The sequence below is a fragment of the Lynx rufus genome, unplaced genomic scaffold (assembly GCF_022079265.1).
Source record: "Lynx rufus isolate CCGP_SWC_20201006 ecotype Redwood Valley unplaced genomic scaffold, mLynRuf1.p SCAF_7, whole genome shotgun sequence".
NCBI classification, from domain to species: Eukaryota; Metazoa; Chordata; class Mammalia; order Carnivora; family Felidae; genus Lynx; species Lynx rufus.
In genome coordinates, this window is record NW_025814889.1 from 75,047,344 (window position 1) to 75,191,522 (window position 144,179).

Sequence of the window (144,179 nt, forward strand, 5' to 3'; positions counted from 1 at the left end):
TTCATAATTTTTATGGTTTCAGGTCTCACATTTAGATCTTTAATCCATTTTGAATTTATTTTTGTGTATGGTGAGAAAAAGTGGCCCAGTTTCATTCTTTTGCATGTAGCTGTCCAGTTTTCCCAACACCATTTGTTGAAGAGCTTTTTCCCCCATTGGATATTCGTTCCTACTTTGTCAAAGATTAGTTGCGCATATAATTATGGGTTTATTTCTAGATTTTCTATCTGTTCTATTGATCTATGTCTCCAGTTTTGTGCCAGTTCCAGTGTTTTGATTATTACTGCTTTGTAGTATAACTTGAAGTCTAGAATTGTGATACCTCCAGATTTGCTTTTTTTTTCAAGATTGCTTTGGCTATTCAGGATCTCTTGTGGTTCCATATACATTTTATGATTTTTTGTTCTAGTTCTGTGAAAAATGCTGTTGGTATTTTGATAGGGATTGCATTAAATGTGTAGATTGCTTTGGGTAGTATGCACATTTTAACAATATTTTTTCTTCCAATCCATGAGCATGGAAAGTCTTTCCATTTCTTTATGTCATCTTCAATTTTGTGGAAATAATCTTAAACTACGGATTTACTGTATGATTACAAATGTGTGCATGTTTTCTATTTCTTCCTTAGTCATTTCTGGAAAATAGTATCTTTTCTAGAACTTTTCTATTTATTGAAGCAGATTTAATGTCATAAATTTTTCCATAGTATTATAGTAGAATTTTAAAAACTTGTGTTAGTTTTCAATTGCTATGTAGCATATTACCACAAATTCAAGGACTTAAGGTAACACAATTTTATTATCTTACAATTTCCTTGGGTCAGGAGTCTGGGTATGGTTAGCTGGGTATTCTGCTCAGGGTTACACCAGGCTGAAATTAAGGAGCCACCAGGTTGTGATTTCATCTGTGGCTTAGGGTCCTCTCCCAAGCTCACTGTTTGTCGGCAAAATCCATTCCTTTGCAGTTGTACTACTGAGGTACCTATCTCCTTGCTGGTGTCAGTCAGACAGTGCTATAAACTCCTAGAGGCTGCCCATAGTTCCTTGCCACATGGCCACCACAGGCAGTTCACAATGTGGATGTATGTTCTTTTCCAGCTAGCTGGAGTGTTATCTTTCTTAGACTTCCAGCCCTTCTCTAGCCTGCCATAATGCAGTTTTATATAAAATAAATTTTATATTTTTTTTCAACGTTTTTTTTTTATTTTATTTTTTATTTTTTTTTATTTTTGGGACAGAGAGAGACAGAGCATGAACGGGGGAGGGGCAGAGAGAGAGGGAGACACAGAATCGGAAACAGGCTCCAGGCTCCGAGCCATCCGCCCAGAGCCTGACGCGGGGCTCGAACTCACGGACCGCGAGATCGTGACCTGGCTGAAGTCGGACGCTCAACCGACTGCGCCACCCAGGCGCCCCTAAATTTTATATTTTGACTTTCATTGTTAAGAAGACAGCTGTCAATCTAATTGTGGTTCTTTTGAAGGGAATCTGTCTTTTTATTCAGGTAGCTGTTAAGTTTTTCTCTTTGCCTCTCATTTTCAGAAGTTCTAATGGTGTGCTCATGTGTGTATTTCTTTTTATAAATAATGTATTTTTGATGTATTTAGGACCTCTTTAATCTGTAGATTGATGTCTTTTCCAGTTTTGGAAAAATTTCAGCTATTTTCTCTTCAAATATGTATTTGCTCTATCTATTCTTTCTTTCATCTTCTTTATGACATATCACTCACTTTACTAATCCTTTTATTGGTTGTTTCTAAACATGCTTAAATGCAGATTGAATGTTCCTGGATGTCAGCCCCCAAATTCTTCACTGCTTTTTTAGTGCTTTAGTGCCTTCAAGTGGATAGTTTAAAATATATGTCCAGCTTTTGCTGTTTTTAGTGAGACAGTTGGTCCAAATTACATGGTCCACCAATATCAGAAACAGAAGGCCTCTTATAATTCATTCTGCAAAGTCTGCAGTTATGTTCCCCTTTAATTCTTAGTATTGTTTAAGTCTGTTTATTTTTGATCAGTCATGCCACAGTTATGAAATTATTAATTTATTCAATCAATTTAATCAATCTTTAGATTTGTTTGAATTAATTATATGATGCATTTTTATTCCTTCTATGTTCCTTGCATAATCTATTATTCTGTGATTAAGTTGGTAGCTTAATTTATTACTTTTTAACACTTATTTTTTTTCCTAATAGAAGGAAGTATTGCTCTAGGTACATCCCACAAAATTGTAAATAGTTTCATTACAAGTTTTGGATTTGTAAAATTGTCTAATTTTTATTATAATCAATTCTTTTGTTGAAAGCTGGACATGAGGTATTGGGTAAAAGGAACTGAGGTAAATAGGCCTTTAGTGGGAAGTTTTATGTTAGGCATTAGGCAGTGTTTAATGTTTGCTGTAGTTGTGGTGTCAGAGGTTAAAATTTCCTCTAGTGTCCTCGTTTTTGTCTCATTTGCTGTTTTTTTTTTTTTTGTTTCTCCAGAGGCTCCTTCATAAATAAGTTCTGAGGATTCAGCTCTTTCAGCTGTACTCCTTGAAATTCTCCAGCCTTATTGATGTGGTAGCAAGGTACAGGGGAGTGGAAGAATTCCATAGTCTTATGATTAGGTCTCAGTCTCCTAATGAGCCTTTGTCCCTGGGCTGTAACCTTCATAGGTCCCTCTCAGTTTTCCTTTTTTTTCTTGGATCCTCCCCCAGATTTGTTAGGTTCTCACAAAATAGTTTTCCTTGAGGGCAGACTGTTAGGGAGAACAGTGCTCTCTGGGTTTATTTCAAAATGCTAACTTTTCCCTTCCTCTTGCTGAAGCACAGGGGGTTTATTTCCTGATGTTCATCATGAGAAACCGATGGGGCTGCTGGAAGTAAAACTCATGAAACTATGAGAGCTCCTCTGAGGGCAGGACCTCAGTAGTTCTTATCTCTGAAGCTAGCCTATGCTCAGTCTCTAGTAATAGTTCATTTCCCTTTAATGTTCTGACCAGGCTCAAGATGCAGCTTCTACTCCCAGAAAGCTGTAACTTTCTGTGTTCCCTTGTCTCCTAGTTTTTGGGGTGGTGGTTTTTCCTGTGACTTCAATTCTCTGATAGATCTAAGAAGTCTTGCTGACTTTCAGTTTGCTTACCCTTTTTTATTGGTGAGTGTGGGAGCAGCAACTTCCAAGCTTTTTATTCTTTCCACGTTGGACTAGACTTATACTTCATTCTTTGGTATGTAGGTTAATTAGAGTTGTGTTTCTTAATATCTAACCATATGGGCTTCCTTCTAGTTATCTTTTTGATACTGATTTCTAACTTAACTGTATCATGGTCAGAGAACTTGATCTGTATGATTCCATATCTAAAATGTTTTGAGATATGCTTTATTGACTAGTATATGGCCTATTTTGAAAAAATTTTCAATTCACGGTTGCTAATATGTGCCTGGTACTTGTTAGTCAGTGTTCTGGGCGGAAATGGTTGGCATACTTAAACAGGACTAATGAGGGGGCTTACCAGGATGTGAACAGGATTAGGGGAATCAGAAAGGGATGTTGAAGCATCCCAGGCTCTGGAAAGCAGAAAGCAGGTACCACCTTATGGGGACAGGAAAGGGAGATTTTGGAGAAGGACACCTGACAGTAATTCTGGGACATCAGGGAAAAAGCAGAATAATAAAGAGCCTCACTCACTAATTCTCCTGCCTTCCTCTATCCTGCTAAGTAACTCTTATTAGTTGAGCCCAACAGGATGTAGAAGGCAACAAAACCCATTGAGGCAGCAAACAAAGGTCTGTCTGCCAGGACACAGATCAGAGGGAGAAGGTATGTATTTAGTTCTATAGGGGAAAAGAAAATATCCATCATACATAAAAGGAAGAGTGGATCCTTTATATGAGAGGAGCATATGGGTGAGGGAAATATACACATTGATGAAAGAGGGAGATTGATAAGGTGAATGAGAAAAATGTTGACATTCTAGGAAGTATTCCTATTAGAGGGCACATGGTTTTCACGGGTTGCACTGAATGGCATTTGCAGGAATCATAATGCAAATGAGCAAAGGCAATGAATGATAGGATTGAGCTAGGCAAGAATGTGAGATTGGTGGGAACAAGAGAAAGATCACTGATGGATGGATGAAGTTTGAATGGAAGTAACAGAGGAAATGGGCAGAATTTAAGTAGGAGTCCATGCTAGTGGCAGGCAGAAGGATGTGATTGAGTAGGAAAAGTCCTATAATTTGAGATAAGTAGAGGAGTAAGGGTAGACTCAGATAGGGATAAACACAGAGGTTTTAGAGCAGGTTTTATCACATCTACTTATATAGATTGTTGCCGTGGCAGTGCCAGCAGAAATCCTGCCCATGGTAAACCAGAAGTGTCTTTGTAGACAAAATTCTGCATCCTAAATTCTTGGTTTCCTCCTGCCTCTTTTTTTCCCATATCAATTCCTCTCATCATGTGCCTCATTCTGTCCTTTTAATACTTTATCTCCTGACCAGGGTTACTCAACCTCAGCATTATTGATTTCTTGGGTTGCATAAATCTTTATTATGCGGGTTGTTCTGTGTATTGTAGGATGTTCAGCAGCACCCCTGACCCCTACATACTAGGTGCCAGTTGCACACACCCTCCTCCTGTTATGACAACCAAAAAATGTCTTCAGATATTGCCAAATACCTCCTGGGGGAGGTAATCATCCCTGCTGAGAACTCCTGCTCTAGACTTTAGGTAACTGAATAGGGGCAGGGAAGAAAGAGATAGAGGTGTGAGCAGAGTCTTGGAAATGTAGTGTATTATAAGTAAAACAAGAGAGAGGAAGAAATCTTCAAGAACAAAAGGGAAATATTTAAATTGCAAAACATGCGTCCAGGCAGGGCACAAAATTTTTCCAGTGAAAGTGAACAAATACACAAATAACTTAAAGTGCTCTTTTTATATTCTTATAAAATGCAGATGTCACTGGAAGCTTCCCTGACCCTACAAGATTTCATTCTATAGCTCCCACTCCCAGTTTACAATCTGGGGATGTGGATGCACCCCTCAGACTTCCTGTTCTTGCTTCTGCCCTCCCACCTCTCCATTAATAATTCACATGTATTTGGCATATAGCTCCTCCTCTTGTTTCCTTGGAGGAGTAATACAATCCTATTCATCAGTTCTTACTTTTTCTGGGAACTTTCTTGGAGAATTTTGTAGCCACCATATAGGGATAATATTACATACCCCTTAACACATTTCTCCCATCCATTGCTTTTTCCCAAACTTATATACATCCCTTTGTTTCCCTCATGGCTCTCAGTCTGTTCTTTTCCCAAAGCTGGGGCTCCTGCTAATTGCCTTTGCCCTAGAAAGAAATGCTCCAAAGAATGGAATGGTCATCCTCTTACTGTCTTTCTCTTGAAGAACTTACTACCTTTCCCCCAAATTTGGAATAAACTTTTCCATTTCATTTTACTCGCCCCTCCAATCATGAACATGTATCAGTAAGAGAAATTTGGAAAGATCAATCTATACTGGAAGTGAAATCAGACAGATGAGCATTAGACATCAACAGGATCTTCCAGGACTGATGCTAGTAGAAAGAAAGCTATGAATGCTCTTTCCTGGAGGCTCTCAGCATTGGAGAGTTGCCCAATTGTCAAGACTTGGGTGGTGGGGGGGGGGGGACTTCTCTTCCAGGAGTCTTCCCACTAGATAGATTCTGCCTGGGCCAGACTGGTCCTCCCAAGGGCCCTCACCATGGCCCCCTTCATTTCCTTGTTTCGAAAACTATAGATGATGGGGTTACACATGGGGGTGATGATGGTGTAGAGAAGGGAGAAAGGCTTGTCTTTGTCAGGGCCGTGTGTGCTGCGAGGATTCATGTAAGAGAACATGGCTGAGGTATAGAAAAAGATGACCACAGTCAGATGGGAGGCACAAGTAGAGAAGGTCTTCCCCCGACCTGAGGAAGAGGTTCTGCCAAGGATGGAAGCCAGGATGCGGGCGTAGGAGATAACAATGAGCACCATGGGGCTGAGCAGCACCACGATGGCATCGGCAAAGATCATTTTCAGGCTAAACTGGGGGTCTCCACAAGAGAGGGCAATCACTATGGGGGCCTCACAGAAGAAGTTTTCTATGTGGTTGTCTCTACAGAATGGACCACGAAATGTCATATAATCAAGCAGAATGCCATTGATTAGCCCAAAGAACCAGGCAGTACTCACCAGCTTTACACAGACCTGCCGGCTCATGATCTGTGCATAGCTGAGTGGGTGGCAGATAGCAACGTAACGGTCATAGGCCATAAAAGCCAAGAGGATGCACTCGGCCACACCTACACCAAAAACCAGATACATCTGGGTCAAGCAGGAGGCAAAGGAGACAGTGTGGTTCTTGACCACCAGGTGGATTAGCATCTGTGGGATGGTGGTGGTGATGAAGCAGACATCCAGGAAGGACAGATGGCCAAGGAAGAAGTACATGGGGCTGTTGAGTCTGGGGTCTGTCCAGGTGATGAAGATGATGAGGCCATTCATGGCCATGGCAAGGCTGTAGAGGGCTAGGAAGAGGGCAAAGAGCAATGCCCGAGTGGAAGAGGAGCTCTGCTCGAAGCCCACGAGGATAAACTCCGTCACTGTGCTCCCATTCCTTAGGTCCACCATCTGCGGCCTGCTTGAGGAGGGAAGACAGGAAAAGCACAGGTGAGACAGCTATGTGTGGATGTTACCTAGTTGTATAAAAACAGACAAAGGAATGAAAAAGACGGAAATTCTAGTACATTCTATGTGAGTCAATATTGTCATGGGCACTGAAAATGCTAGTGCTATTGTAGGCTGTAATAGTGGAACCATATTATGAACCAAGGGAGATTCTGTTGTACCTTGTGTGAATCAGGCTGCATCTGAAAATATCGTATCCAGTTCTTGGACCTCTATTTTAAATGGTTATCCACTGGGACTACCCATATCCATGGGGCTATGTTCATGAGACAAACAAGATGGTGAAAGATCTGGGAACCACATGACAAAGCTTTGAAGGAAACTTTAAAGAAGACTCAAGAAATCTGAGACGTCCATTTAAATATTAATGGGATCTCCATCTAGAGGAGTGAATTTTCTATTTCTGTATGCTGTCAATAAGTAGAACTTGAACCAGAGAGTAGAAATGTCAGAGAAAAAAAATGAGTGATATTTCTAATCGCACATTTTCTTTCTGCTCTTAACTACAAAAGCAATGCCTGTTCATTATAGAACATCTAGAAAATACCAAAAAAAAGCAAAATTAAGTAAATAAAAACAACCGCCTAGAGAGAAACCACATCAATATTTTAGTTTATGCCTTTTCAATCATTTTGTTTTGTGTGTTTATATTTTAAAAGCTTTTAAGATCAACATAAGGTCTGAGTAGAACCTGCCTTCAAAACTTAAGTTGGAGACAAGTATAGCTTCAGGAAGAAATGCAGCACTGATTCCAGGTTGGAGGATTCCAATAGGGAGAAAGTATAAAGGATAAACATTCATCTTTTGTTTGAATGGGCAGTTGGGAACAATTGCATTCCAACCCATTTTGCAGCCCCAAATAATTTATTCATTTAATAAGTGAATGTCTACTATGTTTCACATATTGTGCTAAGTGCCAGGGATATAAAATCATTAATGAGACCTTTCTCCCTGACCTAATGGGTATTATACTATATCCTAAGTCATTAGATCCAGGGGATAAGTAAGAATATAGAGAATCCATATAATATATGCATAATATTAACAAAAAAGCATACATTTATAAGCAAATATATTTCAAACTCTCTTGCCTCCATACAGGGAATGCATCTTTTTGAAAGGTCATGGAACATTTGTAAAATACTGTTGTTATATTAGAGTACAAAGAAACCTTAAATGAATTCCAAAGATCCCAAAGAGTGCAGACTATGTTCACTATGCTAACACTGGGCATTAATATTCTTAAATTTCTGTATAGAGGGGATTTCTTAAAATTGTGTTTATTTTCTTCTCTTGAGGGAGAAAAAGAGTACAGTGGCTGGTCAGCTTGTTTATGGGATTTTGCTTACCAATATTGTGTATCATCCCATTGTATACTTTAAATATCTTATAATTTTGTCAATTAGACCTCATTAAAGCTGAAAAAAAGTCTGTCAAATCCAAGTGGATAAAAGAGAATATTGTTTGCTGAGGTTTTTGTTTTTGTTTTACTTCAAGAAAATTAGTAAACTCTTACTGGAAGTTTTACATTTCAAATGTGTTTCTTTGATAAATAAATTGTAAATAACACTCTTCTGATTAGCAAGGCTGCAGGAGCATTGTCCCATTTGTGCACTGCACAAAGGCTCCTGAAGGGAAGAGTGAATGCTGAAATCCAGCCTATGTAATCTAGCCTGTGCTCAACTTATCAAGCTGTGCACCCTAGTGAGGTGTGAGTTCAAGAGAAGTGGTGCCCTTCTCAACAATAGCCAAATTATGGAAAGAGCCTAAATGTCCATCAACTGATGAATGGATAAAGAAATTGTGGTATATATACACAATGGAATACTACGTGGCAATGAGAAAAAATGAAATATGGCCTTTTGTAGCAACGTGGATGGAACTGGAGAGTGTAATGCTAAGTGAAATAAGCCATACAGAGAAAGACAGATACCATATGGTTTCACTCTTATGTGGATCCTGAGAAACTTAACAGGAACCCATGGGGGAGGGGAAGGAAAAAAAAAAAAAAAGGACGTTAGAGTGGGAGAGAGCCAAAGCATAAGAGACTCCTAAAAACTGAGAACAAACTGAGGGTTGATGGGGGGTGGGAGGGAGGGGAGGGTGGGTGATGGGTATTGAGGAGGGCACCTTTTGGGATGAGCACTGGGTGTTGTATGGAAACCAATTTGTCAATAAATTTCATATATATATAAAAAGAAAAAAAAAAAAAGAGAAGTGGTGCCTTTTCCTCTAGTTCTTGCCTGACAGAGAGTGACTTTTTATAATTAGCCCAAAGGTACCGTTTGTGTGAGGGAAGCATTGCTGATCAGGAAGATCTGGCCTTGAGAATATTTCAATTGTAGCACTTAAATTTTTTGTCTTACAACATTGGTGAAATTTTTGAATAAATAACAATAAATAGGCCTATGTTCCTCTGAGTGGATTTTAGGAATAAAAAGGCAACAGGCATTTCTTATAATGCAGTGGTACTCAAAGTGTGCTCCAAAGGCCATCACCCCCAGCAGTGTTAACTGAGAACTTGATAGAAATGCAAACAGTTGGGCCTTACCTCAGCCACTGAATCAAACTCAGGGATGGGGTCCAGAAGCCAGTATTTTAACAAGACCTCTATGTGATTCTGATGCACATTAAACATTGAAAACTACCAGTTTAATGTAGGGCAGGACAAATTATGGCCCCCAAGCCAAATATAGGCCACTGCCTATTTTTATAAACAAAATTTAATTGGAACATAGCCACTCCCATTTACTTATGCATTGTTTATAATTGTTTTCACACTACAATGGCAGGGCTGAGTAGTTGCCAGAGACCAAATAGCCTGTAAATACGGTTGTCGGATTTAGCAAATAAAAATGTAAAATGATTCATTAAATGTGTTCTTCAGACAAACAATGAATACTTTTTATTATAAATATGTTTCATGCAATATTAGTAACCCGACACACAAAGCCTAAAATATTTCACTATTTGGCCCTTTACAGAAAATGTTTGCTGATCCTGCTTAATGTAATGACTTTAGAGTAGACTTGCTTCTGATAAACAAGGGTGTGTAAGGGAAGCAATGAAGAAGGCCTCAGTCCTGAGTACACATCTGGGTTTCTGGTGCATCAAGTCTCAAGGACTTCCTTCCCAAGAAGGCCAAAACTAGGAGACCAATTTGCCTGGATGGAAGGGCAGCTGGTGCCACTTCTTTTTCTTTTTATTAAACTCATTTAATCAGTTGCTTTTCCTTTTTTAAGTGCCTGGCATTACACGTGTTCAATTAATATAAAGCAGATGAACTTCAATAATAAAAATTTTAAAAAAATATCAAGCAGATGTTTTAGAAGCATTGGCCAAGTAATTCAGAAGTGGTTCTGTGACAATAATAAAACTAGACACGATTATGAAAATAACCCCAGCTACTTGAAAATGGGGGGAAAAAAAGCCCTTTGAAAACAATCCTTAGATCAAAAAAGGAAATCAAACAGTAATTACAAATTATCTAAAAAGTACTGATAATAAAAGTAGCATATATTAATAAGTACTATACACAAATTTTTGTTAGAGAAAGTTAATAGCCTGAAATAGTTTTATTATTTAACAAAAAGGAATAAACATAAATGAAATAAGACAAGATAAAATTGATGTAGAGGTTAGAAGCAGATAAACAAAATTAACTTAAGGAAGACCAGAGGGGGAAATATGTACTGGAGGAAAAGATAATTTTCTAGGTAAATATAAATCACTAAAACTCATTAAAGAAAAGATAGAAATCAAGATAAGCTAATATTCTGAGTGAAAGGAATGAAATGCAGTTGTTCTAAACCTTAGCTTCACATTATAGTCACTTGAGGTTTTATAAGATTTTTGTGGGGTTTTTTGGTTTTGTTTCGTTTTTTAGTTTATTTATTTATTTTTTGAGAGAGAGAGAGAGAGAGAGAGAGAGAGAGAGAGAGAGAGAGAGAACACAGGGAGGGGCAGAGAGAGAGAATCCCAAGCAGGCTCTACACTGTCAGCTCCCAAAGCAGGGCTCAAACTCACGAACTGTGAGATCATGACCTGAGCCGAAATCAAGAGTTGGACGATTAACTGACGGAGCCACCCAGGTGCCCCAACTTGAAGAGTTTTTAAATGTTCCCATGGCAAAAGACATGAACAGACATTTCTCCAAAGAAGACATACAGATGGCCAACAGACACATGAAAAGATGCTCAACATCATTCATCATCAAGGAAATGCAATTCAAAATCACACTGAGATATCACCTCACACCTGTCAGAATGGCTAAAATCAAAAACACAAGAAGTAACAAGTGTTGACAAGGTTGTGGAGAAAAAGGATCCCTCTTGCACTATTGGTGGGAATACAAACTGGTGCAACCACTCTGGAAATAGTATGGAGGCTCTTCAAAAAATTAAAAATAGTAGTGTCTTATGACCTAGCAATTGCACTACTAGGTATTTACCTAAAGGATACAAAAATACAGATTCAAAGGGGCACATGCACCCCTATGTTTACAGCAGCATTATCAACACTAGTCAAATTATGGAAAGAGACCAAATCGCCATCAACTGATGAATGGATAAAGAAGATGTGGGGGTACCTGGGTGGCTCAGGTGGTTGAGCATCCAACTCTTGATTTTGGCTCAAGTCATGATCTCATGGTTTGTGAGTTCAAGCCCCACATTGGGCTCTGAACTAACAGTGCAAAGCCTGCTTGGATTCTCTCTCTCCCTCTATCTCTGCCCCTACCCCACTCATGCTCTCTTTGTCTCTCAAATAAATAAACTTTAAAAATAATTTAAAAAATGAAGATGTGGGATACACACACACACACACACACACACACACACAGAGGCATATTTACTCAGCAATCAAAAAGAATGAAATCTTGCCATTTGCAACAATGTGGAGGGAGCTAGAATGTATTATGCTAAGTGAAATAAGTCACAGAAAGACAAATACCAATGATTTCACTCATATGTGGAATTTAAAAACAAAACAAATGAACAAAGGGAGAGAGAGAGAGAGAGAGAGAAGACAGGAAACAGACTCTTAACTATAGAGAATGAACTGATGGTTACCAGATGGGAGGTGGGTGGAGGGATGAGTGGATTAGGTGATGGGGATTAAAGAGCACACTTATCATGATGAGCACCAAGTAATGTATAGAGTTGTTGAATCACTATATTGTACACATAAGACTAATATAACACTGTATGTTAACTATACTGGAATTAAAATTAAACTTTAAAAAATATGTGGTATAGATTGTATATATGTGGCATATATGTACAATTAATATTATTCAGCCATATAAAGAATGAAATATTGCCATTTGCAACAACATAGATGGATCTAGAGGGTATAATGCTAAGTGAAATAAGTCAGTCAGACAAAGACAAATACCTATGGTTTCACTCATATGTGGAATTGAAGAAACAAAACAAAGAAAAAAGAGACGAAAAAGCAGACTCTTAAATATAGAGAACAAAGTGATGGTTACCAGAGAGGAGGTAGATGGGTGAATGAGTGAATTAGGTGAAGGAGATTAAGAATACACTATCATGATAAGAACTGAGTAATGTATAGAACTTTTGAATCACTATATTATACACCTTAAACTAATGTAATGCTGTATGTTAATGATGCTGGAATTAAAATAAATAAATAAAATAAAATGTCCCCATGCCCTAGCTGCATATCAGACCAATTAAAACAGAATGTATTGAGAGGGCTCAGTCATCAATATTTAAAAAAAAATTTTTTTTTCAACATTTTTTATTTATTTTTGGGACAGAGAGAGACAGAGCATGAACGGGGGAGGGGCAGAGAGAGAGGGAGACACAGAATCGGAAACAGCCTCCAGGCTCTGAGCCATCAGCCCAGAGCCCGACGCGGGGCTCGAACTCACGGACCGCGAGATCGTGACCTGGCTGAAGTCGGACGCTTAACCGACTGCGCCACCCAGGCGCCCCAAAGTCATCAATATTTTTAAAAGTTCCCCAGTAAGTCCAATGTGCAGCCAAATTTGAGAATTATTAAAATAGAGAAGACAAAGAGCTATGACAAAATAGTGCCAGGCTCTGATAGTTCCTTAGGTGAGTTCTTTCTAATATTGCGGCAATCAGATATTTTTGAAGGCTACCAAATCTGTTTACAAGAACAGAAAAAATAAAAGCTTCCTGATTACTTTTAGAAAGTCATAAAACCACTGATACCAAAACCTAAAAAGTACACAAAAGAAAATTTTGACCAAGATAATTTATATTAATAAGGAAATAGGCAAAACAAATTATTAGCAAATGGAATTCACTAGTGTGTTCAAAGAACAGTGCACCATGACTAACTGAAATTTATTCCAGGGATTTAAGGTTTTTCTTATATGAAGAATTCTACTAATAAAACTCACCATATTAATATGTCAAAGATCAAAAGTGTCTAGTCAATGAGATGTAAAAACATTTGATAAAATTCAGCAGTAATACCTGATTTTAAAAATCCTTAGTAAAATAGGACTAGAAAGAGGCTTCATGGCATAATTTAAAAAGGGCACTTGTGATGAGCACTTGGGTGTTATATGTAAGTGATGAAATACAAAATTCCACATCTGAAGCCAATTTTACCATATATGTTAACTAACTAGAATTTAAATAAAAACTTGAAATAAAAAATTTATCTAAATTAAAATAATTATGTATATTAAGTGTTAGGTATTGTTTGTTCTACATGCGTTTTAGGTAATAAGTGCTCTAACTTCAAAATCATGCATGGGGTAGGTAATCTTTCTTCTAAGTTCACAGAAAAGATCAGTAATTTGCCCAACATCACACAGTAAATAGTGAAGCATGGATTCAAATCTGGGAAGTCTGATTCCAAAGCTTCACTGTCAACTACCCCCAAACCTACAGGGGTTTGAATGCCCTACAAGTAACCAGCCAAAGCATATGACAAATGAATTAAAGGAGTGGGGTGTTGGTAAGTGTTTAACAGATGGCTCTGGGAGGGGCTCTGATCTATAGCATTTGCCAATTTCCAAAGTGTAAATCCTCCCACCATGACTATTTCAAGCTAGAAATGATTGAAACCACTAAACATGTTTTAGGAATGGATACACCTTAGGTTACTATCATATAATTTTTACAACCATATAGATACAATAGATGTAAATAACCTTGAGAACATAGATATTAGTAAAATATAAATGAAAAAACTTAGGAAGTGATGAATTTTAGTATTACCTTTGTTTTTTAATATAATTTATTTGGTTTTAAGTTTATATAATTTGTTTATAAAAGCTCTGTTTAACAAGTTCTTAAAATTCCTGAAAATTTAATAATTGACCCTTGAGAGCTGGTACTAACTGGCTCTAGTACACCACTGGAATGAAAAAAGGAAAGGGCAAAATTATCATTATTTGTAGAAGATATTTCTAGGATTGGGGTGAATTTCTCCTCTCTATGTTTCTGCCTCAACTTATAGGGAGGCCAGAATTTCTACCTAAATTTCTCCCATCAGGAGGGAATAATGTTACAGGAAACACTTTGACCCCACTGTTCATCTTCACTCTACAAATAAATACCCCTCAGGCACTGGTTACATATATTATCATACATACATAAAATGGGACAATCTTTTGGAAATTGTGTCTTACCTCACTCTATGAGGCGGAAATGGCCTTTTTGTCACCAAATCACTGCAACAGGTAAAAAAAACAATCTCGTGGACTCCGAGGATGAGCTAGCCCAGGAAGAACATCTGATGTTGGAATCCTCTCTGGAAAAGATGGTGCCCCTAAAAGTTTACATAATCCCTCATATATAACCTCTCAAATCATTCCAAATGAATGTCTATTCAGATAAAACTTCTTTACTCATTTATAGTAATTTATAGTTTACAAAAGCACATTCACATATATTATCCCATTTAACTCTTACAAAAATCCTGTGAAGTAGATGCTACCTCCATTTTACAGATCAGGAAACTGAGGCTCAGAGAGCTAAAGTAATCTGCTCAAGATTATATAGCTATTAAATGAAAGCAATGGGAAACTACGGCTTTAAAGTCCTTAGAATACCTTTTCCACCACACCAAGTTGCCTCAGGCAGAGGTTTTACTACCTCTTTCAGGTTATACCATTAACGAATGCCTCATTTATTCAGGAATACACACACACATATGTTATAACCCTCCTTTCCTTGTAGTTACATTCCTCATTCTTTGAATTTAATCATGGTAAAGAACAACTTATTGTGAGTGGGGGGAAAGTCCCTTTGAAGTTTGAATACATTCATTAACCTTTTCCGTCAAGCTGAATATTCATGAGACCTTTTACATGCCATGCTATCCTTATTTCTTTATTACCTTTAAAGTTTCCAGAAATAAGAAAAGAAACAACTAAAGAAAAAATTGATTGGAGACACAGAGGAAAGTATAATAAGAACTAAATAAGCACATTTTGATTTTTAAAAATTCAATGTGTATAATGCCTTTGGCTGATGGGCTGATCAGATCATCCCTGAAACAAACAATTACATGCTAAGGAGGGGACTGAATCAGAAGAACACTGAAAAGAGACATTTAAGATGTTAAGAAAGAACAATCTGGGAAATATCCCTATTCAAATATGCAACCAAATGTTCTCCACCTCTCACAAGACAGAGCTATAGGAATGAAGGTAAGTGCAACAAGAGTATTAAATTAGAGAAAAGGAATACTTTACTGATTTTAATGAGGGATTTGAAAGCATCATAGTGACTAAGGAGTGATAAAAAGTCTTTTTGGTGGTCTTTGGAAATAGGACAGATTCCAGTGCATCGGGTCTTGTTTCAGCTCAAAATGGTCCAAAAGCAAAGAGTGGACTGGAGCCTTCACTTCCTTCTGTTTGCTTTCTTGTTTAACAGCATCAAGACACATCCACTCATTTAAGTAGGAGACTGGGTGACCTCTTCTGCTTCTTCCTCACTCATCTCCATATCCAATTAGCCTTTTATTCTCTCATTTTAACCTCCTCCACCCCCTTTATGCACCCTACACTCCAGTTACTATTTACCGTACACAAACCCACCCATCTGTTCATTCACTCATCACTTGGTGCCTACTATGTACACACTCCACTCCTACTTGCCTCCATGCTTTCACACATGCTGGTTGTTTGGTGTGTAATGCCCTTTACCTCTATTGGCACCTGGTGAATTCTTTCTTATTTTTTTGTGACGCAGATCATATGCCACCTCCTCAACAAAGCCTTCCCCAATAGCCTATCATTCCCCCCAGCTTTCTTTTACTGAAAATAGCTTAATTTTTTTAGAAGTAGCTTTTTAAAATTCCATTATTTGCTCTTTTTCTTTTTGAGTATAGTTGACACACGATGTTACGTTAGTTTCAGGTATACAACATAGTGATTCAACACCTCTACATGCTGCGCTATGTTTATCACAGGTGTAGCTACCATCTGTCATGACGCAACACTATTTGCTCTTTGAGCCACAAGTGCTGTATAAAGTTTAAACAAGGCCCCCAAAATAATCAGAAGAATTAAATTAAATTAGATCAATTCTCAGGAAGAGACCAATACTGAAATATTTAACAACTATATAATGGATTAGCTAAGAAATAAATACTAAATATAATTGATAGAAATAATCCATACAAAAATAGAACTGAACATAGGTAAAACTGGATATGCTAAGATTTAGATCTACAAGTTTTGACCTGGGAAAATGGAACAGGAAAAAATATGTCCGCAAAAGAAAACCCACGGTAGCAGAAGCTATTATGTAAACTTGATTTGTACGAAGGCTGATAACAGAACTGTGTTGGTATATTAAACAGAAAGGAATTAGTTTGGGTGAAAATGATTTAGTATTGACAGAAATTGGAAATATCTTAAGTTCTATACTAGAAAGTTGGTTAAGGAATTAATTTGGGTTAATAGAATTATTAAGAGTACTTTCATATCAAGAATTTATATGGATTCGGTGTTGGTATAATTCCAATTTAAATGTTTCTATTCATTAACATAGAATCAACTTCAGGGCCAAAATAGTGAGGGAAAACATAACTACAAGGTGATAGTTGTGGAACAAAAGTATCTACCTGTTCTCCAACATAGAGTAAACTTTTGATTAATGATTTTTGAACAAGGAAATGAATATTTAAACAGTGTAATTTTGTTGATCACTTTCTAATTATGTAACCCACTAACTGAAATCTGTTTTAAATTCATATTTACCAAATTTGCAATATTTAATATATGGTTATATTATTTTAATCCTCTTTGAAAATGTTGCATTACTTTGTGTGCTTCTCCCTTTCTATTTAGCTTTCTTTTGAACATTTCAAGGAGTTTTAAATTCTAATTTATATATGGACCTTTCTGCCTTAATTTCCAACGAACATATTATATTCTATTAGTCAGGAAATGAGAGTATTCAGTATAAGTCCATCATACAGAAAAAAGTAACAATTATTCTTTTACAGTTAGAGAAATCACCATCATAACATTTAATATTTCATTATTTCATTGATTCTTCTGCTTTCCAAAAGAGAAAGAGAAACTTGAGGACAAGAGAAAAGAAATATAAATTAATGCTTTAGTTTAAGAAAGCAACTAGACACTTCACACCACAACCTAATTACAATTGTATAAAATTTTGCATATATTTCAAAAACTCACAGAAAAACTGGAAGAAAATAGTATTGAATTTTGAATGAAGGAGAACTTCTGAACCAGAGGTGATAAATCATCACCCCTCTGGCCACAGAGATGTGTTTTATTAAACTACAGTCTTCTGTAAAGGATACCTCACATAAAAATCTAGATTCTGCTTCCCAGGGAAGAACAATCAGAAGGTCTTGCTGCACTGTGCCTGTTCTCGAGTTTAGTGCTGGTCTCTGTTCCAGGCTAGTGGGACTGGAAGGTCAGTCCCAAGACACGCCATTGTCATGCCATTGCAATGTCTATTTGACCACTTAAGGAATTTGTGCTTGAGGTCTTTCTCTCAGTCATACAAGAAATCATGAAGAGAAAGATAGATTTGATAGATTTTTACATCAAATGGGAAACTTTGGTACAACAACAACAACAAAAAACTACCTTATGTATTTTTAACAAATAACTGATTCAAAAAGAACGCAAATACAAGGGGCAACAATATATTAAATTTATTATGTAAAAAGCCCATCCAAAACACCTAATGTCAAGAGGTAAAAAGAATAAAGCATCATGATAAGTCTAGAGAAAGAGAAAAAAGAGAGAAAAATAAAAGAATAAGAACTCGTAACTCAGAAGTGGAAAAACCATCCAAAAGCATTCAAACTTATTAGTAATCAAACAACAGTTTTAAAACAATCAGATACCATTTCTGATCCATAAATTAAAAAATTTTAATTATAACATCAGTGCTGGTGAAATTGTACTCCATTCTTGGTTGGAAAGCAGTTTGGCAATAGGTACCAAAAACTTTAAGAATGTTAATTCCTTTTAATGTAAGGTCCCTTTAAAAATACAGACCTTGGAGGGGCGCCTGGGTGGCGCAGTCAGTTAAGCGTCCGACTTCAGCCAGGTCACGATCTCGCGGTCTGTGAGTTCGAGCCCCGCGTCAGGCTCTGGGCTGATGGCTCAGAGCCTGGAGCCTGTTTCCCATTCTGTGTCTCCCTCTCTCTCTGGCCCTCCCCCGTTCATGCTCTGTCTCTCTCTCTGTCCCAAAAATAAATAAACGTTGAAAAAAAAATTAAAAAAAAAAAATACAGACCTTGGAGTCCAAACATCTGGATTTAAATCCTGGCTTCTCCACTTACCAACTGCGTAAACTGAGGCGACTTAAATTAACATGCCTCAGTTTCTTCCTTTCTAAGATGAGAATAATACTGATAGTACCTACTTTATTGGATTATGAGGATTAAATGAATCAATACTTGTGAGTTTTCTGGAATAGTGCCTGGCACATTGTGCTATATAAGTTTGCTAAATGTGAATAGATTCAACTATTTTAAAAACTGACTCCAAGAAATTAATTACCAGTTGAGAAAAAGCTTTATATACAAAATTATAAATTATCATTATTTATAATAGCAAAAAAAAAGCTATAGTAGAGGAATGGTTATATCATTGAAAATTAAAGAAATATGCCGTCGTTAAAATTATGTTTATGAACTGTGTGTAATAATGTTGAAATACTTACATTATAAATTTAAGCAAAACAAAAAGCAAGATACAAGTCAGTATATTTGGTATTCTCACTATATTAATTAAAAAGAAATTTGCTTTGTATTGATAAAAGATTGGAAGGAAGTTCACCAAAATGTTGAATGGCTGCTTATAGATGAAAGAACTATAAAATATTTATTGTTTAATGCTTTTCTCTACTTTCCATTTATTTAAAACTCAGCATTCCTTTACTTTTATATATTTCTTTACACACATTTTCAAGGTAGAAAGTGATGTTATTATTCTATGATTTAGCTGTTATAAAGTACACCAAAGATAACACACTTCTCATTTACCCATTACATCTTCTTACTCTTAGTGTTTAAATACTCCTCTTAAACTGAACATTGTGTAGTACTAGTTTGATAAATAGTTACATATGTATGCAATTAAAGTTTATTGAAAATATTAAAAAGGGATAATTCAACTTAATACTTAATTTATTCATTCACTCAACCAATATTTATTAAGAGCCTCTTATGGGCCAGGCCCTGTTTTAGACACTTGAAAAAGTGATCAAAATCATTGTTCTCATGATGCTTCCATTCCACTGGAATTATGAAAATAAAGTGGGAATGGCTTTGGCTGAAAGAATCTTGAGATGTCTACAAATATACTTCTCAAAGGATTTAGAAGGGTTAGATTCATGGTATAATTAACCAAAGTCCAACAAATTTAATTCTTAGGCATATTGACCTCAGATGACCATACTCTGAGATGATTTCCTTAGATGTTAAAATTAAGAAAAATAAAGACAGACCCCTAAACAAATGCAAAAATAGAAAATATCTGAAGTCATTTAATTACATATAAGATGTTACAAATTTAATAAATGTTGACCTATCATTGTGAAAATTAACCATTAGGCTCACAGGAGAATTGGTTTTAGGATACTTAGTTTTCTCTCTTTGGGCTATGGTAGAATTAATAACTAAATAGCTTTTGGGACTTTTTTAGTGGTAATTAAAAGGGGTACTGCTATCAAATGCCTGGATATGTCTAACGTACATCTATTATGGAACAATTTATGTTATCCTAGCCTCAGAAAAAATTAAGATTTATGTTGAAACTTTTCTTTACTATGTGATAGACAACCTTAACAAATTTGTTAAATTACAATAATATTTTCTATTATGTTATCTAGACATTTTCCAAGGTAAATGTAGTTTCTTTCCCTTTCTCTGCCCTCTAATACTTGGATCCACTGCAAAGTCTCCATATTTCTGAAATTGAGAGTCTCTGAACTACACTTCACATCTAATGATGGACTGACTGACAGTGAGAGGGCCCTTGCTTAGCATAACAGATCTTTACAACTATGCACAAGACAGAAGAACAAGCTCTACTTACAATGAAATTTCTCTGGCATTCACATGAGTGAGAGACAGCACAGATAACCTTATTTGAGACCTTTATTTCAATTGATTTTCTTAATTCTCGATGGATCTCAAATCCACTTATCCTTTCTGCTAAAATACTTAATAGTTGTTCAGAGTTTCCCCTCCAGAATAACAATCTAAGCTATATACAAAGCAAAAATCAAATAAAGGCAAGAATACATTCCTCCTCCTGACATTTCCCTCCTCTTAGAAGGGGATTTAAATAATTTGTGGAAAAAAGTCCCTAAATAACCCCCAAAACCTCCTCCTGAAACGTAGAGGGAAAACAAAATGAAAAGGTGACAAATTAATCCATACATAGCATGATTAATCCTTAAATATTAAGAGTTTGGCTATTTGTACAAGATGGATTTGTAGGAAATTATACCGAAGGACTTTGTGATTGATGAAGGCAAAACTGAACATTAGACTGGCTCTTTTCAGCAGTATTAGCAGTCATGGTTAATGTGGACTATGTGTCATTTATGTTGTCTTGAAAAATTGTACTGATTGTAAAAATAACCAGAAACACAAAGATAGGGACATGAGATAGTCACATATGAAAAAGTCTTGGAAAGAACTAGAGTTAGTTGGTCAATTATATAGATGGTATTAAGAAGTGAAATAATCACTTTTTGAGATCCAACATCTACATGTGAAACTCACATATATATGGTAGACGTGTAGAAAAAGCTTAGGGTTTGGAATTAGATAAATCAGTACTTACATCTCAGCTTTAATCACTAATAGTATTTTGGGATATCATCTCTGGCTTGTCAAATAGTGTAAAGATTAATTGATAATGGAAATAATACACTTAAAGTGACCTACAAACAGTAATTGCTTAGTACATGTTCATTACCTTCTCCTTTACTTTTCTTCCACCTTTTCTTATTTGCACCTATATGTTGGAAGAGATCTTTTAAGGTCTTGAACCAATGTTCCACTGCCATGGAAAATTTCTAGGTAGAAACTATGGTTTAAAAAAAATCACTTTTCCAGATCAGGAAATTCTTTTGGATAGCAGATTAAACTGTCCCATCTCTGGCTCCTTGGCTTACTTCCTTGTAATTTTATTTATTCTGTAGATCTTAGAGGAAATGAGAAAAACTGAATCTTCATGTTATTTACCTTATTTTGTAATATATTTGCAAACCTCTTTAAGAATCCTAACCCATCTTTTCTCAAAGGTACAGGAAAGAAAAATGCACAGATATACAGGAAAACTATGTAGGCAAATGGATTGGGAGAAAAACACAAATGAGAAGGGAGGAAGAAAAATAAATCATGAGGCAGATAGAAAATAAAGTAGATGAGCAGAAAACAATGTAAAGTCAAATAAGGAAATAAAGTGAAAGTTACAAATAAAAGGAAACAAGAATAGATTGTGAAAAATGTAATTGCAACAATCCCTCCCATTTCTGTGATTCTCCATGGCTTAGATTCTCTCATTTGCTCCTCACAACAACCAGTGAGGAATTTTGTGCTCTTAAAAGGTGCCACTAACAGGACTTTAAGATGGGGAAATGGAGTTTCAGGAAAGAATAAACAAGCTGACTTATCAAGTAGCTAGATGGGGATAGAGGCAAGACTAATTATGTGGTCTTTTAGGGGCACCTGGGTGGCTCAGTCAGTTAAACATCGACTTTGGCTCAGGTCATGCATGATCTCATGGTGTGTGAGTTCGAGCCCCGCATTGGGCTCTGTGCTGTCAGCTTGGAACCTGGAGCCTACTTCAGACTCTGTGTCTCCCTCTCTCTCTGCCCTTCCCCTGCTCACACTCTGTCTCTCTTTCTCTCTCAAAAATAAATAAAAAACATTAAATTTTTTTTAAAAAAATTATGTGGTCTTTTACTGTCCTCACACCTCTGTGGATCAAGGCCACTTATAAATAAAGTATTAAAACCAAAATAAATTTTCTGGCTTCTGGGATGGTGCCTTTCTTCAATTAATGCTGAAAGAGGATGGAAAAATGGTGAAAGGGGGGATCTAGAGAAAAGGAGGGGAAGGACATAGTGAAGAAAGAGCTAGAAAATGAGAGAAAAAAATCCCCAGAAAGATGAAAAGCCAAATAGGAAACAGACTGAAAGGCTCACATAAGCATAATGGCATACGTCCGTGGATGATGTGGAACCAATACCCCAATCTAGGGGTTTAGAATCCTCTCACTTCAACCAGGTGACTCTGAGAATAATTAGTCTGGGCTCTGGGTTCTATCTGCCTTGTATACAGGTCACCTCAAAACCAGACCAAACTGCTCATCCAAGTCATCTGCCCCTCAGCCAGAGCCAGAAGGGCAGGTGGGAAGACTCAGAGCCTGATAGAAACATGGAGGACACAGAGAAAGAAGCAACTAACTGGAGAGAGTTAGGCAAGCAGAGATACAGCTAGACATGTAAAGAAGAAACAGAGCAAGGCAGAGGTAAACTGAGTCAAGATCTGTAATGTCATCAATGGTCATTGTGTGTAGAGCCCTGGTGTGATCTGATCTGAACACAGGTGATTGCTGAGGGAGCCAGTGAGTGTTCATCTCTGATGATACCAAGAGAGGATGTCAACTTTCAGCATGGGAAAACCGAACGTATTCACTGACCTTCTCCATGGGCTTCAGCATCTGCAGGCGAGGACATTGGCTGTACTGATGTCAGGCCCAGAGTGAGGATGCAGTGAATTCAGTTGTAAGCCAGCTGCTCATTTATACTGTGAGTTCCTGATTCTCTACTCCCTCTGACTCTATAGTACTCTCCATGATGTCTCTCTCACCCCACCCCCTCACAGGTTTACCAGGATATCCAATAGGCTCTCAACATTAGGTAGAGGCTACTTCTTACTGGTCACTGACAGGAAACTAACAGATGAACAATCTATTCTTTCAGTCTGCCTTAGTCTGACCAGGTCTCAGGAGTTTAAGCAGATTAGACCAGTCCTAGGATCCTCAGGGAGACCTGTCCATTGGCAAAGGGCCCTGGAATTTTTGAGTTAGCTTCATTGTTTTCTAGGAAGAATCTTTTCCCCACCCAAGATTGCTATTTGGAAGAACTAAGGGTCAGGTTATCTTCATGGTTCCTGCTCCCTTACGCCAGACAAAGAACCCTCATCCCCAAAGGTAGAACCTACCTACCTACCACTCTGACACTCCAACCCAAGGGATTCAGGAAGATGTAATCCAACATAGGACCCCAGGAAATGAAATGGATAGTAAGTTTTCTTCGGAAAAATGTTTATTCAGGATAGTTCCTGAACTGAATCAGTTATCCAGTCATCTTCAAAATTTCCTGTTTGTCTCATAGGCTTTTTTCTTACAGTTGCTTTCTTAGAATGAGAATTCAAACAAGACCCAAAATTTACAAGCAGCGCAGGAAAGAGTGGGTCCATATCAACAAGACTAATTCTGCATACCTCTCCTAGTGGAGGAGAGGTTATAATTTCCTCCCTTGCCTTGTTCAGTTGGGCTTAGCAATTGCACAGGGCCGAAGCTATAAGAGCAACATTTCAATCTCTGCTGTGAGCTCAGCCAGAGACTACAGGGCTGATAATGAGAAAATAAATATGTAATTGTATGTGGCTTGAAATACTCCCTTCCTGGAGTACCAGATACTGAAGCTAAGAGATTCCACATGATACCACCTTCCAGGAAGCAGCCATTACAGGCATTTTAAAGAGGATGGGGTCTCCCAACTACATTTTCTAGAACCCCAGAACTCCTTTTCAGTCTTTTCTAATGTTGGGTAGACTTTCTTTTTGTGGAAGTGATTTTAGGTAAATCTTAGGCACTTTACTCATTCCCCTCTTCTTTCTTCCATCCTTTTTTCCTGAATGGCCCTTACTCTCTAAAGCTTACCAAGAGAGTATGAAGAGTAGATCTGTCTGGATTTGGTGTATGCTTTTCTACTTATACTGGTTTGAAGTTTGTAGCACCCTCTGTCTTCTAATTGTGGTGAGGCATGTCTTTTGTTGAATTTTATTTCTTCTTTTTGACCTATATTGCTTTTGAAGTATTTGTGGAGAGATTCAGTTTTAGGTAGCTATCATTATCCTTGACTAGCCAGATTCCAGCCACTTTGGTTTCTATTTTTGCAACTAAAGTCTTCCTTTGGCCTAATATCTCTTCTTTGTCAATAGTATCTTTTCCCTCTGGCTATTCTTAAGGCTTTTTCTTATTGTTTGGTATTTTGAAATTTCACTATCTTTTTTTACTATTATTATTTTGAAAGAGGGAGAGAGAGTATGTAACAGGGGAGTATGTAACAGATGGAGAAGGAGAGAGAGAATTTTAAGCAGGCTTCATACTCAGTGCTCAGAGCAAACGATGTGAGATCATGACTTGAGCCAAAATCTAGAGTCAGATGCTTAACCGACTGAGCCACCAAGATGCCCTTACCTTTTTTATCTATCCTATTTGAGATTTGTTGTCCTTCCAAAATTTTGTTTAATATTTATTTATTTTGAGAGAGAGAGTGGGAGAGGAGCAGAGAGAGAGGGAGAGAGAATCCCAAGCAGGCTCCATGCTGTCAGCAAAGAGCCAGACACAGGGCTCAATCCCACAAACTATGAGATCATGGCCTGAGCTGAAATCAAGAGTTGGTTGCTTAACCGACTAAGCCACCCAGCCGCCCCCTGGGTAATTCTTCAGTTCCATAGCTAGTAAGTTTTCTAATTATTTCTTCTATTATGTGTAAGGTACTATTTAAATGTCTAAGTTTTTTATTTCAAAAAATGTTTTGACTTATATATCTTATTTGTTTCTTCCAATATATCTGCCTTCACTGATAGTATCTTGTTCCTTTCTCATGTTTCCAACCTCAGATTTTATTTCTTTGAACATCTTAAGCATACCTACGTTGTATTATTAAACCAAAAATTCCATTATCTGAAAATACTGAGGTGTCCAGTGTGATATTTTTTGTTTCTGTTAACTGTTGCTCAGAGTAGTTGCTTTGTAATTTTGGATCATCAGTTCATGTTTAGCTGGATTTCACATATGGAAATCCTGTGCAGTCTATTTTATGAGAGGATTTATGTTTGCTTCTGTCAAGTGCTCCAGAAAGATACTAACTCAGAACCATCTTATAATTATTTGGCTTAGAATTATTATTCTGTGTTCCACCATGCACAAAGTGTAAATTAGCAAAAGTTTGTGGTCAAATTTTCAAGGGAGATTCCCCCCGCCCCCCAGAACTAATATAGACAGATATCCATGTTGCTTTCCTCTGCCAACGGGAAGATTATTTCCTTGAGCATTCTTTTACTAAGTGTGTAGGCCTTTGAGGAGACAGCTTGAGACATGATTTCATTTCCAACTTCCCACATTATGTAGAGCCAAGGGTTTGTCTCTTGTTCCAGTATAGTCTTCTGAAGCCTCTTATGTATTGAGATCTTCAAATATTCCCCCCAAAACATGGTGTAACTGTCATTCTGATTTTCAGTTTTTTTCTGTTTTTGCCCACTGAGTGTTCTCCTTATTTTCTTGAAGGCTCAGCAATAATTTGATAGGATTTAAAACATATTTTATGGCACAAAAACAGACACACAGACCAATGGAATAGAATAGAAACCCCAGAACTAGACCCACAAACGTATGGCCAACTCATCTTTGACAAAGCAGGAAAGAACATCCAATGGAAAAAAGACAGCCTCTTTAACAAATGGTGCTGGGAGAACTGGACAGCAACATGCAGAAGGTTGAAACTAGACCACTTTCTCACACCATTCACAAAAATAAACTCAAAATGGATAAAGGACCTAAATGTGAGACAGGAAACCATCAAACCCTTAGAGGAGAAAGGAAAAGACCTCTCTGACCTCAGCCGTAGCAATCTCTTACTCGACACATCCCCAAAGGCAAGGGAATTAAAAGCAAAAGTGAATTACTGGGACCTTATGAAGATAAAAAGCTTCTGCACAGCAAAGAAAACAACCAACAAAACTAAAAGGCAACCAACGGAATGGGAAAAGATATTTGCAAATGACATATCGGACAAAGGGCTAGTATCTAAAATCTATAAAGAGCTCACCAAACTCCACACACGAAAAACAAATAACCCAGTGAAGAAATGGGCAGAAAACATGAATAGACACTTCTCTAAAGAAGACATCCAGATGGCCAACAGGCACATGAAAAGATGTTCAGCGTCGCTCCTTATCAGGGAAATACAAATCAAAACCACACTCAGGTATCACCTCACGCCAGTCAGAGTGGCCAAAATGAACAAATCAGGAGACTATAGATGCTGGAGAGGATGTGGAGAAACGGGAACCCTCTTGCACTGTTGGTGGGAATGCAAATTGGTGCAGCCGCTCTGGAAAGCAGTGTGGAGGTTCCTCAGAAAATTAAAAATAGACCTACCCTATGACCCAGCAATAGCACTGCTAGGAATTTATCCAAGGGATACAGGAGTACTGATGCATAGGGGCACTTGTACCCCAATGTTCATAGCAGCACTCTCAACAATAGCCAAATTATGGAAAGAGCCTAAATGTCCATCAACTGATGAATGGATAAAGAAATTGTGGTTTATATACACAATGGAATACTACGTGGCAATGAGAAAAAATGAAATATGGCCTTTTGTAGCAACATGGATGGAACTGGAGAGTGTAATGCTAAGTGAAATAAGCCATACAGAGAAAGACAGATACCATATGGTTTCACTCTTATGTGGATCCTGAGAAACTTAACAGGAACCCATGGGGGAGGGGAAGAAAAAAAAAAAAGGACGTTAGAGTGGGAGAGAGCCAAAGCATAAGAGACTGTTAAAAACTGAGAACAAACTGAGGGTTGATGGGGGGGTGGGAGGGAGGGGAGGGTGAGTGATGGGTATGGAGGAGGGCACCTTTTGGGATGAGCACTGGGTGTTGTATGGAAACCAATTTGTCAATAAATTTCATACATATAAAAAAAACAAAAAAAAACATATTTTATATATCATTGTTAGGATTTTATAGTTGTGTATGTGGGAAGGGATGGAAAGGTGGTTGAGAAATGGAAATCCTTCTCCAAATCTTCTTATATATTGATATATAGTTTATATTCAGTAAAATTTACCCTTTTTGGTAGTTATATTTGATATATATATATATATGTATATATATGTATATATATATATATATATATATATATATATATATATATATATATAGTCATATAGTCATGTAATCATCACTGCACTCAGGACACATGTCCCCAGATTCCATCATCTATCATTTCAAAAAACTCCCTCATGGCCCTATGTAGTTAATTTAGTCAACTCTTCCATCAACCCCCAACCGTCACTGAACTGTTTTCTGTACCTATAGTTTTGTCTTCTCCAGAATGTAATTAAAATTGAATAATATATTACGTAGTCTTTTGAGTCTGCCTTCCTGTATTTGGCATAATGTATTTGAGATTCATCCATGTTGTGTATATCAATAGTTTGCTCCTTTTTATTTCTGAGTATTTCACTGTACAGATGTAGCACAGTTTGTTTACCCATTTACCATTTGAAGGTATTCATTACCACTCAGAATGTCAGTTTTTGTGATTATAAATAAAGCTCCTATAAATATCTGTTTTTGTGCCTATGTTAAGTTTTCAATGCCCCTGAGTAGAAACCTAGGAGTGAGATTTCTAGGTGGTATATTAAGTGTTTTAATTTATGAGACACTGAAAAATTGTTTTAGAAGAGGTTGTACCATTTTACATTCCTACCAGAAATATATGAGAAATATATGAGAGTTCCACTTGCATTATTTGTCAGCACTAGGTATTTTCAGATTTTTATTTTATTCTATAATTATAATAAATGTGTAGTGTGATCAAATTGTGATTTTTATTTGCATTTCCATAGTGACTAATAATGATGAGCATTTTTCTTGTGCTTATTTTCCACCCATATATTTTCTCTGATTAAATATCTATCAATTATTTTGCACACTTAAAAAGTTGGGTTGTTTTCTTATTATTTAGTTTTGAGCATTATTGATGTATTTTGGATACAGATAGTATCTCAGATAAGTGCTTTGTAAATGTTTTCTCCAAGTCTGTGCTTGTTTTTTTTTTTTCATTCTCTTAATAGTAACTTTCAAAGTGCAAAAGTTTTAAATTTTGATGAAGTCTAATTTGACCATTTTTTTCTTTTATGGTTTATGCTTTTAGTTTCATAGTTAAGGAAACTTTGCCAAAGTCAAGGTCATAAGGATTTTTGTCTATGTTTTCCTCTTGAAGTTTGATTATTTTACATGATACATTTAGGTCTATGACCCATTTTGAGTTAATTTTTTCATGAAGTACATGTTATGGGTTGAAGTTTGTTTTGCATATGTGTATTCAATTTTCTCAGTGCCATTTCTTAAAAATATCATCGTTTCTTTATTGAATTAACTTTGCACCTTGTTGAAAATAATTTGGCCATGTATACAAGGATCTATTTCAAAAATCGATTCCATTCCACAGATTTATAGGTCTATCCTTTTTCCAACACCACATAGTCTTTGTTATTGCAGCTTTATAGTAAATCCTGAAATCAGGTTTGTGAGTCCTCCAACTTTGTTGTTGTTGTTCTTTTAAATTAATTGACTCTATTGTTTGTTTGTTTGTTTATTTATTTAGAGAGTCCGCACATGCATGAGCATAGGAGGGGCAAAGGGAGAGGGAGAGAGAATCTTAAGCAGGCTCTGAGCCTGACACAAGGCCCAAATCAGAGCCTGATCTCACAACTGTGAGATCATGACTTGAGTCAAAATATAGGGTCAGACACTCAACCAACTGAGCCACCCAGGAGCCCCAAATAGATTCTTTTTTTTTTTTTAATTTTTATTAAAATTCTTTTAAAGGTTTATTTATTTTTGAAAGAGAGAGAGAGAGAGCAAGCATGAGTGGAGGAGGGACAGAGACAGAGGAAGGCAGAAGATCCAAAGCAGGCTCTGCACTGGCAGCAGTAAGTCTGATGCGGGGCTCAGACTCACAAACCATGAGATCATGATCTGAGCTAAAGTTGGTCGCTCAACCAACTGAGCCACTGAGGTGCCCCTAGACTCTGCTTTTAAGAGCAGCTTTAGGAAGAGCCTGGGTGGCCAGTCGGTTAAGTGTCCGGCTTCGGCTCAGGTCATGATTTCACAGTTTGTGAGTTTCAGCCCCATGTCAGGCTCTGGGCTGACAGCTCAGAGCCTGGAACCTGCTTCAGATTCTGTGTCTCCCTCTCTCTCTGCCCCTCCCCCACTTGTGCTTGTCCCCCTCTCTCTCTCTCAAGGATGAATAAACATTAAAAAAATTTTTTTTAATTTAAAAAAAAGAGCAGCTTTAGGTTTACAGAAAAATTAACATAAAATACAAATAATTCCTATATACACTCCAATATCTTACCCCACCCACCCAACTTCCTCTGTTATGAACATTTTGCATTAGTGTGGTCCACTTTGTTACTACTGGTAAGCCAATATTTATATGTTAACTAAAATCCATTGTTTATAATACAATTCACTCTGTGTGTGTACATTCTATGGGTTTTAAAAAATGTATAATGGCATGTATTTACCATCACAGTGTCATACAGTATAGCTTCACTGTCCTGTGAAACACCTGTATTCCACCTATTCATGCCTCCCTCTTTACCCCTGGACTCTTGGCAAAACAAACAATAACTGATTTTTAAAAAAATTGTCTCCATAGTTTTGCTTCTTCCAGAATATCATATAGTTGGAATCATACAGTACGTACCCTTTTCAGATTGCCTTATTTCACTTACTAATATGCATTTAGGAATCTTCCATGTCTTTTTGTGGCTTGATAGTTCATTTATTTTTATAATTGAGTAATATTCCATTGTATGGATGTACCACAGTTTGTTAACATAGTCACCTGTTGAAGGACATCTTGCTTCTAAGTTTCAGCAATTTTGAATAAAGCTGCTATAAACATTTGTCTACAGTTTACCTCTCATTTGGGTAAGTACCAAGGAGTGCAATTGCTGGATCATATGGAAAGAGTATGTTTATGAGTGATGTTGAGGATTTTTTCATGTGGCTGTTAGCCATTTGTATGCCTTCTTTGGAGAAGTGTCTTCTGCCCATTTCTTAACTGGATTATTTGTTTTTGGGGGTTGAATTAGGTAAGTTCTTTATAGATTTTGGATATTAGCCATTTATCCGATATGTAATCTGCAAATATCTTCTCTCATTCTGTAGGTTACCTTTTAGTTTTGTTGATTGTTTCCTTCGCTGTGTAGAACCTTTTTATCTTGATAAAGTCCCAATAGTTCATTTTTGCTTTTGTTTCCCCTACCCCCGGAGACATATCTAGGAAGAAATTGCTACAGCTGAGGTCAAAGAGGTTGCTGCCTGTGTTCTCTCCAGGATTTTAATGGTTTCCTGTCTCACATTTAGATCTTTCATCCATTTTGATTTTTTGTGTGTGTATGGTGTAAGAAAGTGGTCTGGTTTCATTCTTCTGCATGTCACTGTCCAGTTTTCCCAACACCATTTGTTGGTGGAACAATAACAAATGTTGTTTTTCCATTGGATAAATGGATTTTTTTCCATTGGATATTCTTACCTGCTTTGTCAAAGATGAGTTGACCAAACAGTTGTGGGTCCATTTCTGGATTTTCTATTCTGTTCCATTGATCTCTGTGTCTGTTTCTGTGCCAGTACCATACTGTCTTAATGATTACAGCTCTGCTATATAGCTGGAAGTCTGGAATTGTGATGCCTCCGCTTTGCTTTTCTTTTTCAACATTACCTTGGCTATTTGGGGTCTTTTCTGGCTCCATACCAATTTTAGAATTGTTTGTTCTAGCTCTGTGAAAAATGCTGGTGTTATTCTGATAGGGATTGCATTGAATATGTAGATTGGTTTAGGCAATATAGACATTTTAACAATATTTGTTCTTCCAATCCATGACCATGGAATGTTTTCCATTTCTTCGTGTCTTCTTCAATTTCTTTCATGAATGTTCTATAGTATTCAGAGTACAGATCTTTTACCTCTTTTGTTAGGTTTAATCTTAGGTATCATGCTTTTTGGTGCAATTGAAAATGGGATCAATTCCTTGGTTTCTCTTTATGCTGCTTCATTATTGGTGGATAGACATGCAGCAAATTTCTTCACATTGACTTTATATCCTGTGACTTTGCTGAATTCACGCATTAATTCTAGTAATTTTTTGGTGGAGTTTTTCAGGTTTTCCATGTAGAGTATCATGTCATCTGTGAAGTGAAACTTTGACTTCTTCCTTTTCAATTTGCATGCCTTTTATTTCTTTTTGTTGTCTGATTGCTGAGGCTAGGACTTCCAGTACTATGTTGAACAACAGTGGTGAGAGTTGGACATCCCTGTCATGTTCCCGACCTTAGGGGAAAAGCTCTCAGTTTGTCCCCACTGAGGATGATATTAGCTCTGGGTCTTATATCAGAGAAATATATTTCAAAACCACAATGAGATGCCACCTTACACCTGTCAGAATGGCTAAAATTAACAGCACAGGACACAACAGATGTTGGCAAGGATGCAGAGACAGGGGAACTGTCTTACACTGTTGGTGGGAATGCAAACTGGTGTGGCTACTCTGGAAAATAGTGTGTAGGTTCCTCAGAAAGTTAAAGATAGAACTACCCTAGGATCCAGCAATTGCACTACTAGGTATTTATCCAAAGGATACAAAAATACTGATTCAAAGGGGCACATGCACCCCAATATTTGTAGCAGCACTATCAACAATAGGCAAATTATGGTAAAAGCCCAAATGTCCATTGACTGATGAATCATAAAGATGAGGTATATATATATATATATATATAAGTAGCATTCCTTTATATATATATATATATATATATATATATATATATATATATATATATATAAAGGAATGCTACTCAACCATTTAAAAAATGAAATTTTGCCATTTGCAATGATGTAGATAGAAGTAGAGTGTATTATACTAAGTGAAATAAGTCAGTCAGAGAAAGACAAATACTTTATGATTTCACTCATATATGGAATCCAAGAAACAAAACAGGTGAACATAGGGGAAGGAAAGGAGAAATAAAATAAGATAAAAACAGAGGGAGGCAAACCATAAGAAACTCTTAACTACAGGGAACAAACTGAGAATTGCTGGAAGGGAGGTGAGTGAAGGGATGGGGTAAATGGGTGATGGACATTAAGGAGGGCACTTGTGATGAGCGCTGGGTGTTATATGTAAGTAATAAATCACTAAGTTCTACTCCTGAAACCAATACTACACTGTATGTTAACTAACCTGAATTTAAATAAAATCTTGGAAATAAAATAAAGAGTATGTTTAGTTTTGTTAGAAATTGCCATACTGTCTTTCAAAGTGACTATATCATTTTGCATTCCCACTAGCAATGAATTTAGAGTTCCTGTTGCTCGATATCTTCCCAACGTTTAGTGTTATCAGTGTTCTGGATTTTAGCTGTTTTAATGGGTGTGTAGTGGTATCTCATTGTTTTAATTTGTAGTGCCCTAATGACATATGATATTGAGCATCTTTCATTTGCTTACTTCTTGTCATCTGTATCTCTTCTCTGATGAAGTATCTGCTCAGATCTTTTGCCTATATTTTAAAATCAGGTTATTTTTTTACAGTTGAGGTTTAAGAGTTCTTTGTATATTTTAGATACCAGTCTTTATCAGACACGTGTTTTGCTAACATTTTCTCCCTGTGTGTGGCTTGTTTCATTCTCTGGCTATTGCGTTTTGCATAGCAAAAATTTTTAATTTTAATGAAATCCAATTTATCATTTTAAATTTCATTCATTATAATGTTGGTGTTGTATCTAAAAAGTCATTGTCAAGCCCAAGTTCACATAGGTTTTCTCCTCTGTTATTTTCTAGGAGTTTAATTGTTTGGCATTTTTCATTCAGGTCATGATCCATTTTGAATTAATTTTTGTGAAAGATGTAAGATATGTATGTAGATTTTTTTTTTTGCATGTGTATGTCCAGTTTTTTCACTACCATTTTTTTGAAAAGACCATCCTTTCTCAATTGAGTTGCTTTTGCACCTTTCACTATCAATTGACTATATTTCTGTGGATCTCTATCTAGGCTCTCTATTATGTTCCATTGATCTATTTGTCTTTTGCCAATAGTACACTGCCTTGATTAATATAGATGTATATTAAGTCTTAAAGTTGGGTTTTGTCAGTCCTCCAACTTTGTTCTCATCCAAATTGTGTTGGCTGTTCTGTGTTTTTTGTCTTTCCATGTAAACTTTAGAATCAGTTTTCCATACTCACAAAATAACTTGCTGGGTTCTTTTCAAAGTTGTTTTGGATACTTTAGTTCCTTTGCATTTCCATGTACATTTTAGAAACAGGTTTCCGATTTCTACAAAAATTCTTCTAGTTTTTTGAGATTATATTAAATCTATAGATCAATCTTGGGAGAAATGGCATCATAACAATGTTTAGTTTCTAATTCTGAACACAATATATATTTTTTTAAAAAAGTTTTTAATGTTTTTTTATTTTTTATTTTTGAGAGAGACAGTGAGACAGAGAGCACAAGCCGGGGAGGGGCAGAGAGAGAGGGACACACAGAATCCGAAGCAGGCTCCAGGCTCTGAGCTGTCAGCACAGACCCCGATGCAGGACTTGAACCCACAAACCATGGAGATCATGACCTGAGCCGAAGTCATTTAACTGACTGAGCCACCCAAGCACTTCTGAACACAATATATCTTTCCATTTTTGTTTTCTTTTACTTCTTTCCTCAGCATTTTATAGTTTTTATCATAAAGGTCCTATATATAATTTAGTATTTCATGTCTTTTGGTGCTATTATAGAAGGAACTTTTTAAGTTTCAATCTTAGTTATTCATAGCTAGTATATAGAGATACAATGGATTTTGTATCGATCTTACTAAACTCACTTATTTTGCAGATTCTTTGAGATTTTCTGTCAACAACCATGTCATTTGTGAATACACAGTTTACATTGATTGCATTCTAATCTGTAGAGCTAACAAAATCTGTACCCTCCCTCCTCTATTTTTTTTCTTTTTATGCCTTTTTCTTTAGTATTATTTCACTTTCTAGAACTTTCTGTATGATGTTGAATAAGAGTGGTAATACCAGTTATTTATGCCTTTTCTTACTCTTAGTGTGAAAAGAATTAGTCTTTCACCATTATGGGTTAAAAATTTTTATTTTCAGATGTTCTTTATCAGTTTGGAAAAGTTCCCTTCTACTCATAGTTGCTAAGAGGTTTTATAGTGAATAGGTGTTGAATTTTGTCAAATGCCTTTTCTCATCTGTTATAACCATATAGTTTTATTTCTAAAATCCATTACATGGTGAATTTCATTAATTTTTTGATTGATGGGTGTTGAACCAATCTGTATTCCCGGGATAACTTTAGTTGTGATGTACTGTCTTTATTATATAATGCTGGATTCTATTTGCTAATATTTTTTCTTAAAGATTTTTCCATTTATGTTAACAAGGGGTATTGGTCTGTAGTTTTCTTTTTTTGTAAAGTCTTTGTCTCATTTTGATATTCTGGTCTCAAAAAAGTTGAAAATAATTCCTTTATTTTCAATTTTCTGGAAGAGTTTGTGAAGAATTGGCATTATTTTTCCCCTTAAATATTTGGTAGAGTTCATCAGTAACCACCTCTAGGCCCCATGTTTTTTTGGTGGAATATTTTCAGCTATGAATTAATGTAATATATACAACTTCATGCTATTGATTTCTTTTTCAGTAATATTAGGTAGTTTGTGTTTCCCAAGGGATTTGTCTATTTCATTTAAGTTGAATTTGTGAGCATAAAATTGTAATATTTCCTTATTATCCTTTTTTTAAATTTAAATTTAAATTTTTAAGTTTTTATTTAAATTAGCTAGTTAACATATAGTGTAATATTAGTTTCAGGTATACAATAGTGTGATTCAGCACTTCCATACAACACCTGGTGTTTGTCACAACAAGTGCATTCCTTAATCCCCATCACCTATTTAACTCATACTCTCACCCACCTTTTTTCTGGTAACCATGTTTGTTCTCTATAGCTAGGAGTCTGTTTCTTGGTTTCTTTTTCCTGCCTTTGCTCATTTGTTTTGTTTCTTAAATTCCATATATGAGTGAAATCATATGGTATTTGTCTTTCTCTGACTGACTTATTTCACTTAGCATTATCTCTCTAGCTTCATCCATGTCATTGCAAATGCCAAGATTTCCTTATTTTTTATGGCTGAGTAATACTCCATTGTGCGTGTGTGTATGTATATATATATACATGCGTGTGTATATGTATACCTATATATGTATATAATCACCTCTTCTTTATCCATTCATCAGTCGATGGATGCTTGGGCTGTTTCCATATTTTCACTATTGTAAACATTGGAGTGCATGTATCCCTTTAAATTAGCATTTTTGTTTTCTTTGGGTGAATACATAGTAGTGCTTTTGCTGGATCATACAGCAGTTCTATTTTTAATTTGTGAGAGAATTCCAAAATGTTTTTTAGAGTGGCTGCACCAATCTCCATTCTTGCCAACAGTGCAAGAGGGTTCCCCCTTCTCCACATCCTTGCCAACACCTGTTGTTTCTTGTGTTCTTGATGTTAGCCATTCTGACAGGTGTGAGGTGATATCTCGGTGTGATTTGATTTGCATTTCCCTGATGATGAGTGATGTTGAGCACCTTTTCATGTGTCTGTTAGCCATCTGTATGTCTTCTTTGGAAAAATGTCTATTTATGTCTTCTGCTTATTTTTTAATTCATTTTTTGAGTGTTGACTTTTTAAAGTTCTTTATATGTTTTGGATACTAATCCTTCATCAGATATGTCATTTGCAAATATCTTCTCCAATCCTGATACATTGTCTTGTAGTTTTGTCAACCGTTTTCCTTCAATGTCCAGAAGCTTTTTTTAAAAAAAAAATTTAATGTTTATTTTTGAGAAAGAGAGAGAGACAGAGAGAGGCAGGGACAAAGAGAGAGAGAGAGAGAGAGAGAGAGAGAGAGAGAGGGAGAGAGGGAGGGAGAGAGAGAGAGAGAGAGAGAGAGAGAGAGAGAGAATGAATGAATCTGAAGCAGGCTCCAGGCTGTCAACACAGAGCCCAAAGCAGGGCTTGAACTCACAAACCATGATACCTTGACCTGAGCCGAATTCGGACGCTTAACTGACTGAGCAACCCAGGTGCCCCCAGAAGCTTTTTATTTTGATCAAGTCCCAATAGTTTATTTTTTACTTTTTTTTCCCCTTGTCTCAGGAGACACATCTGGAAATAAATGCTATGGTCAATGTCAAAGTTACTGCTTGTGTTCTCTTCTAGAATTTTTATGGTTTCAGATTTCACATTTAGATATTTCATCCATTTTGAATTTATTTTTGTGTATGGCATAAGAAAGTGGTCAGTTTCATTCTTTTGCTTGTTGCTATCCAGTTTTCCCAACACCAGTTGTTGAAAAGACTGTTTTTTTCTCCCATTGGATAATCTTTCCTGCTTTGTCAAAGATTAGTTGACATTTCTGGGTTTTCTATTCTGTTCCGTGGATCTATGTGTCTATTTTTGTACCAGTACCATACTGTTTTGATTACTACAGCTTTGTAATATAACTTGAAGTCTGGAATTTTGATACTGCCAGCTTTGCTTTGCTTTTTCAAGGTGGCTTTGGCTATTCATGGTCTTGTGGTTTCATAAAAATTTTAGAATATTTGTCCTAGCTCTGTGAAAAGTGATGTTGGCATTTTGACAGAGATTGTATTAAATGTGTAGATTGCTTTGGGTAGTGTGAGAGAGAAAGACAGTGGCAGAGTAGGAGGACCCTAGACTTGCCTGGCCCCACAAACAGAACTAGATAACTATCAAATTATCCTCAATACCACAGAAATCAACCCTTTTATTGTCCTTTTAATTTTTGTAGCATATTTTGCAGGAAATATTGTAGCATCCATAGTCAAATTTCCTATTTCATTCCTGATATTGGAAATTTGTGTCTTCTTTGTTTTTCTTTGTCTGACTAGAGACTTATTAATTTTGTTGATATTTTGAAAGAACCAGGTTTTTATTTCATTGATTTTATTCTGTCTTTATTTTCAATTTCATTAGATTATTCCTTCATCATCCTTATTTTTCTTTCTTCTGCTTGCTTTGAATTTAATTTTCTCTTCCAGTTTCTTTTGAGTTAATTTTTTTTTTAATGTTTATTATTTTTGAGAGAGAGACAGAGAGCAAGGAGGGGAGGGGCAGAGAGAGAGGGAGACACAGAATCTGAAGCAGGCTCCAGGCTCTGAGCTGTCAGCACAGAGCCCTCCCTACGCCAGGCTTGAACTCACAGGCCATGAGATCATGACCTGAGCTGAAGTTGGACACTTAGCCGACTAAGCCACCTAGGCACCCCATCTATTCCAGTTTCTTAAGATGAAAGTTTGGAGTACTAAGTTAGACCTTTCTTCTTTTCTAATATAAACATTTATTGTTATAACTTTACCTAAAAGCATTGCTTGACTCACATTAAGCACTGCTTATATCTCACAAATTTTGATATGTTGATTTTAAATTTTTGTTCAATTTAAAAGTTTCTGTCTGGTGATCTCTTCTACAACTCAGGGATTATCTAGAATTGTGTTTAAAAATGTTTAGATATTTGGGGATTTTCTGGATATATTTCTGCTCTTTCTTTTTTTCTTTTTAGAGAGAGAGTGAGCATGTGTGAGCAGGGGAGAGGGGCAGAGACAGAGACAATCTTAAGCGGGCTCCATGCTCAGCACAGAGCCAGATGTGGGACTCAATCCCACAACCCTGGGATCATGACCTGAGCCAAAATCAAGAGTCAGACACTCAACTGACTGAGCCACTCAGGCATCCCTGTTATTGATTTATAATATAATTTTGTTATGATCAGATAACATAACTTGAATAATTTCAATTCTTTAAAATTCCTTATTTATTGCCCAGAGTCTACATATAGATCTTACATCTTTAAAAAAATAATTCAAAATGGATCTCCTCTTAGAACAGCTTTTGCTGCATCCCAAAGATTTTGGACCATTTTCATTTTCATTCGCCTCCATGTATCTTTTTATTTCCTCTTTGATTTCTTGCCTGACACATTCAATGTTCAGCAGCATGTTATTTAACCTGCATGTATTTTTTTTTCAAAATTTTTCTTGTGGTTGATTTCTAGTTTCATATTATTGTGGTCAGAAAAGATGCATGACATGATCTCAATCTTCTTTTTTTTTTATTTTTTTTTAGTTTTTTTTTTTTTAATATTTATTCTTGAGAGAGAGAGAGAGAGAGAATGAGAATGAGCAGGGGAGGGGCAGAGCAAGACAGGGACACAGAATCCAAAGTAGGCTCCAGGCTCTGAGCTGTTGGCACACACAGCTGTGTGTGCTATAACTCACAAGCTGTGAGATCATGAACGGAGCTGAAGTTGGACGCTTAATCGACTGAGCCACCCAGGCATCAAATTCAATCTTTTTGAATTTGTTGAGACTTGTTTTGTGGCCTAACACATGGTCTATTTTGGACAATATTCTGTGTGCACTCGAAAGAATGTGTATTCTGTTTTTAGATGGAATATTCTGAATATATCTGTTAGATCCATCTGGTCCAATGCATCATTCAAAGCCACTGTAACTTTGTTGATTTTCTGTCTGAAAGATCTATCTATTGAAGTGGGGTGTTAAAGCCCCCACTATGATTGTATCACTATTGATTTCTCCCTTTATGTTTGTTAGTAGTTGCTTTATGTATTTGGGTACTTCCATGTTGGGTGCATATATATTTACAATTGTTATCCTTGTTGGATTGTGCCATTTATGATTATATAGTATCCTTCTTTGTTTCTCGTTATAGACTGCTTTAACGCCTATTTTCTCCAATGTAAGTATTGCTACCTCAGCTTTTTGCTTCCATTTGCATAATAAATGTTTTCTATCCCTTTACTTTCAATTTGCATGTGTCTTTACATCTGAAATGAGTCTCTTGTAGGCAGAATATAGAAGGGTCTTGCTTTTTTATTCATTTAGTCACCATATGTCTTTTGATTGGAGCATTCATTCCATTTACATTCAAAGTAATTATTGATAGGTATGTACTTATTGCCATTTTGTTACTTGCTTTACAGTTGTTTTTGTAGTTCTCTGTTCCTTTCTTCTCTTGTTCTCTTCCCTTACGGTTTGATGGCTTTCTTTAGTGATATGCTTGGATTTCTTACTCTTTATTTTTTGCATATATATTACAGTTTTTGATTTGTGGTTACCATTAGGTTTATATATAACATCCTATGCATATAGCAGTCTGTATTAGGTTGATATTCGCTTAAGTAGGTATCCACTCTAAAAGCACTAAATTTTACCCTCCTTATGTTTAATGTATATTTTGCATACTTTACATCCTTTTATTTTGTGAAAACCTCGGCTGATATTTATAGATATAATGATTTTACCGCTTTTGTTCTTTAACCTCTGTACTGTTTTTTTTTTTAATTTTTAATGTTTATTTATTTTTGAGAGAGAGCGAGACAGAGTGTGAGCAGGGGAGGGGCAGAGAGAGAGGGAGACACAGAATTGAAGCAGGCTCCAGGCTCTGAGCTGTCAGCACAGAGCCCGACACAGGGCTCGAACTCACAAACTGAGATCATGACCTGAGCTGATGTCAGACACTCAACCAACTGAGCCACCCAGGAGCCCCGACCTCTGTACTGGTTTTATAAGGGATTAATCTACTATGTTTTTATGCTTGTATGTGTCTGAAATTTTTTCCTTTCCTAATTTTCCTACTCCTAATTGTGGTCTTTTCTGTCCACTCAAAGAATTGCCTTTAATGTTTCTTGTAAGGCTGGTTCAGTGGTGTTTAATTCCTTTAACTTTTATTTACGTGGAAACTCTTGATTTCTCATTCTGTTCTGAATGATATCCTTCCTGGATAGAGTATTCTTGGTTGCAGGTTTTTCCCTATCAGAACTTTGAGTATTTCATGCCACTCCCTTTTGACATGCAAAGTTTCTGCTGAAAAATCAGCAGCAGATACTCTTAACTATTTTCTCTGGCTGTTTTTAAAACTTTCTCCTCATTTCTATTTCCTGCCATTTTAATTATTATGTGTTTTGGTGTGGACCTCCTTTGGTTCACTTTATTAGGGCTTCTCTGTGCCTCCTAGATCTGTATGTTTATTTCCTTCCCTAGATACAGGAAGTTTTCAGCTATTATTTCTTCAAATAAATTCTCTTCCCCCTTTCTCTTCTTCTTCTGGGATCCATATGATGCAAATGCTATTACGTTTGATGATGTCACTGAGTTCCCTTAACCTATTCTCATTTTTATTGTTTTTCCTTTTTCCTGTTCAGCTTGGTTGCTTTCCATTACTTTGTCTTCCAGCTTGCATATCTATTCTTCTGCTTCCTCTAATCAACTATTTATTCCCTTAGTGTATTTGTAACTTCAGTTATTGAGTTCTTCACCTCTAATTGGTTCTTTTTATATTTTCTATCTTTTTGTTGAAGGTTTCATTGAGATCTTCCACCATTTTCTCAAGTCCAGTATCTTTATGACTATTATTTTGAATTCTCTCCAGCATATTGCTTATGTCTGTTTCATCTAGCTCTTTTGCTGTGACTTTGTTCTCTACTTTCATTTGGTACATACTCCACTGTCTTCTCATTTTTTCTAACTCTCTGTGTTTGTTTCTATTAGGAAAGTCAGCTATGTCTTCTGATCTTGAAGGTGGAGGCCTTTTGAAGAAGAGGTCCTGTAGTACCCTGTAGCAAAATTTCCCTGTTCACCAGAACCTGGCAGTTCAGGAGTGTCTCCTATGTGTGTTGCATGCACCCTACTGTTATGGTTGAGCCAAGTTCGCCTTCAGAGTTGTAATGGCCATCTTTGCCTGTTGTGGGCAGTGTTTGGTCCCTACACTATTAAGGGGACAATCTGGGGCCACTCAAAGCTTGTAGTTGGGTCAAACCAGAAGCCTACCCTCAGCCCATTTACCAGAATTGCATCCCCACTGAACTGCAGGGTGCTCTACTTGCACTCTCCTTTGAGAGACTTTGATTGGTGGCCTGGACCTGCAGCTAGACCAGATGTATGCCCCCAGTCTGTCTATTGGTTTTTGCAGTAACCCTGAGCCATAGGGCTCTCTATTTGTGCTGTCTCTTATGAGGTTTTTGTTGGTGGGCAGGGCTGGAAGTCAGATCAGATGTTTGCCCCTAGCCCACTGCTGGGGCTGCATTTGAACCAGTGTATGTGGTTATCTTCCCCTCTCCACAGTGCAAGAGTCACTTTGGAGTGGTTCTGGTCACTGTGGGGGCTGCTTGCAGAATAGATATATCAAGCATCACTTTGGAGGTACTCCTATCATGTGGGGTGGGTTGAGTGGGACAAATCCACAGGAGAACTTGGGAATGGGGTATGAGGTGTTCATGCTGGTTCCCACAGGTGACTGGGTATCTAGACTATGAGATGGGGGAAAGAAATGATGCCTGCCAGCTCTTTTGTTCTTGGAGAAGTCTCCTAAATATCACTGCCCCTTTAGTGAATGTTTTGAAAAAAGTAAGTAAATGTCTTTGCTGTATACCCCAGATGCTTTTCAAAATGTTGCTTCTATGCTGTATCTCAGTGGGGTAGTTTGTTTTGGCATCTCATTAAGCGTGGGGGCTGTTTCTTATTGCCTTCCAGCTCTCTCAGAGCCAAGTCTCCTGATTTTTATAATTTCTTCTTTTTCTTTTCTTTCGTTCTTTCTTTCTTTCTTTCTTTCTTTCTTTCTTTCTTTCTTTCTTTCAGAGAGAGTGTGAGAGCAAGTGAGCAGGGGAGAGGGGCAGAGGTAAAGAGAGGAGAAAGAGAGAGGGAGAGAATCTCAAGCAGGATCCCATGCTCAGCATGAAGCCTGATGTGGGGCTTGATTCCATGACCCTGGAATCATGACTGGAGCCAAATTCAATAGTTGGACTCTCAACTGACTGAGCTACACAGGCGCCCCCAAGTCTACTGATGTTTAAAGTTCCCAGTGTTAAGTCCCACTGAAGGTAAAAATTCATGAAGTTAAGTCCATCTGCTTTTCAAAATCAAATGTTATGGGGACTTGTCATCCCAGTGCAGGCCCCCATGTCTGGGGTGTCTAGTGTAGGGTTTGTTCTTCTCGTTTCTCCATTCTTGTGGTGTCCTTCCCATTTGTGGGTAGTCTCATTTAATTTGGTTCCTGATTGACTAGGACTATCCTTTCTTACAGTTTTTTCTGTGGTCTCCTCACTACAATTAATTGTGGAAAGTATGTTATGCCAGTCTTTGGTCCATTTTCTGGATTATTTACACTGATGTGGCTATTATCTAGGTGTGTCCATGGGATGAGATGAGTTTAGGATCCTACTCTGCCATCTTCCCAGGCTTCACTCTCAGGTCTGTTATGTTTTGTGGTATCTACTTGTTGAATTGATTACTGAGATCTCTCCAATTCTAGCTCTTTGTCCTTTTCTCCTTCTAGTTTTATCATTTTTGCCTTATGTATTCTGAAACCTACTTCTTAGGTAATACACATTTAGGATTATTATGTCCTTTTAGTGAATTGTCCTTTTATTGATCTTTATTTGATTATAATATTATTCCATCTGTCTTTGATTAATGTTTGTATGATATATCCTTTTACATCAACAATCTGTCTTTCTACAGGTATATCTGGGCCATTTTCACCTAATTAATGATATGATTGAATCAAAATCTACCTATCATATCACTAATTACCTTTACATTTTTACCTTTTTTTCTGTTCATTATAGATTAATTGAATATTTTTTATAATTCTATATCTTCACCATTGGCTTATCATTTATAACAAAAATTTTTTTAGTGATTGCCTTATAATTTTTATTTTAGTTTACTTTTTGAGAGAGAGATAGAGAGTGCATGAGTTGGGGAGGGGGGCAGAAAGAGAGACAGAGACAGAGAATCTTAAGCAGGCTCAGTGTGGAGCCTGAGGTGGGGCTCAATTCCATGACACTGGGATTATGACCTGAGCTGAACTCAAGAGTCTTGTACTCAACCAACTGAGTCACCCAGATGCCCCACATTTTGATTTTTAATAGGCACATTTAGTTATTTACAGTCCACCTTCAAATAGTATTATGCCACTTCATGCATGCTTTATAACAATCTACTCCTAATTCCAATTTCCTATTCTTTGTGCTATTGTCCTGTATTTTAATTTTACATATGTTCTAAACCCATAGTACATTGCTACTATTTTTGCTTTAGACAGTAAATTATTTTATAAAATAATTAAAAACCAGAAAAAGTGTATATTTACTTTTCTCTTCATAATTTCCAAACATATTTTTGTGGATCCAAGTATCTTTCCAGAATTATACCCCTGCCTCTTAAAGAACTTCTTTTAACAGTTCTTGTTCTGCAGGTCAGCTGGCAATTTCTGTTTTAGTTTTTGTGAAAAATATGTTTACAGGTGGTCCCTGACTTAAATGGTTCAACTTAGGATTTTTTGACTTAAGAATGGTGTGAAGGGGCACCTGGCTGGCTCAGTTGGTTAAGAATCTGACTTGGGCTCACATAATAATCTTGTGGTTCATGAGTTCGAGCCCGTGGGTTCTTTGCTGACAGCTTGGAGCCTGGAGCCTGCTTTGGATTCCATGTCTCTCTCTGTCTCTGCCCCTCCCATGCTCATGCTCTCTCTCTCTCTCTCTCTCTCTCTCAAAAATAAATAAACATTAAAAAAATGATGTGAAAAGGATATGCATTCAGTAGAAATCATACTTTGAATTTTGATCCTTTCCCAGGCTAGCAATATGTAGTAAGATACACTCTTGTGTGACAGTGAACTGCAGCTCCTAGTCAGCCATACAATCATGAGGGTAAACAACTAATACACTTACAACCATTCTATACCCAGACAACCATTATTTTTCACTTTCAGTGTAGTATGCAATAAATTACACGATATATTCAACACTTTATTATAAAATTGGCTTTGTGTTAGATGATTTTGCCCAACGAGAGGGGAGGGGCCAAGATGGTGGAGCAGCATGGAAGTTGTTTTTGCCTCTATTGTCCCTGAAATGCAGCTAGATCAACACCAAACCATCTTGTACATCTTGATTTGAGGATTAACACAACAATCTGCACAACTTGAACCACAGAACTTGGCAGGTACCCAGTGTGGAGGGGTTAACTGGGAGAGACAGAAGCTGCAGAGGGTAGGGAGCTGTTTTTACTTGCAGAGAGAGGACAGAGACAGCGGGGGGAGAGTACAGGAAAAGCACTCCCCCACCAAAAGCAGCTGGACAGAAAGAGAAAGAGTGAAAACAGCCACAAAGGACTGAACAAAAAAGAGAGAAAGGAAAAAGTAGGGGGTTTAAATTCCATTAAGACTTTATAAACAGGGGAGTGCAGGGTCTGAAACTCTACAGCTCAATAACTGGCAGGGCTCTGGTGGGAAGGACAAATCCCCAGGAGCAGACAGTGAAGTCTGAGGGGCCCTCAGGCCACACAGGAAGAGGTGGTTCCCCTGCTGGGAGGACATTTGGTAGACGCTGTGTGGCCTCCCCACAGGCAAAGGTCCCAGTGGACACTGGAGAACAGCCACATTCACTGGTGTTGGAATAAGGATGTTAAGGGTGAAGCCTGGTGCCAGACATGTGTTGTGATTTACCATAACCCCTGGAACACTGCTGCTACATGATTGCATGAACTTTTTCTGCGGCAGGTTGGCACCAGGCTGCAGTCTCTGGGCATCTGCAGTAGCACAGTTGCACGAATGTTCCTGGGTTGCTCAGCAAGACCCTCCACCAGAGGGTCCGAGCAGGTCAAAACCACAGGGCCCTCAGAAGTGAGGGGTTTGCAAACATAACTCCATCTGAGATAAAACTCAGCCTGGCAGGCTGACGACTTGGTCAAAGACAGTTTAGAATCAGGGAGTGATGGAAGCCAGGGACAAAGGAGGGGTTCTTGATTGCCAGACTGCAAAAGCACAGTTCTGATACTAGAGACTGGGTAGCTGGGTAAAGCCATTTTCACCCCTCCTGTGCATGCTCATAGGTGCCTACATGTGCCACAGTGGTCTACCCCAGTAAACTAAGCAGCATCATCTAGTGGAGAACAGAGCTGTTACACTGAACCCCGCCCAACTGGGCCAACCACCCTCTGGAGGAACACCACAAGTCTCTCCGTCTGCTTAGTTTATGGACTATAAAGTGTTTCAGAGTTTGACTTATAGCAGAAACTGGATGTAATTTTAATTGTATTTCATTCTGTTCCATTTTATAAAAAAGATTTTTCTTTAATTTTTCTACTATATATTTTATTTTTTTGTAAATTAAAAAAAATTAATGTTTATCTTTGAGAGAGAGAGAGAGAGACAGAGTGTGAGTGGGGGAGGGGTAGAAAGAGAGGGAGACACAGAATCCGAAGCAGGTTCCAGGCTCTGAGCTGTCAGCATACAGCCAGATGTGGAGCTTGAACGCACAGACTGTGAGATCATGACCTGAGCCCAAGGTGGATGCTTAACTGACTGAGGCACCCAGGCGCCCCTACTTTTTTGTAAATTTTTAAAATTCTATTTTACTTTCATCATTTAATTTTATTCTATTTTATTGTATTTATTTTTTAAAATTTTCAAATGTTTTCCTTTTATTTACCTTTTTTCTCTATTCTATGAAGCTTCTTTCAACAACCAGACCAAAAAACACCTAGGATCTAGCATCCTTTATTTGATTTTTTGTGTGTTGTTTTAAATTTTTACTTTTTAAATTTTATTAATACTTTTTCTTCCTTCAAATGACAAAATGAAGGAATTCACCCCAAAAGAAAGAACAGGAAGAAATGACAGCTAGGGACTTAATAAAGACATATACAAGCAAAATGTCTGAACCAGAATTTAGAATCACAATAAAAAAAATATTAGCTGGTGTTGAAAAAAGCATATAATCCCTTTCTGAGGAGATAAAAGAAGTAAAATCTAGTCAAGATGAAGTTAAAAATGCTATAACTGAGATGAAATCTCAAATAGATGCCACGGCAGCAAGTATGGATGAAACAGAGCAGTGAATCATTGATACAGAGGACAAACTTCTGGAGAAAAACGAAACAGAAAAAAGGAGGGAAACTAAGGCAAAGAGCATGATATAAGAATTAGAGAACTCAGTGACTCATTAAAAAGGAATAACATCCGAATCATAGGGGTCCCAGAAGATGAAGAGAGAGAAAAAGGGGTAGAAGGGTTATGTGAGCAAATCATAGCAGAAAACTTTCATAACCTGGGGAAACACACAGACACCAAAATCCAGGAAGCACAGAGAACTCCTTTTAGATTCAACAAAAACCGAACATCAACAAGGCATATCATAGTCAAATTCACAAAATACTCAGGCAAGGAAAGAATGATATAAGCAGCAAGGGGAAAAAAAGTCCTTAACCTACAAGGGAAGACAGATCAGGATCACAGCAGACCTATCTATAGAAACGTGGCAGGCCAGAAAGGAGTGGCAGGTTATACTCAATCTGCTAAATCAGAAAAACATGCAGCCAAGAATTCTTTATCCAGTAAGGCTGTCATTCAAACTAGAAGGAGAGACAAAAAGTTTCCCAAACAAAAACTAAAGGAGTATGTGTCCACTAAACCAGCCCTGCAAGAAATTTTAAGGGAGATTGTATGAGAGGAGAAAAGATGAAAAAAAAAAAAAAGACCAAAAGCAACAAAGACTAGAAAGAACCAGAGAACACCACCAGAAATTTCAATTCTACAGGCAACACAATGGCAATAAATTCATATCTTTCAGTGCTCATTCTAAATGTCAATGGACTAAACACTCCAATCAAAAGACACAGGGTAACAGAATGGATAAGAAAACAAGATTCATCTATTCTGTTTACAAGAGACCCATTTGAGACCTAAAGACACCTTCAGACCGAAAGTAAGGGGAACAATCAATCATGCTAATGGTTGCCAAAAGAAAGCCAGAGTAGTCATATTTGTATCAGACAATCTAGATTTTAAGATAAAGACTAACAAGAGATGAAGAAGGGCATTATATCATAATTAAGGGGTCTATTCATCAGGAATATCTAACAATTGTAAACATTTATGCTCCAAATGTGATAGCACCCAAATATATAAATCAATTAATCACAAACATACAGAAACTCATTGATAATAATACCTTAATAGTAGGGGACTTCAACACCCACTTACAACATTGGGCAGATCATCTAAACAGAAAATCAGTAAGGAAACAATGGATTTGAAACACACTAGACCAGATGGACTTAACAGATATATTCAGAACATTTCATCTTAAAGCAGCAGAATATACATTCTTCTCAAGTGCACATGGAACATTCTCCAGAATAGACCACATACTGGGACACAAATCAGCCCTCAAAAGTACAAAAAGATTGAGATCACACCGTGCATATTTTCAGACCACAACACTATGAAACTCAAAATCAACCACAAGAAAAAATTTGGAAAGACAACAAATACTTGGAGACTAAAGAACATCCTAGGTGACTAAAGAATGAATGGGCTAACCAAGAAGTTAAAGAGGAACTTAAAAAGTATATGGAAGTCAATGAAAATGATAACACCACAGCCCAAAACCTCTGGGATATAGCAAAAATGGTCAAAAGAAGGAAGTATATAGCAATCCAGGCCTTCCTAAAGAAGGAAGAAAGATCTCAGATACACAACCCAACCTTACACCTTAAAGAGCTGGAAAAAAACCAGCAAATAAGACCCAAAGATAGCAGAAGATGGGAAATAAAGATTAGAGCAGAAATCAATGCTATTGAAACCAAAAACAAACAAGCCAAAATAAAACAACACACACACACACACACACACACACACACACACACACACACACCCAGTAGAACAGATCAATGAAACCAGAAGATGGTTCTTTGAAAGAATTAACAAAATTGATAAACCTTGGCCAGTTTGATCAAAAAGAAAAAGGAAAGGACCAAAATTAATAAAATCAAGAATGAAAGAGGAGAGATCACAACCAACACTGCAGAAATACAAACACTAATAAGAGAATACTATGAACAATTATACACCAATAAATTGGGCAATCTGGAAGAAATGGACAAATTCCTAGAAACATATAAACTAACAAAAATGAAACAAGAAGAAATAGAAAATTTGAACACACCCATAACCACTAAAGAAATTGAATTAGTAATAAAAAAAATCTCCCAAAAACCAAGAGTCCAGGGCTGGATGGCTTTCCAGGGGAATTCTATGAAACATTTAAAGAAGAGTTAACACCTATTCTTTTGAAGCTGTTCCAAAAAATAGAAATGGAAGGAAAACTTCCAAACTCACTCTATGAAGTCAGCATTACCTTGATTCCAAAACCAAAGACCCCACTAAAAAGGAGAACCACAGAGCAATTTCCCTGATGAACATGGATGCAAAAATCCTCAACAAGACACTAGCCAACCAGATCCAACAATGCATTAGAAGAACTATTCACCACAACCAAGTGGTATTTATACCTGGGATGCAGGGCTGGTTCAATATCTGCAAAAAAATCAATGTGATACATCACATCAAAAGAAAGGACAAGAACCACATGATCCTCTCAATAGATGCAGAGAAAGCATTTGACAAAATATAGCATCCTTTCTTGATGAAAACCCTCAAGAAAGTAGGGATAGAAGGATCATACCTCAAGATCATAAAAGCCAAATATGAAAGACCCACCGGTAATATCATCCTCAATGGGGAAAAACTGAGAACATTCCCCCGAAGGTAAGGAACACGACAGGGATGTCCACTCTTGCCACTGTTATTTAACATAGTATTGGAAGTTCTAGCCTCAGTAAGCAGACAACACAAAGGAATAAAAGGCATCCAAATCAACAAGGAGGAAGTAAAACTTTCACTCTTCACAGACGACATGATATTCTATATGGAAAAAAAAAAAAAAACCCTGCTAAAACTGATCCATGAACTCAGCAAAGTCGCAGGATATAAAATCAATGCACAGAAATTTGTTGCATTTCTAGACACCAATAATGAAGCAGCAGAAAGAGAAATCACGGAATCGATCCCATTTACAATTGCACCAAAACCCATAAAATACCTAGAAATGAACCTAACCAAAGAGGTGAAAAATCTACACACTGAAAACTATAGAAAACTTATGAAAGAAATTGAAGAAGACACAAAAAAATTGAAAAATATCCCATGCTCCTGGATTGGAAGAACAATATTGTTAAAATGTTGACACTACCCAAAGCAATCTACATATTCAGTGCAATCCCTATCAAAATAACACCAGCATTCTTCACAGAGCTAGAGCAAACAATCCTAAAATTTGTATGGAACAGATTGGCTGAGTAGCCAAAGTAATCCTAAAAAAGAAAACCAAAGCTGGAGGCATCATAATCCCAGATTTCAAGATGTATTACAAAGCTTTAATCATCAAGATGGTACGGTACTGGCACAAAAATAGACACTCAGATCACTGGAACAGAATAGAGAACTCAGAAATGGACCCACAACTATATGGTCAACTCATCTTTGACAAAGCAGGAAAGAATACCCAATCGAACAGTCTTTTCAGCAAACAGGGATGGGAAAACCGGACAGCAACATGCAGAAAAATGAACCTGGACCACTTTCTTACACCATACACAAAAATTAACTCAAAATGGATGAAAGACCTAAGCATAAGACAGGGCACCATCAAAATCCTCGAGGATAAAGCAGGCAAAAACCTCTTTGACCTTGGCTGCAGCAACTTCTTACTCAACATGTCTCTGGAGGCAAGGAAACAAAAGCAAAAATGAACTATTGGGACCTCATCAAAATAAAAACCTCCTGCACAACGAAGGAAACAATCAGCAAAATTAAAAGGCAACCAACGGAATGGGAGAAGATATTTGCAAACGACATATCAGATAAAGAGTTACTATCCAAAAGCTATAAAGACCTTATCCAACTCAACACCCAAAAAACAAATAATCCATTGAAGAAATGGGCAAAAGACATGAATAGACACATCTCCAAAGAAGACATCCAGATGGCCAACTGACACATGAAAAAATGCTCTACATCACTCATCATCAGGGAAATACAAATTAAAACCACAATGAGGTACTACCTCACACCAGTCAGAATGGCTAAAATTAAAAACTCAGGCAACAAGAGATGTTGGTGAAGATGTGGAGAAAGAGGATCCCTTTTGACTGTTGTTGGGAATGCAAGCTGGAGCAGCCACTCTGGAAAACAGTATGGAGGTTCCTCAAAAAATTAAAAATAGAACTACCCTATGACCCAGCAATTGCACTACTAGGTATTTATCCAAAGGATACAGGTGTGCTGTTTCAAAGGGGCACATGCACCCCAATGTTTATAGCAGCGCTATAGACAATAGCCAAAGTATGGAGAGAGCCTAAATGTCCATCGACAGATGAATGGATAAAGATGTGAGATACACACACACACACACACACACACACACACACACACACACAATGAAGTATTACCCGGCAATCAAAAAGAATGAAATCTTGCCATTTGCAACTATGTGGATGGAACTAGAGGGTGTTATGCTAAGTGAAATTAGTCAGAGAAAGACAAATATCATATGACTTCATTCATATGAAGAATTTAAGATACAAAATACATTAACAGAAGGGAAGGGAAGCAAAAATAATATAAAACAAGGAGGGGAACAAAACATAAGAGACTCTTAAATACAGACTACAAACTGAGGATTGATGGAGGGCTTGAGGGTGGGGGATGGGCTAAATGGATAAGCGGCATTAAGGAAGACACTTGTGGGGATGAGCACTGGGTGTTATACACAGGGGATGAATCACTGGAATCTACTCCTGGAATCATTATTGCACTATATGCTAACTTGGATGGAAATTTAAAGATGAATAAATAAAAATATAAAAAATATAAATAAATAAATAAATAAATAAAAAGATTTTGCCCAATGATAGGCTAATGTAAGTGTTCTGAACACCTTTAAGGTAGGCTAGGCTAAAATATGATGTTTCGTGGATTAGATGTATTAAATGGGTTTTCAACTTATGATATATTCAACTTACAATAGGTTTATTGGGAGGTAACCCCATCCTACACTAAGAAAGATTTGTATTTCTAATTTGTTTTGAAGGATATTTTCACTTGATATAGAATTCTGTATTAACAGTTTTTTTTCTTTCAGCACTTTAAGTATGTTACTCTGTTGTCTTAGTTTCTGATGAGAAGTATGCTGTGATTTTAATCTTTTGTTCCTCTGCATAAAATGTGTCTTTTTCTTTTTCTCTAGCTGCCTTCAAGATAATCTATCTTTTATTTTCACATTTAAATATGATGTGTCTAATTGTGTGTGTGGGGGGGTGTTGGAATTTATTCTGCTGTGCTTCTCTGAGCATTTTGGATCTGTGATTTGACATCTTTCATTATTTCTTTGAAAGTTCTCACCTATTGTTTGTTCACATTTTTCCTACCTTGCTCTCTCATCTTCTAAATTTCTATTTACATGTATGTTAGGCTGTTTGAAATTTTCACATATCTCTTGACTATTTGGAGTTTTTTCATTCTTATTAGTTTTTGTGTTATAGTTGTGTAATTTCTATTGACCTATCTTCCAGTTCACTGATTTCCTCCCCTTGGCTATGTGGAATCTACTTATGAGCCTATTGGAGGCATTCTTCATTACTGTTACCATAAGTTGTTTTTATTTCTAGTATTTCATTTGTCTTTTTCCTATAGTTCCCATTGCTGCCAACTGAAATTACCCAACTTTTGATGTATATTAGCCATATTTTCTATCATAGCCTTTCACATATTAATCAGAATTATTTTAAATTCCCTTTTTGATAAGGTAAACATCTGGTTAACTTTTTTTGTTTTTGTCTTTTTTCTTTGATTTTTTTAAATGACTCCTAATTTTTGGTTGAACGTTAGACATTGTGGATAGGACACAAGAAACTGAAGAATATAGTATTATGCCTAGAAATGGCCATGATCTAGTATCTATAATTTTGGAAAAGTTCTCAATTGACCTCACTTTCCTTCCAGTTATTACTACCTCAGTTTCCTCCAGTGATTCCTTTCAGTTTGCAAAGGAATTTCCCTTATAAGAAAAGTTGTCTGTATAAGTTGTCTCTACTTGCCTGTTTCTTTCTTTAGTCCATTGCAATCTGGCTTCTATCTCAATTCCTCTGAAAATGTTCTCATGAAAGCCTCCAACAATGCAGATGGTCTCTTATTTATCCTAATTTTTATTCAGTCTCTCAGCTCTGTTGGGGGAGGTCATCAAGAGGACATAACGTCTAGCTGACCCATGAGCTAGACTCTGGTAATCAGAAGCTCCTTACCCCCTCCTCTAGTCTTAGAGTGTGTATTTTGCTTGCCTTCCCTGATCCCAGAAGCTGCTTCAAGGACATAGCCTCGAGATAGTGATGTGGTGTTGAGGCCATTTGGATGATAAATGTGACTGAACCCAGTTAAGCCTTCTATATAAACTTTTAAGATTTGGCAGGTGTTAATGGAGATCTACTCATCTTGTGGCCACCCAAGACAAGCCTCATGTGTAAACTGCTTTGCTTTTTTAAGCCTGCCACCTAACAATCTTGAGTGGCCTGCCTCTTTTTCAGTTTCCCCTTGTCCTCGGCTTAGGAGCTGGTCTCAGATTACATCCAGGAAGCTCTCAAGGAGGTTGCAACCAACAAGCTGCTTATTCTTTCTCATGATCTTCTTGTGACAGAGCCAGACACCTACCCATATTCATTCTCACCCTTATTATTATGTTTTATTTTTTTTAATGTTTATTTATTTTTGTGTGTGAGAGAGAGAGTGTGAGCAGGGGCGGGGCAGAGAGATAGGGAGATACAGAATTTGAAGCAGGCTCCAGGCTCTGAGCTGTCAGCACAGAGCACGACGCTGGGTTTGAACTCATGAACTGAGAGATCATGACCTGAGCCAAAGTTGGACACTTAACTGACTGAGCCACCCAGGAGCCCCTCACCCTTATTATTTTTAAGAAAATCCTAGTTTCATTTAGTGTAGCAATTTACTCAGCTGAAAAAAACCCCAATTTTTTTTAAGGCTTCCCTGCATATAGATGGTCATTTGACTAAGTCCTGGCCTGTGAGATAAATATAAGCAGATGTTTCTGGGTGGAACTTCCTTTAAAAGGTGTAGGGACTAACTCTGCTGCATTTTTCCCCTTGTTTTCTCTCCTCTCCCCTACTTTTGGCTTAGAATGAAGACACTGTCATTGGGAGCCAGAAGCTCTTTTGCAAGTATGAGATGATCTTGAGGGTAACTAGAATACTATCACTTCTGCCTAAATTATTTTTTTAAATGTTTTTATTTATTTTTGAAGCAGAGAGACAGAGCATGAGCAGGGGAGGGGCAGAGAGAGAGGGAGACACAGAATCTGAAGCAGGCTCCAGGTTCCAAGCTATCAGCACAGAGCCTGACGCGGGGCTCGAACTCACAGACTGTGAGATCATGATCTGAGCTGAAGTTGGACACTTAACTGACTGAGCCACCCAGGTGCCCCACTTCTGCCTAAATTCTATTGGTCAAAGAAAGTCACACGATCCAGTCCAGATTCAATGGGTAGAACTGTATAGTCATATGAACAATGGATAGGAATTATTATCCTATTTCAAGGAGAGAGTAATAAGTCTATTAAACTAGTATATGCAATTGCTCATTCTAGAAACCTAGGAGTCATCTGTGATGCCTCCATTTTCCTCACTCTCAACATCTAATCCATTGGGAAATCCTATTGAATCTGTTGTCAAAGTACATACAGAATCCATACATCTTCTCTCTGCCACCTTGTCCAAGATACCATCACTTCTTGCCCAGGCTCCAGGAGTCTCTTAATTGGTCTTCTCCCTTTTACTCTTATCTTCCTATCAGTTTTCTTCACTGCAGCAAGAGCCATCTTATAATATAAATCAGTTTGCATTGGCCATTCACTTAACAATGACTTTATATCACATTTAGAATAAAATTTGAATTCCTAATAATACTATTCAAGGCTACGTATTACCCTCCCTCTGCCCTCTGATCTCTCCAATCTCATTTCACTCTGGTTTCTTCTTCTTTCACTATATTCCAGCCACATGAGTCTTATTTCAGAAACTTCAACTTTCCAAGCTCTTCCCTATTTCATGCCTCTCCATATGTTATTACATCTCTAGAATGCTCTTGCCTTAATTTCTTCCATGACTAGCTCATTCCCATCCCTTATGTCTTTGTTTATGTATCATTTTCTCAGATTAGCCTTCTCTGACCCTCCTCTTTAAAGCTGGTCCCCTTGCTATTCCCTAACTAGCCCTTTGTTGAATTCTGTCATAATTCTTATTTGTCTGTTTACTTATCTCCTCAAGTAGAGTGTAAGCTCCATGAAGGCAGGAGCCATTTCTGTTGTTCACTGTTGTATCCCAATACCTGGCCTTAACCCTGGTACTTTGTAGATTTTAAACAAAAATGTTGAATGAGTGAGTGAATGGATAAATAAATGATATAATAAAGGTCTGAGCCAGGACAGTTGCCATGGGTAAAGAAAGGATAGAATATTTGAAAAATTTAAGTTTCAAGTTAAATGCCCAGTCCTCTCTGAAGCCTCTCCTTATTTCTCTAGTCAGAAATTGAGTATAATGTCTCATGGCTGAACATCTTCTAATTTCTGTTTGTGCCTCACTTGTGGCACTTAATATGAGGTACTCTTACAGTGATTGTTTTTAATGACTTCTCTTTCCTGCCAGATTTTTACCTATCTTAATGCAAAACTGTATTTTATTCATCTGTCTCCCATAATGCACAGCATTGGCACACAGTAGACTGAATATATGTTTTGAATGAAAGAATGAGGGAATGATCTGAACATTTTCTAGTTCTAGAGTAAGAAGAAGGGGTTTCCATAGATTGGGTACCTGGGTAACTTCCCTGTGACTCAGCCTTTCAGGGAGGAGCCCATTCTGCTTGAAAGTTTTCCAATCTCATTACAAAGGTTCTTTGTTCAGGGCATGACTTTGCCATGCTTCACTTTCTGAAGTAAATCAAAGAAAGATATAAATAATGGATATTCTTCCAGATTTAGTAATCTCAAGCAAAAGCCTACTATTATAGTAGGCAGCAGTAATTATAACACAGAGCATTTCCCAGCACATCCCAGTTAGGCCAATAGAAATGACTTTGAACTTCCAAACTTTTGCTACCTGGGGAAGCCTGGTAATAGTGTTGAGCATACTCTGAGGAGGCACTTGGGTTCCAGCCAGTCTCTGCCCAGGCTGAACCCCTCATTCTCTCTTCTTCTCTGGTGTCCGTGGAAATAGGCCTTAGGGGAGAAGAAAGTAGAGTTGAACTGAGACTGTCAGGGCCTCATTAGCATTTGCTACTTACAGATTCCCTGTAGTTCCAAGTGTGGAAATCCCCATAGGCAGCTTTACTTTAGATCAATTTAAGGTCAGTCTCAGGTTTGCTTTTACTCTAAATAAGTCTCAAGAGGTTAGTTAGAAAGATGCCTACAGTAACTCCCCAAGTGACAGCTCAAAGAGGATCAGAAGCAGCTGGGATTTATTAAAAGAGTGAACAAAGGGCACATGTCCAGGAAGTGTCCCTACAGATCTTGTTCCAAGCATCCTGAGTAACCTGGCAACTTCAGGGTCAGCTCTCCCTGGTATGTAACTTACGGACTGTTCCTGGAAGACCCACTCCACTCCTACCCTAAATCTTTGTTTTGCAGTCATTTCTGGATTAGTGAGGAGAGGCTGGTCTCTGACTTTGGGACATCTTTGTTAACAAGCACTTCTCTAATCTACACCAATCATCAATAGCTAGATTAAATCCCCTTCTGGAAATAAGACTTTCATCTCATCATACCCTGCATCACAGATTGTTTCCAATAACAAAACAAAAAGAACCTAAACAAAACAATTATTCAAAAAAACAAACTGTTAAGTAAAACATGGAACACCTATATAATGGCATTTTATGTTGCTTACTCCATGAATACCTGTTTACCTATAATTTTAAGTGAAAAATCAGAATGAAGAATTCTATATATCATATAAAAAGCTATGTAAAGCCACATTTTGGCAAGGGATAAATGGAAAATACCAAAATGATAACCGCGAAAGTATTATGGATGTGATTTCCTAATCGTTATTTTTCTTTGAATCTTTCTATTTTTTAATAGCATGTATTACTATCATAATCAGTAAAAAAAAACATTAAAATGGTAACAGCCATTCAGCACAGAGTTATGGTTTTCTAACATTATGCCAAAAAAAAAAAAAAAGACTGATTAATGTATTTGTTTTTTAGGGTTGCCATAACAAAGTACCACCAACTTCACAAACTGGGTAGTTTAAAACAACAGAAATCTATTCTCTCTCAGTTTGGAATGCTAGAAGTCCAAAATCAAGGTATCAGCAGGATTGATTACTCCTGGAGGCTCTGAGGGAGAATCTGTTCCATGCTTCTCTCCTTCTGGTGGTGGTTACTGGCAATCCCTGGCATTCCTTAGCTTATAGACACAATATTTCATTATCACCTGCCCATCTCCCTATATGTCTGTGTCCAAATTCCCCTCTTCTTACAAAAAGACACCAGTCATTGGATAAGTGCACACTCTAGTCCAGTATGGCTTCATCTTAACTTGATTACATCTGCAAAGACCCTGTTTCCAATAAGGTCACATTCACAGAGAAGTTGCTGGGAGAGTAAGTACCCAGGCCTCATCCTCTGTTCTACCTCTCATCTTCAGACAGTGGCCCTCTTGGTAGGATCCAAATGGAAGTAAGATGGCAAGGAAGCCCATGGTGGAGAACTTACAGATTATTCCCTGGAGCACAGAGCAGGGTGGAGAATGGATTTTTAAGGGCAAAAGGAAGCCATCCAGCATACTGGATATTTATTTAGTGTCATGAATGTTTATATGTTTGGACTGAGGCCTTGGTTCCTCCCTAGTAATGCAAAAGGCTGACCTCTATTCCTTGCCACATGAGCCTTTCCACTTTGCTTCATTGAAGCACACAAGAAAAGCCAGACAGAGAAAATGCCAGCCCCATGGAAGGTGAAGTCTCTTATAACCTAATCATGCAAGTGACATCCAATCATTTTTCCTGTATTATATTCATTAGGAAAAGGTCAATAGGTCCAGTCCACACTCAAAGGGAAAGAATCAAACAAAAATGTAAATAACACTTCTCCCCTTTATTCTAATAGATTCCTAATTTTGTTTCTCCTTTTCAAATGCCCCAAGGGTAGCTGGGTAGCTACAGGGGGACAGTCTTAATTAGTCCATACCTATCATGGTGATCCTATTTCCCTTGCCAAGCATTACTTTAAGTATAAGAGTATGATGAAAATCCAGTAAAATATCTGGGAGGCTAATCTCCTGGTAGGCTTCTGGGAAGATTATCCTCACTCTTTTTTTAAAAAATTTTTTAAAATGTTTATTTTTGAGAGAAAGAGAGAGACAGAGGGCAAGCAGAAAGGGGCAGAGAGAGAGGGAGACAGAATCCAAAGCAGGCTCCAGGCTCGAAACTGTCAGCACAGAGTCCGATGCAGGGCTCAAACTTGTGAATGGGAGTTCATGACCTGAGCTGAAGTCGGATGCTCAACCAACTGAGCCACCCAGGCACCCCTGTCCTCACTCTTTTAAGGGACATAAGCACAGGGACATTTCCTGCTCCTCTGAATGTGTGATGTTCAGGATTTTGTCAGCCATCTTGGAAGCATGGAGCATCCAGACTAAAAAAGATAAACCAACACCAAGTGAGGATGGCAGAGCAGAAAGATTAAGAAGACACCTAAGCTTCAACGTTTATTTATTTTTGGGACAGAGAGAGACAGAGCATGAACGGGGGAGGGGCAGAGAGAGAGGGAGACACAGAATCGGAAACAGGCTCCAGGCTCTGAGCCATCAGCCCAGAGCCTGACGCGGGGCTCGAACTCACGGACCGCGAGATCGTGACCTGGCTGAAGTCGGACGCTCAACCGACTGTGCCACCCAGGCGCCCCAGAAGACACCTAAGCTTCTAATGAAGTTAATGACTTCTTGAATTAACCAACTCTGGATCATCCTTCTCTGTAGTCCTTATTATGTGATTTAACAATGCATTCATTGGGGGCACCTGGGTGGATCAGCCAGTTGAGCTTTGGACTCTTGATTTGGGCTCAGGTCATGATCTCATAGTTCGTGCGTTCGAGCCCCGCATCGTCGGGCTCTGCGCTGACAGCTCAGAGCCTGGAGCCTGCTTTGGACTCTGTGTCTCCTTCTCTCTCTGCCCCTCCCCTACTTATGTTCTGTCTTTCTCTCTTTCTCAAAAATAAATAAACATTAAAAAAAAGACAAGAAAATGTAGTTTAAAAAATAATAAATAAAGTGAACAATGCCTGACACATTACAATGGTGCAATAAATGTGAGGTATTATTATTATTACTTATGTCAGACATTAAACTCAGCAATTTACATGGTGATTAGTTTATTTCCAGGGAGGCAGATATTACCACTTTTATTTTACTGGTGGCAAAGTGAGATCAAGCAGATTAAATAATTTATTCAAAGTCACAGAATGACTATATTAGGTAGAGATTAGAATATCTCCATTTTATAGATATGGAAATTGAGATTTAGCCACTCAACTAGTAAACAGCAGAGCCAGGATTTGAATCCAGACATTCTAACTCCAGAGCCAATGTTTTTAACCACCATTCTATGTATTGCCCCCACAGATGGATCATGATTTATTGAACCATTCTCCTGTTGTTGGATAATTGGGTTTCTAAATTTTCATTGTTATAAGTGAACATCTTGTACACATATCCTTGACATAGCTGAACAATGATTTCTGTATGATAAATTCCTAAAAGTGGAAGAGGGTCTGTTTTTTCATATCCAACAATGCCTTACATAATCAGAGGAGCAAAAATCAGAAATTAATAGAAACTTTTTAACATGGTCTAGAGCAAGACATCTGAGCTAGAGAGGAGAGAGATCTTTGTGTATTTTCTAAATTGGATGTAGACATGCAAATTAGGAGCAGATCTGTACTCCCAGCCCCCACCCCTATTCTTACAAATTTAGGACTCTGTTCAGTAGTAGTACCTTGAGATTAGAGCAAGAGTATGAAACCAAAAACTGGAGGGGAATTCATAATAGTGCATCCCAGCCTTGGGGCTGCTCGCTCTAGTCCCTACTCCAGTTACTCTCACCCTAAGCAGCTTAGCAGCTTCTTTCCCCTTTTCTTTCCTCCAGACCTTCCCATACCTTATTGGAAGGCAGGGATGTAGAGTGGCTGAAGGGAGCTCTTCCACTGACAGGAAGTGCACGGCATTTTTCAGAATTAGTATTCATGGACGACATTATGATTCTGGATGTTAGTGTTATCTGTCTTATCCCCATTCATTTATTCATTCCACAAATAGACTTAGAATGTCTGTAATTTGCCAGGCAATGTTCTAAATGCCAGGGATGCATCAGTAAGCAAGAGCCAAAACTCCCTGTCCTTGTGACACTCTATTCTTGTTATTGAGTGAATGACTACACAGGACATGCCAATATGCAGATTTATTATGTCAACCATGAATACTAATATATTCAGAAAGTCACTTCTACTGCATTCCAGAAATTCTCTCTGGCCTCACCCTAGTCCCCAGAAATGTCCAAAATATTTGGCCCTCATACTCTTGCTCTAATCTCACAGATCCTTAGATCCACTACTCCAAGCTTAACTTTTTTACCTGCATGATGACCTGCCCCAGGAAAATGCATACCTCAGTCCACTTCCATTAGGCTGTTAGCCTTAACCATTGTCCAGAAACTATTTAGGCACAGCAAATTTAGAAGCAAGTCTCCCATTCTCCCCTTTTAAGATTACTTTATTTTTAAATAGGTAATATAGACAGGTAATTATGTCTCCAGCCTCTAAATTTCCTTTTCCAGAGGTAACCAGTGTTTCCACGATACAATGTTGTGTATCATTTCAGGAAAAAAAATGTAAATGTAACTAATATTGAGTGGAGCTATCTCTGTTGCTCAAGAATTGATGCCTAGGGCCTTTAGTGAGGCAGAGAGGTACTGAAATCCTCATGTTCAAAAGAGATACCACCAAAGAGCTAGCCACATTTGGGAGTCAGATACTCCCTCCAGGTTCAATAAGATGCAGACAAACTAGTTTTCCCACACTCGACTATCTACTCCACGTTTCCCAGTTCATAAAAGCAAAAGACTGGGGAGGGGAGAAGAAAAAATTATCAGAGTTGTGATGGCTTAGAAAAGATTTGTGGCTTTTCCCTCCTTTCTCATAGAAGACAGGGCAGCTTCCTCCACCATGACACCAAGAAGAGTAAGGAGGGAGGTCCCAAGAAAGTTCCCAGTAGGTTTTGGGGAGTGTATTTAGAAGGGGGGAGGCAAGTGGATACATCCCTGCTCAGATGCTCACAGATGGTGGAACTGATGATGCTACCGTCATAACTTGTGTGGGGAGCTTGTCATATTTATATGTTCCTAAAGAAGTATGCCTACCATTTGCCTTGAAATATCTGGATGTGAGAGGCTTGCTGGAGTAACCTAAGCCAGTAGGGCAATAAGGGGCAATGGAAATATGATGGTTGATTTTATGTGTCAATTTGACGGGGTCACAGGATGCCCAAATGTTTGTGTTTCTAGGTGTATCTGCGAGAGTGTCTCTAGAAGGGATTAACATTAGAATAGCTGGACTGAGTAAAGAAGACTACTCTTCCCAACGTGGGTGTGTATCAATTTGTTGAGGGCCTAAAAAGAATAAAAATGTAGAAGAAAGGAGAATTCACTCTGTCTGCTTGAGCTGTGGCATCGGTTTTCTCCTGCCTTCGGATTGCAACTTCTATCATTGGTGCTCCAGTTCTCAGGCTTTTGGATTCAGACTGGAATTATACACCACCTTGCCCGTGTCTCCAGTTTGCAGGTAGCAGATTGTGAGACTTCTCAGCCTTGATAATCCTATGAGCCAATCCTCAGAAATGTCTTAAGATATATACTATACTATTAATCCTTATCCCAGCCTTCCCGAAAGGTAACTATGGCCTTTTATCAGAGTAACTGTGCACTAGGGAAAAGGAAATAATTAGATCTTTCAGAGACTACCGGACACTAACCCTGAACTGACACAACTTCCAGGAGACTCAAAATGTCACTATGGTCCACCAGTCAGAAAAGGGGCTTATAGAGGTTAGGTAATCAATGGAGTTTTAGCTCAGATTCTCTTCTCAGAGGGCACAATGGGTCACCAAAAACTATCCCGTGGTTATTTCTCCATTTCTAAAATGTACAGTCAGCAGCTGGCAGAATCCTCACACTGGTTCCCTGACCTGTGGAGTGAAGGCTATTTTTCTGGGAAAGGCAAAATGAAAGCCACTAGGAAAACAGTAAATCAAAGGCAATGTCACACTCCTGGAAGGAATACAAAGATTAGTGCCACCACCAAGAACTTTAAAGATGCAGGGGTGGTGATTCCCACCACATCCCCATTCAACTCTCTTTTGTGGCCTGTGTGATAGATCTCGAAAATGAAAATGGATCATCAAAAACATAACCAGGTGTGGGGCGCCTGGGTGGCTCTGTTGGTTAAGCATCTGACTTCGACTTCGGCTCAGGTCATGATCTCACGGTTCGTGAGTTCAAGCCCTGCATCGGGCTCTGTGCTGACAGCTCAGAGCCTGGAGACTGCTTTGGATTCTGTGTCTCCCTCTCTCTCTGCCCCTCCTCTACTTGTGCTCTGTCTCTCTCTCTCTCTCAAAAATAAATAAATAAATGTAAAAAAAACAAAACAAAACAAAAAAACCTTAACCAGGTTAAGCCATTCCTTGGTTCCTGATATGCAGCTATTGACCTAGCAAATGCTTTTTCTTGATATCTCCTAGTAAAGATCATAAGAAGGAGTGAATGATTAGGAATGAATGTTGCTTTCAGCTGACAATGCCAGCAATACACCTTCACAGTCTTACCTCAGAGATATATCAACTCTCTAACCCTATGTCATAATTTAGTTCACACGGATCTTGATCACCTTTTCCTTCCGTAATATATCACAATGGTCTGTTATATAGATGTTGTTATTGAAAGTTTGAAATTTTCTTTTTTCCTTGGATTGAAACAATTATTTTATAATTATAGTAAGGATTTTCTTAGCAATGTCTTCATCATGATAGTCAAGTGGAAAAAAAAAGCCTATGTTTTCATGTTTATACATGACACGTTAGAAGCCATGGAAATTATATAATCTTTAAAGACATCATGCACCCCCTTGCCTTCGTGCCTTAGCTGACCTTAGTCCCTAGGGAGCATGCCAGCCCCCTTTATTAATCCTCCTCCTCAACACAGAGCTAACTCCAAACGTGGAGTCAGGACTCCCCTTGGAAAAGGATGTTACTTTTTCCTCTTTGTAGGCACGCCTGGGAGTATATGATCCAAAATTTAGATATGGGGATCAGGGGAAAGTGAGAGCTCCCACATAAGCCTTGAGCCTAAGCAACACTTGCAAACACAGAATTTACTAGAAAGTCTTACACTAGGAGTTTTTAGACACTGACTCAACCAATTAATGATTCTCATTCTGTCAATTCTCTTTACTTCTGGGTCTAGGATAAGGTCAGTGATGGACAGGGCCAATGAAATTTCAGAAGATCAATATTAGATAAGGCTGAAGTCTAGTACTATCCACAAGATTTGTCACTAATTCCCTCACATGAAATGTGTCCACAATCTAAGTAGTACCCTATTTTAAAATTCGTTACTTTTTCTTTCCTTAGCTTGATGTTATTCTCAGATAGTAGAAAGACAAATAGCTACATAAACATAAAAATACACAAATATAAGTAAACATGAGATTTAATACTTGAAGAATGTGGTCGTATATTTCCTGACTCCTGTGCTATTTGACACAAAAACCAAATCTCTCTATAATCCAAGTAGTTATTATGTAAGTGATGAAAAGGGGTCTAGTTAAAAGGAAAAGAGCAGGCAATAAGTAAAAGAGGTGGAAGTCAAAAGGAGGTAAGAAGTTTGTTTAAGGAAAGATAGGAATAAGCAGAAGGGGCAAGGACTTCCTGTTGGCAGTTTTTCCCTTAATGATGTATCATTGTTCAAGTATTTCTAGTAAATTCATGTAATTCTTTTCCTACTCATGGGCCATTTACTCTAATTTATATCAAACTAAGGTCAATTCTTGCTTCATAAAACTAAGCGAGCCCAGATCATTATCCAGTGAAACAATATCTCAATGTCTCTTACATGAGGGCCTTTTAGTTCTTCTTTAAAGAGAAATTTTGCTCTTCCATGCTTCCTGGAAGAAAGTCATACCCAAGTCCTCACACAGTCATATTTGTGGGCTTCCTCCTTTACCCATTCATAAGGGGCAGTTTAGAACAGGCTACTACACCACTGTATTCTCTACACCTTTAAATATATGGCATTCAGCCTTATATTTATTGAGCATCTACTATGCTCCAGACACTCTTTTAGATGCAAGAATTGCAGCAATGAAGAAGACATTCTTACAGATCATAGATTCTGGAGGAAGGGGAAGTCGATTAACAAATCAGTAGGTAAATAAGCAGGACATCATTCAGATAATAACAAATGTTACACTACCTTAGATCGGGTGGTCAGGGAATGACCTGAGACAAGAATGATGTGAAGGAGCAAATATGAAGATTTTGGAACAGAGGGTTCCAGGCAGAGAGAATACAAAGTGTCAAAGTGCTAAGGTGGGAATAAGCTTCGTGAGTTCAAGAAACAGAAAGACTAGAGTGACTGGAGCAGAGTGCAAAGGGCAGAGAAGTGGCAGGGTGGCCAGAGGACAGATCATGTAGATCAGAGAAAGTGTCTGAATTTCATTTTACATGTATAGGGAACAGAATTCTCTAGAGTAGGATTCATAAGAACTTCATCACAGAGTACAGTAAATTAAGAACTGCAGTCACTGGCAGAGTTATTCCTTTTTGATTGAACATTTCTTTTTGCTTTCAGGATAACTTATTACATATCTTGTATGATGTCACCTTTTTGGAAAAACTTCTTAAGAATAAAAAACTTCATTAAAAAATAAGGATTTCTGGCTAAGGAAGAACTTCACTGACAGTTAAACACGAATATTCAATTAATAAGAGCTTTTCAAAAACAAATACATTTATTCTTACAAATAGAATCTACTTAGGTAATTACTAAAATATATTCATGAAGAATACATTCTTAAATAAAATCATAAGAATTCTTCGTATTCTAGAACATGTTCTTATTATTTTTTGTTTTTATAATCTTTCATCTCCTCTCTCTGCTCCTCAGTATCTAGCTATGGTACCAAGAGATGGTGTAAAGAAAACAGAACATTATTTAAAATGCTATTAGGCAACAAATGATTTTTTAAAAACTTTAAATAATAGTAAATAGCTAAAATAAAGAGGTAAATTTGTTGGAGTGCCTGGGTGCCTCAGTCAGTCCGACTTCAGCTCAGGTCATGATCTCACGGTTCAAGAGTTGCCGCCTGCATTAGGCTCTGTGCTGACAGCTTGGAGCCTGGACCCGGCTTCAGATTCTGTGTCTTCCTCTCTTTCTTCCCCCTCCCCTGCTCATGCTCTGTGTCTCTGCCTCTCAAAAATAAATAAAGATTAAAAAAAACTTTTAAGAGGTAAATTTGTCAAAATGATGATTTCATGACAATGCAGCAAACTGGCCATTTGCTTTTGTTGCACTGGCATCCTATATATTGTTAATGAATTAATTGAGGGCTAATAAGAGAGGTCAAAGTTCATGGAAGCCAGAATATTGTAGTTTGAATACAAACATCTAATTTAGCAGAAGGATTTTTTTTGAAAGATACAAACCTACAGAGTAAACAAAAGATAAAACATCAGCACAATATATTTTAGAAACTGAAGGCTGATAGATGCATGGTATCTGATTTTGCAGAACTAAGAAAGACAAATTCCAGGCCACCAGCTAGGCAGGGGCATGGGGCTAAGAACAAATTGTGATGTGCAAAATCCTCTGGAACTGAGAATGAAAAGTGTGGAGTGAAGGCTAAAATGGGAAGAACTAGTTGAAAGTTACTTAAAAAATTTTTTTAATCCTTCATCCTTTCCCTCACTGCAATAGCTCTGAGACCATCTCTTACCCATCCTAGCAGAAAATTGGATATTTATTCTTTGGAGGAAGTAAACAGAGTGATTTTGTCTCAGCTACAATAGTTCTATTTGAAGGCATTAATATTACCCCAAAAATAGGGGGATTAAAGAAAGATATGTTTCCTAGATGTTAAGATTCTCAGATCTCCTCTCCCATTTAACTCCCAGAGTGCTGGCAGCCACATCTTTAGCCTCCAAGTAGAAGACCAGAAGAGTCTTCTCTGATGAATCAGAGCAACCAGAGAGGAAGGACCTAAACATATTGATATCAGGACTTCCTAACCAAAGACCCAACCAGTGTAACCAATAAAAAAGCTCATAGTTAACAAGTCCCCACTAAAGCATTTTGGAATTTCAATCTATACTTTAGCCTTCTACTCTACATATGAACAGACAACGAAGTATTACCAGGCAAATGAGAAAACTTCCAATATGAGAAATAAAGGCCAAATCAAACTAATAGTAACAAAGGTGGGCGGGGAGGCAACTTGGAGGAAACAGAGAATGTGCATAGAAAAGAAAACCAAAGGTCAAAATTCAGACACTCAGAGGATGAAATGCATCCATGAAGCAAGTATAGGATGCTAAGAAAAGGAATATTTAGAAGACAAACGAAGGGCTCTTAGAATTAAATATGATATAGAAACACAATACAAGAGTTGGAAAATAGTATCTCTCAGGAAGTGAGGCAAAGAGCCAAAGAGATTATCATATGGGAGGAAATCATCATCAAAATCATTTAAAATTTTTTTCTTAGAACCAAAAAATTTCTTAGAATTTCATGAATTTCCAGATTGAAGGGTCCACAAAATGCTCAGTGTGATAAAGAAAATAGAAATACACCACGGTATATCACTGTAAAACTACAGTACACTGGGACAAAGAGAAGATTTTGTAAGCTTCCAGATAGATAGAAATATAGAAAAATAGATAAAATAGGTAAGATAAAAAGAATCAGAAACAGAAATGCTTCTCAAAAGCAACTCCAGAATCTACAAAATAATGGGTAAATACCACAGAAAAAGAATATATCCAACCTAGAATACTAAACCCAGTGAAACTACCAATCAAGTGTGAGGGTAGAATAAAGACATTTCTGACATGCAAGTTCTTACTTTTACCTCCCATGCACTTTTTCTCAGAAGATACTACAGGATACTTTACTCCAAAAAAAGGGAGTAGACTAAGAAAGGAGTAACATATGGGATGCAGAACGTAGGAGATCCCACAAGAGAGAGGTGAAAGAATCCCAATGATGAAGAGATATCCTAAAATGAGACTTATGTACCAGACTAGAGCAGTGTGATTCAAAAGTCATACATATTAAGTGCTGCTATCCCAATTCCCTCTGTCATTATGCCATTTTTAAAATCTTGACAAAGCTACTAGTAAGTATATTCCATCAGAAAAAAAGGAAGGCATGAGATCCAAGAAATTGGTAATTCAAATCAGGACAAAGCCAAGGGGAATTCTTAGGATAGCAGTAAAGGGAAGTCTCAGAATCACAGCGGCACAGCAGGATCAAAGGAGTAGAATAAATCTCTAGGGAGAGCCTCTCTCTCTCTCTTTCTTTCTCATTTATACACACACACACACACACACACACACACACACACACACACACACACTGGAACTGATAGATTAGCTGAGGAAGTTGCCCTTGTGGGAATCTGTAATGAAAAGTTTTTGGAAGACAAGATGTCAGAAGAAATAGCAATTGGTAAAGGAAAATTTATGTAAAAACTGTGAAAAGATAAAGCAATTACCAATGTTAGTGAAGAGGTAAGAACGTAATCACAGTACATTACAATAATCTAATAGAATATCTGGACAGACAATAATAATGTAAATACTGAATGCTGACTTAACCAAAAACTCTATATAACTCTACTGGGAAGATGGGGAAAGAAAAGTAGAGAGTTATGGAAGCAGAGCAAAGCTATATTTTCTCTACCATTCCTATCTATCATAATTGGAAGTCAAAGGACAATGTCAAAAATAAATGAATGAAAAAGATATTTGGAAATTTGTAGATAGGCAAACAGAGATATATGAAAGCCAGAAGACACAGTTAGAAAGGAGTCCAAAGTTGTTGTCTCTGGGCAGGAAGACTTGAAGAAGTAAGAAGGAGTGGCGTAGAAAGCCATTATATTTATAGTAAGTCTTTCAATGTTACTTGACTTCATTCTTATTGCACGTATTACATTAATCAAAACTGAAAGTAGTATTTAAAATCCCTGGGTTCCCAAGGGATACAGGAGTACTGATGCATAGGGGCACTTGTACCCCAATGTTTATAGCAGCACTCTCAACAATAGCCAAATTATGGAAAGAGCCTAAATGTCCATCAACTGATGAATGGATAAAAAAATTGTGGTTTATATACACAATGGAGTACTACGTGGCAATGAGAAAGAATGAAATATGGCCCTTTGTAGCAACATGGATGGAACTGGAGAGTCTTATGCTAAGTGAAATAAGCCATACAGAGAAAGACAGATACCATATGGTTTTACTCTTATGTGGATCCTGAGAAACTTAATAAAAACCCATGGGGGAGGGGAAGGAAAAAAAAAAAAAGAGGTTAGAGTGGAAGAGAGCCAAAGCATAAGAGATTCTTAAAAACTGAGAACAGGGGCGCCTGGGTGGCGCAGTCGGTTAAGCGTCCGACTTCAGCCAGGTCACGATCTCGCGGTCCGTGAGTTCGAGCCCCGCGTCAGGCTCTGGGCTGATGGCTCGGAGCCTGTTTCCGATTCTGTGTCTCCCTCTCTCTCTGCCCCTCCCCCGTTCATGCTCTGTCTCTCTCTGTCCCAAAAATAAATAAAAACGTTGAAAAAAAAAATTAAAAAAAAAACAACTGAGAACAAACTGAGGGTTGATGGGGGGTGGGAGGGAGGGAGGGAGGGAGGGAGGGGAGGGTGGGTGATGGGTATTGAGGAGGGCACCTTTTGGGATGAGCACTGGGTGTTGTATGGAAAGCAATTTGACAATAAACTTCATATATTGAAAAAATAAATAAATAAATAAATATTAAATATTGTCACCCTTGAAAAAAATAAAATAAAATAAAATAAAATTCCTGGGTTCCAAGAGAGATCATAATGCCTGATTTTGGCCTATATTTAATTGGATATTCACTCTGAATATCCAGCTTGATATCCCCTTTTAAATGCCCACAGTTTACACCCCACTCTGTACTTCCCAAATGCACAATGAAATCTTATGAACATAGAATAGGAATGAGCAAACTACAGCCCTCAGGAAAAATTGGCCTGCCACCTGTTTTTATATGAACTGTGAATAAAAGTGGATTTTCCAATTTTAAATGGTTGAAAAAAAATCAGAAGAAGAATAATATTTTGTGACACATAAAATTATATGAAATTCATATTTCAATGTGCATGCTTATTTGTTTACATTTTGTCTGTGGCTTTTATGCTACAGTGGCACAGTTGAGTAGCTGTGATAGTGACTATGGATAGCAAAGTAAACAATATTTACTATCTGGTCCTTGATAGAAAATGTTTGCCAACTCATGACTTAGAAGCTTAGTAAGACAGGATAGGTATATGTAGGACCATCTATCCTCTATTAGCACTATTCTGAAATTACATTCCAGAAATACACACACATATAAACAAATGCATACTACAAACTATCAGAAAATTATCTTCCCTAGGTTCACCATTGAAGCTTTTTGTCAGATTTCATCATAGCAATTCCCTGGCAGTCCCCACTTCCCAGCATTATGATTTCTGAATTAACGCATAGCCTGTCATCTTCTCAATAAGAAACAAAGAAAAACTTACTTAGGGATTACATTGAATGTGTAGATTTCTTTGGGTAGTATAGACATTTTAACAATATCTGTTCACCCATTCCATGAACATGTAATGTTTTTCCATTTCTTTGTGTCTTCTTCGATTTCTCTCATAAGTGTTCTATAGTTTTCAGAGTACAGATCTTTTACCACTTTGGTTAGGTTTATTCCTAGGTATCTTATGTTTTTTGATGCAACTGTAAATGGGATTGATTTCCTGATTTCTCTTTCTGCTGCTTCATTTTTGGTGTATATAAATGCAACAGAATTCTGTATGTTGATTTTATGTCCTGTGACTTTGCTGAATTCATGTATCAGTTCTAGCAACTTTATAGTGGAGTCTTTGGGTTTTCCATGTGGAGAATCATGTCATCTGTGAAGAGTGAATATTTGACTTCTTCCTTGCTGATTTGGATGCCTTTTATTTCTTTTTGTTGTCTCATTGCTGAGGCTAGGACTTCCAGTACTATTTTAACTAACAGTAGTGAGAGTGGACATCCCCATCATAATCAAAATAACACCATCAATTTTCACAGAGCTAGAACAAACAATTCTAAAATTTGTGTGGAACCAGGAAAGACCCCGAATAGCCAAAGTAATGTTGAATAAGAAAGGCAAAGTGGAAGGCATCACAATTCTAGACATCAAGCTATATTACAAAGCTGTAATCATTAAGCAGTATGGTACTGGCACAAAAACAGACACATAGATCAATGGAAAAGAATAGAAAACCCAGAAATGGACCCACAACTATATGGTAAACTAATCTTCGACAAAGCAGGAAAGACTATCCAATGGATGGATACCTGGATAGCTCAGTTGGTTAAGTGTCCAACTTCAGCTCAGGTCATGATCTCACCATTCGCAGTTTCAAGCCCCACATCAGGCTCTCTGCTCTCAGCCCAGAACTCGCTTCAGATCCTCTGTCCACTCCCTCTGCCCTTCCCCTGCTTATGCGTGCCCTCTTTCTCTCAAAAAATAAATAAACATTAAAAAAAAGAGTATCCAATGGAAAAAAGACAGTCTTTTCAACAAATGATGTTGGGAAAACTAGACTGCAACACGCAGAAGAATGAAATTGGACCACTTTCTTACACCATACACAAAAATAAATTCAAAATGGGTAAAAGATCTAAATGTGAGACAGGAAACCATAAATATCTTAAAAAAGAACATAAGCAGCAACCTCTTTGACATCAGCCATAGCAACTTCTTACTAGACATGTCTCCTGAGGTAAGGGAAACAAAAGCAAAAATGAACTACTAGAACTTCATCAAGATAAAAAAGCTTCTGCACATGAAAGACACCATCGACAAAACTAAAAGGCAGCCTATGGAATAGGAGAAGATATTTGCAGATGACATATGTGATAAAGGACTAGTATCTGAAATACATAAAGAACTTACCAAATTCAACACCCCAAAAATAAATAATCCAGTTAAGAAATGGGCAGAGGACAGGGCACCTAGGTGGCTTAGTCGGTTAAGTGTCCGACTTCAGCTCAGGTCATGATCTCACAGTTTGTGAGTTTGAGCCCCACGTCGGGCTCTGTGCTGACAGCTTGGAGCCTGGAGCCTGCTTTGGATTCTGTTTCTCCTCTCTCTGTCCCTCCCTGACTTGTGTTCTGTCTCTGTCTCTCAAAAATAAATGAATGTAAAAAAAAATTTTTTAAAAAAGAAATAGGCAGAAGACATGAACAGACACTTCTCCAAAGAAGGCATAAAAATGGATAACAGACACATGAAAAAATGCTCAACATTACTAATCATTTGAGATATACAAGTCAAAACCACAAGGAGATAACACTTCACACCTGTCTGAATGGCTAACATTAACAACTCAGGAAACAACATGTGGGCGAGGATGCAGAGAAAGGGGAACCCTGTTGCACTGTTGGAGGGAATGCAAACTGGTGCAGCCACTCTGGAAAATAGCATGGAGGTTCCTCAGAAAGTTAAATACAGAACTACCCTAAGACCCAGCAATTGCACTACTAGGTATTTATCCAAAGGATACAAAAATACTGATTCAAAGGGGTACATGCACCCTAATGTTTATAGAAGCACTAACAATAATAGCCAAATTATGGAGACAGCCAATGTCCATTGACTGATGTATGGATAAAGAAGATGTGGTATATATGTACAGTGGAATATTGCTCAGCCATCAAAAAGAATGAAATCTTGCTATTTTCAACAATGTGGCTGGAACTAGAGTGTATTATGCTAGGTGAAATAAATCAATCAGAGAAAGGCAAATACCATTTGACTTCACTCATATGTGGATAACCATAGAGGAAGGGAAGGAAGAATAAAAATGAAATAAAAACAGAGAAGGAAGCAAACCACAAGAGACTCTTAACTATAGAGAACAAACTGAGGATTGCTGGAGAGGAGGAGGGTGGGGGAATGGGCTAAGTGGGTGATGGGCATTAAAGAGGGCACTTGTTGCTACCATTTTTTTTGAGAGAGAGAGAGAGAGAGAGAGAGAGAGAGAGAGAGAGAGAGAGAGAGAGCGCGAGCGCACACATGCGTGCAAGCAGGAAAGGGGCAGAGGGAGAAGGAGAATCTCAAGCAGGCAGCCTCCATGCCGAGCACAGAGCTCAACATGGGCTGGATCTCACAATTGTGATGTCATGACCTGAGCCAAAATCAAGACCCTTAACCGATTGAGCCATCCAGGAACCCTAAGGAGGGCACTTGTGATGAGCACTGGGTGTTATATGTAAGTGATGAATCACTGAATTCTACTTCTGAAACAAATACTACACAATATGTTGAATAACTTGAATTTAAATAAAATCTTGGAAGAAAAAAAATAAAAGATGTTATTTGAAAAAAAGGAAAAAAAAAAGAAAAACTTACTTAGGACCTGACTGTAAGAAAATTGGGTATACCATCTTTCGGTCTCTAGAATTACTATCATCAGGAAGAGAAGGAAACTAGGAAGGTGAGTGATCTAGAGAAGAAGAAAGTAATTAGAAATAAGGAATATTCTTATTTTCTTCATTACAAAAGGGTCTATCTTCCCAAAGGTAATATTACTAGGAAAATGAAAACTGAAATGTATTTTTTATGTGTTTTTCATCCTTGATTTGAAATCTAGATCTGTTCTCCATAAAATTGATTCTAGAAAGATAGTTTGCCTTCAAGACCATCTGTTGCTTGGCCCTAGGATGGTCCCAAACTGAATTTGCTTCTCAGAAAGTGAGAGTAAGAAGTTTGGGTTGAGGGAAGAAGGAGAAAGGTCATAACCTGTTTTCTGTCTATATTGGGCTTAAATAACAGACATTTCTACTCACTTACCTGGACTTTCCCTATTCCTCCAATCTGGGATACAGATATTGTGACTCCTCTTCTTAGGAAAGTTCTTCAAATTATGGTTTAGTTTTCTGTACTGGGGAAGTCAGTAATGCCAATTCCATCGAGTTTCTGGTCCTATTTCTGTATTTAGACTTGAAGACCATTCCTTGTTGCTATAGAATTCAGGGTTAAGACTTCTTGGAAAACTGGCTTGAGATGCATAGACCTGAGGAAAAGAGAAGGGGAAAGAGAAAATAGAGTCCTGTTTTCAGGGGTTATTAGGGATATTAAATAAATTTCCAAAAGACTTTGGCCTAAACCTAAAACTAGGATCTCCTGAGATATAGCGTACTGAGAGTTAGAAGAAGGACCTTCCAATCTCTTCTCAACTTTGTTGCCCTGTATTCATGCCTTCTAGTGTCATGTATTCCCATCATGACCTCTGCTATGCTACAGTAGTTGATAACTATAAGCAAAGAGACAAATTAATATTAGAGGTATAGGGCCTTAGGAAAGAATCACAAACTTCTCTAAAAAGATTAGAGGCCCAAGAGAAATACAAATCTTGTAACACACAGCAAGGATACTGGCCCAAAGATACATAAATCTCTTCCTCACTGCTGCTTGTTTTTTTCCTTTTTGGAAGAAAATCCTCAAGAATATTTTCCAGTATTCCACATACTTAATTTGTGTGTGTCCTTATGGGAAACAAAGAGCCAATGAGCTCTATTCCTTCTCTTCAACTCTGCCCTTCTAGACTCCCTCTCTCCTGGATAACCCAAGTGCCCTATCTCACCTACTATGTGAACTTCCAGGACTCTTTCTGCAAGTTTTCTCTTATGTCATGGTTACAAATCCTCATCAATTTTTGGATTCTGCTACTGAACACAGAACTAGATATCCTTGGGCAGAACATTAAGAATCTGCTCCTGTCCTTCCAGTATGTGTTCCTTGGTGTAATTTTGACTTCAACCCCTCAAGGCATAACTGCCAGAATTGAGTCAGAGCTAATTCAAAGAAGCTATGGAAAGAAATATTTGGGCCGAAAGAGCCCCCATTTATGCTGAACTCCTGATTCCAGGGAGGATGTTCCTGAGTTTCAACACAGGTTACTCTTCTGTCTCCAATGCCTGGCCATTATCTAGCTTGGAGGACAACTGTAGGCCAGGGGAAAAGCCATCTTTTAAGAAAATAGATATGGACTCTCAGAAGTCCAGCCTGGCATATACAGGAACTTTATGGAAATTAAACACCATCTTAATTTACATGCTGGCATTCCAAATTCTGACTACATACCTCCTGCTAACCATTCCCTCAGAAAAGAGATTTTCCCCAGAACTTCCTCTAAACACTTCTTTTTGTGTTTCTTACTTTTTACTTCTTACTTTTTACTTACTTCTTACTTACTTCTTACTTTTTCAAACACAACTCAGGGACATTTGGGGACCTGAAGCTCAAAATCCTTGAACCCATGTACCCTTCACCATGTGTTAAGTGATTTTTACTCTGGTAAAAATCTCATGTGTATTCGACCCCAGCCTGATAAAGTATCAGTACTCCCATTTAATAGATAAGAAAACTCAGAGAAGTAATTTATGTCAGATTTAATGATCAAGCTGGGACTTGAATCTAGGCTTTCCTAAGGCTAAGACCTCTGCTTTTTCTAAATCCCATGCTGCTGATTATCATTGAATTAGGAATTCAATTTCTGAAGGTATCTAAGAAGAAAATAATAAAATCCTCTAACTCTATCATTTCATAGTTTAGCTTAATGTTTATTTATTTTTGAGAAAGTGAGATAGGGCATGAGTGGCAGAGGGGCAGAAAGAGAGGGAGACACAGAATCAGAAGCAGGCTCCAGGCTCTGAGCTGTCAGCACAGAGCCTGAAGCGGGGCCCGAACCCATGAACCGCTAGATCATGACCCGAGCCGAAGTCGGACACCCAACCAACTGAGCCACCCAGGCGCCTCTCATAGATTAGCTTAGAACTTATAATAATAATAATCACTACAAGGAAGAGGGGACATAAAATAGAAGGGATAATACAGCTTAGGTTAGAGCATAGGACACATTTGAATATGTCTACTTTACCAATTTCATGGGTCCCAGGCTCCTTATCACTGGAGATTCAGTTATTCCTCACAACCCAAAGCTCATGGGAAAGGTAAACTTACTTTGTATAGCCAACTTACATAAGAAACTCCCCAGATGTAGAGACATCCATTTGTCTAGGCAGAAAGCCAGAATTCTGACGACACTTTTCCCTGACACTACCTCCCTAGCCTTTATTCACTCTCAGAAGTGTGAGAAGCTGATCTCCACACCTCATTGGCTTGCCTGTAGGTAAATCATTGGAGAATGAGCCCTGGGTACTAGTTTCAATGCTGTTGCTATGTCATGGTAGGACCTTGATTGAGCTCATTATCTCTCGGTTTTTTTCTTCAGTGAAATGAGGGAGTGTTCAAGAGCTACTATGGGGAGTCAAGCAATGGGAAAGGACAGACCCATAGATCCTCTGACCCAAACCATATATTTCTTCCCTTCAAGTCGGTACCCCATAATGGGTAATCACTTTTACCCTCAGAGGCCTTTACCATATTAGGTTCCACAAAGGCCACAAACCTACTGGCTTCTTTGTGCCAAGCACTGTGCTAAGCATCTTCACAGACTTGAGTTTTCCCATTAGCACTCTCCGGGGAAAAAGAAACAGAAACCAAACACAACCTCACTCCCTCACTCCAATGCTTAGGTGAGCAAAATAAAACTCCTAGTCGGTTTCTGGAACCCTCAGTAGTTTCAAAGAAAGAAACTGAAGGAGAGCAGCCCCTGATCTTCAGGAGGGTGAAATTTAGGAATCTGTCAAATTCTACCCCAGATTGTCTGTAGCCATCATCTCACCCATTTCTTATTCTATGTCTCATTAATAAGGAGCACAACAGACTCTTCCTTCTGAGGCAAATGACTGAGACAGTCCTGGGGCTGAGTGGCCTCCTAGTTCCATTTAAGAAGCCCTGAGACTACATTCCCCACAAGCTACGGCTCCACTTCCGTTTGCAGATTCCCCCTCCCCACCAAGGGGGCGCGCATGCTCTGACCCATTGGATGGTTCAGATTAGACTCACCCAGGTTTCAGAATATGGGAAAGTACTCAAAAGATAGGTACTTTTGGCTTTTATCCACTCTTGGCACCTAATCTTTCTCCAGCACCTCTTGCGGTAGCCTCGGGACCCTGCATGGTCCCTTGGTCCTGATGCCTGTGGTACCTGGAGGACAGGAGTCCACTACGTTATGTCCCCTCAGCCTTAATGCAAGAGGGAGCCAGATCTCCTAGGAAAGGGATTTTGCAAAACTGCCCGGAAATTACTTATGCAGTTTGCATAATTTTAGTTTTAAGTGTAAATAGGTGGGGTGAAAATTATGAAAGGGAGTGAGGCAAGCAGTCAGTTTCTTAGCCATTGGAAAGCATAGCTGAGGGTGCAGACCTGAAAAACCCGCCCCATTGCCACGGCAACAGCCCAAGGACTACAATTTCTGGTTTCTTTCATTCTCAAATCAAATCTCAAATACACCGATAAAGGCCCACCAAATAAGATCTGGCCTTTGCTCTCCAGGAGATGAAGTAAGGAGAATAGGCAGTCAGTTGATAAATATTAAACTTCTACTGTGTAGGCAACATACTAGACATGGAAGTAAAATAAATAAATGCTGCCCTTGCTTTCAAGCAAACTAGTCTAAGACAAGTGATGATTGTTGTGATGTGTGCTATGGGAACAAAACACAATGACTCCTAACCCATACTGTTGAAATGGAGAGGTAGAAAGAGTCAAGGAAAGCGACCCAGAGAAAGTGATGGGTGTGAATAAAGTCCTAAAGTGTCCCTAGGTTTGGAAAGAACTTCAGCCTTCATTATCTACACACAAAGTTAAAGCCCAGATGGATTAAAGAATGAAACAATAAAAACAACTTTAAAAATATGTAGGATATTATTTTTATGACCTAAGGCAGGGAAACAAGTCACAAAACTAAGAAGCCATAAAGGAGAAGACTGATAAAACAGACAACATAAAATAAGCAACTTATCAATAATAGAAGATACCATAAACAAGGTTAAGAGATAACAGAAAGACAAGGGGAAAGTATCTGTATCATGAATGAGAGCAATCAATATCTAGAGGTCTGTGTCCACCAGCCAAAAGTGCCAGGAAACCTGTAGGTAAGCAGAGTCGGATTTTTACATGCTGCAGCAAGAGAGACTATGCACCATGGGGAACCTGTGGGGGGTTAAGAGGGGATTAAGAGGAATTGGCTTGTGATTTGGGCTTGTGTTAAGTTTGGGGAGAGTCTGCCAGAACGTGGGGCAATTCCATGACTGGATAATTTAATTATCCAGAGGTGGGAGGACTTGAATAGAACTGAAACTGTAATTGATAAAGCAGTAGCAGGCCCTTGTATTAGCTGGGTGAAGGGGATGTTTGGTCATTTTTTTGTAATTTGCACAGTGTTATTTTTATCTGTGCTCAGACATGATTACAGAGTGGTAGTATTTTTGACTTGCTCCAACAGAGTCACAAATAGCCTTGTTTGATGTAGGTGTTCTCTGAAATTGTTTCTATTAAGTAGGGAACTTCTGGGCCTAGGTTCTAGTTATAGGCTAGCTTCTATCTGACATTCTGTCATTTTCTTTCTTGTAGAATGTATAAAGACCTTCTACAAGTCAATAATAAAACAATATAAAACATTACAGAAAAATAGAAACAATTCACAAAAGAAATACAAATGAAAAATTAAACACATGAAAGGATGTTCAACTGCACCAATGGGAAAATGCAAATTAAAACAGTAAAACACTATTGGCATTAATTTAAATCGGTTCAGCCCTTTCAGAGAGCAATTTGACAATATCTACCAAGACATTGTATGCATACACCCTTCAACCAGGAATTCCATTTCTAGAGATCTCTTCTAATGAGTTATATGCACATGTACACAAAGAGGAATATAAAGAGAGACTTACTGTAACATGTTTGTAATAGTAAAAACTGTCAAAGGGGCATAATTAAATAAACCCTGGAATATTGTAATAGGTATATTAGCAGGCACTAATCCAGACTAGTTGACTTGGCCAAATGATTGTCAAAATACAGTACCTATACAGAAAACAGCTCCTATGGGAATGCAAGATTTTCCAAAAGTACCCAGGCTCTCTGACTTATTTTAAAATTATATGAGGGCTTGCAAGGGGGAGTCTGGTTACTCTTATGTACAAGTGCTGCCAGCCTTCTAAACTGATTTAGTGACCTTGGTGACATGTTAATACTGCTTTAAAAAGCTCTTGTTATTTTTAATTACCGAGTAATGTGAGCATCAGACCCTTTTATTTTATTCCTGAGCCTTACTCCATTCCTGAGCTTTCTTACAATTCTGGACTTTGCCAGAGAGGGTCAAGGTTTGGGCAAGGTTTGAAGAAGAATAAGGTCAGGGAGGAATGTATAATAAATTCATAGGATGTATAATCTATTCAATTAAATATTTAAACTGTTTCTATTGACTTAACTTTCACTAAAGGTTAATTTTAATATTTCCACTTTCTTCTGGAATATCTCCTTTTATTAACTCAAATGTAGAGTGCCCAAAACCAAATATATCACTTCCTCTCACAATGAGCCATTATTTAATAATTAACACAGAACTTTCAGAAGATCAAACTCTAGGCCTATCCTGTTCTCACTGCAAAAAGACCAAAGCCTAACAAGCCCTTCTTAAATTTTGACAAAAATGTATTCCACAGTTGCAGATCTCATCTGACCTTATCCAAGTAACTCCACCATAAAGAAGAGAATGAAAAATGTAACAAAGGAGCAAGTTCAAGAAGGATCAAGTGCTAAAGACAAGTGAGGACAACAGGACTCGGGCATATCTCAAGGTTGCAGTGTGGTAAGGATTAGGCTCCAAATGAAATTGCCACATAGACTTTGAAGTGATTTTGTAGAGAGAGATAAGAATAAGGGCTTCAGTAGGTTGGCTGAAGGAGTTCACTGTATAACACTATGATGACAGGTAAACTTGATGGTAGAAAGCCTATGAATATACTCAAGAGTTTAGAACCAATTAGAAGATACAAGAAAAGCACAGTTGCTGTAATATGACTGGATCCAAACAGTATTACAACTAGGTTAATGTTACAGCTCTTGAGAGTGTTAGGAGGTAACACTGTTAGGAGAATAATAATAGTGATGATAATAATACATATTATAGCCAAACTTTTTACATGCCTAATATGTTGTAAGGCTGTAAGTACTTTATAATCATTCATTTAACCAATATTTATTGAACACCTAGTATGTGCTTCTCAGCACAATACTAGTTGAGAATAGGGTGGTTAACAAGTCAGAGAAGATTCTTGTCTTATTGGGGTTTTTGTCTGTTTGTTTCAGGTGTAGAATTTAGTGATTCACCACTTAAATACAACTCCCAGTGCTCATCACAAGTGCCCTCCTTAATACCCACCACCCATCTAACCTATCTCCCTGATCACCTCCCCTCCACTAACTCTCAGTTTGTTCTCTATAGTTAAGAGACTTTTTTCTGGTTTTCCTTTTTCTTTCTTTCCCCCTATGTTCATCTGTTTTGTTTCTTAAATTCCACATGAGTGAAATTATATGATATTTGTCTTTTTCTGACAGACTTACTTAGCATAGTACTCTCTAGCTCCATCAACATCATTGCAAATGGCAAGATTTCTTTCTTTTTGATGGCTGAGTAATATTCCATTGTGTATATATACCACATTATCCATTCATTAGCGATGGACATTTGGGCTTTTTCCATAATTTGGCTATAGTTGATGATACTGCTATAAACATTCAGGTGTATGTATCCCTTCAAATCAGTATTTTTGGGTAAGTACCTAGTAGTACAATTGCTGAGTCCTAGGGTAGTTCTATTTTTAACTTTTTGAGGAACCTCCATATTGTTTTCCAGAGTGGTTGCACCAGTTTGTATTTCTACCCACAGTGCAAGAGGGTTCCCCTTTCTCTGCATCCTTGCCAACATGTGTTGTTTCCTGTGTTAATTTTAGCCATTCTAACTGGTGTGAGGTGATAGCTCACTGCACTCTCGATTTGCCTTTCCCTGATGACAGCTGATGTTGAGCATCTTTTCATGTGTCTGTTAGCCATTTGGATGTCTTCTTTGGAAAAATGTCTATTCATGTCTTCTGTTCATTTCCTAACTGCATTATTTACTTTTTGGGTTTTGAATTTGGGTAAGTTGTTTATAGATTTTGGATACTAATCCTTTATCAGATATGTCATTTGCAAACACCTTCTCCCATTCCATAGGCTGCCTTTTAGTTTTGTGGATTGTTTCCCTCACTGTGCAGAAGCTTTTTATCTTGATGACGTTCCAATAGTTTTTTATTTTGTTTACCTTGCTGCCAGAGACATGTCAGTAAGAAAATTGCTATAGCCTATGTCAAAGAGGTTACTGCCTGTGTTATCCTCTAGGATTTTCATTGTTTCAGGTCTCACATTTTAGATCTTTCATCCATTTTGAATTTATGTTTGTGTATGGTGTAGGAAAGTGGTCCAGTTTCATTCTTCTGCATGTTGCTGTCCAGTTTTCCTAACACCATTTTTGAAGAGATTTTTTTCCCATTGGGTATTCTTTCCTGCTTTGTTGAAGATTAGTTAACCATATATTTGTGGGTTGATTTCTGGGTTTTCTATTCTTTTTCATTGATCTCTGTGTCTGTTTTTGTGCCAGTACCATACTGGCTGAATTACTAGAGCTTTGTAATATAACTTGAACTCTGGAATTATGATGCCTCCAGCTTTGCTTTTCAAGATTGCTTTGGCTAACAAATTCTAGCTCTGTGAAAAATCTGGTGGTATTTTTATATGGATTGTATTAAATGTGTAGATTAATTTGAATAATATAGACATTTTAACAATATTTGTTCACCAAGTCCATGAGCATGGAATGTTTTTCCATTTCTCTGTGTCATCTTCACTTTATTTCATAAGTATTTTATAGTTTTTGGAGTACAGATCTTTTACCTCTTTGGTTAGATTTCTAAGTATCTTATGGTTTTTGGTGCACTTGTAAATGGGATTGATTTTTCAATTTATTGTTCTGCTGCTTCATTATTGGTGTATAGAGATGCAACAGATTTCTGTACATTGATTTTGTATCCTGTGACTTTACTGAATTTGTGTATCAGTTCTAGTAAGGTTTTTTTTGGTGTGTGTGTGTGGTCTTTTGGATTTTCTACATAGAGTATCATGTCATCTGCAAATAGTGAAAGTTTGACTTCTTTACCCATTTGGATGCCTTTTATTTCTTTTTGATGTCTAATTGCTGAAGCTAGAACTTCTAGCACTATGTTAAATAACAGTGGTGAGAGTGGACATCCCTGTCTTTTTCCTGACTGTGGAGGAAAAACTCTCAGTTTTTCCCCATAGAGGATGATTATTAGCTGTGGGACTTTCATATGTGGCCTTTATGATGTTGAGGTATGTTCCCTCTATCCCTACTTTGTTGAGGGTTTTTATGATGAATGGATGTTGTACTTTGTCAAATGCTTTTACTGCATCTATTGAAATCATCATATGGTTCTTATCCTTTCTTTTATTAATGTGGTGTATCATGTTGATTGATCTGTGAATATGGAACCATCCTTGCAGTCATTGGACTTATTTTCTAGTGGATTTAATAAGTTATATAATGATTTCAACAATGTATCATAGGTAGTATTAAACCTATTTTTAAAATAAGGAAACCTAAGGAGCAGAGAAATTAAATAACTTTCTAAAAATCACAAGTGTAGAAAGGTGTCAGAGTTGGAAAATGAACCCAGATGGTCTGACTTCAAAGTCACTTCAAAGCCTTTATAGTATGATCATGGTTAATTTTTCAAGGGCAATAATATATTTCTATTTGTGTATCAAGGAGTTCTTAAATTTTGAGGGGAAAAGAAAGGTCCCAATCACTACTCAAAAGGAAAACTTCTTCTTAGGTCCAAGACCAATTAGAGACATTTGTGATAGCCTGAATCTTAGAGTTCAACACCAAGAGCAAAGCAAAATTACCTTTTGTAATTCTTGACAGAGAAACAACAAATGTGTGGGATTTCCACAAATGGAATGTAGTGAGAAAGAAAAAACTACCCCTAATATCCAGGAACTGCTTTGACACTCACAGATAAGCTATGGTGTCTTCTATTTGGACATAATCTCACAAGGATATCCACTTCAGACACCTTGTACAACCCACAATGCCAAACATTTCCCTGTCAACTAAATGAATTAATGCTACTTCTTTACCAATTACATCTTTGCCTCTGCCCTAGTTTATGCTCCCCATAGATAAAATTTATTAATACCCAATCATAGTGTTGCCTTGATTTTTAGAACCACCAAGTCTAAAACCTCCACTTCCTCAGACTCTCCCCCCAAATTACCAAACAAAGCCCAAATCCCAAAATAAATTCTTTCTAACATCCTCTTACTGAGACACTCCACAGCTCCTTGTGGTACATGTTCTCTCTTGCTATGAGTGAGTAAAAGATCCAACTTGTTTAACTGCAGGTGTTCCTGCAGCCTTTGGCTGAAGAACACTGACAGTAGCATTAATGATAAGTAACTGCTGGTTTATTTCACCAGTTATTGCCTATGCTATATGCAAAGTGATATTTTAGGTTTTAGGGAGTATTTGTGCAAAGGAGCTTATAATCCATTGAGGATACAAGATAAGTACACTAATGAGGCACAAAGTGCATGGATTTTAAGAAGAAGCAAAGGTTATATTATATTGAGGGAATCAGGACAACTTCATGAAGAGGTGTATTTTGATATTCATCTCAAAGTAGAGGAGGATTCCTGATTTCTACATGTGCAAATAAGAAAGAGGATATTAAGAACCAAGGTAAGTACTATATTTTGCTTTAAGCTACAACAACATTATCAATAAAGCACTAAATGCTCTAGAAATATCAGCCTTATTTATTCCTCATAATATCCACATTTTATGGATGAAATTGAGAGAAGTGAAATCACTTGCCCAAGATCACACATCAAATAAGTGTTAGTGCTGTGATTCAAACCCAAGTTTGCCAGACTTCAGAGTCCATAAATCTTAACCGCTACAACAGAGCAAGCCAGGCTTTGTAAGTAATGGCAACTCTGCCTCAATGTCCCCCAGTGTTGAAGTTACAGCTACAATTTAAGCCACTGGACTCAGTCAATGATGTTAAAAAGAAGAAAGTGAGCCAAAAAAAGGTTTGAAGAAAAGGAAGAAAAAAAATAATTGGTCAGTGTGGATAAGAATATTGTTATTGCAATATCTAGGCATTTGAGTACATCAGTAAGCACAGTATTTTTTAAGGTAAATTATTCTACTGAATTTACACTGACCAGCTAAAGGTCCATCACAGGTGACCTAGTGATAATTAATGTTTACTCTGATTGGAGGGGCCCTACATAGGAGGAAAGGAACCCTGACGGATGGTAGTCAGGGGAACAATTTACTTCTGAAGGTAGTAAATATCAATAGGACTACAAAATGGTAGCCATGACACACATAAGAATTATGAAAGAGAAAGATGGTGTAATTTCAGGACAAATAAATGGTTCAGAATCCTTTTAGTGTATAACAGGGTTTAATGCTGGAGAGAAAGTTTGTAAATGGTGTTCAATATTTAAGGAAATTTAATTTGTTAAATTTATAAACTAAATGAGCACTAAATCTCAAAAGAAGTAAACATAAACGTTTACAAAAAATCCAAGTTGAATATAAAGTTTATAACTTTACTATTAAAAATTAAGACACAAGTCACTATGAGTATTACCCCTCCCTAATAAACACACATATAAGTGCCCTCAGACATTAAAACCCACTAATACTAGGGGTGCAATAGGTGACAGGAAAATTCAGCGTCTCTCCATCTTGTAAGGATTTTCTGTCCTTAGTGTGAGATGTCTTGAGACTGTACTATGAATTACATTAATTCAATTAGCATGAATTATATGACTATAACGAGGCAAGTGTAGAAGACAATAAACTGGTACCTCATGGACTCCAGTAGGAGAAACCCAGGTGAAGAAATAGAACTGTGCACCTCACTCCAGAAATTCTATTAACCTTGTCCCAGTAATAATCCTCTCTCTTCCCCCATATGTAAATGCTCTCATGACTTTTAAAGTAATCACTCCTTGCTTTTTTAAAATACAGTTTTATCACACAAATATGCATCCATAGTTATGATAGTTTAGTCTTGTCCATTAAAAAATGTTTGATGTGCTACTGGAAGTCAAAAGAAAGCTGGAACCATAATTATATTAGACAAACTATATTTCAAACTAAAGACTGTAACAAGAGATGAAGAAGAGCATTATATAATAATTACAGGGCCTAACAATTTTAAGTGCTTATGCACCAAATTCAAGGCATCCAAATATATAAAACAATTAATCACAAATCTAAGCAATCTCATTGGTAAGAATGTGGTAATTGCAGGGGACTTTAATACTCCACTTACAACAATGGACATATCATCTAGATGGAAAACCAATAAAGAAACAATGGCCCTGAATGATACACTAGACCAGATAGACTTGACAGATATATTTAGAACTTTTCGTCCAAAAGCAGCAGAAAATACATTCTTCTTGAATGCATGTGGAACATTCCTCAAGATAGATCACATACTGGTTCACAAAATAGCCCTCAATAAATACAAAAGAATTGAGATCACACTTTCAGATCACAATGCTATGAAACTTGAAATCCCCCCCAGGAAAAAGTTTGGAAAACTTCCAAATGCATGGAGGTTAAAGAACATCATACTAAAGAATGAATGGGTCAACCAGGCTATTAAAGAATAAACTAAAAAATATATGGAAACAAATGAAAATGAAAACACAACAGTCCAAACCCTTTGGGATGCAGCAAAGGTAGTCCTAAGAGGAAAATACATTGCAATCCAGGCCTATCTCAAGAAACAAGAAAAATCCCAAATACAAAATCTAACAGCACACTTAAAGGAACTAGAAGCAGAACAACAAAGAAACCCCAAACTCAGTAGAAGAAGAGAAATAATAAAGATCAGAGCAGAAATAAACAATATGGAATCCAAAAAAAAAAAAAAAAACAGTAGAACAGATCAACGAAAGTAAGAGTTGTTTTTTGAAAAAATAAACAAGACTGATAAACCCAAAGCCAGACTTCTCAAAAAGAAAAGAGAGAGGACCCAAATAGATAAAATTATGAATGAAAATGGATTTATCCACAACCAATCCCTCAGAAATACAAGCAATTATCAGAGAATGCATGAAAAATTATATGCCAACAAACTGGACAACCTGGAAGAAATGGACAAATTCCTAGACACCCACACACTACCAAAACTCAAACAGGAAGAAATAGAAAATTTGAACAGACCCATAACTAGTGAAGAAATTGAATCAGTTATCAAAAGTCTCCCAACAAAAAAGAGTCTTGGGCCAGATGGCTTCCCAGGGGAATTCTACCAGACATTTAAAGCAGAGTTAAACCTATCCTTCTCAAGCTGTTCCAAAAATAGAAATGGAAGGAAAACTTCTGGATTCATTCTATGAAGCCCTCATTACCTTGATTCCCAAACCAGACAGACACCCCACAAAAAAGGAGCATTACAGGCCAACATCCCTGATGAACATGGATGCAAAAATTCTCAACAAGATACTAGCAAATCAAATTCAACAGCATATAAAAAGAATTATTCACCATGATCAAGTGGGATTCATTCCTGGGCTGCAGGGTTGGTTCAATACCCGCAAATCAATTCAATGTGATACATCACATTAATAAAAGAAAGGATAAGAACCATATGATCCTGTCAATAGATGTAAAAAAAGCATTTGACAAAATACAGCATTTTTTTTCTTAATAAAAACCCTCAAGAAAGTTGGGATAGAAGGAACATACTTAAACATCATAAAAGCCATATATGAAAAGCCCACAGCTAATATCATCCTCAATGGGGAAAAACTGAGAGCTCCCCCACTGAGATAAGGAACACAATAGGGAAGTCCACTCTCACCACTGTTAGTTAACACAGTGTTGGAAGTCCTAGCATCAGCAATTAGACAACAAAATGAAATAAAAGGCATCAAAATTGGCAAAGAAGAAGTCAAACTTTCCTTTTGCAGACGACATGATATACTACATGGAAAACCCAAAAGGCTCCACCAAAGACTCCTAGAACTGATACATGAATTCAGCAAAGTTGCAGGGTACAAAATCAATGTACAGAAAGCAGCTGCATTTCTATACACCAATAATGAAGCAACAGAAAAATAAATCAAGAAACTGATCCCATTTACAATTGCACCAAGAACCATAAAATACCTAGGAATAAACCTAGCCAAAGATGTAAAAGACATGTAAGCTGAAAACTATTGAAAGCTCATGAAGGAAATTGAAGAAGACACAAAGAAATGGAAAAACATTCCATGCTCATGGATTGGAAGAATAAATATTGTTAAAATGTCAATACTACCCAAAGCAATCTACACATTCAATGCAATCCCAATCAAAATTGACAAGCATTCTTCTCAAAGCTAGAATAAACAATCCTAAAATTTGTATGGAACCACATAAGAGCCCAAATAGCAAAAGTAATATTGAAGAAGAAAACCAAAGCGGGAGGCATCACAATCCCAGACTTTAGCCTCTACTACAGAGCTGTCATCATCAAGACAGTATGGTATTGGCACAAAAACAGACACATAGACCAATGGAATAGAATAGAGAACCCAGAACTGGACCCACAAATGTATGGCCAACTAACCTTTGACAAAACAGGAAAGAGTATCCACTGGAAAAAAAAGTCTCTTCAACAAATGGTTTTGGGAGAACTGGACAGCAACATGAAGAAGAATGAAACTAGACAACTTTTTTACATCATACACAAAAATAATCTCAAATGGATGAAGGACCTGAATTTGAGACAGGAAACCATCAAAACCCTAAAGGAGAAAGCAGGCAAAAACCTCTTTGACCTCAGCCGTAGCAATTTCTTACTCAACACATCTCCAAAGGCAAGGGAATTAAAAGCAAAAATGAACTATTGGGACCTCATCAAGATAAAAGGCTTCTGCACAGCAAAGGAAACAATCAACAAAACTAAAAGGCAACTGACGGAATGGGAAAAGATATTTGCAAATGACATATCAGATAAAGGGCTAGTATCTAAAATCTACAAAGAACTCACCAAACTCCACACCCGAAAAACAAATAATCCAGTTAGGAAATGGAAAAGCGTGAATACACACTTTTGCAAAGAAGACATCCAGATGGCCCACAGACACATGAAAAGATGCTCAACATCACTCCTCATCAGGGAAATACAAATCAAAACCACACTGAGATACCACCTCATGCCGGTCAGAGTGGCTAAAATGAACAAATCAGGAGACTATAGATGCTGGTGAGGATGTGGAGAAACGGGAACCCTCCTGCACTGCTGGTGGGAATGCAAACTTGCGCAGTCGCTCTGGAAAACAGTGTGGAGGTTCCTCAAAAAAATTAAAAATAGATCTACCCTATGACCCAGCAATAGCACTGCTAGGAATTTATCCAAGGGATACAGGAATACTGATGCATAGGGGCACTTATACCCCAATGTTTATAGCAGCACTTTCAACAATAGCAAATTATGGAAAAAGCCTAAATGTCCATCAACTGACAAATGGATAAAGAAGATGTGGTTTATATTTACAATGGAATACTACCTGGCAATGAGAAAGAATGAAATCTGGCCATTTGCAGCAATGTGGATGGAACTGGAGGGTATTATGCTGAGTGAAATAAGTCAGTCAGAGAAGGACAGATACCATATGTTTTCACTCATATGTGGATCTTGAGAAACTGAACAGAAGACCATTGGGGAGGGGAAGGGGAAAAAATAGTTACAAACAGAGAGGGAGGGAGGCAAACCGTAGGAGATTCTTAAGGACTGAGAACAAACAGGGTTGATGGAGGGTGGGGGAGAGGGGAAAGTGGGTGATAGGCATGGAGGAGGGCACTTGGGATGAGCACTCGGTGTTGTATGGAAACCAATTTGACAATAAATTATATTAAAAAATAAATAAAAACAAAACAAAACAAAAGAACAAAACAACAACAAAAACAAGAAAAAACCCAACTCATAGATAGAGAACAGATTGGTGGTTGCCAGAGGTGGGGGGGGGGGATAGATCAGTGAAATGGGTGAAACAAATTTCCAGTTATAAAATAAGTCATGGGTATGTAATGTACAGCATAGAGACTGATGAGGGAAAACGGGGCAAGCTCCCTTGGCAAAGTACAGGCTAACAGCAACCCCCACCCCCGCCCCAGCCTCCAACCCCAGGTGGGATATATGTGATATTCCTCGGACACTCCTGGCTACCCAAGAACAAAGGAAAGGAGTTTAAGTGCTTGCCATGGCAATGTGGGAAACTAAGGCCAAATGACAAATTAAATTCTCTTATTGCCTACAGTCCGTTGACAAGTCCTTGAAACAGGCAGAGTGATCTTCCTCTAGGAGCTCAGCTGCCTGGATGAGCTTTGCTACGGGCAAAAGGGAATCTTGGCTTAACATTATCCTTACCCCCCAGCATCCTATACGCCTACTTCCTTTATCTCAACTGCCCCAAGATATATGCTGGCAATCACACTCCAAGCTTATGGCCCTCTGATATACATCTAAACGGTCTCATGACTGAGGTTCTACTAAACAGCAATAAATAGCGTTTTCCTCACAACACTAGCCTGTTAAGGTCCTGGAAACCTTGCTTCCAAAATACGTTAGACACTTACTCTATCCCTAAACCCCTCCCAACCTGCAGGTATATAACCAGTTACCCGTCACAACCCCAGTGCAGCTCTCTCTGCCCATGGGTCCTGTCCTTGTGCTTTAATAAAATCACCTTTTTGCACCAAAGACTTTTCAAGAATTCTTTCTTGGCCATTAGCTCTGGAGCCCCACCATCACTCCGAAACACCATCACCTGTAGTAGGAAAGCTCTTCAGAGGACAAGGAAACACTTGCAGGTGAACACAGGAAGGGAAAGGATATATTTTGTGGACTATTCAGAAATACCTGGTCTAGGCACAGGAGAAAGGACGTCTTGTGGCCCTGCCCATGCCATTCTTTCTGACTAAATGCCTTGTTACCTGTTCTCTGCCCGGTCTAAACCTTTCACAAGCAACTCTTTCCCACCTCCAAGAGTCTCTTCCTCCATCCACTTGGCCAGCATTTTCCTCTCCCCAGCCTCACAAAGTAACCTTCATTCTCAGTGTTCCTTTCGCTCCCAGGCCTTACCTAATAATGGTCGCATTTCCTCCTTTGACTGTTATTTAGCTTTTTTTGTTCCTCTTATCCCACGCGGGGCAGATGCTCTCTGGCAGCGGCTACCGAGGTCCTTTATAACTCCCCGCTGGCTCTAAAGAGCCGCCTTCCTTCAGCCTTTGGGGTATAGGGCGGGAAAGCCACGGAACAACTGCTCTCATTGGCTAACATTTGCTTTTCTCACCGCGCGGAGGCTCCTGGGAGGAGGTTTGAGGTGTTTTGTTTTGTTTTGTTTTGTTTTGTTTTGTTTTGTTTTGTTTTGTTTTGTTTTGTTCTTGCAGCGAAGCACCGCCTACTATAATTCCAGGGCTTGGCCACTATTGACTCGTGAGTTCCGGGTTTTCTAGGTCAGAGGGCGGGGCAGCCTGGGGAGGCTGTGCCCTCTCTCCGAATTAGGTTACCTGTGAACCATCATTTTAATTTGGATTCCTCTGGTCTTCTGAGGGCCCCTCCACCTCCCTGGCGAGTCTTATGCCTGCATCCCTGCCAGGTCTGTTTGTGAACCTTCACTTCTGGAGGTGGGGAAGTTTGCGAATTTTTGAAGAACGATTTTAGCAGATCCAGAAATGGAGGCTTTCCGAATACAAATATTCTACAGCAAGGGAAGAGGCAGGAGACTCATTACGTGGTCAGTATAGGACGTGAACAGGACGAAGGTAGAATAAGCAGGGGAAATGTTGCTCACCCTGTTTTCTTTGGGACAGTACATAGTAGAATTGGTTTAGGTATACAGTCATAAATATAAATAAAAATAATATAAAGTTTTAAATAAGATAAAAAGTAAAGATAAAAATAAATATAAATATTTTGCTACACAGAATATTTAAAAAAGGGTAGTCAAGGGTTTGGATTTAATAAAATTAGTTTTTATTGCTTCATCAACGATATTTAAAGTAAAACTTTTCTTCCCTTTCTTTTCTAGAAGTGTGTAGTGGTAAAGAATATAGTGTCTTCTAGTAGTTTGGTGCCACTGCCTTGATTCATGCTTAAACGCCAGCAGTTTTACCCACTATTGGTTTTGCACTATTGGAGTCAAGGTCAACACAGGTAAATAGTTTCTAAGGATTATTATGAAAAGTTTTGACCTCGTGATACTCCCCTGAAAGTCTTGACTTTCCCAGGGGTGTAAGGACTACATTTTGAGAATCAGTGCCCTAGGGAACAGTAAGGCCTTTTCTTTTTCTCTCTAATCCTTCTCATGCAGAGAAGGTAGTACACTTTAGTGAATTATTCAGTATCTCCTTTTCATGTGTGTGTACAGTTGTCCATTCAATTACACGCAAACACCATATTCAATTTGCAACCCACAGAAGGGATTTTAGAAGCCATCTGGACCAATAATTGGTCATTTAAAAATGTTCCACTAATGGCCTGAATGCCATGATTTGAGTCTTTGTTCCCCTTAATGTAATGTCTTGTATTTCTTTGTCTGCTTTTCAGGTTTTTTTCTTCCAGTTTTTTAAGTAGTTTGATTATGATGTGTCTGACTATAATTTTAAGTTCATCTGTTTGGGTTTTGCTGTGCTTTTTTGGATCTGTGAATTTATACCTTTCACTAAATTTGGGTAATTTTCAACTATTTTATATGTATGTATGATTATGTATTTTTTCTGCTCCAGTCTCTTTCTCTTCTCCCTCTGAAACTTCTGTGACATGAATATTGTTCCTTTTGATATTGTCCTACAGGTCTCTAAGACTATTTTCAACTCATTTCATTTTTTTTTCCTTGTTTATATTGAATACTTTTTTTTTTTTATCTTCAAGCTCAGTGACTCTTTCTTCTGTCATCTCCATTCTGCTGAGTCCCTACAGTGTTGCTGTAGGATTATGTTATGCGGAATCTGCTACTGCTGCACAGTGGGGAGGAGGAGTTGCTCTGCCTCTTTATTGGCACTTCCCTGGAATAGAGTAGAAGGCTGAAATAGGGTTTGCCTTTCAGGAGCTACCTCACTGGTTGTGAGGAGGGGAAGGAGTGCTGCTAGTTTGAGGATAACCACCTGGAATAGGATAGGTAAAAATTGGAAAGATTCCATCCCATGGTCCTCCCTTTCTTATTTGCCAGTCCTATAGCTAGACAGAATAGAATTTTCTCCTTTTTTTTTTTTTTTCTTCCTGTCTGGGCCATTGGAAGTTCTGGTTTTTAGGCTGCTCTAGCGTCCAGAATATATATGAGGCAAAAAAGAAAACTCAAGGAACTTGCAGCTACCGTGTCCCCTAAGTCCTGAGACCCTGAGCCAGTCTGCCTGCTTTTATCTGCTTTTTAGAGGCTTCTGGTAGTTTTATATATTTTAGTCCAAGGTTTTTATTTATAGGAGAGGTTGAGTGGAAGTGATTATCTTATCAGGGAATAGAAGTCTCTTATCTCTGTTTTTATTAAAAAATAATCTTTGTTACTTTGATAGGTCAAAAATTATTACTTCCTTTGTAATGTTATTATAGTCAAGGGAAGAGCTTGTTTTTTTCACATAGTAACCATTATTTTCATTTATATATTGCTTAATTTGGGGGTTTACTCTTAATTTTGAAATAACTCTCAGACTGTTTTGGCAGATTTTTCCTCAGTTTGCTTTTTCACTCTTGTCTTAATCCTTTAATGCACAAAACTTTTAGATTTTTATATAATCATGTCAGTATTTCCTCTGTGGTATCTTCCATTAATTTTATACTTAGAAAATATTTCTTCTTCCTAAAATCAGATAAATACATAAACTTCTTCCTGCTTTCATTTTATATGTTTAACTCTTTGATCCATCTCAGTTTTATCAGTGTGTTGTTAAACATGAGTATTGTGCTTAAAATTTTTCAAGTTATTAACTATGGTATTCTATGCGTTTTTCTCATGAAAAGTTACTCCTACCTTGTTAAAGGTAAAGGTAGGTCTTTTAGCCACCTGGGTGGCTCAGTTGGTTAAGTGTCCAACTCTTGATTTCAGCTCAGGTCATGATCTTGCAGTTTGTGAGGTCGAGCGCCACACTGGGCTCTGTACTGACAGTGCAGAGTCTGCTTGGGATTCTCTCTCTTTCTCCTCTCTCTCTGCCTCTCCCCAGCTCGTGTGCTCTCTCAAAATAAATAATAATTTTTAAAAAAAACATTTAAAAAAGATATATAAATTTGTTTTTCATTTGCCACCAGTGGAGAATGGGGACTGTGTATGGGGCCAGCACTGGCCCTAGAGAGTGGTGAGGCACGGCCCAGGCCAGGGAAGCATATGTTGGGAGTGGACTGTGAAATGAGGTGGGGACATTATGTCTTGTTCTCTGCAGCTCAAAGTGCTAGTCCACATGAGTTGTGCCTACACACCATACAAAAATAGGCAGCAGGCTGGTTTTGGCCCATGGGCCACAGTTTTCCAACCTCTGCTCTAGCAACCTGGTGAAGGACCAGAGAACCAAACTGAAAGGGAAAACCCTTTCCTCCTGCAAAGTCTCTGCAGTACCCTTTACTTATAAAGCTTAACATCACGTCAGCTGGAAAAGGAAAAATATTTAAAAGGCCCAGATCCATTTTCACATTCAGGTAACAAAAGCAATAATTTGGCAACTGGCATAACTAGTATGGTAGAAGGTATAGGGAGGAAAGGGGAATCTGAATTGCTTGCCCAAAGCTTTGATTAGTGAAATGATATAAGAGCTGGTGTGGCGATTTCTTTTTTTCTAAATGGAAAATGAAAACTAGGAATCCTTGGTAGGCTTAATTGTGAGGTGTAGAGAATTCTTATTCCAAACTTTTCCTTCAGTACACCACTTACCTTGTCATCTGTAAATGTGAATAATATTATCCAGTTTTCAGTGCTGTTGAAAGAATTAGTGATAACTTCTACATAATACCTGATCCATAGGCCTTCAATAAAAAGTAGCTCTTCTTCCCTAGATGGATCAAAAGCTGAGAAAAAGCCAGGAAGAAGAGTAGGATTAAAATAGAAAATTAGATGTAATTATTCCCAGGAAATGGAGAGGTGAGTGTTTTTGAAATGAAATATTTAGAACTGCAGGTTTGAAGGAAAAAATGGGGGAAATTATTCAGGATAATTCCAGGAAGTGTATTGTGAATTGTGAATGCAAATCAGTCTTGCTCTTGGTTGTATTCCTGAGCATGGGCATTTATTTACACCATTTAATTTGGAGGAAAGAAATTTTTAGTTAGTGAATTTGGATTTCCTGGAATTTTAGATTTGCAAAGATTAGGATAGAAATAAGGTTCCTTGTGGTTATAGGTCTGAGATATTTCAATTTTCAGACTACAAGAGTTACATATCTATGGTAACTGATTTCTTACTCTGCCATTTTTTTGTGTTTCTGCTTTGGCTTCATTTATACTGTAATTTGGGAATTGACAAAGGGGTTTCATGGCTGGGAGTTACTATAACAGAAATGAATGATGCCCAGCATGTAGTGTTATTCTGGGACTGCAGCTTATCTGTGTCTAGGGATGACCTAAGCCTCATATTGAAAGTAAAAATCCTTAGAGAAATGGGTTTTCAGTTTTGAGATTTAACTGACTATAGCAGAATGGTTCTTAGAGGTCCCACATTGTGGGATCATGGAAAGACTTAACTATTAATGATGCTTGATGTAATTTATGAGAGATTTAATTTATATAGCACACCTTTGGGTGAGAAAAATAACTTGGGTAGGATTTTGCTAATACCAAAGCCCTTATTTCTCTCTTGTCATTTTTGGAGGGGTGAGTATAGATTTTATATTTGTGGGGAGGGGTGTGTTACACTAGGTGTTTAGAGCTTCCTGGGAGGAGTCAGGGAGACCAGATCTTATTTTTTATATAATTGCTGAGAGATTTTCCTGGTCCTCCAGTAAGATCACCTGGATCTAGATTGTCTAGACTCTCTTATGAACAATTATGCTGAGGATTAGAAGGACGAATGCCCAATTGCTAGTCTGTTTCCATGCTTTTATGGAATCTTGATATTTTATTTTCGCATTCGTTTGTGTGAACTACTTTAGTCCTCCCAAAAGCCATGAGTGGACTGGTGGGTTTATTTGCTGAAATGACTGTCGTGCCAGGCACATAGTAGTAGTTCAGGAGAGAAAAGGAGTCTTTTGGGGAAAAACAACTAACAGTTTAAGGTCAGTGGGGGAGTTATAATAGATTATTGAACAGGTTAATGTCATTTGGTTTTGGGAGAGATAAATTGAGTCAATCCAAGATAATTGAGTGAGACCTAGAACCTTGGGGCCGCAGGCCTGTGGATCAAGGAGGGACAGTGAGGTATAGATTGAAGTTAGATCAGAGTGTGCTACTAAATTTTGCTGTACCCTTACATGGAGTTATCTTTAATGAAGTTAGAGCTGCATAACTCTATGTGAGGGAGTGAGATTAATGAAATCTGATGTTCTAGAATTTTGTAAGTAATTAAAGGTAGCCCTGTCTAAGGCAACCAAGTTCCTCTGGAGACCTCACAGAATCATGACCATCATAGAAGAGTCTTGTTACCAACAGAGAACAATATGATCTTGCTCTGGAACTTGAAGCAGAAGGATTTAGGCTAAACATTATTCCCAAGTATCCTTTTTTCTCCTCTGCCCCCACCCCCTTAACTCCAAAGCTTCCAGAAATTAAGAGCTATTGATCTTTTTCACAACAGGGTGGTGCTAGGTGGTAACTTCTGGTTTGTAATCATAGACCATTACAATTGGAAAAGATGGTTCAGTTTTGTCTTTCTGGAGCTGGAGTTGGTGTCTCCTAATTAGAGGTATGATGCTGGTTTGTAGTGAATCTTTTCCTAATGAAATCCTTTTTTTTTTTTTTTTTGAAATGTCTTTTTGTTTTGGGGCATCAGAATAAGAGGGCTGGCAAGTAGATTTATTCCAAAGAGGAACAAAGTAACTCCAAGGGATTGGTGCTATAGAAAGTTTCTGTCAGCTAGCTGGCTTTCTTAACCTCTGAACCAGCTGAGTGGTAGTAGGGCATTTGTTTCCTACCTCTCATTTTTGTTTTTCCTCTATTACTTAGAGTATATTTATACAGAAATCTATGTATAAATGAATGGTTATATATAAGTGAAAATGTTTTATTTTATTTTGCTTTCATATATTTCTTTTCCTTTAATTTCACCCTCTCCCAAAGGTTTCTATTTGGCCTCTTTTCTCATCACTGGGGTATCAATAAACATGGTCGATTTGGTTCTTGTCTTTCTCTCATGATGATACCATTGTGTGCAGCCAACCTATTTTTACCTGGAGCCAGTTGATATGAAGGTCAGACTTTATTTACCTTCCTCTTATTCTCAAAGCAAACAGTTTTGCCCTTTTATCTCTAGTGGTTGCCCCATCCTATGGCCACTGACCTCTGTAAACAGGAAGTACTGCCAGACCAAGAGACTACACGATTGAGAGAAATCCTGCTCCATGTGGCTCTGCCTCTCCATCTGACAGCTCTTCATTCATGCATTGTCCCTGTGCTGATGTGTTATTCTCCTGTTCTTAGAGATCCACAGTACCCTGCTCTAATTTAAAGACTGGGAGAAGGTACAATGAGTGCTGGTAGATCCTTTTGATTCTGAGCGGTAATTGTGGAGACAAACTTCCTCTTGCTCTGTGGTGGAGACACATAAAGGTGTGGGGAGGGTCAACCTTGGAGAAAAGGAAACCTAGCTCAGTAGTTAGTAACTCAGGCCTTAGAATTCAGTAGGCTTAGGCATGAATCCACACTCTACCACTTACTGCTGTGTGACTACTTATAGCTGTGTCATTTTTATGTTATGTCCTTCACACCTTGGCCCTAACCTACCTTTCCAATCTAATCTCTTGCCTCTCCCGTTCTGTCTCCTCCCCACTCCCTCTAAGGGTTGTTTTATAACCAGATGGAACTACCTAGGAGCTTGTTGGAAAGATAAAACCTCTGGCCTCATTCCAGACCTAATGTACTGGAATCTGTACTTTCTGAAGTACACATTAAAGTTTAAGAAGCACTGGTCTAAGCTACTTTCTAGCACTTTTATTCCTGGGAGAAACTATGTCACAGTCTAGCCTGTGACTGCTGGGTATATGTGAATGTCCTTTGGAGAAGTAGGATATGCTTTGCAATTTGAAGTGTTCTCTGAATAATTCCCAGCTAAACTGTGTCCAAAATAGTAAGTCCTTGAGCAACTAGCTTCCTTTTCAACCCTTTGAGATTCATCCTGCTCCTTTCTCCTGATTTTCTGGGAGTTTCCTTTGAATCCAGAGAAAGTCTCCTCACCAGAGAGGAGCTTACACAGACTCAATTAAATGCCTGCTGTGTTTAATAAAGAATAATGTTGAGTGCAGCATGGACCATAGAAATTCAAAGGCTATTTGGCTGTCAGGGACCTTTTAATTTAGTTGGAAAGATATAAACATTCAGGGTAAAGTTAATGTTATGCCTTATATTTGGGTAGTCCTTTGTCATCTACCATCACCTCTCCTGAATTTTTGCAATAATTCTGTGATGTTGGTAGGAACGTATTACTGGCTTTTTTTTTTAAGATAAAAAAGTCAGATCCAAAGATATGGAGGGATTTAGCAATGCCACATGGCTGTTCAAGAGCTGGGGTATGTGTCTATGTCTTACAGCTCTTAGTCTAGGCTGTTTTCTTGTTAAAACTATTGTGCCTCATTGTATCCTCTAGTACCGAATTAATTTAAAATAAAGAAAATGCAGTATAGCATTGCAAAATTTTAATGTGGTAGTTGAGAGAAATCATTTGACCAAAAGAATATGAGGGGGCTTCAGTGAAAAAGGTATTTTGCAGGACTCTGAAAGATGAACAGGCTATACTGGGCAGAGAAAAGGGGTGGGCAATCCAAGAAGAAGGACAAGAGGCAGAAAAGCAAGGTCTTTTCAAAGAATAATGATTATACCAGAATTCTTAGGCTATTTGTAAATTGGACTGTTCCAATCCAACCGAATGAGGCATCTGAATTTCAGATGTAGGAATCATTGTTTAGGGTAGTGGTTTAGTGGTTCCTTCTTTCCTTCATATTCTTGCATAGAATCCACCGTGTCATGAGACACATCAGGGAGGCATGACCATAGATCTCTAACTGGTGGGCGGAAAAGGTGGGAGTTTCTAGGTCGGGGGTTGTTTGCTAGACTACCACATTTTTTTTTTTTTTTTTTTAGAGGCATCATATGACCTGTTTTAGATAGTTGGGGGCAGCTTCTTTCACCTTAGGGAAATGTGGGTCAATGGTATTCAGGACCACGGAAAAATAGTGAACTTAAGAAAATGGTTGAGATCAAGGTCAAGAAGTGGTAGCACAATAAGGGGCGGGGCGAACACACCCTGGGATCATAAGGGTGATTCTTATGGGTGCAGAGGCGCTGAGGATCTGGATTGGTTTAGACCTAGAAGAAAGTTAAGTCTGATTGGACACCCTACCTGGGTGGGATCTGGCAGCTCCCTAACCAGGACCTGAACATCTCTGTGGGGCCTTGCCATTGTGACGTGGTCCAGCCAGTCTCAGCTTTAGGTCCTGCCTTGGCTGGGGAGGCCCAGAGCAGTGGCCCCGCCGAGGCGGGAGCGGGGCCATGGCTGAGGTGCCTGGGCCCACTGGCGAATCCAAAGGCACTGAAGTTAAAACCCAGCAGGCCACGGAAAAAACCCTCAGGGCACCGCCAAGGCGGGGTCCGCCCTCGGTGCTCAAAGTGTCCCAGTTGTTGCTCCGAGCCATCACAGCACACAAAGGGCTGACTCTGGCCACTCTCAAGAAGGAGCTCGGAAATGCTGGCTACGAAGTGCGCCGGAAGTGCCGCCACTCAGGCGAAGCACCCAGGTCTGATGTTAAGGGCACGCTTCTCCGAGTCAGCGGTAGCGATGCCTCCGGCTACTTCAGGGTTTGGAAGAGTCCAAAGCCGAAGAGAAAGCCGGGACGCCCGAGGTTGGAGGGGGGCGTGCGCTCTTCGAGGAGGACTCCTCCTAGGCCACGGAGCCCACGGAGGCGCAGCACGCATCGCAGGGCGGCCAAGAAGGCCAGGGAATTATGGAGACGGAGCACGAAGGGAAACACGAGGGTGAGGAAGGTCAGGCCAAGAGCCAAGGACTCGGTGTGTTCGAAAGCCAAGGAGGGAGCAAGGGCCAAGGTGATGAACCAGGGGAGAGGTCGGACCATGAAGGAAGACATCAGGCCTAGGAGCCGAGAGAAGAGGCCAAGCTCGAAGCCCAGGGAAGAGAAGCAGCAGGACCAGGAGACGTTGGTAAAACGCACCATCCAGAAGACATCCTTGGTTAAAAGTGACCTAAATTTTAGCGGTCGGGGAAGACCCATGCATGACCCAAGGGCTGTTCACACAAAGACTTCTACTAAAGCTTAAAGTCCTCCGTATGCAGCCGGATGCCTATAGTGTGGGAGCAATTTCCCTTCCTCCAGGCACAGATGCCTTTCCCCTTAGGCTCTAATGAGAGCAGCTCTCACACACTGAAGTGGACAAAACTATACACAAGACCTTTCCACTACATTGTGTCTGTTTCATCTTTGCTGTACCAGGAAGGGTAAGGGTGGGTGGTGAGGTGAGACCTATAGCAGAGGCATATGGGGTGAAGAGACAAGGAGATGTTGGGATTCTATTCCTGCTTCAGGACCTGGGAAAATGCCTTTCAGAAGGAAAAAAGAAAATAGGTAGTAGAAAAGCGGCAACTTGATGAGATTAGATAGAAGTACTGAATTAACGTTAGACACCCTATCAAATCCAAATTGAGTTTTGGGGAGAAGGGCATGTAGAGAGCAAAGTGGGGGGCATCGTTGGGACAAGAAAATAGACAACCTTTAAGTTGAGTGGTCTCACTGATCCAAAGTGTTCTTAACTGAAATTCCTTTTAGGAAAAAGGCCCTTCTCCCAAAATTGTAATGGGTTTATAGTTTTTGCTTGACTTGATAATCTTAACTTTAAAACTTTGTCTTATATGTTAATCTTCACTTAAAGGAGAGTGTGAAAGCATCTAGCACAGAGCTTGGCACAGGGTAGGTGCTCATTACTGAGATTTTAATGAGTATAAATAATTTGTGATTATGTAATAATGACTATAGCAGAAAACTATACAGGATCAGTACTTAATGAGACCAGGATTCTAGTCAAAGTTCTGCCACTCTGACCTTGGCTGAGTTGTTACTTACCTGTTCATAGCTTGGTTTTCCTTCTCTGTAAAAAAAGAGTTGGAACTGGGCTAGGATGATTTTAAGTGTTAGTAAAATAAGAAGTACTTAAAATATCATGACATAGGCTTTTCTTGCCAAAATTCAGTAAAGGAGTTATCAACTGGGAAAGCACTAACTATAAGAGAGGATATTATCAAGATTTATGAATGCAAAACAAACAACAAAGATTTATAGAATGCTTATCAGAAATATATGATGGGGAAGGCTAATGAATAGCTAAGTCTCTTGCTTTTCTTAAAAAACAACAGGCATTGAACACTATATATCAAATATGGAGCAAATGTATGATTTCTTTTGGTTCTGAAAGCAAAGGTTAAGAGCAACATGGGAGTAGTTCTCATGCCATAGGTCATGACAGGACACGGAAGTGGTCCCTAGGGAAGTAAACATCAAAGTTGCTGGTTCAGGGAAATGACGCTGTTTCCAACTGAAGCCAAACAAATAGGGGAAAGGGAACAACTGGGAAGGTGCTTTTTATTCTTGAAAAGAGGTGAGAGTGATCGTTGGAGGTGGGAAGGTGTTGGGACAACCTGGGGAGCTTTTTCAGAGTGTACCTGACCAAGCATTTGCCAAGAGTCTGATATCACCTACAAGGGGGAACAGAGTATGTGTATTTACAAAAAACAAAACAAAACAAAACAACCACACAAGAAGAAACCTTAAGTGATGCTAATAATCACCCCCTCACACCCTTAAATAAGAATTACCACTTTAAACCTATGCAAAGCTAATAGTAAAATGCTTGAAGTATATCTCCTCTATAGATGATTTGAACTTTGAAATTTCCCCCTGCTGTAATTAGGTTCATTGTGTTCTTGAATTGTCTGTGAGTAGCAGAATGAAGCAAACGGAATCAGAGAATAGGGAGCCATCTGAAAAGAGGCTGTGAAAAACATTGTCTATTGAACACAACTGGAACAAAGTTAATCAGATGTCCTTGTGATAGCCAGATGTATTGCCCCTTTATAGTCCTGAGAGGTTTTATTATTTCATTTTTATTTTAGAGAAAGTGTGAATCAGGGAGAGGCAGAGAGAGGGGTAAAGAATCCCAAGGAGGCTCCACACTGTCAGTGTGGAGCTTGATGCGGGGCTCGAACCCACAAACCATGAGATCATAACCTGAGCCGAATTTGAGTGCTTAACTGGCTGAGCCACCCAGATGCCCTTATAGTTCTCGAAAGTTTTTACCTAAAGAATCAGATGATCTAGAACTAGATGCCTTTTCTCCTAAGATGGGATGCAAAACAGGGGCAAACATTTTTCTAGATTTCCTAAGAACCATCACAGTTCTGTTTGTATTGTGATGATTTCATTTAAGCAAATTTCCATCCATTCAGTCAGTACATTTATTGAATTTATTAAGTGTCAGATCCTGACTATAATAGCTATCAATGGTCACTACAGATTATTTTTCATTCATAAGCTTTTGGGTGGCTGTACTCCAATGAAATATAAGAAATGACTTTACTCACTGGCAAGCTATCCAGATTATCTAGATTATAATGCTAGCTGGGTACTTCTGTGAAAGGAATTCCCAAGAATAGGTAATCTCATCCCAAGTGTTCACTAATAACTAAATGCCTACAAGATTCTGGGTGCTTTGCTGAATAAAGATGGATAAAACATAATCCCCACTTCTCACTGCTCACACTCTAGTGCCATATTTGGGTATTTAACTTTAGTCAGAGCAAATGGAACATCCCTGACCTCAATTCTTTGCTTTCAACTGCCTAGTCGATGATGATGATCAGAAAATTGTTGGACTTTAGAGTTGTAACAAAGCTTAGATGCCCTTTTGCATCAACTATTCAATGGTTGTTGATAAAACAGTTAACAAAAAATACAAATGGCCTTTAAAAATATGAAAAAGATACAATTTTACTCATAAGAGAGATGCACATTAAAACAATAAGATAACATTTTTAATCAATTCAAAGGTTTTGAGAACCTACTCCATTGGTAAGGCTGTGGGGGAACAGGCACTCACAACACTAGTGAGAGTGTAAATGGAGGGAATTTCCCTTTTACAATTACAAATGCAAATATCCTTTGACCCAGCAGAACCACTTTATCTTTTAGATGTAAATGCATTTGTGAAAAGACTTATGTCCAACGTATTCAGTACAGCACTGCAGTAACAGAAAAGGAAATAATCTAAATTTTACCAGGGGCCTGGTTAAACTGAAGCTTCCATAAAGTGAAATAGCATGCAGCTGTAAAAAGGGGGGATTCTCTATGTATTATGACAAGCTCCCAAAGATATGTTAAGTGAAAAAACAATTTGGGACATTGAGTATACCATACTACCTTTTGTGTAAAATGGAGGAAAATATACCTCTTTGTAATTGTATAAAATTCTGGCAAGATACACACAAAAAAACTGCTTCTCTACTGTGAGGGGAACATGATGGGAATGGTAGAGGATATGTAGAAATGAGACTCTTTACTATATCTTTTTTTTTGTATTTGTTTTCAGAATCAAGTGAATTGTAACTTGTTCAAAAATAAAGTAGAAAATTCCATGTAGTTGTTATAGTTTTTTCATTTATAAGATGGTTTGTACTTTTGCATGCATTATTTCATTTCATTTTCACCTCAGTCTCTTAGATCTTAAGTGAAAAAGCTAATGTTTAGAAAATGTGCACTTTAGAAATTGACTTTTAACTGTGAATCCAGTGCTCTCTTGTCTACAATTATTGATGTCAGATGGGGCCTCATCATCTACTCAGTAACTCTCCAAGATATCTTTTCGATGTAGGTAAAGATCAGAAGTTAGGATTCACTTCTACATTGAGTGTTTTGGTAACTTAGAGGATTTTTGTGGGGGAGGGTGTTCTTAAACACATTGTGGGGTTTTCAGAACATGCAAGCATCTCCATTTGTCAGTGGTCTCAAAGCAGTAGCTCTCTCCTGTCCCCACTCCTCTGGGGAGCTCTGAAATGGCAAGGCAGTGTGGTTGGGCTAGAAATGCCTAGCAAGGACAAGAAGACATTCTGGGAAATTAATGTAGGGGCACCATGTCAGAAAGGGAGTTTGAAAAAGAGAAAAGCCAAAGGATTTGGAAGAGAGGAACTGAAGACTGGGGTGGGGGGTTCAGCATGAGGCCCGTGGATGGGGCTGGGAAAGGCACTCATAGAGGGGAGTAAGGAGAGGAAGTCAGGATTCCAATAGACCACTGGAGCCGGCAGAAAGAACAGGGCCCTCAGTGAACAATCACGGCTGGGTTTCTCCTCCCCCTGTTGTCAATTCCTTCCTTACTCCTTTTCTGGTTAGGAGAAAGACCAGACTTGTCAAGAGTATTACTCCAAGTGACAGTGGGAAGTTAAGAGTGAACATAAGAAAATAGGGAAACCTGAAGCACCGAGGTAGGTGCCAAAACAGTCTGGCTGGTGTTCAGAAAGCTGCAGAGGCAGATTGTCCCCTAAACAGTAGGCGTGAAGCTCCATTAAGGCAACTCCCATGGAGGAAGAGCAAAGCCTTTGGGATGCACTCAAGGCCTGGGGAATGGCTCCTTCCCCTCTTCCCCATGTCCCATGAAGCTCCATAGGTGGGAGGTTGTGTCAGTGGATCAAGGCTAGTGGTGTCCATGCCAGCTTCCCATGTTTACTCCCACACGAATTTTATTCTTTTACCTTATTCTGTTGATCCCCTTTGCCATATGCTCATCCTCTTTATCCACAAGGGTATGTCTGGTGGACCCAGTTCCTGCCTAACCCCATCTGTGCATGCCTCCTCTGGCTCCCCCCACCAAATCTCCAATTACTGTAAATTTGCCTAGGGGGTCAATTCATAGTCACCATCATCACCTCAGTTTCCAGACTTGGGTTCAGCACTTTAAGGGTCTCCCAAGAGCAGGGTCAGCACTTGAATGACCCCGAGATGGAGGGCCTTCTTATATTTGCTCCCTAGACCCTTACCTGCCTTACCCTAGGCCCAGTCCTGCTCAGCAATCTCCTTTTCCCAGCTCCAGGTTGGGTGAAGACCAGGGGAGGGACATCTGGAAGCCAGGACACCAAGAGAGAGATGGGGAGGCCTAATTTGTGGCATCTCAAGGTTTATGTTTTTGGGAGAAGCAGTGAAGGGGCTCACGCATGACTGTGTGACTCCTCCCAGAGCTGTCTGGTGTCTCCCACTCTGTTGCAGTCTTTTGATCATGAGAGAAGAGCTGAGAATGGAGGGAAGAGGAGAGGAGAGGACTGAGAGAGGAAATCAGTGACACAGCCAATAAGACCTTTATTCAACTGACAGGGACCATGGGGAGCATATTAGAGACCCCTAAGGATACAGACAAAGGTCCCCAGTGGGCAACCCATGGGAAATTCACAGTCCATCAGAGGGAATCAAGTCAGACAAGAGCTAGAAATCCAGCAGGCACAGAGCAGTTGGGTTGGATGGCAAGTGGGCATACACTCCCAAAACTTCCTGGAAGAGTGTGCCTTGGTGTGCAGTATCATGAGACATGGCAGGAAAGTGGTGCCAGGGGAGGGCTCAGTTGAGGAACATGCTGAGTACAGGGACCATGGTCACACTTGATTTCCCAGGCCTGGAAGAGCCAGTGCCTGGCACATAGTGAGATTGCCAAAAATGGCTTATAAAATTGAGAGGGATTCTCAGGAGCCACAAAAGACAGGAAGAGATTGAGTAAATTAAAGTAGCAAAAAGTAGAAACCCACTTTGGAAGCTAAATCTAGAGAAGAAGAGCCTGTAGGGAATGGAGTGTAGGGCCTGGACGTGGCAGTATGGACAACCTCTTAGCCAGGTTAGGATGTGGGGAAGGGTGAGAGAGAGAAAGAGATGCAGGGTGGTAAGATGGCAGCTGAGCTGCTAGAGCCAAGCCAAGGACTGGAGGGAAGAAAGTGGGAAGTATGAGTACTTGACCCTGCCTTGTAGGCTTACAGCTGACAAACTGGACAGCAGGCAGAGGGATGGAGGGGCTCATGGTGGAACGGAACTAGCTAGAAGCCTAAAGACAATAACTATGATGGAAAGAGAAGGATAGGGATTAGGAAGAACATATATCCTTAGGAAGGTGAAGCATTCCCCAGGCAAAACAAAACGAAAAGCTACTAAACCAAACCAACTGAAAAAGAGAAATGGGAGTGAAGAATGGAGGAGGAGCTCCATTTATTGGGAAAATGAAGGCAGTAACTGGAAAAGCAAGAGAGAGAGAGACCCTGAAGACTGGAGTTGAAGAAAACTGTAGCTAAGCTTCTCCACCTTGGAGAGAGGAGCTGATCACCTCCAAAGAGACTTAGGTTCACTCCAACCTTTTGACCTTGGAGAGCCCCACAGGAGTGGTCATTTTAGTTCAGTCTGTCCTCATGAGTTTGGTTAGGAGAGGAGCTAGAGGTAACAGGACCAGGGCCTGCAAGACAGGCCCCTTCTTGCAGCCTGAATTGGACAGAATCTTCAAGCAGGAAATGCATTTTTGACACAGGTGCCATGGCTTAATTGATTACAACTCTACCTGGTAAACGGAGTCTGGGTTCAAATCTCACTTCTGTCACATATTACTAAATGAGCCTGGTTCTTTCTTGTGTCCTGGGGACTCTCCAGTACTTCTGTTGCCCTTGTCCATAGGGTATGCCAATTCATGGTTAGAAATCCCTTGCATGGTACCTCATTGGTCTCCAATGCAATTGTGAGGTTGGAAAACTTGGTTCCTTAAGGGCTTGGGAGAGCTGGCCTTACCCTCTATCCTGTGCTAAATATCCACCTTGCAAGCCTCCAGGGCAACTTATTAGGCCTGGAGAAGGACCACTAACTAGCAAAGGAGGACCATTTCCTTGGATGTTGGTTTTTCAGTTTTACATTGGATTTCCTTTCTTTGAGGTATCTTCTCCTTTTTATCCTTTCAGATTTCTGGACCCGTGAATCCTCAGGGCCCATTTTAGAAGCTCTAGCCCCAGTAAGTCACGGCACATTGGTAGTTGCCCCCCCGCCCCCAAACACACAATTTCTAAAATTGTTGCCTAACCCAGTCCTTTCACCAATTTAAGGGTGCGGGAAGACCTTGGGACTCAAGGGAAGCAGAAATGAAGAGAAACTAGCCTGGAGAGGTTGCAGAAAATAAATCTGGCAGCAGGGGTTTAAAGATTTCCCTCCCTCTCTCCCCATTTGAAGAGGGTGAGGTACCACTGATTGAAGTGGAACTTGAATCTCCTAGCCAGTGATTCTCAAACTTTAGTATACATCAGATATTCTCGAAGGCAAGTGAAGACTGACTGCTGGGCTCCACTCCCAGAGTGTCTGATTCAGTTTGTTTGGGATGGAGCCTGAGAATTTGCATTTCTAAAACAAGTTCCCAGGTGATGTCCATGTTGCTGGTTCAGAGACCACCTTTTGAGACCCAAGGCCTAATATAGCACTCCAAGAATAGAAGGAAATTTTGCCAGCTCAGGATCTCTAAGGGGTATATGGGAATAGATTTCACTTTTCTGTTACTGCCCAGCCTCACTCACCCCCATCCAGTGCATTCATCTGAATAGGAATGGAAAGAACATATCTTCTGGCCTCTCTGGTTCTGAGTCAGGGCTCACCTTGCCCTTGATGGAAATAAGGAAACAGTGGTTTGAGTGCAGAAGTGCTGGAAAGAAAAGGACTTTGTCACAAATTATCACCCCTTTAGCTCCCGGAAGGAGCTAAACAAGGGAAAACTTTTTCTTTCCACTTCTACTATCAGAGCTAAGGCTTAAAATGTAAATGACTCTGGGAAAAGCTAATACTTTGAGTTATCTCCTCCAGTGTAAGGGATTCTTTGAAGACATACTTTGATGGAATAGAAAGGGGAGGACACTTGGGCCCTGAACAGGGTAGAGGCACCACAGAAAGAAAAGGTGACAGGTTTCTGAAGATGGACTTCCCCATTTTACATTTGCCCAGAGAGAACACAGAGACAGTTTTTTTATTTAAAGGGGATGGATGGACACGTGGCAAAGCAAGTTGGGAGAAAGATGGGAGTTTGAGACTGATTCCCTATGGGACAAATCATTCAAATCTATTCACCCATCTGATGGCTGTTGCTTATTTTATTTTTCATCCAAGGAAAGTGGTGTTGGACCGAGGTAGAGAAGACAGTGGTATACCAGAAATGCCCTAAGATGTCCTTTCTGCAGAAGGCCCTTAGACTCCATGATGCCTTTCATTTGGGTATTACGACTGCCCCCACACTTTGGGGGCTTCGCTTACTCTCCTTACATTTACTAAAACAGATCAAAGGCTGGAGGTTAACATTTGGTTATTAAGAGGTGTAATCTGATAGTACAGGGAGTCACCTCCCACAGGTCTTTAAAACAAAGTTTGTGAGGAGCTGGATTTGTTAGCATGTCATCATTTTAAAAAATATAAGTAGAATGTAAGCAATACTCTTGTAGTCATTAAAGACTAGACTCTGTCTTTATCCCCTATTGCCTCTGATATCTTAGTCCTTAAAATACTTAGCGATCCTTGCCTTGTAATTCTTGACACAAATATATAACGACCATACTGGGTCAGGGTAACTCCCTATGATCCCAGATTAGTGATTCCATGGATAGGCTCTGAACCTGCTAAATGTATATGTAAAGCAGAGTGAATTGCTAAAGTCTGTTATTCTCAAAAAGTGAGTTTCTGGTTTTTATCAGATTCTCAAAAGGGTCTATCATCTAAAACAGGTTCTGAACCATTGCTTACATAGAGCTGATCTGCATTAATGAATGAGGTGTAGTGGGAGGGTAAAAGAAATGGTATAGCCCAGTTTTACCACTGGAATCCAATACTCTCCTAGTCCCTGGGGTATCTCCTAATACTAATCCTAAAATGTTCCTTTCTCTGAGGACCTTATAAAGGGCTGGCCATTTTGCTCTATTACTAGGAACGTAAGCAAGAACAGTACATTCCAAGCAAAGAAGGAAGGCTGCTCTGAGCAGCAGAAGGGAGGCAGGGGCTCGGCTGCTCAACTCATATACACTCTAAGAAGCCAAGTCAACAAAATGGCCCTATTTTCAGCTCCCTCTGGGTCCAGAACTCTGAAGAGCTGTGATTCACCCAGTTTTTCCTAAGCAAATGGGACAGTCATTAAACTAGATCGTTGCAGCTTACTTCCTCTTGCCTCTCTAGTTAATTCCACCAATTGTGGTTGAGAAATAAGTTAAGGACAAACCAGAGTCTAAGCATTAAAGAGAAACTACCCCACTTTTATCCACTTTGCTCCTTTCTCTCCCTAACCCCAAACTGCTCTTACATACAAGATCATTTTTAAATTATAAGCTTGGTATTAACACATTATCAATAAAGCAAAACAATGACCAACTTATCAACCAACAGATGCTAGAATACTTATGTAAGTCCTGGAGTTAAGAGTCTTAGTGTGGATACCTGTCCAGAATTGGGAAGAAAACCCAATGCATTACCCTGCATCAGCTGAAAAGCTAAACCATAGCCATTTCCCTCAAGTTCTGTTTCTGGGAGAATGAGATCCCCAAGAAAAACTGTCTCCTTGATGAGGCAATCAAGGTCAAATAAGAATGATGACAACAACCTGCAAGCACTGTGATTCCTGCCCTAATTTCCCAGCACTAAAACAAGACAAAGAAACCCACTAAGCACTAAGCTTCTATATGCAACTTACTTGAAATCAACAAGAAACAGCTCACCTCACTGAGGATGGGTCTTTCTTTCTCCTCCCAGGCCAAAAGAATCTGTGGCCAGGAGAGTCAGACCTAGACATATATATCCACGTTTGTCTTGATCTCACTAATACTGGGGAAGACATTATATCTCAACTCCCACAACTTAACCCATCACTTAACCCCTTCCATGAGGGCTCTCTTAATTGCTCAGCTTACTTCCTATCTTGAAACAAAACAAAAACTCCCATACAATCCCTACTACCCTCATCCCCAGAAAACAGCCCCTAGAAAATCTAGCTTGTACAGTTTGCACTTTGCATGCTCTCTGAATTCAAAGACCCTGCACACAGATACACACAGACACATAAAGACACAGATAAGAGAAGAGGGGTCTGTTCAAGGGGATAAAGTTTTTTCTTCCGTGTGGGCCTGGGTTACTTGCGGGTATAAGTCCATCTCTTAGCATTGTATGTAGGGTGATCTCTCAGCTGGATATATGTATGAAGAGGATGAAGAGAGTAGGAATAGGGGGTGAAAAGGTTCTTGTTTCTATTTTTCAGGAGGTAGGGGTAAGAGGTGTGGATGTATATTTCGATGATCTGGTTAAGGGTGATGGACCCACACAGGAATGAGGTCTGCCCCTCAGCTTTCATTTGGATAAAAAAAAGGGGGACTCTGGGTACCTGATCACTATTTCTTTCCTGTTTCCTCATACTCTCTAACCCAGTGTTCACCAGTGTGTTTCATGGAGTCACCAGTTCTGTGGGATGTAAGATAGAAAGGATACTGAGGTCAAATAAATTTAGGCAACACTGCATTTAAAGAGGCTTAACAATTCCCTGTACCCAGAAAGTTCTCAGAGCCTTTAATATGCTAATATGGTCTTTCTCTCTCTATATAGAGAGGATATAATAGTTACAGTATACAAAGGTGGTACTCAAATATTTAACTGGGATAGCATAGGCTCCAACCACTCGGCTTGGACCTCAGTAATAAACTCCCTTGAGAATGGGCTCAGGCTGAATATCAGCCCATGTAGTAAGCACTGTTTCCTAAAGTTTTGCCCAAAGAACTCATCTTGTGTGGTATCTCACAGAACTGGTGAGAAATGTCTGGCCAATGTTGGAACCTCATCTTTCCAGGCATGGAGCCAGGGCTCATGATTCTGGCCATTGGGGTGCAGGAGAGGGGCAGCTCTGGGAGAGACTCCTGGTAGCACCAGCTGCTGATAGATGTGACCACAGCTGCAGCAGAAACAGATCTCAAAAGACAGATGTCCCTCTGTCCCAGCTGCTCCGGGGACTTTGTCCCTGGTGGGTCAGCAGGTGCCTGTCCAGGTGATGTTTACGGCCAAAGCTCTTTTCACAGCGAGGGCACTGGAAGGGCTTCTCCCCAGTATGGGTCAGCCAGTGTCTCACCAGGTGGTGCCGTCGGCCAAAGCTCTTCCCACACTCAGTGCACACATGGCACTTTGGCACTGGTGGGGCCCGCTGCCGTTTCCTAGCCCCAGGGCTCTCTCCAACCTCTTGGCCCTTGCAGGATTTGCCTTCCGCATGCACTCTCTGGTGGCTGGCTAGATGGGAGTTGCATCGGAAATTCTTGCCACACTCAGAGCACCTGCTGGGCTTGTCATGTAGGTGGGTTTTCTGGTGCCGGATCAGGTGATGTCTTCGCCCGAAGCTCTTTTCACACTTGAGGCAGCTGTAGGGCCGCTCCCCAGTGTGTGTTTGCTGGTGCCTGGCAAGGTGGGAGCCCCACACAAACTGTTTCCCACACTGGGGGCATGTGTGCGGTCTTAACAGGGAATCCATCTCTGTGCTACATAGAAGGTTTGAGAAGCTATCTTCCTGAAGAAAAGGTGGACCCAGGAGCATTCCTCTGGAGCTCCTGGGCATGGAATCCCAGCTCTCATCCTGCTCTGGGTTCCAGAGAACAGTATCTTCAGACACACTAGATAACATTCTGGGAGGTTCTGCTTCTAGTTCAGGGGTATCACCCTCGTGCTCACTGCCATCTCCTGTGGAGAAGGGAAAATACCAACCCCAAGAGGGGAGTCACAAGAGAGTACCCCAGGACCCAAGTCATAGGTGAGGTAGTATGATTCCTGTTAGGGCCTAAACCTTACCCCACAAGGGCTGAGAGAACAGGCTCTAATGTTGTATAAGACAGTGCAAGAGGTGCAGAGGTTAAAAGCCTAGACTTAGGAAGCAGATTACCCAATTTTGAATCTCAGCTTTCCCACTTAACTTTTGTAAGCCTTCATTTTCTCTTCTGTAAAATGGGAATAATTATAAGATAAATGTTATAAGATAGATAGTAGAGTACCTGCACATAGTGAGCACTTAGTAAATGGTCTATGCTATTGTTGCTATTTTATTTATTATTATGAGCATAGGTGGAGAGAGTTAAGAAATGTGCTGCAATCCTCACTGGCTGAGTGACCACCTGTCAGCAATACAAGAGACATTTTGGAAAGCATTTACAATAACATCAACAATAACAACAACAACAACTAACATTTATTGAGTGCTTATTATGTGCCTGGTACTGTTCTACTATGTTAACATATTTAAATCTCACAGTAATATATGGATGAGGAACCCAAAGAGGGGTGAATTTCTTTTCCAAGGTCCCCCAGGTGTGGTCCTAGATTACAATCCACAAAGTTTGGCTCTAGAGCCTGCCTTCTAAACCTTTCTGCTACACTGTCTTGCCGTTGAAGAAAAATATCTCTATACTTTTTGACTCCGTAACTCGCTGAGCAGAGGAGGGATTAGACGGACATGTAATGATGACACTCCAAGAGGGGTGAAGGAAGTGGCTGAAAGTCTATTGTAGGTGCTTACCTGTATATGTGACCCTCAGGATGTCCCTCTCCTCTAAGTCTTGGGGGTCAGGGACCCATTGTTCTTCCCCTCCTTCTAGTTGAGAAAGCATGTCCAGTTTGGGAATTGGAAATCCTGCCCATGGGAAAGGAAAACAGAGATGTCAATGAGTTCAACTGTAATTATCTATTTCTGACAAAAAGCTATTTCCTAGATTACTCCTTGGAACTGAAGATAAAAGAAGGCCAGATATAGGCCTCTCTCCCCAAGTCCCCATGTGATTTCTCTTAAGTCCCTCTTCTTTCTTTTAGAAAATTACATTCTCTTCCCTGGTGTGTCTGTTCTCTTCTACTCAAATTCCACTCGAATTTCAAATACTAGCCCAACTGTGTTTAACTTCACTTAATTAGCCCTACTAGAGCTGTCCTACCCCCAGACTCCCATCTTACCCTAGATGGCCGCTGAGTTTCCAAGGACTCAGTTCTATCACTTAAATGTCCTCTCTGCTTTCTAAGAATCTCCCAATTCCCAACCAAGGTGAGCCTAAAGTTCTCTTCTCCACAATTCAGCATTATTTTGCTGTTGTTTTTAAAAAATGACACCTCGGGGCGCCTGGGTGGCTTGGTCGGTTAAGCGTCCGACTTTGGCTCAGGTCATGATCTCACGGTCCGTGAGTTCGAGCCCCGCATCGGGCTCTGTGCTGACAGCTCAGAGCCTGGAGCCTGTTTCGGATTCTGTGTCTCCCTCTCTCTCTGCCCCTCCCCTGTTCATGCTCTGTCTCTCTCTGTCTCAAAAATAAATAAACGTTAAAAAAATTAAAAAATAAAAATAAAAAATGACACCTCACTTCCATTTTCCTTGAATTAGGCTTAATGCTCTTTCTCTGGTGAAAGCTTACATATATTGCCAGCCAGGGAAAGTACCCTAGACAGACACTCTAGAGCATCAGCTCTAGAGCAGATGGCTCCATCCTCCCAGAGTATAATCTTATAAAAGTGGCTAGGGAAGATTATGCTTACTTAGAGAGACCACTATCCCACAGTTTTCCTGCATGACATATTCTCCATAAAAGTCTGTCTGAGAAGGATCCAGGCTCCGCCACTCCTCCTGAGAGAAGCACAGTGATACATCCTTGATGGTTACCAGGCCCTGAAACAAAATGTAGCATCATCTGTTAGTAATTGTTCGTTAAGGAAAATGTGATCTCAGTATAAAATGCTGAGATAGTAGAGGAGAGAGGCACAGGAGCATCTAGAAAGAGAATTTCCCAGAGATAGGGCATACAGTTTTGGTGAAGGGTAAATGAACAGAGGTGTAAAAGTAATGGTCAGTGAGTGAGTAAGGATAATGTCTCTTGAGGAGTTTCCCACTGGGACCATGGCAAGTTGGAGGCACGCTCCCTCATTGCTCATTGCTCCCTCTGTTTAATTACAGTGTCTGCCCAGTGCTTCCCACTTGCCTTATTTTTTTCATTGCAGAAATTGAGTACTAACATCTCCTTCCTCCACTTGACCATTCCTTTTCTATCAGCACAAAATCATATAGATAAAACATTCTTTCTCGCCCTCCACCCATCATGCCATATCCCTATCTTTTGAGGTAGCATAGTATGGTGGCTAGAAGCCCAGATTCTTGAGCCAAATGACTCCTGGCTCTGCCACTTATTAGCAGTTTGGCCATACACAAGTGCTTCAATCTTATCCTACCCTATTTTCTCATCTGTATAATGGGCATAATTGAGTTTCTCTCAGGGTTAAATGGGTTAATATACGTAAAGCGTTTAGAGAACCACAGTATGGTAAGCATTCTGGGAGTGTAGTTCTTCTGTGGTTCTTCCATTGCCTTCTAAATCTAAATCTCTCTGGCTCTGCCCCTCTTTACACCTTTCTGTTTTCTCTTTTTTTTCCATAAATGCTCCACTGTCCACCCAGTCCTGCCTATTTTATGTTCTTCCAAACTTCCTTCAGGTCTTTTCCTAATCTTTCCAGATTTTTTTTTCTTAAAAGACATTAATAAATTGTTCTTAAAATCCCTCTAGGGATAGCACAACCATCCATTAAAAACAAATTAACCTCTAGGAATTCACCCTCTTCTTGTCAAGCCTCCACTCATTTTTTCAAGGGTATGATGAGCCCCTTGGAAAGGAAAGAATCTGCTCAGTTACAAGATGGGGATACTATTAGTGATCATGCGAAATAACAAATCAATAGGGTGATGCTGAGGCTACAGAAAGGCAGTCGTGATGAGACCCTGGGAGAGGCTAAGGGAAGCACATGGCCCACCTGTGATCCTGCCGCAAGAAGTGCAGCTGCCATCTCCCAATCTCCGGTGCTCCCCTCCTGGGGAATGGCAGGAACCCAGGGGGCCGACTGAGCTGAAGAGAGGAAAGAGGAACCACTAGAGATGGACCATCCACCCTTTCCCAATAAGAGACTGGGCCCCATGTTAAAGGAGCTTAAGGGTCACATTGTCCTGTATTTTTGCCCACTGCTAAAATTCAAATGCATACACCTAGTGGAAGAGACCTTTACTCAAAATATTCTGCAAGGGTATTGAGTGGTTTTTAGTAGAACTTATATGTCAGCCATCTCTACTGGACTAGCTGTGGTTTGAATTTATATTATTTGAATGTAATTTTCACCTAGTAAAGTGCATCTCACTGGGTATGTTCTCAACAGTAATCAGAGCTGTTGTCACTTCCTTTGTCTCCCACATACAATACCACTAACCATGCACTTGCAGCATGTGGAGGGAATGATTATGCAAGAAACAGGAGAAACCCAGTTTCATGGTTTACAGAACCCAGGAGCTCCTTATACTCTGTGACCAGGGTGCAGGAAGAATGGACTAGTCCTGGTACTGGTTATGGTGTTCAGTCCATGGCAATTTGGGGATTTTAACTCTGCTTTCAACATAGATTAAGAGACTACTCTTTGTACTCTGCTCTCCCCTCCCCGCTACCCAAACCCACACACACACACACCCTCCAGGCTCTTACCCTTTTCCTGAAGGGACTGTGGCTCCTCTTCAAGGTCACAGCACAGGTGCTCCAGTGGCCCTGGTGCTGTTCTCCATGGCCCCTCTTCTTGACTTCCCCTTTCCACCTGAGGCTCTGTTCCATCCAGCTGGACATTCATTGACTCCCATCCTGTCCCCAGGACTGCTGTTTGTTCTGAAAGCATCTTTGCTGCAAACCCAAATTGTGACCTGAAACAAATTCATTATCAGCTGTGCCCATTAAAAATGTAAAGGGGTAATACTCCTAAGGGAGTTATGGAAAACAGCCCTAGGGATAAAAGATGAAACTGGGTACGAGAAGCTTGATGGAAGGTGAATTTTAAAAGCTTGGTGTGTTCCAATCAACTAAGCCTGGGCCAGGCTTCTTGGAGAAATTAAGAAATGAGCAGGTGCTAAATAGCAAAGTCACTAACAGTTATTTTGGGGACCTCATGGTAGATACAGAATATCCCTGATGGCTGTAAGAACTTCATTTGAAAAAAAAAAAAAAAGAACAATCCTGGAAATTCAAAAGCTATTCATTTAATTTCAACCACTGAAAATACAATAAAGTAAGCAATCTGGACACATGCAGGAAAGAATATGCACTGACTTCCACTCAACAAAAATGGATATAATCACATGTAAGCTTTTCTGCCACAAATCCATTCTCATCAATTGGTTCAGAATGAAATGACTACTATAGGTGGCAGTCCCAGCCAAAGGTATGTGTGTGTCAGGAGCACACACCTCCCTTATGAGACTAAACCAAATGACACCTCACTTAAGCCTCAACAAAGGGACACAACCTCTCACTCTGATGCAGAAAATGAGAACTGGTAATAAATGTGGTACAAAGACCAATAACTCAGAAAGCAGGGGTAAAACTCCCAAGCAACCCTGACAGATAGGAGAAATTGTTTGTCAACGAGGAGTCGATGTCTGATGGAGAAAAGTAAAAAAGAAGAGAAAGTGTTTGAACCAAAAGTGGATAAAGGGGAAATAGTTGCTGCTAATATGACCTCACGGTGAATTCAAAGTCCTATGAGTTGAAACATAAGAAAGAACCTGAGACAGGAAAGATCCAGTCAGATCTCATTAGCAAAATATATTCAATTTTAAAGAAGGGTGTAAGAAGCCAGAGTATATTCCATCAGAAGAAACAAAAGTGGAGAAAGAGATGGGAAATATGGCCATTGGGAAAAAGTTAAAAGCAACAGATATAGTTTTCTCCTGTCTAGGAGAAAACAGAAGTGGTTTCTATCTCTGTGTACAGGTCTATTCTCTTGACTGCCAAGAGAAGAGATTTGGGTTAGATAACAAAAATTCTTAATAATAATCCTGTGGTGCATAGGACCAGGCTGTGGGCTTTTCTCCTCTCTGGACATCTTAGGGGTCAGGGCAGGTCTCACGTGTTGTTGACAAGGGATTCCCTGCCTCCTCGCAGATAAACAGTCTATGAGATGGCACAGAGAGCCCTTCTACTTGGCAACATCAGTGTGTGTGTGTGTGTGTGTGTGTGTGTGTGTGTGTGTGTGTGTGTGGTGTGATTTTTATTCAGTACCGAAGCCGTCAGAGCCAATGAAAGGCTTCCAAAAACAGGTCAGAACCTTGGTGAACTATCCTGGCTCACTCATACCCATTCAATGACATTTGCAAGAACCCAGAAGCCCAGGATAGGTAATGACAGATGTCAAGTCATTTATTTTCTTGCCTATTTGTCTTTGACGGGAGAGGTAGGTGACAACCCTAAGCCCAATGCACAGGAAGGGAACAAATTATCCTTTCATCTCAGAAGTCCAAAGGAGTCTCAGGGCCTCAGGGGAGCATCCTGGACTGATTCCCAGCTTAGGAGGTTTCCTTTTCAGAGGCTTCTCATGAGAAAGGAAAATTCCCCATAAAGCAATAAAGGGAAACTTCCATTTTAGCTTTCTCTTCTGAATTCCAGCCCCTGTATTTGCCTCGTTTTTAACGTATAAGGTGCCAATTCCCTCCCTTCACTGGAGGTCTTCCTTGTTTCTCAAGCTCCTTTTGAACATCCTCCCTCAGGGCTTTACCTACAGCTACTATCTGAACACCTGTCTCAAACTCATTTCTCCATCCCCCCAGCAGCACAGTCACTTGACGGGAAGCCTCCTTCTGCAGAGCTTACTGGGCTAGCTGTGAGCCTTTCCAGACTACTGGAGACTACTTTCCACAGAAAACCTGTGGAAGTGCTGGCAAAAATCTCAGCAGCAAGGGGGTGGCTACATATCCTCACACTGCATTTCCTACATGTTCACTCTCTCAGAGACAGCACCTGGGCAGTTAAGGTGTCAGCCCTAACCAGGTTTCTCCTGGCTCCAGGATGTTCCCAGGCCTACTGGAGTCTGGGTTCTAGGGCTTGCATTTCTCACTTTTCCTCACATATCCGGGGCTCAAGCCACCTGCAGAAGTTTTTGCAGCGGGCGCTGTTGAATAGGGAAAAGGCGGTGTATCAAAATGAGTGGCCCAAGGGCACGAGGACGTGTCTCTCCCGTTCTGTCAGAGAACCCTGCCCTCCGCCCCGGGTGGGGCATGGGCGGGACGGGCGCCTGCTCCGGAGTAAGGTTGCTTCTTCCCTTCTTCTTGTCACAGTGCCCCTGGAGAGGGTCAGATTTCAGAGAATCCGAGAGGCTGAGCCGGGGCAGGGGAAGTGAGGTCAGAAAACAGGTTTCCCGTGAACTGGGGCAAGAGCAAGTCAATAGAAAGGAGCCACGGGGTAACCTGTGCCCGAGTGACAGCGGCGGGAACCGCGGGGCCTGACAGCGACGCTGGGGACGGGGAAGCCTGGGCGAAGGCCGGACACAGAATGTCAGTGGGGCCAACCCCCCGGTTAAGGCAGCGACCGGAGGCCGCGTCGATCCTCCTCCCCGCCCCGTGGGTGACTGGGCCCCCACCCGCCTTCCCGGGAAGCCGGGCGTCCCTCCCTCCAGCCGCGACTAACTGCGGCTCGGCCCCACTCACCCCGGTCGGCTTGGCCTGCGGCCCGTGCCTCCCTCCTGGGCGCCGCCGGCCCCTCCCCTCCGCCCTCCGCTTCGTCGGAGCCGCCGGCTGCTGAGCCAGCGACGGGCGGAGACGGCGGCCGGGCGGGCGCGGGTGGGGCGGGCACAGGAAATCCCCGCCCGCTTCCGGGGCTCGGCGGCGGCGGCGGCAAGGGGGAGGGGGCGGGGGCGGGGGCGGGGGTGGACCGTGGCCCCCACGCCCCCCATCGCTCAGGCCGGTAGAGCCGGGGACCTCCGCGCCCGCCGCCCTGGGACGCCGGATCCCGCCTACGGTGGCCGCCCACCCGCGCCCCCTCCCTGACTGACCATTTTCGGTCCCGGCCCTCGGCCTCCCACGGGGTTCTTTGCACACGGGTTCATTAATTACCCCGACATTTAATAACCGATCGTTGTATGCCAGACAATCGCTGTGAGAGCAAATTCTCAGGCAACAATCTGGAATTCGTCAAGAAGCTTGACTTGTAGGTTTCAAGGTAGCATGGATACGGGGCTTGAGAGGGCATTGAGGAGGAGTCACTAATGCTGCTTGAGAGATCGTCAGGTTGACTTCAAGGACAAGGTGCTATCTGAAGTAGGCCTTGCAGCCGCATTGTCCAATTTGCGGGAGCCACTAGCCATATGTGGCTGCTGAACTCTCTGTATGTGGCTAGTCCAAATAGAGATGTGTTGTAACACACACACACACACACACACACACACACACACACACCAGGTTTGGAAGACTGAATTAACAAAATGTCAAATAGCTAATAAAAGCAGCATTTGGTATATATAGGACTGAATACAATACTTTGTTCTTAAAATTTTTTTTAATGTTTTTATTTTTGAGAGAGAGACAGACTGTGAGCAGAGGAAGGGCTGAGAGAAGGAGACACAATCTGAAGCAGGCTCCAGGCTCCGAATTGTCAGTGCAGAGCCCGATGGGGGCTCAAACTCACAAACCAGAAGATCATGATCTGAGGTGAAGTCGGTGGCTTAACTGACAGAGCCACCCAGGTAACCCTATAGGGTTAAATACATTATTAAAATTAATTTCACCTACTTTTTTTCACTTTTAAATATGGCTACTAAAATTATTAAATTATATATGTGGCTTGCTTATTTTTCTATTGGACAGAGCTACCTCGAAGCATTAAGATGAATTTGAGAAAGATGAGAAGGAATAAACTATGTTACCATTAGAACCTATTTATAATCTACAAATCGCATTATTTCATTATCACAACAATTCTGTATAATTTTATAGACTTAAAAAATAAATGACTCACTTTAAGGTCATAAGTGACAATCATTCCTTTGATATATATTTAGTTTTTGCTATGTGCCAGGCACTAAAACTAACTGCTGGCAGTCAGCGATCCCAAAGGAATTGTCTGTATTTCAAGAACTCAGTCTTTGGAAACATAGGTCAACAAATATTTGCAGTTAAATGTAATAGATGCTAAAATGGAGGAGTATACTCCACATTAGGAACAAAGAAATAAATATGTATGGGAGGGAAGTCAGAGAATGCCTCACAGAAGTCTTGAGGCACAGAAGAGTAGAGAGGGCTCCATAATGAGGAAGAAGAGAATGTGATAGACCTGCAATTGGGAAAGGGTATAGAGTATACTCTAGAACCAGTCACCGGGTATGTGGGGGGAGTGGTCAAGCCAAGATTTGTATCTTGGAGTTCTGGAACTAAGTCCAGGGGTTCTTTTCATTATGTTACCACTGTTGATAAATATAAGGTGTGTTAATCGGGTAGGCTAATAAAACCACTATCTCAGTGATTTAACACAATAAAGACTTATGTTTCATATAAGTCAGGTGTAGTGGGTTGGTTGGGGCCAGTGGGTGGGCAATCTGCTCCTTGAAATCATGGAAGGACATGGCTTGTATCTTGTGGCTCCACCATCACCAGTTGCCTTGTAATTGTCCAATCTTTGGGCCTCAGATAAGGGAGAACTGTGGTGGACCTGTTGGAGATATCTGGGGCCAGCCTGGAAGTCAAGTACATCATTTTCACCCCATTCCCTTAGACTGAATTCAGGTGTGTAGTCACATGGTCCCACCTGACTGCAGGGGTGGCTGGGAAGTAAAATGCTTGTACCTAGTAGAAAAGGAAATCGGGTTTAATGGACACTTATATTGCCTCTGCCACACAAAATGAACATAACCAGGCACCTAGACCTGACTTTACTTAAAAGGGATATTTGGGGAGAGCTAGTAGATAGATAGATGATAGATAGATAGATAGATAGATAAGAGAGGCAGCCCAGATTCTCCTCTTTTCTTTGGGAAACAAACCAGTGTAAGATTGTATCCTTTAAAAAAAAGGGGGGAGGAGGCAAAATAGGCTCTGGCCCAATGGCATGATAGTGGGCCATTAATAATTAGTAAACATATACTTTATGTCAGAACCTTGTCTTAAACATCACAGGGAAAAATGTAAAACACCTCTATATTATGCTTTGATGTGCCATCTCTTTACCTATCAATCAGCAAACTGTGAAGTGTAGATATCATCTCAGCATGGGTTTGGGGTATTAAGTGAGCCAAAGGCAAAATTAGAAATTGAGCCCTGGGCTTAGACTTATAACCTGGTACACCAGAGTAGACCTTAGCTTTCATAGTAATATATGGACAAATCCAAATGCCTATATAATGTTACAAGGTTGAATAATTAAATATGCAGTGAGTTTCAGGTAGATAATTCCATCTTTTAAAAACGTTCTGGTGGAAAAGTTTCAAGATCAGTCTTGATGGCAAAATGTACGAAGAACAGCTTGGATAGAATCAGAAGACACAAATGGACTTGCTGTGGCATGCTGTGGGATGAAGAATACAGATGTGGGGGTGTCTAGCTAGAGTAGAGGAGAATTGAAATGAGGAAATTGATAGAAAGATGAGAATGTGGGGTTTTTTATTTGCCATGTCAAATAATAAAGAGTCATTATATTTAGTATTACAAGAAAGCAATATACCTGATGGGTCTAATCATGTCATTCTAAGGAAATGTGGTGGCCTGTGGCTGCCCTATTGATAGAGTTCAGAACCTCAGAATGGAATGAAGTGGGCCCATAGCCAGATTCTAGTGTGTGGAATATAGAGTTCCTTAGGACACAGCAGTGTTCTTTCTGAGCCTCAGGGAGAGTTCCCAGGCACTTACGGTTTCAAGTTCTCTATAGACTTTGAAAGACCTTAAAAGACTCAGTCTCTTGCCTATCAGTCTTGGCTTCTTCACTTCTGAAATCCTGTTCTGCTGTGGTTTGAATAAGAAAGTACAATGCAGGTATTTACCAGTTCAAGATTGTGTTATAAGAGTTCTTTTATCAGTCAGTTGATTGTAATGAATTATCAGCTTGGCTTATAAAAGTCTATTCGGCCATTATGAAGCCCTACCTTCTGTTGCTAACTAGAACCTAACCATCACTTATGACACTGCTTTTCTTCCATTCAAAGTTTTGAAGACTAGTGTCAGAGATGAATTTTCTACCAACAGGTCAGTGGGGATGTTTACTTCCTCTATGTCCATGACTATAAACAAGAGAGAAGGGTTGAGGGGAGTTTCAGATTAGGGCTCCTATGTAGAGAAAGGTTAAGGGTCTCCTAACCAGTAATTAATAATTATAACTAACATTTATAGCACACTTTACATTTTACAAAGTACTTTTTGTATATGTGATCTTCACAACTCAGAGAGATAAGTTATTCCTAGTCTATGGTTAAGGAAATAGTGGTTCAGACATTTAAACTGTAGAACCTCCACTTTCTATCATCTTGGGCAGATTTATGTATATAAAGCTGTTTACTAATCAATAAAATGAATGCCATTATGAATGCCAAAATGAACCCCTACTTGGTGGGGTTGCTGTGAAGGATGAGATGATGTAAACAATTGAATGCATAGTAAGAATGCAATAAATGGTAAGACCTAAGAATTGAAGCTGCATAATGATTGAAAAGAGGACTTTAGTAGGGTGATGGACAGTGAAAACGTAAGATGAAAGATCAGTTTTATTCCAGAGTCTTAGTGAAGTAGACAAATTGGTTAGAATGTAATGAGCTGAAGGTGCAGGTGGTAGAGTGGGGAGCTTGAATTGGAGATAGGGAGGGGTTGCAGTCATTGGTAGTAACTAGGTATAGGATATGACTGTGAAAGTGAATGGCCAAAGTGGTGGACAAAGTCATTTCAGGTAAGAGAAAGCCAAGGAGCTGAGAGGCTAGGGTGTCAGCAGGGATAGTATCCAAAGTATTTAACTACCAATACTAGCATGGACATGGACCCATCAAAATGGATGTAGCCTATAGTGTTGGTCCTGGAGGCACCAGCAACTATGAAAATATTTCAGTATTTTAATAATCACACTTGTGCAATCTAACCCAGGGCATAAGATGGAATTGTCCACATGGATATCGGGGTCGCCAGGAATGATGATGGTGTTATGGAGCATGGGACAGCAAGCCAGTTGAGGGAGGCTTTGATGAGAAAAGGAGAATGACCAGGATATGTTAGGTCATAATAACAAGGAAGCGTGCTGTGTAACATGGTTTGATGGCAAGTGCTTCAAAGATACAGGATGTTATTTATGAAGGAAGGAGGGAAATGGTACTTGAGGCAGCATGAAAAGCAAAGAGAACATTTTACTTCTGGCCGTAGATAGTGTAAAGCCATCATTCATATAGCTGAAACAAAACTTTCATGAAACAATACTCACCCTAACCACATGCAATGTGTGCTGTTGGTTTCTATTCTATTACTTTATTTTAAAAAGTTTTCCATTTACTACCCACTAAATTAGTTTCACAACTCACTAATGGATTGCAGTTTATCATTTGAAATGTATTGGTATGTAAGTGGTAGGCGCAAAAATAGCCACCTCTCCAGAGGACTGCATAGGAAGCGTGCTTTGTTAAGGGACAGCCAGGTTTTGACTAGATAAAGAAAATAAAGAAACATCTATCAAAGACATTGAAGGATATAGGGGTGTCTTGGTCCATTTGGGCTGCTGTAACAAAATACTGTAGACTGGGTAGCTTATAAACACTGAACATTTATTTCTCATAGTCCTGGAGGCTGAGGAGTCTAAGATCAGTGTCTAGTGAGAACTTGCTTTCTGATGTCTTCTCACTGTGGAAGAGGTAAGGGAGCTCTCTTCTGAGGCCTCTTTTATAAGGCCACTAACCCCATTCCATGAGCCATCTGTCCTCATGACCTAATCACCTCCCAAAGGCCCCACGTCTAAATACCATCACATTGGAGATTAGATTTCAACACATGAACTTTGGGGAGATACAAACATTCAGTCTATAGAAAGGGGGTTTTGTTGATGAAAGACCCTGAATACCAAAGGTCACAATGGAAGGATTTAGAGGTTGTTTTGGGAGTTGGAGTCTGATTCAAGTTAGGCAATGTAGAGGACCCTAATAGGGTGAGAACCTCTATTTCGAGAGATGATCTGGAGGCTGAGGATTCTTAAGGTGAGTGTTGTAAGCAGAGATATAGGGCATGATGGGATTAGTTCTCTCAGGCGAGGGGGAGGGGTGGATAATCAGTTCTAATTATAGCCTCCTTCTTGGGACTGGTCCCTTAGTCAGTTTGTCAGTAGAGGGGTGAGGTATAAAGATTGGTTGGGGTTGAGTAAGATTAGGTGTGTGTGCCTCATCTTGAGGTGTGTGAGGTCTCACCAAGGAGTGTGCTGGGCTCTGTGGACTCTCTTTCAGTTCTGTTTTGGACAGAGTTAAGGCTAGAGGGACTGTCTTTCCAGAAGTTCCAGGCCTGTGAGCATCCCCTAAACCACGCTTGGCAATGAGTGGTAGTCATATCAAAGCCTAAGAAGTTTTGTGGCTTACACTCAAATCCTACTGTCCTTGATATTGAGAGGGAGGGAAGGAGTGGCCTTAATAGAAGCTAATAGTTTCACGTACTCTTGAAGTAGAAACATGTTAATTAAAAAGACAGTGCTAAATTAAATAGTGGGCACAAGGGTATGCTAGAAATAGTGCTAAATTAAGAACCAAAAGATTTGTTTTTTAATTCTGGCTGTGCCTCTGGGTGACAGATCAGAGCCTTAACCTCATCTATCAAATTAGTATAATGTTGTTCTTCTTTTCCTTAAAAGCTGTTGTGAGGAATAAATTAAGTAAAAATATAGGCATATGGTGTAAAATTTATAAAGCACTATTCAAAAGCAAGATGTTGGCAATGAGTATTACTTGGCAGAAATAATTTGTAGTCAGTGCAAATAGTGGACCAAGTGCAGGCAGCTGTCAGTTAGTGACAGCTGGTGTTACAATTAGGGTAAGACTAGATGTTTTATAAGATTTAAAGAGGTTTTTGATGGTGGGACACAACTCAGATAGATAAAAAGGCAGAACTCTTTGTTAATTACAGCTCCAAAGAGAGAAGTCGGTTGTGCAGGGATGCATAGCAGGTTACACCTGAGGACAGGGTAACAGTAAGCTGAAACTGTAGGAAGGTGCTTATGTATGGCAAACAGGATAGAGTTAGGTAGGTTTTCCAGGCAGGCTTCCTGGGGATCAGATATTTTAAATAATTCAATGGGCCTAAGAAAGAAGTAGCTGTTCCTGAGTGTAGGTATCTGGGGGCCTCTGGCAGTTGGGTATGTGTATATTGTAACCCAGGAGTGTTAGAGCCTGATAAGGGAAGTAGTTTGGGGTGGGGGTTGATAAATTGCCAGTGAAGAGAATTGAGAGTTTTAGCCATGACATCAAGACTGGGTCAACATGGCACTTGTGAAATATCATATTACACTGGGACAGCTTTGGAGTGGTGTAATCTCAAACTGTCATTTTTTTTTTTTTATAGTACAAAAGCTTACTCAAAGCAGACTTCTCATTGGTATAGTATAGTTTCTTAATTTAGCTGTTTATTTACAACACATTTTATTTATAAGTTACTGAAAACCTAATCTTTAATTCTATTATCTCTACCTCTTAATTTATATTTTAAGTAGGCCAGATTTCTGAATCATTTTAGAGAAATACCTGGCATCATCTAATACCCCATGGCAGAAAGAGTTAGACTTTAAAAGTTCTTCTGAGATTATAAATGCCTATAGCATATAATGGCTGGTATAATACAGGCTCAAAGTTGTTTCCCATCAGATTAGAGTTATTTGCCTATCATATGGCTGTGCTAAAATAATTTTAAGATGTCTCCTAACATTCTAACCCCCTCATATATGTCCTCTGTAGTCCATTCCTCTTGAATATGTATGGGACTTGTGAATATGGTAGAATTTTTGTGGAGTTATTTCTAGAGAATGTATTGTAAGCCCTGGAGGGTGAATGGGGCAATAGCTGAAACGTCAGCAATGTTCTGGTCTCAGGCTGTTGAACGTGCTAGCATTATGAGATACAAAGCCCCATGATCCCCCCCAAGGACAGTTAAGAAACAGAACCCACTGCAATTTCCTGACACTCCTTGGAACTGCACATACTCCCTGCATGCCTTCATGTTGTCACCAGATGTATGTCTGAAAATCCTTTGTGTTCTCTTTCCATACTTTGATACTCTTGGATACTTATATCTGATAAAATATGAAATAAAGGCTATGTGCAGTCTCCTGCTTTTACTGCTCTCTCGCAGAGGCAGTCCTGCACGTCCGCTCAGTCTGGTATCTGGGAACTTCTTGTTCTGTGCATGGCAACAAAATTTCATTTCCATGATTATCTACTGATCAGTTAGCTTTGAGTTAATCAAAATGGAGATCATCTTGAGTATCCCTGATCTAAGGGGGTGAGCCCATAGGAGTGGGCACTTCCTAAAGTCAGAAAGCTGCCATACTGTGAGGGGGCCATGTGGCTAGGAACTGAAGGGAGCCCATAGGAGCTAAGAGTATTCCCTGGCTGTCAGTTAGCAAGCAAGTGGGGACCTCAGCCCTACAGCCACAAGAAATTGGATTCTAACAACCATGTGATCTTGGAAGTAGACCACTGAGTGTCAGGTGAGATCATAGCATGGCTCGCAGTTTGATTTTAGCCTGATGAGACCCTGAGCAGAGTACCAAAGTGATCCATGCCTGGACTTCTGACCCACAGAAACTGTGAGATAATAAATTTGTGTTGTTTTTGGCTACTAAATTTGCGGTAATTTTTTATGCAACAATAGAAAATGAATACACTATATATCCCACTTTTCATTTTTATGATTGTGCATGCATAGGCACTACATTTATTTTTTTTTCCTTGTACATGGAAATGAATTATTTACTCTTTTTTTTTTTTTGCCTCCTTGAACAAAGCTACTGTGAGCACCTTGTAAATTACTTCTGGTGTACTTGTTCAACAGTTTCTCTAGGATTAGAATTGCTGAACATGTGAATATTCATCTTTATTAGATAATGCCAAATTGCAAAAGTTGTCGCAAAGACTTTTTAAAAAAATAAATAAAGTTAATAAACCTCCACTAGACAAAAAGAAAAAATGAGTTACCAATATCAGGAATAAAAAAAGTGCATCGCTACAGATTCTTCCTAGACTCAAAAGTTAATAAAAGCTAATAAAAGACTGTTACGAACAATTTTATGCCAATGACTTTGACAATTAGATGAACTGGACAAGTTCTTTGAAAGAATTATCAAATTATAAGAAAATATAAAAATCTAAATATATCAACTAAAGAAATTAGATTTGTAATCATAAATCAGAAGGAATTTCAAGGTCCACATAGTTTTACTGGTGAATCTGATCAAACTTAAACAAAAGTATACTAATCCTACAAAGAAAAATACCTACAAAGAAAAGAGAGAAGGGGACAATTCCTCACTCATTTAAGGAGGCTATAATTATCCTAATACTAAAAAAAATTTTTTTAATATTGGAAACAAGACAAAGGTGTCTGCTCTCACTGTTTCTTTTCAACATTGTACTGGAGGCCCTAATAAGTGCAAAAAAGGGCAAAAATAAAAAATAAAATCCACATAGTTTAGAAAAGAAAAGTAACCTTGTCAGGTACATAGAAAATTTAGAGGAATCTACAAAGAAGTTACTAGACTATAAGTGAATTCAAGAAGGTCACATGATACAAGGTAAATACAGAAATCAATTATATTTTTATAAATAAGCAACAGTGGGAAGATAAAAGTAAAGCAATTCAGTTTATGATATTTAAAATATGATATACTCAGAGATAAGTTTAACAAAAGATGTGTAAGATTTGTACACTGAAAACCAGAAAACACTGCAGAGAGAAATTGAAGAAGTTTAAATACATGGAGAGATACACCATGTTCATGGATTGAAAGATTCACTATTATTAAGATATGTTATCTCCAAATTATTCCTTAGTGTCTTTAGAAGAAAACATAGGAGAATAGCTTTGCAACACTGAGAACATTTTGGTGAAACAATAAAAAATGTTAATTTTATTAAATCTTGACACTTGAGTATACATCTTTTTACTTTTCTGTGTAACAAAATGGGAAGTATGCATAAATCTCTTGTGCTGAAAAACAAAGCAGGATGGTTGTCTTAAGATAAAGCATCTGTACATTTATTTCAGTTGTGAACTGAAGTAATTACTTTTTGAAAAAAATAGAATAGCACTTTTACTTGAGAGAATGTATTCAAAATGGATGAAAGACCTAAATTGAGATAGGAAACTATTAAAATCCTAGAGGAGAACACAGGCAGCAACCTCTTTGACCTCAGCTGCAGCAACGTCCTACTAAACACATTGCAGAAGGCAAGAGAAACAAAAGCAAAAATGAACTATTGGGACTTCATCAAGATAGAAAGCTTCTGCACAGCAAAGGAAACAATCAACAAAACTAAAAGGCAATGTACGGAATGGGAGAAGATATTTGCATATCTGATAAAGGGTTAGTATTCAAAATCTATAAAGAAATTATCAAGCTCCACACCCAAAAAACAAACCAGTTAAAAAAAGGTCAGAAGAGATGAATAGACACTGTTACAAAGAAGACATCCAGATGGCTAACAGACATATGAAAAAATGCTCAACATCATTCATCATCAGGAAATACAAATCAAAACCACAATGAGATACCACCTCACACCTGTCAGAAATGGCTAAAATTAACAACACAAGAAACAACAGGTTTTGGCAAGGATGAGAAAGGGGAACCCTTTTGCACTGTTGGTGGTAATGCAACCTGGTGCACCCACTCTGGAGAACATCATGGAGGTTCCTCAGAAAGGTAAAAATAGAACTACCCTATGATCTAGCAATTGCACTACTTGGTATTTACCCAAAAGATACAAAAATACAGATTCAAAGGGGTACATGCACCCTGACGTTTATGGTAGCATTATAAACAATAGTAAAACTATGGAGAGAGCCCAAAAGTCCATTGACTGATGAATGGATAAAGAAGATGTGGCACATATATACAATGAAATGTTAGCCATCAAAAAGAATGCAATCTTACCATTTGCAACAACATGGATGGAGCTAGAATGTATTATGCTAGTGAAATAAGTCAATCAGAGAAAGACAAATACCATATGATTTAACTCATATGTAGAATCTAAGAAACAAAACAGATGAACATATGGGAATTGGGGGGGAAATGAGAGAGAGAAACAAACCACAAGAGTAAACTGAAGGTTGATGGAGGAAAGTGGATGGGGGATTGGCTAGATGGGTGATGGTTATTAAGAAGGGCGCACTTGTTGTGATGAGCACTGGATGTTGTATGTAAGTGATGAATCACTGAATTCTACTCCTGAAACCAATATTGCACTGTATGTTAACTAAAATTTAAATTAAAAAAAATATTTGCCAGACTTTTTCTTAAAATCAACATAAATAAGCATGACAGAGAAAAATAAAACTGACATTATTTGTTGCTAGTGGTAACATTCTAAGATTGGTGATGATATTTTTGGATGTGATTTTTTATATTATCTAAGTAACTAAGTTAATATTTGGAACATCTGTATAATACATATTTGGAACATCAGGGAACCAGTATTTCTCATATGACCAATGCATGGTATTTTAAAAATCATGCCTGGATGAAAGTTCTACTCAAAATGCAATATAGACCAATGTATTTTAACAGAGTATGAAACAATCATTGATATAGTTTCAGATCTGAAAATGCTCCTCCCTTTTCAATAATGTATCTGTCTGAGGCAGGATATTCTTCATATACTTCAGAAAAAACAGGTTCAGCTATCTTCATTAAGTCAGACATTAAAAAGATTTGCAAAAATGTATAACAATGCTACTCTTCTCATTTTTTTGTTTCAGAAAATATAATTATTTTAGTGACAATGATACTTATGTTGGGGCACCTCGGTGGCTCAGTTGGTTAAGCCTCTGACTCTCGATTTTAGTTCAGGTCATGATCTCATGGTTGATGAGATCAGGCTCCGAGTCGGGCTCTGCACTGACAGCATGCAGCCTGCTTGGGATTCTCTCTCCTTCTCTCTCTCTGCCCCTCCTCTGCTTGTGCTTGCTCTCTTTCTCTCTCTCTCAAAATAAATAAAAATAAAACATTAACAAATGCTACTTATGTTAACACATAATGGATTTATTATTGTTATTTTTAGGTGAATTGAAAAACATTTTTTAAATTCTCAGTTTTAATTAAAATTTTTTGAGAGTGTGAGTGGGGGAGGGGCAGAGGGAGAGAGAGAGAATCTTAAGCAGGCTCTACGCCCAACATGGAGCCCAACTCAGGGCTCCATCTCATTATGGTGAGATCATGACCTGAACCAAAATCAAGAGTTGGACCCTGAACTGACTGAGCCATCCAGGTGCCCCTCTCAGTTTTAATTTATAAAACAGTAAATATCAATAGGTATAACCCACGTTAAAAAGATACCTTTGGAGTCTTCAATAAGTTTTAAGAATATAACAGGGATTCTTTTTTTAAAAATATAATTTATTGTCAAATTGGCTAACATACAGTGTGTAAAGTGTGCTCTTGGTTTTTGGGGTAGATCCCCGTGGTTCATCGCTTACATACAACACCTAGTACTCATCCCAACAAGTGCCCTCCTCAATGCCCATCACCCATTTTCCTCTCTCCCCCTCCCCCCATTAGCCCTCAGTTTGTTCTCTGTATTTAAGAATCTCTTATGGTTTGCCTCCCTCCCTCTCTGTAACTATTTTTTTTCCCCTTCCCTTCCTCCATGGTCTTCTGTTCAATTTCTCAAGATCCACATATGAGTGAAAACATATGCTATCTTTCTCTGATTTATTTCACTCAGCATAATTCCTTCCAGTTCCATTCACATTGCTGCAAATGGCATGATTTCATTCTTTCTCATTGCCAAGTAGTATTCCATTGTATATTCAAACCACATCTTCTTTATCCATTCATCAGTTGGTGGACATTTAGACTCTTTCCATAATTCGGCTATGTTGAAAGCACTGCTATAAACATTGGGGTAAATGTGCCCCTATGAATCAGTATTCCTGTATCCCTTGGATAAATTCCTAGTAATGCTATTGCTGGGTCATAGGGTAGTTCTATTTTTGACGAACCTCCACTCTGTTTTCCACAGAGGCTGCACCAGTTTGCATTCCCACCAACAGGGCAAGAGGGTTCCCGTTTCTCCACATCCTCACCAGCATCTGTTGTTGCTTGAGTTGTTCATTTTAGCCACTCAGACCAGTGTGAGGTGGTATCTCAGTGTGGCTTTGATTTATATTTCCCTGATGATGAGTGACGTTGAGCATCTTTTCATGTGTCTGTTGGCCATCTGGATGTCTTCATTGGAAAAGTGTGTATTCATGTCTTCTGCCCATTTCTTCACTGGATTTTTTGTTCTTTGGGGGTTGAGTTTGGGAAGTTCTTTATAGATTTTGGATATTAACCCTTTATCTGATATGTCATTTGCAACTATCTTTTCTCATTCCATCAGTTGCCTTTAAGTTTTGTTGATTGTTTCCATTGCAGTGCAGAAGCTTTTTATCTTGATGAGGTCCCAATAGTTCATTTTGCTTTCAATTCCCTTGCCTTTGGGGATGTGTCAGCAAGAAATTGCTGCAGCTGAGGTCGAAGAGGCTGTTGCTTGCTTTCTCCTGTAGGGTTTTGATGTTTTCCTGTCTCACATTTAGGTCTTTCATCCATTTTGAGTTTATTTTTGTGTATGGTGTAACAGGGATTCTGATACCAAATAATTTGAGAACTGCTACAGTAGGACACTGCTTCAATCCCACAAAGTGTTGTCACTCAGCTGCCATGATAAATGAGATTTCAAAAGGCCATTCTTCCATTTTATAATGGCAGCGTCAGGGTGATGGAGAATATGGTAAAACCAATAAACTCCATTGGCATGAGCACATTGCTCATAATTTTTTTCTGGAAAATGAACTCTCTGGTCAGAAGCAAGACTGTGTAGGGACACCTGAGTGGCTCAGCCAGTTGAGTGTCCAACTTTGGCTCAGGCTGTGATCTCATGGTTCATGAGTTTGAGACCCACATTGGGCTCTATGCTGTCAGTACAGAGCTTGCTCTGGATCCTCTGTCCCTTTCTCTCTCTCTCTGCCTTTCCCTTGCTTGCGCTCTGCCCCCTCCCACCCCCCAAAAAAGAAGCAAAACTGAGTAGAATACGATGACAGTCAATATGGCAATCCAGCAGCCCATGGATGATGGTTTTGGAATCTCACCATCTGGAGGACTTTCCTTAGAGCAGATACAACTTAACTCTGTAATATCTTGTCTTCATTTTTTCATATTTTACAAAGCTGATACTTTTATTTCTAGGAATACTCTATTTTTCTTCATCCTTGTATAACCTCTACTTGAATTTACTTTTCTAGGCATTTCTTAAATGTATAATAAAAGAAAAAAATGAGTTTTCATTATAGCATAGTGGCAATATGAAGAATCATATTGATCAGAATGAACTGGAGCACAGTCACTTGGTTTGCAACTAATTTGTCAAACTTTACAGGAAAAAAAGGAAAGATAGAAGGTATTATGGGTGGAATTGCAATTGTGTCTCTCAAAAAAAGATATGTTGAAGTCTTAATATCCTGCACTTCAGAATACAATCTTATTTGGAAATAAGGTCTTTACAGAGGCAATCAAGTTAATAATTAGGGTGGTCCCTAACCTAATATGACTGGTATCCTTAGGAAAAGGGGCAATTTGGACACAGAGCCAGACATGGATAGAAGGAAGATTATAATATGAAGACACAGGGAGAATGCCATGTGAGGACAGAGAATTAGAGGGATGCAATGGGAAGACAGGGTCTAAGGAATGTCCAAGGCTACTGAAGATGGGAGGAGGCCTAGAACAATTCTCTATTAGAGCACTCAGAAGGAACCAACTTTGGAGACACAAAATTAGGCAGATGGTAAAATATTTATGGGAGTAACTATATTAACCAACCCAACCTTTATCCCAGAAACCAAGCACTGAGTATTGAATACTTAATACATCAGGCCCACTGAATGTTGAATGAAGATCCTTGAAAGTGGAAATCTCCCTAAGGTATATGTCAATCATCTTGCTCCTTATTCCCTGTTCTTGGTCCAAAACATTGGACATTAAATGTTTTTTTAATAAAATAAGTACTGATAATTGGGATGAAAAACAAATATAAAATATGAATTTCAAATATATTTTATCATATTGTTAATTAATACTATTTTATAACATTTATTTTCTTTAAATATGGGAAATATAATACCTACTCTTCTAGGGGCAGTTCTTTCCTTCCTTCCTCCTTCCCCACACCCACACCTTCTTCCTTCCTTCCTCCCTTCCGTTTTTCCTTTTTCTTCCTCCCTTCATTCCTTCCTTTCTTCCTCCCTTCCTTCTCTTTCTTGTTTTCAACTACCCCCAAATTTTATTTATTACAATATCACCAAAATAACAATAGGAAGATGTATTTTTTAAATAAAAAGATTATCCAGAATTCTATCTAAGCAATAGGTGCTTTGGGATGATCAGGGCCTTGGAAATGAAAGTGTGGTGAAGTCAGGATAAACACAGGTATTGAGATCAAAATACCTAGTCCTAGTTCTGCTCTGTAGGAATAAGCTATTAAATAACCCCTCTGAGCCTCAGTTTTCCCATCTGTAAAAGGCAGATGTTTAACATAAAACTGTTGAGAGAATGAAAGCAAAAATAAAATTATCCTTTATTAAGTTAATTTTACATATAAGAATATAGGATCACATGGGTTCAATAACTTTCACAAAGTCACCATCTAGTTAACTCACCAATTCCAAGGCCCAAATTCTATTAGAACTGACCCATACTATATGAAACCTTTTAACTTCACTTTTCAATGGTATATGGTGATTATGTAGCAAAATTGGTAGCCAGGGCTGACTCAACCTGCATAGCCTGTCTAGCTGCCCAGTTCAGTTCAAGTTCTTCATCTATTAATGCCTTCTAACCCTCATAGGGCTCCAAAGGTCCATGGGTTAAGGTCTTAATTTTCCAGACCTCATCTCTGTTTAGCAAAAACTTTGGATACAAGGCAATAGTTTGTGGAAGAGTAGATCACAATCACAATCACAATCAATCACCCAAGCTTGATTTTTCATGTTTGCTTCACCAGAAAATGGTATTTTCATTTCTAGAAAAATACAAAAGAACTTTTAAGCCTGTATCAGGTAAAAGGAGATATAAGAATCCAAATTTGAACACATGGCTTAGGGATGCGGGGTATTAGAGAAAAGAAAAAGATCAGAGGTTAAGCAAAAAAATCACAGTTTGGGCTGCAATAGGGTGCATCACATTTGGTCATACCTGGGCTGGGAAGGCTAACTCTGTCATCAGACCATACCATTTAGAGGCACATGAGTCTCAAGACAGAGAAGGGATCTTGAATTTGGTCAAGAAGAAGGCTGCAGAGTTTGGCTCATTGACTGCCTCTGTGCCAACGAGAGTTCAAAGATTGCTGAGCCCATGCAAGTAGTAGGACCTTCACTAACACAACAAATGCACCAGTAGGAAGTGAGGAGGGTGGCCTGCTAAGGAAGCCTAATCCTGGAGAGTAGGGGAAAGGCCAAGAGAACCTTCAGAATGGTTCAGAGCTCAAAGTCAGGATACAGTGAAAGGTGAAGGTGGCCTGTCCTGGTCACTCAAGGAGGCTTCCATCAGGATCACTTCAAGAAAAGTGACTACCCAGGCAGGCTGAGAAAAATAGGTCAATATATATTGCCAATAAGAATCAAAGCAATGATGTAGAAATGAGCCTTAAAGCTAAGGAAAAGTACTTATACACCATAGGACTGTGCTTTAATAACTTATGGACATATCTGTCTGACCTTGTGACTCAGGTGCCAAACCAAGTTTATATATTGAGCCAACCACATGCTCACTAAAACAGGAGTGCTGTTGTCTTTTTTGTGACTGCTGAGTTGTAGATCCTTTTAAAGGGCAGGTTAAAAAGTTGGGTTAGATAGGAAAATGGCATTATATGTCCTTTCTCAAGCACAAGGTGACTTAATCTAGGCCAGTTGGACCCTTTCATTCAGGCATTTTCATTATCAAAGGTTATGGTTGTCCAATAGGGGGACAATCTGAAGAGATTATTCATTAATTTCCATGACTTAGATCTCCACAGGTACTCTAACTCCTGACCTACCCGAAGTTTGGATCTTCAGCTTTCTCTTTGATTTCTTGAGATGCTCAATTTCCTTCAAATATATTCTATTATTATTATTATTATTATTATTAATTATTAATATTTTGCTGAGGACAGCCATGTGGTATGTCTTTCCATTTATTCAGAGCTTGTTTCATGTCACTCAGTATAGTTTTATTCATACAAATTCTGTACCTTTTTTTTTTTTTAACATTTTATTATTTATTTTAGAGAGTGAGAGAGAGAGAGCACAAGCAGGGAAGGGGCAGAGAGAGGAGGACACAGAAATCAGAAGTGGGCTCCACGCTCTGAGCTATCAGACAGAGCCCGATGCAGGGCTTGAACTCACGAACTGCGAGATAATGACCTGAGCCAAAGTTGGCCACTTAACCGACTGAGCCACCCAGGTGCCCTTGTACTTTTTTTTTGGTTAAGTTTATTATAAGTTATTTTGTGATTTTGTTGCTAATGTGAATGAATGATTTTTTTTTTCCATTTCCAGTTCAAATTGGTTACTGACAGGATAGTAAAAGGCTATTTTTTTTTGTATTTATTTTGTGTGTTGCCAACTTAGTTTCTCTTATTACTTCTCATACTTTTCACCCCACCCTATTGAATTATCTATGAATATAATCACATTATCTGCATATAAGGATAAGTAACTGGTTTTCTACGATCATTCTAAGTATTTCATCATCATGTCTTATTACCTTAGTTATAATCTTCAAAACAATATTAGGAAATAGTGGAGAAAACAGGCATCTCTGCCCAATTTCTGATTTTAATAGTAATTACTTCAGTATTTCACCATTTATTTTGATGTTTACAGTTTTTAAGGAATTTTGAAATATGCCATACATCCTGAATAGTACATGTAACATATAGGTATAGTTTAGCAAATAATTACAAAGTGAAGATCTATGTAAACACTATATAAGATTTTTTAAGATTTAAGTACATGTAACATATATGTATAGTTTAACAAATAATTATAAAGCAAAGATCTATGTGAACACTATAAGAAAAAAATTAACATTTTTTTAAAGATTATCAGCACTGGGAATGTATACCACTCCATTATATGAACCTTGTTCCTTCCCCTCTTATGATAACCCAAGCTGCCCTAACATTCTTACTGATTTCCTTGCTTACTTTATGGTATTACCATTTATAATGCATCTCTAAATAAAATAGTCCTGTTTGCCTTTACTTGAATTTTATATGAATAGAAAAATGTATTACATATAATTTCATTCAATATTATATTCAAGATTCATTCATGCTATTCCATGTGACTATAGTTTGTTAATTTTCATTGATTATATTCACTTCACAGTATGGATATATCAAAATTTATCTATTTCTATTATACATGGCCATTTGAGTTATTTTCTGATTTTGGTTATTACAAACAGTGCTACTATGAACATTCTTGTACATTTATTTTGGCGCAATGAGTATGAGTTTCTCTAGGATAAATACCTAGTGGAATTCTGGGCTGAATTAACTTTACCATATAATGGGTCACTGAAACTTTTCCCAAAATGAGAGTCCTCATTGTTCCACATTATTGCCAATACTTCATTTTATTGGACTCCTTAATTTTTCCCATTCTGATACCTGTTTAATGGTACTTTTCATTGTGGCTTTAATTTGCATGACTACTATTAAGGCTGAGAAACTTAAAGATTTAGACTTCCTCTTCTGTCAAGTTCCTGTTCTTTTTGCTCATTTTTCTATCAGAATGATTTTTTTTCTTTTTATAATGTAGGATATTAGGATTTTTGGTATCCATATGTGTGGCAAATATTTTTCCCACTTTGTGGCTTGTCTTTTCATTCCTAAGAGAGTTTTGATAAAGTTCATAATTTTAATATAATTGTATTTATCAACTTTTTATACTTAGTGCTTTTCATATCTTGTTTTTCAAAATCCTTCTCTATCATCAATACATTGTCCTGTACTATTTTATAAAAGATTTATAGTTTTGCCTTTCACATTTAGTAGTTTAGTCTAATGGGAATTGATTTTTGCATATGGTGGGTGAGGATAAAATTTCATTAATTTTCTACATGGATAACTAATCATCCCAGCTCTACTGACTGAAAAGTCTATCCTGAATGAATTGATATGTCTTATGATCTCAGTATCCATTTCTGTATTTCAGGCCCATTTCTGAGTTCTCTTTCCTTGTCCATTGGTATATTTGTTTGTCTCTGTTAGTAATAGAAAATCTTAGTTACAGTTTTATAATAAATCTTGATGTCTGGTGAAACAAGATCATTTACCTTGTTCTTTTTTTTAATGTTTATTTATTTTGAGAGAGAGAGAGAGAGAGAGAGAGAGCGCGCGCAGGGGTACGGGAAGAGAGAGAGGGAGACACAGAATCCTTAGCAGGTTCCAGGGTCCAGCTGTCAGCACAAGGCCAGACGTGGGGCTCCAACCCACAAACCGCGAGATCATGACCTGAGCCAAAGTCAGACGCTTAACCGACTCAACTACACAAGTGCCCCTACCTTGTTATTTTTAGCTTCAAGGGTAGCTTGGCATTTTTTGGACCATTTTGCTTCTACATAAATTTTATTTTATTTTTTATCTTTTTTTAGTTTTTATTTATTTATTTATTTATCTATTTTTTCTTTTTTTTCTTTTTTATTTTTTTCTCATACATTTTATTTTATTTTATTTTCAGTATATGAAGTTTATTGTCAAATTGGTTTCCATACAACACCCAGTGCTCATCCCAAAAGGTGCCCTCCTCAATACCCATCACCCACCCTCCCCTCCCTCCCACCCCCCATCAACCCTCAGTTTGTTCTCAGTTTTTAACAGTCTCTTACGCTTGGCTCTCTCCCACTCTAACCTCTTTTTTTTTTCCTTCCCCTCCCCCGTGGGTTTCTGTTAAGTTTCTCAGGATCCACATAAGAGTGAAAACATATGGTATCTGTCTTTCTCTGTATGGCTTATTTCTCTTAGCATAACACTCTCCAGTTCCATCCATGTTGCTACAAAGGGCCATATTTCATTCTTTCTCATTGCCACGTAGTACTCCATTGTGTATATAAACCACAATTTCTTTATCCATTCATCAGTTGATGGACATTTAGGCTCTTTCCATAATTTGGCTACTGTTGAGAGTGCTGTTATAAACATTGGGGTACAAGTGCCCCTATGCATCAGTACTCCTGTGTCCCTTGGGTAAATTCCTAGCAGTGCTACTGCTGGGTCATAGGGTAGGTCTATTTTTAATTTTCTGAGGAACCTCCACACTGCTTTCCAGAGCGGCTGCACCAATTTGCATTCCCACCAACAGTGCAAGAGGGTTCCCGTTTCTCCACATCCTCTCCAGCATCTATAGTCTCCTGATTTGTTCATTTTGGCCACACTGACTGGCGTGAGGTGATATCTGAGTGTGGTTTTGATTTGTATTTCCCTGATGAGGAGTGACATTGAGCATCTTTTCATGTGCCTGTTGGCCATCCGATGTCTTCTTTAGAGAAGTGTCTTTTCATGTTTTCTGCCCATTTCTTCACTGGATTATTTGTTTTTCGGGTGTGGAGTTTGGTGAGCTCTTTATAGATTTTGGATACTAGCCCTTTGTCCAATATGTCATTTGCAAATATCTTTTCCCATTCCGTTGGTTGCCTTTTAGTTTTGTTGATTGTTTCCTTTGCTGTGCAGAAGCTTTTTATCTTCATAAGGTCCCAGTAGTTCATTTTTGCTTTTAATTCCCTTGCCTTTGGGGATGTGCCAAGTAAGAGATTACTACGGCTGAGGTCAGAGGTCTTTTCCTGCTTTCTCCTCTAGGGTTTTGATGGCTTCCTGTCTCACATTCAATTCAGGTCCTTTATCCATTTTGAGTTTATTTTTGTGACTGGTGTGAGAAAGTGGTCTAGTTTCAATCTTCTGCATGTTGCTGTCCATTTCTCCCAGCACCATTTGTTAAAGAGACTGTCTTTTTTCCATTGGATGTTCTTTCCTGCTTTGCCAAAGATGAGTTGGCCATACGTTTGTGGGTCTAGTTCTGGGGTTTCTATTCTATTCCATTGGTCTATGTGTCTGTTTTTGTGCCAATACCATGCTGTCTTGACAATTACAGCTTTGTAGTAGAGGCTAAAGTCTGGGATTGTGATGCCTCCCGCTTTGGTCTTCTTCTTCAAAATTACTTTGGCTATTCGGGGCCTTTTGTGGTTCCATATGAATTTTAGGATTGCTTGTTCTAGCTTCGAGAAGAATGCTGGTGCAATTTTGATTGGGATTGCATTGAATGTGTAGATAGCTTTGGGTAGTATTGACATTTTGACAATATTTATTCTTTCAACCCATGAGCACGGAATGTTTTTCCATTTCTTTATATCTTCTTCAATTTCCTTCATAAGCTTTCTATAGATTTCAGCATACAGATCTTGTACATCTTTGGTTAGATTTATTCCTAGGTATCTTATGCTTCTTGGTGCAATTGTGAATGGGATCAGTTTCTTTATTTGTCTTTCTGTTGCTTCATTATTAGTGTATAAGAATGCAACTGATTTCTGTACATTGATTTTGTATCCTGCAACTTTGCTAAATTCATGTACCAGTTCTAGCAGACTTCTGGTGGAGTCTATCGGATTTTCCATGTATAATATCATGTCATCTGCAAAAAGTGAAAGCTTAACTTCATCTTTGCCAATTTTGATGCCTTTGATTTCCTTTTTTTGTCTGATTGCTGATGCTAGAACTTCCAGCACTATGTTAAACAACAGCGGTGAGAGTGGGCATCCCTGTCGTGTTCCTGATCTCAGGGGGAAAGCTCTCAGTTTTTCCCCATTGAGGATGATGTTAGCTGTGGGCTTTTCATAAATGGCTTTTATGATGTTTAAGTATGTTCCTTCTATCCCGACTTTCTCGAGGGCTTTTATTGAGAAATGTTGCTGAATTTTGTCAAAGGCCTTTTCTGCATCGATTGACAGGATCATATGGTTCTTATCTTTTCTTTTATTAATGTGATGTATCACATTGATTGATTTGCGAATGTTGAAGCAGCATCTATTTTTTAATATAAAATTTATTGTCAAATTGGTTTCCATACAACACCCAATGCTCATCCCAACATAAATTTTAGAATCAACTTTTTAAATTAAAAAAAAAAAGTATTCTGGATTTTTGACTGACATTACTCTGAATATATAAATCAATTTGGGAACAACTGGCATCTTTACAATAACCAGGCTACCAATTCATAAGCATGGTATATTACTCTCCATTTATTTAGGTCTTCTTTAATTCTTCTCAGTAGGCTGCTGTTATATATTTATGTTTATTAATTAAGTATATCCAAAGGGTGCTTTGTTAATCTTTTAATTTTGTTTCTATAATGATCATGTCTATTCTCCACTCCATATACTGGTATACAATATATATTTAGATCAAATGCACATTCTGTATTTTTAAATGTGAGACCTCAGGTGAGAGAGTTTAAGAAAAATAAAATAGGCACAATATACTGATTTCCAATCTGACAACTGATTATTATTTTTACTTTTCCCTGCTGTATTGGTCACACTTTTCCAGAAAAATAGAATGAACAGAATAGAATGGAATAGAAAAAGAGATATACATTGCTTCTTGGCCTTTTGGCTAAGATAAGTGTAGGAAAAGAGATTTGTTATGAGGGATTGACTGGCATGATTATGGAGGCTGAGAAATCCCATGATTGCTGTCTGCAAGCTGGAGTCCCAGAAAAGCCAGTGGTGTAATTCCATCCAAATTCAAAAGCCTAAGAACCAGGGGAGTCAGTAGTGTAAATTCCCATCTGAGTCTGAAGGCCCAAGAACAAGGAGCCCTAGTGTCTTAGGTCAGAAGAAGATGGATGTTCCAGCTCAGAGAATGCAAATTTTCCCTACCACTGCAGTTTTGTTCTATTTGGGCCCTCAACCAATTGTTGAAGGTTGGGCCTTCAACAATGCCCCACATTGGTGAGGGTAATCTTTACTCAGTTCATTGATTCAAATTCATCTGGAAACATCCTCAAAGACACATCCAGAAATAATCAATTTGGCCAGACACCCTGCTCTGCTCCAAATACGCTTTATCTGTGTCAGCCCTGCTATCTTCTCAATGGAGCCAAGATCCCGCTCAGATTATTTTGTAAAGGGCTGCTAGATAGGAGCCTATATATCAAACTCTTTTCCCCACCCTCCATTTTTGTGATAGTTTATTTGCTTTGAAGTCCAGACAAATACTTGAATTTTTTTAAGGACATAGGGTGAGCTCACATTTATCATTTTCTTATTTTTTTTTAAGTTTTTATTTATTTATTTTGAGAGGGAGTATAAATGGGGGATGGGCAGAGAGACTCCCAAGCAGGCTCTGCGTTGTCAGTATGGAGCCTGATGTGGGGCTCCATCTCATGAACCATGAGATCACGACCTGAGCTGAAATCAAGAGTCAGACCCTCAACCAACCGAGACGCCTTGGCACCCCCAAATACTTGAACTTAATTGAAATGAAATTTCCCCAAGTGCTCTATGCCCATAAAAATCTTTCTTCTTTAGAGATAATTTTTTTCTATTTCCTAAGCAGAATCACGCAGCTTTTATTGTACCATGAGGCACACTTTTGTTGCTTCAGCATCCTCTGCAGAGCAGCCTTCACCTCCTGGTTCTTGAGGCTGTAGATGAGGGGGTTCAGCAAGGATGTGATCACACTGTACTGAATGGAGACCACACGCTCCAACACTGAGCCTGAAGCAGGGCTGATGTACCTGAATAGAGCCGTCCCATAGAACAAGAGCACCACGGTGAGGTGCGAGGAGCAGGTGGAGAAGGCTTTGGCTTGGCCCTCAGAGGAGCGGATGTTCAGAATGGCAGAAATGATTCTGGAGTAAGAGAAGAGGATCAGGGGAAGTGTCAGCAGCCCTAGAAATGCACAGGACAACGCAAGAAGAATCTCATTGACAATGGGATCGGTACAGGACAGAGGAAAGAGAGGAGGTAGCTCACAGCTAAAGTGGAGGATGATGTTGGACCCGCAGAAATACAACTTGTGGATGAAGAGACTATTCAGCAAGGAAATCAGAAATCCCACTGCCCACGCTATGCTCACAATCACAATACAGAGAGGTCTGTTTATGACCATGGTGTAGACCAGAGGGTGGCAGATAGCAGCATAGCGGTCATAGGCCATGGCAGAGAGCAGACAAGCTTCTGTCCCCCCAGAGAGAGTGAAAAAGAAGCTCTGAGTGATGCATCCCCACACTGAGATGCTTTTATTCTGAGATAAGAAGTTCTGTAGCATCTTGGGCACAGTGACTGAGGAGAAACTGAGATCCAGGAAGGATAGGTGTCCAAGGAAGAAGTACATGGGTGTGTGGAGGCGGGGATCAACCCTGATCACCAGGATCATCACCAGATTCCCCACCAGGGTCAGGAGGTAAATCCCCAGGAACAGCACGAAGAGCATGGTCTGCATCTGGGGGTCACTGGATAATCCCAGGAGGACAAACTCAGTAATCATACTGACATTTTTCATGGTTGCTTAGATATTCTGTCCCTCAAAAGGAATGAATGATTTTTCCACTTGATAAGACATTGATCTGAGTCTTTCTCAGCGAACAGGAGTTTTCTACTCGCAGACAATATATCTCCTTACCTATAGACCAAAACAGGAAACTGAGGATAAGGAAGTGTCTTCTCAGATACAATCTCTTCACTTGCCCTTCTTTTCTAACTACTAGCACTATCTTGTCATGATCTCTATACCTTCACCCTACATGACTTTTTTTTTTTTTTGCTTATAACAGTTCTTAGAGTACTTAATTTTATTTTATTTTTTTTTATTTTTATTTTTATATATATATGAAATTTATTGACAAATTGGTTTCCATACAACACCCAGTGCTCATGACTTTTTTTAAATAAAAATACCATGCACATGCAAGTCAGGTACATCCTGGAATCAAAAGAAGGGAAAAGAGCCCCAGTGGCTAAGCCTAGAAAACCTTTTATGGTTAAGGGCTAGGAAGCCCATGCACAAGTGATTCCTTCTCAGAATAGTAAGGTCATAGACTCACAGTAACTAAGGATGGTGTCATAGTGGACTTTAAACCCTTCATTTTACAAATAAGAATAGAGGCACCTGGGTGGCTCAGTGGGTTGGGCATCTGACTTTGGCTCAGGTCATTATCTCATGGTTTGTGAGTTCCAGCCCCGTGTTGGGCTCCCTGCTGACAGCTTGGAGCCTGGAGCCTGCTTCGGATTCTGTGTCTTCTTCTCTCTACCCCTACCATGCTCATGCTCTGTCTCTCTCTGTCCCTCAATAATAAATAAACATTAAAAAAATAAAAAAAAACAAATGAGGATAATGCATTGCCTAAGTTCTCATAGCAAAGTGATGTTGAGGTTGGGACTAAACCAGATGTTCCAACTCATCTGATATGCTAGTACACCACACTTGTGGTTTTGAATTGATTATTAGAAGCTGAATTTTGTGTGGTTTTGGCATCACAAGGAACTTTGCTAGTAGGGAGTTCACTTAAATTGTATTTTAATATTCCTTGGCTCTGATACTTAGCCAGTGGTATCTACAGTTCTGTGTCAGCTGCTATTGAAGTGGAAAGAGAACTAGTCTTAGAGTACAGTAGTAACCTTGAGTCTTAGCTCAAACATTCTAATGGTATCATTTGGTAAAAGTTACTCAGTTTCCTTAAGCCTTACCTTATTAATCTGTAAAATTGGGTAAATTAAACAAATACTTTTATAAACCAGAGGGCTCATAACATGCTGTGCAAAAATCAAATTTTTGTATGTATGAAGAAACATTGACATAGAATATTGAAAATAGAAATAATTTCTCTATTGGGCAGTAGGTTTATGGGCATTTTTTTCTTGTAAACAGTTTCTCTAATGTCGTAAAATTATTTTTCCATTGATTACTTCCCCCCCCCTTTTTTTTTTATAAAGAAATGACTTGGAGACTTTCAGGAAACTCTCAGTCTAGCTTTGTTTTCTCCAGAGAGAAAGGCAAAGGGAAAATTGGATTGAAGTGAGAGAAAAGCCCCAGGGCAAAGGAAGCTGAACTCCTAAAAAGAATATTCTTTTGTGGTCTCTTCCCCAACACCATTGGGCATCTCAGTAGTTTGGTTCTATGTGGGTACATAAGACTGGTGCCCTTTTGAAATCCCTCATACCTAGGATTCCAGAACACTACCAGGGCTGTGTTTTCAAAGTGTGTTGAATGCAACCTTATATATTCTGCTGTAGTGCTTTAGGGACCACTCTAAATGGTGAGGGAGCGAGGAGTCAGAGGAGTCTTTGGGCCCTCACATCCATCTCAATTGCCTCAGCTCTTCTTACATCTATTTGTCATACTTGATTTGGTGGTAGAATTTCATTGAAGCAAAGGGTTTCATTAATAAACACTTTCTAAAACCCAGTGAACTAGCGATTCCATTGCCAAAAGGACTACGAATCTCTCTCTGTTCTTCGTCTTTTTCATTTTCAATGCCCCAGGAAATCTCCTTCCTACTCTTCATCTGGCTTTGTGGCCAATAACACATTCCCATTTAAAATAAAAGCCTCACTTTTTTGTGTGTGTCCAGAACCAGATACATAAAGAAATAATAGGAAGGGGGCACCCGGGTGGCTCAGTTGGTTAAGTGTCTGACTCCAGCTCGGGTCTGATCTCACAGATCATGGGTTCAAGCCCTGCATCGGGTTCTGTGCTGACAGCTTGGAGCCTGGAGCCTGCTTCGGATTCTGTGACTTGCCCTCTCTCTCTGTCCCTCCCTCGTTCATGCTCTGTCTCTCTCTGTCTCTCAAAAAATAAATAAACGTTAAAGAAAATATTTTTTTAAAAAAAGAAAAGAAACAATAGGAAGACCCCACATCGACAAACGGCAGAAGACTTAATCTTCCAGCTCAACTATTATCTGACTGGAAGTAGCAATGTCTGACTTTGAGAAAGTTACTTCCCTAATCTGGGTCCAGTGTAAACTAGAGGGGCTTGGGTCGGAGGTCTCTACAAATCTTTCCCAGTTACATATATCAATGTGCCTCTAAGGCTCTCACCAACCATACTGAGCAGGACTGCTTTTGGTCCGATGTGTCTTCTGGTTTTCTAGCCAGGCTGCCTGCCACAGGACACTGCTGCAGGAAGGAGACGCGGCTCCAACAGCTGGAGATGAGAGCCAGGTCCCTTGAAAAGCGGACTTTGTTTTCCAGCCAATTATACGAGTAGAGACAGATACAGACAGGCAGTGGTTAAGAGCCAAAGTGTTCTGGTGAAGGTCTTTCTGGAGGTGGCTCTCTTATGACTTGGATTTTTCTCTTCTTTTTTTCCCCCTTTTACTCCCTAATCCTTGAAGAGAGCTCCTGGCCAGTTAGTATGACTTGTATTTCTTCTTTCATTAAATCCCTCGGATCTTATGCCAGGTGGGCCCTGGGGAGGAATGGGGAGGAGAGGCTCCAGAGAGTCAAGAATTGTTCACTGCCCATGGGAGAGGCAGCATTAACCCGAACCAAAGGGGCCACTGGTCCTAGGACAAAGTGGCTACTGACGTGGCTATTGCCAAAAGACGTCTGGCTGAGGGCATACAAGTGCAGAAAGCTCCTGGCCACAAATTGCTTTACTAATTAGGAAGAAGGGGTTCAGGAGGTTCTGTAAAGTTTCTGTCTTGTCTCTGGTAGCGCTTCGATTTTTAATGTGAATATGCACATGCACACACACACGCACACAGCCAGGTCCACACAATTTAAAAGGTCATTACTCCTATGAAGACACTCCTTTCTCAACCCTTGCTTCTCTAGCTTTCAGCTCAGGCTCTTGCCTCCTATTTCACAGAGAAAATGTTCCTTTTTCTAATTTTGTTGTATGGCTCTCTATTGGTCCTCAGCACTGATTGTTGCTCAAGTTTTTCCCATTTAAAAGTGTAGGGGCAGAATCAATAGCCCTTCCTCCTCCAAGGGAGCTGGTTTTCCTAGGGTCAGTACTATGGCAGGAAAGGACCTATTTTGAAAAGGAAACATGTGGTGAGTATAGACACAAGAAAAGGTGAAACCAAAACTTTGGTCTACCTCTACACACTAGAAGTTACTCCTCTGTAACAGGGGACTAGAGAGAAGCTAACTAACTGGAGGATATAAGAAAGCATATCAGACTCCAGGCTGCTGGATTTCCCAACCACTTCCTTGTCTTTC

At 39.0% G+C, this 144,179-nt stretch overlaps 4 protein-coding genes across 5 annotated transcripts; 1 reads left to right on the forward strand and 3 right to left on the reverse strand.

The window, feature by feature from the left end:
• Positions 1–1,358: 1,358 nt before the first annotated feature.
• On the reverse strand, positions 1,359–89,674 carry LOC124502589 (olfactory receptor 10AD1-like). Of its 2 annotated transcripts, none has more exons than XM_047067300.1 (4): positions 88,853–89,674; positions 72,510–72,732; positions 14,326–14,447; positions 1,359–6,636 (listed from the first exon to the last, which is right to left on the reverse strand). In XM_047067300.1, the coding sequence occupies exon 4, from the start codon at positions 6,627–6,629 to the stop codon at positions 5,673–5,675; it is 957 nt and encodes a 318-aa protein (XP_046923256.1). In that variant the 5' UTR covers positions 6,630–6,636; positions 14,326–14,447; positions 72,510–72,732; positions 88,853–89,674; the 3' UTR covers positions 1,359–5,672. The 2 variants fall into 2 exon arrangements, with proteins under 2 accessions (XP_046923256.1, XP_046923257.1); XM_047067301.1 differs by having other exon boundaries at positions 1,359–6,639.
• A 6,707-nt stretch (positions 89,675–96,381) lies between these two features.
• LOC124501895 (testis-specific H1 histone) lies at positions 96,382–98,200 on the forward strand. Its single transcript, XM_047066348.1, is given in 3 exon segments — positions 96,382–96,408; positions 97,257–97,356; positions 97,359–98,200. Coding segments are annotated over 3 exon segments (939 nt in total). The 3' UTR covers positions 98,171–98,200.
• A 2,672-nt stretch (positions 98,201–100,872) lies between these two features.
• On the reverse strand, positions 100,873–116,522 carry ZNF641 (zinc finger protein 641). Its single transcript, XM_047067302.1, has 6 exons — positions 116,429–116,522; positions 113,445–113,653; positions 112,729–112,820; positions 111,466–111,595; positions 110,468–110,581; positions 100,873–109,638 (listed from the first exon to the last, which is right to left on the reverse strand). The coding sequence occupies exons 2-6, from the start codon at positions 113,626–113,628 to the stop codon at positions 108,884–108,886; spliced, it is 1,275 nt and encodes a 424-aa protein (XP_046923258.1). The 5' UTR covers positions 113,629–113,653; positions 116,429–116,522; the 3' UTR covers positions 100,873–108,883.
• Positions 116,523–139,551: 23,029 nt separating this feature from the next.
• LOC124502648 (olfactory receptor 8S1-like) lies at positions 139,552–140,514 on the reverse strand. Its single transcript, XM_047067364.1, has one exon. The coding sequence runs from the start codon at positions 140,512–140,514 to the stop codon at positions 139,552–139,554; it is 963 nt and encodes a 320-aa protein (XP_046923320.1).
• Between the last annotated feature and the right edge of the window lie 3,665 nt (positions 140,515–144,179).

Bases quoted from the DNA above. Each gene is read 5' to 3' on its own strand.
- LOC124502589 (XM_047067300.1), bottom strand. From the start codon at position 6,629: ATGGTGGACCTAAGGAATGGGAGCACAGTGACGGAGTTTATCCTCGTG.
- ZNF641 (XM_047067302.1), bottom strand. From the start codon at position 113,628: ATGCTTTCAGAACAAACAGCAGTCCTGGGGACAGGATGGGAGTCAATG. The intron at 110,582-111,465 runs GTAAGCATAATC...TCCCATGGGCAG, and splicing joins TGGGATAGTGGTCTCTCTAA to GATTTCCAATTCCCAAACTG. The intron at 109,639-110,467 runs GTAAGCACCTAC...CCTTCTCCACAG, and splicing joins CCTGAGGGTCACATATACAG to GAGATGGCAGTGAGCACGAG.
- LOC124502648 (XM_047067364.1), bottom strand. From the start codon at position 140,514: ATGAAAAATGTCAGTATGATTACTGAGTTTGTCCTCCTGGGATTATCC.